The sequence below is a fragment of the Nycticebus coucang genome, chromosome 7 (assembly GCF_027406575.1).
Source record: "Nycticebus coucang isolate mNycCou1 chromosome 7, mNycCou1.pri, whole genome shotgun sequence".
NCBI classification, from domain to species: Eukaryota; Metazoa; Chordata; class Mammalia; order Primates; family Lorisidae; genus Nycticebus; species Nycticebus coucang.
The window spans coordinates 136411127-136534041 of record NC_069786.1 but is presented as its reverse complement, the minus strand read 5'-3'; the positions used below and the strand labels follow the sequence as shown (position 1 = coordinate 136534041).

Genomic DNA, 122915 nt, shown 5'->3' with positions numbered 1-122915 from the left:
AAAGCCTAACTCAGCCAATTGTCAGCTAACAAATCTTTAAACCCACCTATAACCTGTAAGCCCCTCCCTTTGAGATGTTCTAGTTTTTTTTTTTTTTTTTTTTTTTTGGTGAAATCAGTATATGTTTTCCATGTATTGACATATAACCTTACCTGTAATTCCTGTCTCCCTAAAACATATAAAACCAAACTGTAACCCCCACCACTGCTAGTCCACTTCCTCAAGGCTTCTTGGGTCATGATCCTCAAATTTGGCTCAGAATAAATCTTTAAATTGTTTTACAGAGTATGGCTTCTTTTCCATCAACAAGCTTTATGTTTATCCCTGAGAGGTCAAAGATTGAAAATAAAAGATTATTAAAAGATGTGAATGAAAGGAAATGGAGTCCAGGTTCTGTGTGAGCAACATCAGAGCCTTTATTTCTGGCGTGAGTGAGCTGATCTTGAGAAGGAAGTCAGCTTGTGGGTTAAGTGGATGGGGGTTTTAAAGATCAGAAGGGTGGGGATGGGCACATTCCCTTCCCTGGGTGAGACATCTGTCAGAAGGGTGGGAGTTGGCCCATTCACCTTTCCTAGGTGGGCTTCCCAATTGAGTGGGTTGATTCTATTTGGGCGGGTCCCTCCATTTGACACTATCAATTCCTTATCTGTTTCCTAGTAAATTTTCTTCTGTAATTTCTGGATTTTATTGTCTTATTTATTGTAAAGCATGATTCAAATAAAACTACCATCATCTTTTCTTCATAGATGAAGTATTCTTTTTGTACTTTTTAAAAATTATTAACTTTCGGGGTCAGAGCAGTAACTTAAAAAAAAATTTTTTTAATATCATCTAATGCCAATGATGTTGCCTCTTCAACTGATTTTTCTGGTATCTGTTGTATTTCAGGAAAGTTCAGTGAAAAGCAACTATCTTATAGTCCTACAAATGTTATTGCTGTCAGTTTTATTCTGATAGTAGTAAAAAACACTTTCCTGATTCATTTCCGTAGCTTACTTAAGTTTGCAACCATTCTATGAGTAATTGTTTTCCATTATCCCCCTCCCAATGTAGTGTTAGATAAATCTGACAAAACGCACCTGTGCTATCTCTCTACACAATCCCAATTATCTCCATTCTAGTGGCCACCTAGCACTGGTCACTCACTTCTTCATTGTGACCTGGGCTCATTCTTGCTCTAAAGACTCAAATATATCATCATCTCTGTGGTGGTGGCCTTCCCAGCATCCATGTCCCTTTTCCTCTATTTCCCTAAGGAAGTACTCCAACTTTCCTGGGATGGAAAGAGAATGGAATTCCCTTTTTCCCCAGAGTTCATGGGAGCCTTTTAACTATTATTGCAACTACAATGAGATTTCAAGCTAGGTGCAATTGTTGGTCACACAAAGATCTAATTACTGAGACCATGAGGATTGCCATGGAAGAAGGAATTTTTAAATACAAAAGATATTTTGTGAGGAGAACAGGAGAAGCTGCCTTAAATCCATCTCCTTACTGTGGGAGATCATAAGCTTTTAAAGGGGTGGGGAGCACATGCCTTGGGGCAGGTAATGGTGTAACTAACAAGGGGCTAAGTGCTTTGGGGACAGGTGGGGGATAGCAGGCTTGGCCACAGGAAGTCTGTCCAGGGGCCTTCAGAATCTCAGCTCCTTTGTCTAGTAGAAAATTCACCATTTCTGGGAAACAACTCAAGAGGTCAAATAATGAGGGTTTTAAAAAAAAAAGTAGGCGTGATTGGAATTTTTTCGAGGAGCCAGTTACCCAGTTAGTTGGGGATTCCATGTCCTGGGTTGTAGGAGTGGATCCTAATTGGAAGCCAGTGTCCTCATGGTGTCAGGACTCTGTTCCTTCAGAGGCCTAAGGGGAAGCCAGGCTGGGTGAAAGCAGAGGGGATAGGAGAGACTAAGTCCTGATGCCCCTGCCGGGCCGTGGAGTCACACTAACCCTGGTGTCCCTCTTGCCACCACTGCTGGGCCATGGAGTCACACTAAGCCTGGCGTCCCTCCTGCCACCACTGCTGGGCCGTGGAATCACACTAAGCCTGGCGTCCCTCCTGCCACCACTGCTGGGCCGTGGAGTCACACTAAGCCTGGCATTCCTCCTGCCACTGCTGGGCTGTGGAGTCACACTAAGCCTGGCATCCCTCCTGCCACTGCTGGGCTGTGGAGTCACACTAAGCCTGGCGTCCCTCCTGCCACCACTGCTGGGCCGTGGAGTCACTAAGCCTGGAGTCCCTCCTGCCACCGCTGGGCTGTGGAGTCACACTAAGCCTGGCGTCCCTCCTGCCACCACTGCTGGGCCGTGGAGTCACACTAAGCCTGGCGTCCCTCCTGCCACTGCTGGGCCGTGGAGTCACACTAAGCCTGGCGTCCCTCCTGTCACTACTGCTGGGCCGTGGAATCACACTAAGCCTGGCGTCCCTCTTGCCACCGCTGGGCTGTGGAGTCACACTAAGCCTGGCGTCCCTCCTGCCACTGCTGGGCCGTGGAGTCACACTAAGCCTGGCGTCCCTCCTGCCACCACTGCTGGGCCGTGGAGTCACTAAGCCTGGAGTCCCTCCTGCCACTGCTGGGCCGTGGAGTCACACTAAGCCTGGTGTCCCTCCTGCCACCACTGCTGGGCCGTGGAGTCACACTAAGCCTGGCGTCCCTCCTGTCACTACTGCTGGGCCGTGGAATCACACTAAGCCTGGCGTCCCTCTTGCCACCGCTGGGCTGTGGAGTCACACTAAGCCTGGCGTCCCTCCTGCCACTGCTGGGCCGTGGAGTCACACTAAGCCTGGCGTCCCTCCTGCCACCACTGCTGGGCCGTGGAGTCACTAAGCCTGGAGTCCCTCCTGCCACTGCTGGGCCGTGGAGTCACACTAAGCCTGGCATTCCTCCTGCCACTGCTGGGCCGTGGAGTCACACTAAGCCTGGCGTCCCTCCTGCCACTACTGCTGGGCCGTGGAGTCACACTAAGCCTGGCATCCCTCCTGCCACCACTGCTGGGCCGTGGAGTCACACTAAGCCTGGCGTCCCTCCTGCCACTGCTGGGCCGTGGAGTCACACTAAGCCTGGCGTCCCTCCTGCCACCACTGCTGGGCCGTGGAGTCACACTAAGCCTGGCGTCCCTCCTGCCACCACTGCTGGGCCGTGGAGTCACACTAAGCCTGGCGTCCCTCCTGCCACCACTGCTGGGCCGTGGAGTCACACTAAGCCTGGCGTCCCTCCTGCCACTACTGCTGGGCCGTGGAGTCACACTAAGCCTGGCGTCCCTCCTGCCACCACTGCTGGGCCGTGGAGTCACACTAAGCCTGGCATTCCTCCTGCCACTGCTGGGCTGTGGAGTCACACTAAGCCTGGCATCCCTCCTGCCACCGCTGCTGGGCCGTGGAGTCACACTAAGCCTGGCGTCCCTCCTGCCACCGCTGGGCCGTGGAGTCACACTAAGCCTGGCGTCCCTCCTGCCACTACTGCTGGGCCGTGGAGTCACACTAAGCCTGGCGTCCCTCCTGCCACTGCTGGGCCGTGGAGTCACACTAAGCCTGGCGTCCCTCCTGCCACCACTGCTGGGCCATGGAGTCACACTAAGCCTGGCATTCCTCTTACTTTTGGACTGTTTTATGAGCCAACAAGTCACCTTTTATGACTGGGAAATATTTGAGGTGCATTTCTCTTCCAAAGCCTCCAACCTGACACCTCAGCCTCCCACCTGAAGTCATTGCCAGCATCTCTCCACCTCATTGCCCGATTAGTTTGGGCCACTCTGTCTCTGCAAGGGGAGCCTCCCAGCTTCCCTCAGTGTGGCCAGAATATACTTTCTAAAGGGCACTTTTCACAACTTCTGTGGCTTGTGAAATCAAGTCTGTGGGTCATGAACTACATTTTATTTTTTAGTGAAATGGTATAAAAAAGTAAACTACATGAAAATATTGGGGTGCATGCATGTAGTGGGTGAGCTTTTCATGAAACATTTTTAATTATGTTTGTGCTGGTCATGGCATAAAACAGGATCTTACTGCAGATCCTGGGCAAAAGGCATTGAAAACCTCTGATCGATAGCATACAGCTGATGGCACTGTCATGCTGAGAAATGTCTGACTGGTTCTCAGAGTGTGGCCCACACTCCAGTGGCATCAACATCTGGGAACTTGTTAGGAATGAGAGTCTTAGGTCTACCAGTCCTGGCTTATTCAGCAAGCTCTGGGGATAGCACCTAGGTAGCTGTGTGTCCCCAGGTTCCCCATGTTATTCTGAAGCATGCTGAAGTTAGCACCCATCAGTTAGTCAATCTACAAAGCTGTTTAAAGCAAGAGAGAAAAAAAATTACTCACTTACCTTAAACACTGGATGTGGCTCAGTACATAGCATGTCTGCTTGCTGCTTAGCTCTGCAGCTAGTTCAGGAGTCCACGGATCTTCACTCTCACCTGGTGCCCTGTGCAATCTCGGCCTACCAGTGTCCATTTTTTCCTTTGTGTGAACTTGCAAGGGCTTGAGAAGCAATCTCTGGAAAGAATCCTTTTAGAATTTTAAAAATTACCTCTTTTTTGGCTTGGCTTTTGTGGCTTAAGCGGCTAAGGCACCAGCCACATACACCAGAGCTGGCGGGTCAAATCCAGCCCAGGCCCACCAAACAACAGGGGCAACTACAACCAAAAAATAGGTGGGCGTTGTGGCTGGCGCCTACCCAGCTACTTGGGAGGCTGAGGCAAGAGAATCGCTTAAACCCAGGAGTTGGAGGTTGCTGTGAGCTGTGATGCCACAGCACTCTACCCAGGGGTGACAGATTGAGGCTCTGTCTCAAAAAAAATTAATTCTTTTTTTTTTTAACAGGTTGAGAGAATTTTACTACACTAAACAGTGAGAAGAATTAAGAAACTGGCACACATCATTTCATATAAGACATGGTGATGAAATTATAAATGTGAAAATAATTTGAAGTGTCAAATGACTTTAAATACCTTACGTCAGTCACAGATGTAGATAAGAACCAAAATAAATTTATTTACAAAATTTCTTACTTGACCAGTGGTGAGAGCCAACAAACAACACACCAAGAAATAATCAACTAAAACCCCAACTAGCAGTCTTTAGCCAGTAAGGAAATTACCAGAGCAACTCCTGGTTCTCAGACTAGAAAGACATCCTTTTGGGAGTCCTTTAATTGCATAAGAATGTATATTCAACCAAAGCAGTTTGTGCAAAAAAGCGCCATGGTACTTGTGCTCAGCTGAGTCCTAGCTTCTAGAGCGCTGTTGGCTGTCTACCTCACCACTTTGGTTAGTATCATTGTATCTTTCTCTTTTTCTCCACTGTCAGCTCCTTTCTCTCCTCCATTGTTGGCTTTATTCTCTCCTTCTTTGTCCTGAACACTGATGTAAACTGCTTTGTTACAGCCTTCCCCGTTCCAAGCAATTTCAATGGCAAAAAATTGTATCTTGGGGGCAAAGATAGTGTTTTCTGCAGTGTAGCCCTGAGAACAGTCTAGTTGCAGCAAAGTACCCTAACTGAAATCTTCTATGATTCCCATCGAACTTCAAGCAGAATGGCCTCCATTTCTCTGTAGCTGATTCTGATTGGAGTTATTCTGGGTCCAATATATCTATCCTGAGTTTCTCAAAAATTTCTTGGAATTCAGAGTAGATCTGGTCATCAATTTTGGTGAGTTTCAGGAATTGTGGGTCAACTGACGCAATCAGCTTGTAATAGACTTCAGCATGAGAACTGAGAGCAAAAGAGCATGTTCCACAGACACCAGCTCCCTGGAAACCGGCTCGTCAGTTCCACTGGCAGCCTCCATTGTTGCAGCCCCCAAATTACTTTTTCCATAAGTTTTACAGGTGTCTCACATCTAACTTGACTGCAATTTTAAGTGAATTTTCTTTGTTGACTTTCCAAAGCTTTCAACTGAATTTTAATAAAAATGCCATTCTCCTTCTCTTGGGACACATCACTAATATTTCTCTAGATTTTATAATAGTAACAGTGGGTCCAGCCAGCATTTTAGGCTTGGAAACACCATGACTCTGGACACAAGCAGCTAATTTGCTGAAAGCTAGTCATCCTAAAGATCAGTTTCCTAAATTGTTAATTTGCTGAACTTAATAAGTTTACTAGTTTACCAAAAACTTTTGTAGTTTACCAAAAACCTTTAAAACAAATTTTCTTTCTTTCTTTCTCTTTCTTTCTTTCTTTCTTTCTTTCTTTCTTTCTTTCTTTCTTTCTTTCTTTCTTTCTTTCTTTCTTTCTTTCTTTCTCTCTCTCTCTCTCTCTCTCTCTCTCTCTCTCTCTCTCTCTCTCCCTCTCTCTCTCTTTTTTTTCTTTCTGACAGAGTGTCACTTTGTTGCCCTCGGTAGAGTGCTGTAGCGTCACAGCTCACAGCAACCTCCAGCTTTTGGGCTTAGGCGATTCTCTTGCCTCAGCCTCCGGAGTAGCTGAGACTACAGGTGCCTGCCACAACACCCAGCTATTTTTTTGTTGCAGTTTGGCCAGGGCTGGGTTTGAACCCACTAATCTTGGTATATGGGGCCAGTACCCTACTCACTGAGCCACAGGTGCCACCCTACAACAAATATTCTTAAATATTCTCAATGGATACAACATTACTATGAAAACATTCCTTTTGAACATATATTTTAGTAACTTTTGGGGGGGGCGCTCTGTTGCTCAGGTTAGAGTACAGTGGCATCATCATAGCTCATTGCAACCTCAAATTCCTGGGCTCAAAGACTCCTCTTGCCTCAGCTTCCCAAGTAGCTGAGACTACAGGTGTGCACCACTGCATCTTTCTACGTTTAGTAGAGATGGGGTCTTGCTCTTGCTTAGGCTGGTCTTAAACTCCTAACTTCAAGCAATCCTCCAGCTTCAGCCTCCCAGAGTGCTAGGATTATATGCATGAGCCATTGCACCTGGCCTGTATTTGTATTAATTTGTGGAAATGGGCTTTGGAAACTTTGCCTAAATTTTAAGATGTGTCAGCACAAATATTTCAAATTTCTGCATTTCCTATTGAATTTTTTTCAGTTTATAGATGTTTCCAGAAACATTTTTTCTGTTTTGGTCACATTTTAGTATTTAGAATTCTCTTACTAAGTTGTCAAACTTACCAAATTTGCCACAAATTAATTTTTTTTTTTTGAAACAGAGCCTCAAGCTGTGGCCCTGGGTAGAGTGGTGTGGCGTCACAGCTCACAGCAACCTCCAACTCTTGGGCTTCAATGATTCTCTTGCCTCAGCCTCCCAAATAGCTGGGACTACAGGCGCCGGCCACAAGGCCTGGCTATGTTTTTTTTTGTTGTTGTTATTGTTGCAGTTGTCATTGTTTAGCTGGCCCGGGCCTGGTTTGAACCCGATAGCCTGGGTGTATGTGGCCGGCGCCCACTGAGCTACAGGCACTGCCCAGAAATAATTTTTTTCTAAATTCATATTTGGTATTTGCTTCCTAAAGTTGCTGTAATAAAGCAGCACAAAATGGGTACTTAGAACAAAAGAAACATATTCTTTTCTCTGTTTATGTCTCAAGCCTCCCTCTCCTTATAAGGACACTGGTCACTGGGTTTAGGGACCACCCTAATCCAGAGTGACCTCTTCTTGATCACATCTGCAAAGACTTCATTTCCAAAATAAGGTCATATTCACAGGTGTGTGTGTGTGGGGGGGGGAGTTTAGGATTCACCTTATGGAAAGGGAGACACCTTTCCACCACAACAGGTGGCATGAACTCACAGGTCTGTAACAGGTTTTGAAACTTTAGTGGACTTTTTCTTTCTCTAACAATGAGTTTTGAATATTTCTGCTTGCCTCTGCTCAGCTTCCCAGATACGTTTGCTTGGAGGAAACAGCAGAGAGAGGGGACCTGAGGGGAAGGTCTGAGAGGTCATGAGCTAGGGGATCTAGGAACCAAGGTGGCTATCCTGGAGAACTGGGAGACAGGCGAGGAGGTAGGTGTGTGGAGGAGGTGGCCCTAGTACCTAGAATCCATGCCCGGCTGTCTTAGGCTTTAGTCAGGCGAAGGTAGCCCGTGGACAGGGCCTGGGCCTGGCTCTTCAGACCGCCACTGCGCGTCCTCAGGGCAGAAACCCACGCAGGCCACCGAGAGCCTCCCCTGCCTATCCGGAGGCTTCGCCGCACTAACCGCAGAAGCTCTTCCCACCCTCGTGCGTCCTCTCGGCCCGGTGCGGTTGCCGGGTGTGTCGGGGCCTTCTGCTAGTCCTTGGGACCCTTCCCCTCCCTGTCCGCCCCGTGACTCTCGGCCCTGCGGGCCGCTCATCCCACCCCAGCAGCCCGGGAGCTCCCCCTGCGCCGTCCAGATTGGCTGCGCGGACGGGCAGAGGTTGACGTCAGGCGGAGTTTGATCCAGCCGCGTCCCAGGTGGCAGAACAAGTCCGTTAACCCTGCGGCCTCAGTTTCCTTGGGCGTCACAGGGGCTCCCCGTGCCCTCTGCACAGCAGTGTTGGTCGCATTTAGCTCTGCCCAGGTCGTTTCTGGAAGGCAGAGTTGGACCGAGGACTGCCGGCTGGCTGCGGGGCCGCCGGTGGCGCGCGCTCCCGGAACAGGGCCTGGGAGGGGATTGGCGGAACTCGGAGAGGCGCCGGGCAGGGGCGGGGCCGGGGCGGGGTTTGGAGGAGCCGGGCGGGGCCGGGGAGGGGATTGGCGGAATGTAGGGGGGCGGGGCCGGGCGGGGCAGGATCGGGGCGGGGATTGGCGGAGCCTGGGGCGGGGCCTAGGGCAAGACCAGGTCAGGGACTGGCGGGGGCCGGGCGGGGCCGGGCGGGGCCCGGGGCGGGGCGGGTTTCCAGGGAAACCGGACACTGTCTGGTGGTGCGCAGGGTCCGGGTGGGCCCCCGAGCGGGTCACCGCAGCGTGGGCAGCGGTCCTGTGCGATCTTGGTGCTGTACAGTGCGAGCTCTCCGAGCCTCGGTGTGGCCTTGCGGCAGGGGTGCGGGGAGCTGGGGTCTGGGGAATGCTGGAGCTCTGCAGGGACGGCCAGGTAGGGGGCCTGGCCTGCTGACCTCCGGAGGAGAGAGCGGAGGACTGGGATGCGGGTTGTGGGGGGCTCCGTCTCCCGCGCCCGGTGGGGGCACTCCGCTAGCCGTGGCGCCCCTGGGACGTTTGGCAGACGCAAGCCTGACCCAGCTGCGGGGCTCACGGAAGGGACTGGAAACATTGGGGAGCTGGCGGGGTTACCCCGCCTCTTTGAGGACGACCAGCCGCGCGGACGTTTTGCGTGTGTGCCCTGGCGGGGGCATGGCGGCCCAGCTCAGGTGCAACTTAGAGGACAGGACTTGGTTTCCCTGGTCCATGGGCGAGTCCCCAGGCTCCCAGCGTGTTCCTGGTAGGTTCAAAGATAGGGAAGGTGGTCATCCGACCTTCACTTAGAGTCTAAAGTCTCAGAGGCTGACGGCCTTGAACACCCGCTGCAGGGGAAGGCCAGTGAGATCCCTGATGCTTTGGACTTGGGTCCCTGGGGAACTACGGGGTCTTCTCCAAGAGCTGCTGGGCCCAGCGCTAGCTGAGACGCATCTCTGTGGTAAGCATTAAAGATCGCTAAGCCTTGTTTTACCTCCAAAATACTAGTCTGTGGAAACATAGAAAAGCCTCAACATTGTATCAACAACCACCAAGAAAAATGACAAGGATGGCTAAATGGAACATGTTCCTGCCAGCCTGCACACTCTAGTGTGCAGGATTTCACCTCCTAGTATACTACAATTTTTGTTTGTTTTTGAAGCAGTCTTTTTCTGTTGCCAGGGCTGGAGCACAGTGGCATCATCATAGTTTACTGCAGCCTCAAACTCCTGGGTCTACTGGGATCGTCTTGCTTCACTCTCCTGGTTAGCTAGGTCTACAGGTGTGCACTACCATGCCCAGCTAAGTTTTAAATTTTTTGTAGAGACTGGTCTTGAACTCCTGGCCTTAAACAGTCCTCCTGCCTTGGCCTCCCAAAGTGCTAGGGTTATGGTTGTGAGCTGCCGTGGTTCTGACCTTTCACTTCCTGGTCCATGTAAGGAAACATTTACCTTGCAAGATGGGGGTTTTCCAAGTTGACACAGTTTCTTTACATAGGGCTATAGTGATAATAGGGCTACTCTGGGCCAGGGGCTGCCCAGGGGATGCTTTACTATTGCATCTCATGAAATCCGCCCTGTAACCTAGCACATCCATCCCTGTTATGGATTTGATGTTCATGTACCTGCGAAATTCATATGTTGAACCCCTGGTCTTCAGTGTGATAGCATTTGGAGGTGGGGCATTTGGGAGGTGGTTATGATTAGATGAGGTCCGAGGATGAGCCCCTTATAAGAAGAGGAAGAGTGAGAGCTCCCTCTTCTGCCGCTGCCTTGTGAGGACACAGTAAAAAGGCAGCTGTCCAGAAGCCAGGAGAAGCGTCCTCACCGGGAAGTAAATCTGCTTGTGCCTTGACCTTGGACCTCCATCCTTCATAGCTGAGGACTGAATGTCTGCTAAGACACCCAGTGTATGGTGCCTTGCTATAGTGGCCCAAACACACTAACACAGTCTCCATTTTACAGATAAGGAAACTGAGTCATGAAGGTGTAAGGAGACTGTCTAGGCCAAACAGTGAGAGCAGGGGGGGCTGAGGGCCAGGCTCTTGTGCACTGTGCCAGTTGACCACTGCCAGTGACCCCATAAGGGGCCTTACAGCTGACTGGTTATAGTAACTATTTTCTTACTTAACCTCAAAATCATTCCCACTTATTATTTTCAGAAAACAATTACTATAAAATTTCTGTTTCTTTTATTCCCACTGTAGGTTATCCCCCTCCCACTTATGGACATATATATATATAATATGTACATATTAAACAAGTAATACCTGTCCTGTGTAACAAGGTGACTTTGCCAAGGCTGCCGCAACAAAATACCACATAGACGGGGGCAGGAGGGGGTAGGGAAAGATGGAGACGGGGGGGGGGGGGGTGGAGGATGGGAAAGGGGGGCTGGGCAGCTTAAACAGCAAAGTTATCCTGTCACTCTGGAGGTTGGAAGTCCAAGATCCAGGCTCTGGAGGGGCTGGGCTCTTCTGAGACTGTGAGAGGGCATGTTCCAAGCCTCACTCCTTGCCTTATAGGTGGCTGCCTCCTCTCTGTGTCTGTTCATGGAGACAGTCACAGTGTGAGGTCCTTGGATTTAGGACTCCAACACCAGAATGTGGGGGGGGAGGGCACAATTCAAGCCATAGCAACAGGTGACAATACCTGTGCCCGCAGCCCTGATGTCACTGTGTTTGGGCAGCTCTCTTCTCCTTCCTGGTTTATTTCCTTGTAGGTGTAACTAGGTGGTGAACACACATGGAGTTTGTGTTCTCAGCAGCTGGATCCCTTCTTTGCTGGCCAGATGCTTTGTTTAGCATTTGGGGCTCATGATTGGCATTTCAGGGCTAGTGGTCAGAATCAAAGGTTCCCAGACCATGTGCTGTGCAGCCAGGCCACCAGCCTGATAGCAGGACAGCCTGTGGACAGAGCCCCGTGCCAACGAGAGGGAGGTGAGGGTGTGTGTAGTGGGGGCAGGGTGGGACCACTTACCAGTTACGGCAAATCTGTCCTCACCCATGTTCTCTTTACACCCCCACCCTGCATCTGTCCAGCGTCCTCTCAGCCACTGTCTCTCGAGCTGGGTCCATATATGTCTGTTGAGTGTCTGCTTCCTGCCCAGCTGGCAGTGCTGGCTCTGGTGAGAGGACCCTGCCATGGGAACCTGTGCTCAGCAGATAGCTGGAGTGGGGCAAAGGACCACTGGGAGCCAGCAGGCCCGGGGCAGGAGAGGGCTCACTGGTCCCACCTCTAGGGCCAGCAGTCATTTACCCTTGTTGGTTACTGAGCTCTTCACTTCTTATGTGACTTCCTATGTGGAGAAATAGAAAAGCCTCAACATTGTATCAACAACTGCACCCTCTGGGCCTCAGTTTCCTTTTCTGTGGGATGGGGATGGCATCGCACCTGCCTCAGGGCTGTAAGGATGAAGAGACAGTACTGGTCACTCTGAAGATGCTTCAGCTGTCTTGCTCTTTTCTCCCTCTGCTCTGACCATCTAGGATCCCCTCAATGGCCCCTGAGGAGGAAGAGGAGGAGTCTGAGGGCCCCCTGAGGGAGCAGGACCTGAAGGGGGCCTATGTACAGCTTGTCCAGGGAGTGCAGGAGTGGCAGGATGGCTGTGTCTACCGAGGGGAGTTTGGGATGGACATGAAGCTCGGATATGGCGAATTCTCTTGGCCCACGGGCGAGGTAACTGGCTTCCGCCATGTCCTCCTCCTCCTTCCCCAGGGCTCAGGCTGGGCACAGCCAGTGGTGCCTGGCCTCTGTCCTCCTCAGAGAGGGATGTCACTCTGGGGACATCCTTCAGCAGGTTCATTGAGCAGGAGGGATACTAGGCTAACGTCCTTCCACTTTGGAATGTCCAGGGAAAAACATCCTTCCAGATGTCACACCCGTGGCTTTCCCTGAAGTCTGTAAGGATGAGGTTTGGAAAACTGTGACTTAAGAAGATAAATTCTTATCTGGGGCAAATGTTTTAAAATTGTGGATTATGGTAGCAACTTGCATATTTACATTGGTGAAATTGCCTTGTGTTTAAGATTCAGAAGTAGGGTAAAGGACATTCTTAAAGGTAAAATGAGAACATGCCCTTGCATCCCATGCTGGGACTTGTCCAGAAGATCAGTGGACACTCGCTGGGGCTGCAGCCAAAGCCCTCTCTGCTCTGGCTGTCCCTGGCTGGGTGGGGCAGCCTAGTGCTTAGCAAACTGGGGTGTGTGCTTGTGGGAGGGCTGTGATCCTTTCCCCCATGGGGTGCTCACTTTAAAGATTTCCCAGCGATGTGCCCCATCCCTTCACCCTGTGCCCTGAACATTGTGTGCTGTTTGGGGCTATTATGGAGTACAGGTCCAGAGGGACCCTTTCAGGGCTCCTCTCTCCATTCCTCCGCACACTGTGCTCTGCTTCTGGAAACCTGGCTTCTGTGCCTCTGGTGCCCAAGGCTAGAGACCCCTGGCCTGTCCTCCCTCATCACCTACTCCCCGTGGTCAAGACACAGTAGATGGAACTGGAATTTCTCAGCCCTGATTCTGAAGTCCCTCAAGTATGTGTTGGCCCTGCTTTGGTCACGCCCCCATTTGGGCAGCTCTGGCCTGGGGCAGGGACGTGGCAGACACACATGGTCATCTGCTCTTTTTGGTGAGGGCATTTTCAGGATGTAGGTGTTGTTGTGAGTCAGGCAGACACCCCATTAGAATGTTTTCTTCAGCAGGTACAGGGCAGTGGATGAGTGACGCCAGCTCAGGAGCTTCTGGGACGGGGAGGCATGCTGGGTGTCATCAGTGTACGGGGGGTGGTGGGGTCATGAGGGTGTGCTTGCCTGGAGGGGGGCCGGGCCTCAGGATGGAGCCTGGGGAGTGGGGGAGTGTATGGGCAGGATGAGGGACAGGAGTTCTCCAGCACCAGGCACTGGGCAGCTGCAGTGAGGAGGGGCTTCCAGGTACCCCAGCCCTGCACCCAACTGTCAACATGTTCCCAGCACAGCAGGAATGCTGTCCTAAGTCAGGGGAGACCCCAGGTCTTGTGGGACCAGAACTAAGCCCAGGAGAGCAGGAACCTGGAAAGTGCTGAGCTCTGTCCTAAACACAGATTGCCAGGACAGCCGTGGGTCCTGTGAGCGTTTGTCCTTCCTATGAGTGTCTCTTCAGTTCTCAGCTGCTTTCTCCCCGTCCACGTCAAGGCTGGAGAGCCTCCTTCATGGCGTGGGGTCTAGAGTCCTCCCACCCCCATTGTCTCCTCAGGGCAGGGACTTCTGGGTCCACGGGCAGATGCTTGCCCAGCTGTGGAGGCTTGTGGCTTGTGAATCAGAGAAAGCTAGAAGGACAAGAGGGTGCCCCTTACAGACCATGGCCCGGGGCTCGCTCATCTGTTGGAAGCATAGGGCGAGGCCATGTTAGTCCCACCTGGTCAGAGGAGCCTCACGGTCTGGACGGAGGGCAGAGAGGGATGGCTCCATGCCCTGTGAGTGGCGCACAGATCTCTCACACATGGGCGCTAACTGCTCCTCTGTTATGCCCTATCGCAATTTGCAACTTAAGGCTGTTCCTACTTGGGGAGACTCTGATAAGCTGCAGCAGCATACATTTAAATGAATGCTGACTGTGAGAGGCTGAGGCAGGAGGATTGTTTGAGACCAGGAGTTTGAGATCAGCCTAAGCAAGAGCCAGACCCTGTCTCTACTAAAATTAGAAAAACTATCTGGGCGTTGTGATGGGCACCTGTAGTCCCAGCTGCTCAGGAGGCTGAGGCAGGAGGATCACTTGAGCCTAGGAGTTTGAGGTTGTTGTGAACTGTGATGATGCCACTGCACTGAAGCCTGAGTGACAGAGGTTGGAGACCCTGACTCAGAAAAGAGAAAAAAGCAAGGTTGGCACAAGGTGTTCCCCCAGCCTGATCACCTTTCCCCTCGCCTCGTCCTTGCTGGCCGAGCCTCTGAGAAGTGGTGCTGAACAGAGTCCGAATTCAGTGCAGCTGAGACAGAGAAGGGCTTTGCTGGCTCTCCAGACTGAAAGTCTGAGGTGATATTGGCCCCAGGCTTGGCTGGATTGAGGTGTTCCAATAACCCAGCAGGCCCTTCCTCTTTTCAGCTCCTCATGGTGGGTGGGGAGGCTAAGACTGACCTTCCATCATCAGGCCAGTTCCTGGGGGCCCTGTCACACACTCCTGGAAGGGAGAAAGGCCCCAGGAGGATGCTGTTCTGGCTGGGGGATGGGCAACATGGCCAAACCTGAATCAAGGCTGGGGCTGTGGGTAGGGTCCCCCCCCCTTGGCCAGGCCTGGTTGTGTGCTAGGGGCTGGGGTCACATGGGGATGCCTTTCTGCAGGGACGTGAAGACATCTCCATCACCTCCACATGGGGGATTCTGTCTGAGACAGCTACCCAGGTGCTCCTGACTGGCCTGCTTCTAGGGGTGGGGGAGAGGTGATGTATAGTGGCCAGAAAGCCTGGTCAGGAATCCCATTTTTCCCATCTGTGGCCTCAGTAGAGGGCAGGCTCTGACATACTCATCCCTAAGTTTATGGGGCTGGAAAAAGGCCAGCATCCCACATGTCTCAGTACTGGAGGGTTCCATTCAACGTCCTGCTCATTCTCAGCCAGGGCCACAGCTTACCCTCCCCCCAGAGTCACCCTGCCTGGGGCCCTGACAAGGAGTGGGGACAGGCCCTTCCCAAACTCCAGGTGGGCACTGACGGGGTAAGTCCCCCAGGCAGAAGGCAGGGAGAGAGTGTGGCTATGGGGCCAACTGCCTGGGACCCCGTCTGGGTGGTGTAAGTGGCTGCACACCCTGTGAGGTCCAACACTGCCCTAACAGCCTCCAGTCACTGCCTGCTGCCCAATGTGGGGCTCAGAGGGCTCCACTGGGCTCTGGGATGAATGAGAGCTGTTTCTCAGACCCCAGGGGACACTGACCTCTCTGTCTCACAGTCATACTGCGGGCAGTTTTACCGGGACCACCGCCACGGCTTTGGCACCTACACATGGCCAGATGGCTCCAGTTTCACAGGCATGTTTTACCTCAGCCTCCGAGAAGGCTACGGCACCATGTACACAAAGACGAGCCTCTTCCAGGTGAGGGCTGCGTGTTCAGGCCACTGGACAAAGGTATTTAGGTTCTGGGGTAGTTTACTTGTTTAATTGAAAAGTAGCTTTCTTATTTTTAATGATCATAATAGTACCAGTAACATTAGGTGCTCTGTGTGGGATAAGAAAAAAATTTCTCCAGACCGAGATTAGGGTATAAAAGTATAGACTTAGTTCATCTTAGAGAGGGAGGGGAGAAGAAAGGGAGTGGGGAAGAGAGAGACAGGCATCCTAAAGAAAGAAAGAAGGAAGCCGCCCTCAGGTCCTGCGGCCATCTGAATTGAACGGGGACAGAAGGAAAAAGGTAATTGCAGCCAGGTCTACAGGGTATTGTGGGTGTGAGTGTCACCTGTAACCCCCCCCAGGTTGAAGACAGACATTTCCCAGGTGTTTCTGATCCTCAGGCCTGAAGTTCACACCCCCATTTTTCCCTTGAGGGAGCTTTTCAGGAACCACTTGAAGTTATAGGAACAAATCTTGAAAGAGAGAGGAACTTGCATTTCCTTCTGGTCTGTTGGCTCCTCAGTGGTTTGTGAAAAGGCAGCACAAAGTGGGGATGCCAGTGGGTCCGCAGAGAGAGCTGGGTTCCAGTGTGTCCGCAGAGGGAGCTGGAGTCCAGTGGGTCCGCAGAGAGAGCTGGGTTCCAGTGAGTCCGCAGAGAGAGCTGGAGTCCAGTGGGTCCGCAGAGGGAGCTGGGTTCCAGTGTGTCCGCAGAGGGAGCTGGAGTCCAGTGGGTCCGCAGAGGGAGCTGGGTTCCAGTGGGTCCGCAGAGAGAGCTGGGTTCCAGTGTGTCCGCAGAGGGAGCTGGAGTCCAGTGGGTCCGCAGAGAGAGCTGGGTTCCAGTGAGTCCGCAGAGAGAGCTGGAGTCCAGTGGGTCCGCAGAGAGAGCTGGAGTCCAGTGGGTCCGCAGAGAGAGCTGAGTTCCAGTGGGTCCACAGAGAGAGCTGGGTTCCAGTGGTCCGCAGAGAGAGCTGGGTTCCAGTGGGTCCGCAGAGAGAGCTGGGTTCCAGTGGGTCCGCAGAGAGAGCTGGGTTCCAGTGGGTCCGCAGAGAGAGCTGGGTTCCAGTGGGTCCGCAGAGAGAGCTGGGTTCCAGTGGGTCCGCAGAGAGAGCTGGAGTCCAGTGGATCCGCAGAGAGAGCTGGAGTCCAGTGTGTCCGCAGAGAGAGCTGGGTTCCAGTGGGTCCGCAGAGAGTGCTGGGTTCCAGTGGGTCCGCAGAGAGAGCTGCGTTCTAGTGGGTCCGCAGAGAGAGCTAGAGTCCAGTGGGTCCGCAGAGAGAGCTGGGTTCCAGTGGGTCCGCAGAGAGAGCTGGGTTCCAGTGGGTCCGCAGAGAGAGCTGGGTTCCAGTGGGTCCGCAGAGAGAGCTGGGTTCCAGTGGGTCCGCAGAGAGAGCTGGAGTCCAGTGGGTCCGCAGAGAGAGCTGGAGTCCAGTGGGTCCGCAGAGTGAGCTGGATTCCAGTGAGTCTGCAGAGGGAGCTGGAGTCCAGTGAGTCTGCAGAGGGAGCTGGAGTCCAGTGAGTCTCAGAGAGAGCTGGAGTCCAGTGGATCCGCAGAGAGAGCTGGAGTCCAGTGGGTCCACAATAGCCACAATGCCTGGCTATTGTTTTTTTTTGGTTGCAGTTGTAATTGTTGTTTTAGTTGCCCTGGGCTGGGTATGTACCTCTAAGAAAGGAGGGGCCCATGGCATGCTGGCCTCTCTTCACAGGGCCAGTAGTTCAGCTTTGGGGGCTCCACAAACACAGACCTCCCCTCCCCTTTTATTTTGTTACAGTATAATTTACAGTAAGAGTCACCCATTTTGATACACAGTCCTGAAAGTTTTGACAAGGCTAGAATTGTGTAACTGCTACTGCAGTCAAGATATGGAATAGTCTTTTACCCCCAAATATTGCCCTTGCTGTTACCAAAGTGGGTCTGGCCACCTGTCACTGTCCAGCCAATAGACAGAGACGGGGTTTTAGATCCAACAGAGAACAGCGAGAGTAGCCTCTCAATTCTCTCCTGCCTCAGTCACAATTCTAATACCTTTTATAATGAAATACAAGGGAACCAACCTAGAAAATTTTAACTTTATCTAATAGGAAGTAACATCAAAGTTGTCTCCATTTTAACAATGAAAAGTGTTTAAACTCGGAGAGGTGATTTTCAAACATCTTAGGTGTTTTAACAAAACGTCTAAGAAAATCAGCAGAGAAAACATCATATCATCAAAGTAACCTTTACCAGTATCACAAGGTCCATTGTCTATGTGTGACTCTTCTTTGAGTCTCTTGAGACAATGTCTTTACAGTCAAGGAGAAAGCCTAACTAGATAATCAGGGAAGGCTTATGGGGAGGGCTTAGCAGATGAGGTCAGAGACTGCTGCGCTCAGCTTCCCAGACTCCGTGCTGCAGGCTGCTTCTCTGGCCTCAGTGCCTCTGGTCACACGCCTCTCCTTCCACCCCCAGCCTGTGGCTAACCTGTTCGTCCTGTGGTTTTGCCCCTAAGAGAGGCTGCTTCGCTTTTTGTTCCCCTCCACCTTGAGGCCTCTTTGATGGGGGCCCTTGTATTGCTGAGTGATTTCCAATTTTATGGGGCTGCCACCGTTTGTCCACTCCCTAGCTGAAAGGTGTTGGGGCCGTGTCCAGGTTTTGGTGATTATGAATAAAGCTGCTGCAAACACAGGCGCTAAGTCTGCTTCTAAGCATTCCCGTGAATGCTGAGGGTGCTCACCAACGGCTCTCCTTCCCCCGAGAGTGCGCGGGGCAGGACTGTGGGGTCCCTGTGGGGTCACCCCACAGGGTGAATGAATCCACTTCCTCAAGTGGCTGGTGTCAACCTAAATGAAGAGACTGAGGCCAAATCAATATAAGTAGAGGGTTTTTCTGGGGTCAAAGTTGAGGACTGCAGCCAGGGACACAGATTCAAGCTGCCCTGACGGGGGGCTCCAATTAGCAGCCATTATAAGGCGTTAGTTATTAAGAGAGTAAAGGAATTTCGTTGAAAAATAATAATTCAGTCTCACTGCTGTTCTGTGCCTTGTTCTTGGTGTCACGAATTCCAGGAGCACAGGGATGATGGTGAGGGGCACTCTCACGCTGTGCACCGGTGGTAGCATTTTAGTGTAATTTATAATTTAACCAAAAGCTGCTTTTAGTTAAAAAACTTTATCAAAAATATTTATCATCAGTTTTATGATCTGGAAACAATAGGGGAGAAAAGAAAAAAACAAGTACTTATGAGGCTGCCAAGCAGCCGTGACCCTCACACACCACAGTGCTCAGAGCACCGCGAGGGACCAGGTGACCGAAATTCATCAGGCCAGAGATACCTGTGCAGGAGGCGTCAGCCAGGTCCCTGCAGCCATGCCCAGGGGTGACGGAGCTGCCTTCATTTCAGCTGTCCTGATAGTCTAGTGGTGTTTCCCTGCGGTCCACAGGGACATCCCCCAGCTGAAGGTGATCTAGGGCACCTTTTCATGTCCCTAAGGGTCTTATCTTTTTTTTTCCTTTTTTTTTTAAATTGAGATAGAGTCTCGCTGTATGGCCCAGGTTAGAGTACCATGGCCTCGGCCTACTTCACAGCAACCTCAGACTCCTCCTGCCTCTGCTTCCAAGGTGCTAGGATTACACATGTGCGCCACCACACCTGGTATGATAGTCTGCTTTTCTTTTTATCTTACGTACATATTTAAAGCATGGTTCTGTATTCCATAATTTTGGTTACATCATATCATTGAAGCCAAAAAAGCAGTCTGCAGGATGAGAGTACGAAGCTGAGCTGAAGGAGGACAGCCGACCTCGTCTGCTTGGCTCACATTCTTTCCACATCCCTGTGATTATCTAGTTAAGGTTTCACCAAGATTATGAGGATGTTAGTCTCAGGAGACTCTGAGGAGGTGTGAGTGGAAATGTGGAAGAACAAGGCCGAGGGAGTTGAGGAGAAGAGGGTACCCTTTTGAAGTACTTCCATAAATTGGATTTTTATGAATCAGGAGATGTGGATTATGAGAAATAGGATAAAGGAGAGCTAGGAGATGTGCATACTGAAGAGGGTATTCAGGGACACCACAGTGTGTATCGGGAGCCCCCAAAGTCTGCTGAACAGCAACAGCACAGGCCTTGGGATGAAAGGACAAGAAATGTCTTGCTTAGACCTGACCACTCTCCCCCCCACTCTGCAGAGAGCCTGTACAGAGGTCTCTGGGGACAATGAGCCCTTGCGAGATGTGCTGGGACCAGCATGCGCTTCAGGCTCTAGATGAAAGAGAAACAATCTCTTGGGGTTGAGAAAAGAGGAACAGCTTCTTTCAGCCTGTCTGCCCACAGGGACCCAGAGACTTAATTGCCTCCTGTGGAAACTGTGTGCGTGGGCAAACCTGCTGTCTGCTCTCCCATCCTGCTTCTAAGTTCTGGTCTTTTTTCCATTAACTGCATCCCAGTTCCTTAGTTTATAAACAGCTGAGGGTGGAGTAAAGTAGTTACTAAAGTGAGTTCAACAGTAGCTTAGCTGAAATTGTTGAGTCCAGGAGAAAGATGAGGCACAGTGCTGTCCTCATCTTCTTCACGACTGTTCATTTGCTAATTTGAGGATAATGTAGGTAAAAAATACCGAGTCGACCCAGAACATACCGCCTTCACTTCTCCTTGCATTAAGTGGTGATGGCCCCCTGGGCCTACCCTTTTTACATCTGTCTTGTCTTTATTTCTTTCCTTGTCTCATCACCACCAAGCCTTGGGGACACCCGTGGGTTGTGGGGGCAGTCACACACAGACAGGAGGTGTTGTGACATCGGTAGAGTAAAAGTTACTTTGACGATACAATGTTTTCTCTGATGATTCCCTTAGATATTTTGTTAAAATGAAGATCACCTTTCTGTTGTTTAAACATTTTGCATTGTGAGAGTGGAGACTACTTTGATGTTTCTTCCTATCAGGTAAAGTTAAATTTTCTAGGTTGGTTTCTATTTCATTATAAAAGTTATTAGAATTGTGACTGAGGCAGGAGAGAATTGAGAGGCTGCTCTTGCTGTTCTCCAGAATCGCTGGTTTTCTGACAAATGAAGCTTGTTGGATCTAAAACCCCGTCTCTGCCTAATGGCTGGACAGTGACCATTTCCATTTTCATTCAGTTCAAAATATATTCGCATTTCTATTGCGATTTCTTCTTGACTTGTACTTTATCTAATAAGCATATCGCTGAGTGTTCAGAGTTCAGGCTCTGGATAACGTTTTTATTATGGATTTCCTGCATACCATGTGCTTTGTATAACTTCAGTTCTCTGAGACTTGCTTTATGTTCCAGACTGTGGACAATTTTTAAATGTTTATGTACTTGTGAGAAGAGTGCGTCTCCACAGCTGGTGAGTGCCGTGATTTATACGTGCCTCTGAGGCTTTGCTGTTTGTGTTGTTCTAAGTTCTATATAAACTTTGTATGTTTCTTTTTGTCTGCTCATTCTGTCAATGACTGAGAGAGGTGTGTTAAAATCTCCCACTATGATTGTGGATTTATTATTCTTTATAATTCTGTAAAGTTTTGCTTTGTATGTTATTAGACCCTGTTAATAGATAACTGAAGTTTTAGATTGTTACATTTTCCTGGTAGGTTGAACCTTTTACTATTATGAATTGATCCCCGCTTTTAAAAAATTATCTTATAATGCTTCATGATCCAAAGTCTAATTTTTAAAGAATAATAAGACTCTGTTACCTTTTGGGGAGTTACAGTAGTCTCCTCGTATTTGCCAGGAACATTTTAAGACCACAGTTGATGCCTGAAACCATGGATGGTGCCAAGATCTATATAAACCGCGTTCTTTCAACCTCCTTATTGAATGGCTCTGAAGTGACTAATGGGTGGTTAGTGTGCTGTGTGGATGTGCTGGACCAAGGGATAGTTCACATCCTGGGTGGGACACAGTGGGATGGCTCGAGACTTCATTATGCTGCTCAGAATGGTGTGCTATTTAGCACTTAAGAATTGTTTATTTTTTGAATTTTCCATTTTACGTTCTCAGACTGTGGTTGACTGCAGATAACTGAAACCAGGGACAGCAAAGCCACAGATAAGAGGTGTCCACTACACTTTTCTTTTTATTTTTTTGGCCACGGCTGTGTTTGAACCCGCCACCTCTGGCATATGGGGCTGGTGCCCTACTCCTTTGAGCCACAGGCTCCACCCACATTACACTTTTCTTATGGTGTATCTTTCTCTAAAATTTTGCTTTTAACTTCTGTTACATTATATTTCAGATATTTCTTCACTGTCTTTTTGAAAAGGTGTATATTTGTGTGTTTATTTAAATCTAGTTCAACAGCTGTCACTGGACATTTAGAAATGCATGTCCAGGATGGTGGGCCCTAGCCGTGTGCAGCCACTGACCACTGAGATGGGGCTGTGTGAAACACCAGAACCTGAAGTGTTATTAAGAAAAAAGAATATGAAATATCTCCATGATTTTTAATATTAAACATATGCTGCTGTCATATTTTGGCAAGATTGAATTAAATAAAATTATTATTTAAAAATTCTTACCTGCTTCCTTTTACTCTCTGTAATGTGGCTGATGGAAAATTTTAAATTCTCTACTATCTGTTTGGATCATGATTTTCCTTTGGAAACCTCTGATTTAGAGCATTTAATGTTAATAATCATATGTTTGGGTTTAGATCTACTGTCTTATTATGCACTTTTTATTTATTCCACTGATTCAATATTTCCTATTTTCTCATCTTCATCTGAATTGACAATCTGTTTTTAAATTACCAGTTTCAAACTTGTACAATTTTTTTCTGCTCTCTTAGCACTACCCTAAAAATCACAGCATGAATTCTTGACTTACTTATTCTGTTATTTATCGATGCCTTTAATTTCCTCCAGGAAGATACAAGAATCTTATACTATTTTAACCCCACTTACTCCCTTTTGAATTTTATTCCATTGTAGAGACCTATTAAAAACATACAGATGATTAAACAAAATGTAGGGAGGTGACAGATATTTCTGTGGCTTTGATGGTGGTGATGGCTGCAAACTTATTCCTGAACTTACCAAGTGTATGCTATAAATATGTACAACTTTTTACTTGTCAATTGCAAGTAAAATCTTAAACTATTTTAACCCCACTTACTCCCTTTTGAATTTCATTCCATTATCGAGACCTATTAAAAACATACAGAGGATTGGACAAAACTTTGGGAGGTGATAGATATTTCCGTGGCTTTGATGGCTGCGAACTTATTCCTGAACTTACCAAGTGTATGCTATAAATATGTACAACTTTTTACTTGTCAATTGCACCTCAATCCAGTGGCTTCCTCTCTGTCTGTTCATCCATCTATCCACCTGCCATGGGTATCTATACTACAGTGGCTTTCCCTCTGTCTGTTCATCCATCTATCCACCTGCCATGGGTATCTATACATCAATGTCTGCATTGATGTCTATCCACATCTAGGTAAGAAGTTATACTGTTTTATACAGTGAATGTTTCAGATTCACTCAGGTATTATCACCTTCTCTTCTCTTATTCTTTTTGTATTTGTGCTCCTTCATCAACTTTCAACTTTATTTTTTTTTTTTGCAGTTTTTGGCCAGAGCTAGGGTTGAACCCACCACCTCTCGCATATGGGGCCTGTGCCCTACTCCTTTGAGCCACAGGCGTTGCCCAACTTTGAACTTTCTTTCTCCCTGAAGAATTTTAATGCATATCTGAAGATAATATACTGTCAGATTTTGCTTGTTTGAGAATTAGTTTCTTCCACCTTAATTGTTAAAGAATTAAGAATTCTAGATTGACAGTTGTTTTCCCTGAGCCCCGTGAAGATACCACTGGCTTATTTTCAGCTTCCATTTTTTGCTGCTGAGAAGTCCACTGTTGGTCTAACTACTGGCTCTTCTGAACATCTTCTGTCTCTTCTTTGTCTTATTTATTTATATTTTTGTCTTTCTCTTTGGTTTTCTGTAGTTTCACTATGACATGTCTAGTTGTAGATATGGAAAATTCTCAACTCTTATTTCATCACAGACTGCCTCTGCCTCACTGTCTCTCTTCTCTTTTCCGGGGACCCCGCTGCAGGTGTGTTAGGCCCACTCATTCCTGGGGACCCCGCTGCAGGTGTGTTAGACCCACTCATTTCCGGGGACCCCGCTGCAGGTGTGTTAGACCCACTCATTCCCAGGGACCCCGCTGCAGGTGTGTTAGACCCACTCATTTCCGGGGACCCCGCTGCAGGTATGTTAGGCCCACTCATTCCTGGGGACCCCGCTGCAGGTGTGTTAGACCCACTCATTTCCGGGGACCCTGCTGCAGGTGTGTTAGACCCACTCATTCCTGGGGACCCCGCTGCAGGTGTGTTAGACCCACTCATTCCCGGGGACCCCGCTGCAGGTGTGTTAGACCCACCCATTTCCGGGGACCCCGCTGCAGGTGTGTTAGACCCACTCCTTCCCGGGGACCCCGCTGCAGGTGTGTTAGACCCACTCATTTCCGGGGACCCTGCTGCAGGTGTGTTAGACCCACTCATTCCCGGGGACCCCGCTGCAGGTGTGTTAGACCCACTCATTCCTGGGGACCCCGCTGCAGGTGTGTTAGACCCACTCATTTCCAGGGACCCCGCTGCAGGTGTGTTAGACCCACTCATTTCCGGGGACCCTGCTGCAGGTGTGTTAGACCCACTCAATCCTGGGGACCCCGCTGCAGGTGTGTTAGACCCACTCAATCCTGGGGACCCCGCTGCAGGTGTGTTAGACCCACTCATTCCTGGGGACCCCGCTGCAGGTGTGTTAGACCCACTCATTTCCAGGGACCCCGCTGCAGGTGTGTTAGACCCACTCATTTCCAGGGACCCCGCTGCAGGTGTGTTAGACCCACTCATTCCTGGGGACCCCACTGCAGGTGTGTTAGACCCACTCATTTCCGGGGACCCCACTGTAGGTTGTTAGACGCACTCATTCCCGGGGACCCCACTGCAGGTGTGTTAGTCCCACTCATAGCACCCTCCCTGTCTTATCCTTTTCATTTCTTTTTCTTCCTTTCTTTATCCTGAGTATTTTATTCTCCCTAGTGAGTTAGTTTTATCAAGATATAGTTTGAGGGCAGCACCTGTGGCTCAAGGAGTAGGGCACTGGTCCCACATGCTGGAGCTGGCGGGTTCAAACCCAGCCCCGGCCAAAAACACACACACACACAAATAGTTTGAATGCACTACAATTCACTGATTTTAAGGGAACACTGCCGCAAGTTTTGGACAAAGGTATATAGCCGTGTCACCCCCACCTTGATCATGATTTAGAGTGTATTTGTCCCCCCCCCAGCATCCCTTCCTGCCTGGTGTAGTCCACCCTCTGCCCTTCTGCCCTAATAACCACTAATATGCTTTTTGTCATTGTAGTTTCTTCTTTGCTGTAATTTTTTTTTTTTTTTTTTTGTAGAGACAGAGTCTCACTTTGTTACCCTCGGTAGAGTGCCGTGGGGTCTCAGCTCACAGCAACCTCCAACTCCTGGGCTTAGGCGATTCTCTTGCCTCAGCCTCCTGAGCAGCTGGGGCTACAGGCGCCCGCCACAATGCCCGGCTATTTTTTCATTGCAGTTTGGCCGGGGCTGGGTTCGAACCCGCCACCCTTGGTATATGGGGCCAGCGCCCTACCCACTGAGCCTGGTGCCGCCCTCTTTGCTGTAATTTTATATAAACAGACTGATGCTGTATGCCGTGCTTTGTGTTTGATTTCTTTTGCTTAGGGCATGTTTCTTTTGAGATTTGTACATATTGCAGTAGTTTTTTTTTTTTATTATGGAATAATAATCTACTGTGTAGATATAACACAAAATTTTTTACTGATTCATCAGTAGACACACACTTAAGTTCTTTCAAGTTTTGGAAGTCAAGCTGCCCAGAACAGCTGATTATAAGTCTTCATTTAGACACATGTGTTTATTTTGGGTTCATAACTTGGATAAATACCTAAGAGTGGGATTTTTGGCCATAATGGTAAGTGTATGGTACGTTTTATAAGAAACTAGCAAACTGTTCTCCAAAGTGGCTGTGCCAATTTGCATTTTAATCCTCACTATATGATAGTTTTATTTCAGCCGTTCTAATGGGCCGAGTGTGATGTGTCATTATGGTTTGAATTTCCAGTACGGTAATGACTAATGGTATTGAGCATGTTTTTCATGTGCGTATTTGCCATCTGTATGTTTTCTGTGGTGAAGTGTTTGTTGATCTGTTTTGCTTGTTTTTGACTGGGTTATTTGTGTTCTTATTGGGTTACAGGGTTCTTTATATATGTTCTGGACACAAACATTTTATTTTCTCCCAGTAGTGGCTTGCCTTTTCATTTCCTTAAGAACGTTCTTTGGAGGGGCGGCGCCTGTGGCTCAAGGAGTAGGGCGCCAGTCCCATATGCCAGAGGTGGTGGGTTCAAACCTAGCCCCAGCCAAAAACCAAAAAAAAAAAAAAAGAACATTGTTTGGAAAGCAGGTTTTTAAACGTTGTGAGGAAGTCCAACTTTCCATTCACAGTTCTTGCTTTTTTGTGTCCTGTTTGAGACATCTCTGCCCCTTAGTGTCTTAGGTTGCTGAGATTTTCATCTGTGTTCTCTTCTAAGTGGTACAGTCTTAGCCCTTCCCTTTAGGTCTGCGATCTCTTCTAAGTGTATAGTCTTAGCCCCTACTTTCAGGTCTGTGATCAGTTTGAGTTAATTTTTGTGCTTGTGTAAAGCGAGGGTCAGCGCTCCTCCTCTCCCTGCCTTTGCTGGTGGGTGTCCACCTGCTCCAGCTCCATTCCTGGAAGAGACTGTCATTTCTCCACTTTCACCTTCGTCTCTGCAGGAAGTCACATGGCACGCGTGACTGGTCATCTTTCCCTCTGTGATGTGGGCATGACGAGTGGGCAGTGGGCACAGCCACATCCCACCCAGTGCAGCAACCATCAGCTGTGTGGTTCTGGGCAATGTTGATGGTTGTTGTCTTGGGCAGTGATTTTTCAACTGATGTGCCACAGGTGGTCACTCATGTGTCATAAGAGGACCTTAGATGTGTTTCAAAAAAAATTTTTTTTGAGACAGAGTCTCATTTTGTCACCCTCATTAGAGTGCTGTGGCATCACAGCTCACAGCAACCTCAAACTGTTGGGCTCCAGTTATTCTCTTGCCTCAGCTTACTAAGTAGCTGGGACTATAAGCACCACAATGCCCGGCTCATTTTAGAGATGAGGTTTTGCTCTTGGTCAGGCTGGTCTTGAACTCCTGAGCTCAGGTGATCCACCCACCTCAGCCTTCCAGAGTGCTAGGATTACGGGCGTGAGCCAACAGACTCAGCCCCCTCAAAATACTTTTTAAAAATGAGAAAATCCATGTTCATTTCAAGCTGAGGTTTTCAGTTCCAATTCAGGGGCACAGGATTCTTACTGAGCAGCTGCGGTATTGTATTTGTATTTCTTCTTTCTGAGGCTTTAAACATTCGGTTTCTAGCCATTAGCAAATTTCTTGTTTGCTTTATCTCATAAAATATGTCCTGTTGCTTCAGAATGATGACACAGTGTTATCCCTACCATTATGATTCCTGAGAACAGTCGAGGGTTTCTCTGCTGTTCTTTGTTCCAAGGCTGGTCCCCAGGCATGTGGACTCAGGTCACGTCTTAGGAGCCACATGATGACTCCTCTCTGGTCAATCTACCACCTGGATACAGAGCTGTGTTCCCTTGCTTTCTGAGGATTCTATTTGTTAAATCTCTGTTTCATTTTGTTTTGTAATCATGCAGTTAATTAACATTATTCCAAAGTCGAATCTAGAAAACGAGTTCTGTCCAGAGGAGGAGTTCCAGCTTTGGTTCCTTTCTCCTCCGTCCTGGTCTCTCCTTTGCCGCAGGTGACCGAGTTCACAGTTCGGGGCTTATCTCTGTCTTTACAGAGCATGAACAGGTGTGAGGACATCCCTTTTCCTCTGTGCTGCCGTCACCTGCAGTTCTGGTGGTCCTGGAGGCTGACCCTGGGGACATGCCCTCCCATAGTCCCACGGTCTTTGCTGAACAAATGGTGCTTTGGGGGATGATCTTGCCCCCAAATCTCTGCTGTTCCACTGGTGAACTTTGGGATGCCTTCCTAGGAGTGGGATTGTTGGCAAAAAAATCAGTGCAAACCAGGAACAGAATTCTTATGGCCTGTGTGATGTTCAGCCTGTGGACATGCCTTCTGTTATTTAATCCTTGGGATATTACTGTTGGCTGTTATCAATAGATTGTGGTTTGTGACTATATCTGTGAGGACATTCAGATTCTTTCCTCGGGACATGTCCTCACACTGGACCTTGGGATGGTGGGGGCCTCTTTAGACATGATGCCGTCTGCAGCCCCCGCCTTGGCCTTGCCTGCCCTCTGCCCACAGCCCTCTTTTCTTGCTTTGCTGTTTTCCACTGCCTTGGTAACTCTGAAGCTTCCAGGGTGTCCCCACAGCCCCCTTCTGGCCTGCCTGCTCCTCCACCCTCAGCTCCTCTACACAGTGAAGCCACCTGTTCTCTTTCTTCTCTGCCACCTCTTTCAGGCTGCCAGCCCCTGTGGCGAGGGCAACATCAGGAAGCCTCATACCCCAGTGCCCAGCCCCTGCCCTGTGGCCAGCGCCAGAGATGCTCAGCTGGGTGGGGGTGGAGGGAGAGCCTGAGTGGGAGCCTTCCCTTTCACGACAGGCACAGGGCACAGGGCATGACCTGGGAGCCCAGCGTCCCTGCTGTTCCTGTTGCTGGCCCCGTGGTTTCCTCTGCCCACCCAGGGACTTCCTGGCACCCTCCACGCCATCTCAAGGGGACGCACCTCCCCTGGAAGGGGCACCTCTGTGCTGTCTGCTGACTCTGGGCAGCTGCTGCGCCTGCCTGAGTCCGAGTCCCTCCTGGCACATCGTGCAGGAGACCACCCAGCCCAAATGACAAGGCCAGCAAACGGCTGGCTCTGCTGGTTCTTGGGAAGAGAGGACTATCTTTTCATCCTTTTCGTGCTCCCCTCTTCTCTGTCCGACCTGCTGTCCCAGCCTGTCGGGCTGCCCCAGCTGGGCTCCATGGAACCAACTGCTTTCACCTTGAGACCCTCGGGCTTGTCCCCCCTTCTCAGAGGCGGCTCTGGCTGCACCATCCCCCACCCCTCCCCACTCTCTCCATTGTGCTTTCACTGACACATCCAATATTTACAGGATTGCTTTCCCGTCCCAGGAGGGAAGGAGCATCTGCTCTGTCTCTGTCCCAAGTTTGGCACGTACTGAGCTTAGCAAATGTTTGCTGGATGGACAGATTCATCTCTTAGGAATATGTTTTCTTTTTAAATTTTTTTTTTTTTTTTTTTTGCAGTTTTGGCTGAGGCTGGGAATATGTTTTCTTTTGATTAAAAAAAAAATTTCCCAAAGTGAGCTGCTCTGCTGAATGGTCTCTTTTTGCCCTGCTGAATTTTTCCTGAAGGGGCTGTACAAAGCAGACCACCGGTTTGGCCCGGGTGTGGAGACCTACCCCGACGGCAGCCAGGACGTGGGGCTGTGGTTCCGGCAGGACCTGATCAAGCTGTGCACCGAGGTCCCCGGCGGCTTCTCCCTGCACAGCTTCCCGGAGCTTAGCTGCTTCCTCACACACACTCCCGCCAGAATCCACCTCTCAGACCAGGAGAGGATGGGGTGGGGCCTGCATGAGGACCAGGACCCCTTTTTCTATGAGTACAAGCGGTTTCTTCTGAACGATGACCTGACACTACCCCCGGAAATGCATGTCTACTCAACTGACAGCTGCCACTTGCCCATGACGTGCTCTTTCCGCCAAGAGTTGGATGCCCGGATCTTCGCCAATGACATCCCTCCATTCATTGAAGATGAAGAGCCCTGGTTTATAACGAACGAGACCCCTTTGTTGGTCAGAATCCAGAAGCAGACGTACAAGTTCAGGTGATCAGTTTGATCTTTCTCCTCCGTTCAATGTCCCTTTGCTGGGCAAACCTGCACTGGGGGTGGGTCCCTGAAGTCCTCCCCACCAGGCCCTGAGCAACTCTCAGGGTTAATGTCAAAGCACTTTCCTTAGTAAGTGACTGAGGCAGTCCAGTAGTGATGGGGAAGCGGAGAAGAGGGTGGCAGGGAGCCAGGTGGGGCTGTCTCTGTCCATGTGGGGAAGGAATGGTCAAGAGGCTGCTTGGTGAGTATCTCACGGCTGGTGTGTGCCCCCGAATGGCTCGTGGCCTGGGATAGAGTTTAGGTGGGGTCGAGAGCATGTCCTGGCTCTGGGAGCTGAGTCTGTTTCCTCTTGTGCAGGTCGTAGCTGGTGGCCCTGACCCCAGGATGGTATCTGTGAGGAGATGCTTTGTGGGGCAAGCCCTGCTCAGGGTTTATTATCACCACTGTTTGTTAAGGCAGGATCTGCCTTTAGAGCCAAGGGTGGGAATAGAGTTAAGGTCAGGAGTGGAGGACTGCCAGGATGGCGTGAAAAGATGGCCCTTCTCTCATCTCCAAAGAACACCCTCACTCCACCTGGTGAAAGTCAGTGGCCACCTCTCGTTAGGTGGCCACTGACTTTTTGTATTTTTAAGTTAAAATACTCAAGACCATTTTAATCCCTTCCCTAAACTCTGTCCTCAGATATCAATAAACTGTTTTAGAATGTGTATTTGCTGGGTACAAGTGGCTGCTTTTCCACCCATGTGACCATCTATCTGGCCATTCACTCATCCATCCGTCCACACATCTACCATGCAAACATCAACTAATCCTCTAATCATTGATGACTGTTGAGTATAGAAGTTGCTATAAATCCGCATGTTCTTGGTCACGAAGGGAGTTTACGTACACAGAGGAGGCTGCAGCGTTGCGTGGTGAACAAACCATGGGGCATGCATGTTCTCAACCCAGAGAGGCGAAGGAGCAGAGGGCGGGACGTGGGTGCTTGGTGCTGAGATGTGGGCCCTTATGCCTCCTTCCCACCCAGGCCTGGGCTGTGAGAGCTTGTTTCCCAGCAGACACGAAGCCTGCATGCTCCTGCTGAAGCAGTCAGCCTGGGCATCTTTGCCTCCTGGCAGCCCATCCCCGTTACCATGACCAGCCTGGTGCAGCTGGAGCTCTGAGTGCCGAGGAGCAGACAGTGTGGGCAGCAAGGAGGGCTCTAGGTCTGAGGAACGAGGAAAGGCAGAGCAGGAAGGGGAAGTGGCCCACCCTGGACCCTTTCTTTTTTCTTTTTCTTTTTTTGTTTATTTATTTATTTTTGTTGCAGTTTTTGGCCGGGGCTGGGTTTGAACCCACCACCTCTGGTATATGGGGCCGGCGCCCTACTCTTTGAGCCACAGGTGCTGCCCAACCCTGGGCCCTTTCTTATAGTCGGGTTGGGTGTCCAGCACCCGATATGACACCACTGACGCCTCTCGTGTTATCAGGAACAAGAAGGCCCACAACAGCTGGAACATGGACGCTGTCCTGCAGGGAAACCGTAGTGGTTTTGCACGTCACGGGCCCAAGGAGCAGCTTTCCAAGGAGATGATCCTGAAGGCTGAGAAAGGGGACCACGACTGGATTTATAGGATCCTGAGGGACAACTTCGCCAGTGCTAATGTGGCCGACTCGAAGGGCTACACTGTGCTTGCTGCGGCCGCCGTAAGCCCCCAGCCCCACCTGGCAGGTGCCTGCAGGAGTGGTCACTCATAAGGGTCACACTTATGGGGGTGGGGGAGCCAAGGTATGAGAAGCGCTGATGTGTCCTCATCTGCTTCTTGCCATTCCATAGAAAACCCCTCACCTGAGTGTGACCCGTGACCACAAATGGCAGAGAGGGCTTGGGCACGTCAGCCTTTCCATTCCTCTCTCCATTGCTTGACCTTGTCCCCTCACCAAGCTCGAGTGCCTGTGCTGTGGGAGGCCTGGCCAGGGGCAGCAGGACGCCAGGTGACCCTCCTCACACCTTACAAGGACCAGGTGCGTCCTGGCAAGTCTGGCCTCATCTCCCCTAGGTTCACTGTCACAGTGACGTCGTCAACCTTCTGCTAGACTTTGGGGCTGATGTGAACAAGTGCACAGACGAGGGCCTCACGCCACTCAGCATGTGTTTCCTCCTGTACTACCCGCCTGGGGTCTTCAAGCCCAGCATCGCAGAAGAGGCCGAGTCTGAGCCTGAGCCCCAGGTTAGCCCCTTGGCTGCTGCACCACCCACCATCCTCTGGGTGTCCCTTGGTCTCCTCGCCCACATGTCCACCAGCCACTGCCTTCCCCTGTGTGGGCCAGGCTCGTGCAAGGTGAAGTGCAAGACAAGGTCAGCTGGGAGGCAGCAGGAAGGACAGAGCCTGTGTGCCTCCCACTAGGCTGAGGGACACGTGTTCCCCGGGAGCCACATGCAGAGCCACCAGGGCTAAGCTGTGCTGTGCGGGAAAGGGGCACTGTGCAGGTGAGGGGCAGGACATCTGCCATGGTGGCCCACAGTGGCCTGAGAATCCACATTTCCAACAGTTTCCTGGTGGTGGTGATGCTGCTGGCCCATGGACCACACTTTTGGGACTGTGGCTCCAAACAGAAACACACTGAGAGAAATGCCATCTGGTGGAAATAAAATGTACAATTAAAAATTCCCAGAAGCCACTTTAAGACAAAGTAAGGGAGGTGAAATTAATTTTAATGATACATGTATATTTTATTTATCCAAGTGTATCCAAAATGCAGTCATTTCCACGTGTAATCAGCATAAAGATTGTTAGTGAGACATTCCGCGGACTTTTCCCAGTGTCCCCTTCACGTGCACAGCACGCCTTGGTCTGGGATGGGCCACATTTGCGGGCTGGGCAGCCCTGTGCAGTGACCTCGCAGATGTGAGCGCTTGAGGAAAGGCCGTCTCACAGTGGTTCTGGTCTTTAGTCTGGGTGCTCTGGAGACTGTTCTCAGCCACCGGCACTGACCTTGCTGAAGGAGACTGTTGGAGGGGGCTGTCACTCTGACTGCTTCTTTCTTCTAATGCCAGTTTTTTGCACTTTCTGAAGGAGCCCTTGAAACCCCTAGCCATTCCAGACTTTAAGTACTCCCTTGCTGAGACAAGCCTGGAGCATCTGTACCGTGAGGTGGGTGGCTATGAGCCGAAGCCGTCCCTGCAGGTCCTGGGCAATGAGGACGGCAGCCCGTACCAGGTGACCTGGCATTCCAGGGAGCCCACGGACCTGAAGAGCAGCTCTCAGACCTTGGACGCCCCGTTAGCTAAGGGCAGCACCTACGATGTGGAGAAAGGGCCAGAGGACACGCTGGGGAACGTGGACAAGTGCACCCTGCACAGTAACGAGACGCGCTTTGAGTCCAACGTCTGCGTGTTCAACTTCTCCATCGACCTGTCACCGAGCCTGCTGGAGAAGGGCGCCCAGGCCCACAGCATGCTGCAGGCCCCTGCCCCGCAGGGCTCCACAGGCTCCGACAAGGGGACCATGAGGAGAATGGCACTGTCCATGGTCGAGTTAGTCACTGCCCCATGGGCTGGCAGGGTGGAGGGTCACCCGTAGGAGTGGATCATGTGCTCGGTGGACCCTTGTCACTTCCCTTACTACTGGGGCCATGTTTCTAGAGATGTGTGTCTGGGTGTTTTTGTGTCCACTGGGTCAGTGGCCTCACGCTCTGACCAGGCCCGTCAGAAGTGCGGGAATGCCATGGCGGGTCCTCGCTCAGCGTCGTCTTGACCTGGCATGGCTACGGCTCTGGCTGTGCAGTGTCTCTACGGAGCCTTAGGGTGGCCCGTGCTGGGGAGTCCCAGCCATGGTGTGTGTGAGTGACACCTGCTCATGAGCCCCACGTCCCCCATCCACACTGTCTAGACCAGTGTGTCTCAGCAGATGGCTCATGCACCCTGAGGGGTCCAAGACCTTTTCAGGGATCTGCCAGGCTGAAACAATTCTCAGAGCAATTTTGAACATGAGTGGCCTCTTCCCGATGCTGACGTTGCTGATGGTATAGAGAATGGGCACACAGAGCTTCAGCCCTCCCAGGGGGTGCTGCCTCCTCTCCAGGAGGGGCCTCTTCCCCTGGAGTGCTCTTGGCCAAGCAGTGACCTGTGTACACACTTGTCTAATACTCTGTGATGAGAGATGGGAAGGACGTCTGCTGTAGGCCAGAGCCCCACAACTCTCTCAGGAAGCCCTGCCCCAGGCAGGAGCAGCCGGCGGAACTCACCCCCCAAACACACCATTTTTGACAAAAGACCGACACAATATCACACTAGGGTTGTTCATTCTTCTGAACCTAGCCTGTTCCTTTAAGGAAAACATCTGGCAATATTTGTGGCCTTTAACATTTGTGTTTTGAAGTGAAAATTAGCATTTTGGGCACTTCATCCATTGCAAGACCTTCATTACTTCTTTAATCTTGAGTCTTGGACATCTAGAGACTTTATGGGGGAGGCGACACTACTGAGTGTGACTTCCTGATATTGTCTGCGTGTATCTGAGAGCAAAATATTTCCCATATAAACGAGTTCTGATGTGGAAAAATGTTTCTAGGGGTGAAGATCCCTTAGAGGTGACCAGAGGTTTTAATGTAGCCAAGTTCCACGTGGCAGTGAACTAAACCACCCTGGTCTAGTTCTCATCTGCCATCAAGCGAGAGCACCACAATTATCTGAAAAGCTCATTCAAATGCTGCTCCTCCTTCCGGGCACACATCTGTGGAGGCTGATTGCCTCCATCCACTTGGCCCAGCACAGCAAACTGCAGCGGATGGGGCCCGCAGCCAGCTCCCAGCCAGCTGGCTCACATTGGTATAGAACCTCGTAGACAAAGCTCTTTGGGTCCTTACAGCAGAAAGGGGTCCTGAGAACAGGGGCTTTGAGACCTGCTTCGCTAGGCTGACCTGCTGTCCCCACTGCCTCCTGTCTGCCCTCGCCCGGCCCTGTGTGGCTGTGAGGTCAATGGGGGCCACCAGATCCTATGCCTGCCCTGCCTGCCGGACCAGTCTCAATTCCACCTGGTCCTCACCAGCAGCCCCCACCCCCACCTCTGCCTTCCTACAGGAGCTGCCCAGTGGGGCTGCCTGGCCCTGTCCACCTTCCCAGTCTCTGCTGAGGCCCACATCCCACCAGTCTGTCCCCTGATGTGTGTGGTGTGTGGTCCGTAGCAGACATACCACACAGCACCCTCCCACACATCCCCACCCCCAGCACTGCCCTGCCTGTCCCTGGGGATCCTGTCCCTGAGGCTATGACCTGGCAGTGACAATGTCCCACTTCTCCCCCAGGCACAGAAACAGGTGGCGGACCATCAAGTTGCTGCTGCAGCGAGGTGCCGACCCCAACCTGTGCCAGGTGCCCATGCAGGTCCTGTTTCTCGCCGTCAAGGCTGGGGACGTGGATGCCGTGCGGCTGCTGCTGGAGCACAGGGCAAGGACTGACATCCGGTTCCCCCACAGGGTAGGAGCTGGCAGAGGTGGGGGCTGGATGGGCTCCTGGGCCACCACTATAGGGGAGTCACCAGCTAGGCCCTGAAAGCTGGCTTAGTTGTCATAGTGCCCTATGCCCTGTAGAGTTTGTAGAGTGTCTCCCGGTGTCCAGAAGGTGACCTGCATTTGGGAGGCAGCCTCTGCAGGGGGTGGCAGAGGGCTCTGGCCTCAACCTTCTATCTTTAGCCTGGCAGGCTCAGTCAGCAAGTTGTGTAGCTGAGAAGGAAGCAGGTTTTCTTTAAAGGGGAGAGACACATGGATGTGATTTTATATTTTTTTCTAAAGAAAGCGTGAACTCCTGTACCTGCCCACAGAGGGAGGCTGTGGCCTTCCTGCAGGGACGCTTCTCCCCACTCTAAGGTGACATTCCGCGTTTAGCAAGCACATGCTAGGACTTGCTCTTAAGTTAACTCGCACTGGGTGCCAGTTCTTTGAAGGGAGAAGAAAGGTTAGTGCTTCTGCAGACTTGCTGTGGACTCACTGCTTTGGCATCTCGAAGGGCCACAGTCACTTCCCTAATTCGAGATCCAGCCTGAATCACCCTGATCATGTGTCGGTTGTCCAGGCCACACTCCAGATGCGAACCGCGACATCCAGATGGGTGGCATAATCTGGCACCAGGGCCACCTACAGGTGCTCCAGAAGAGGCGCATCATGTACATTGGCAGTGCACCCAGGCCACTTTGCTGTGAAATTCACTTTTTCTTGTCTGGTGTGTAAATATGTCCAGTCACCCATTTAAGCCCCGTTGAAGGCCTAGTTGCTGGAAGCTCTCTGGGCACCAGGCTTGTGCTCTTGTGCCTGAGGGCAGGCAGGTCTCATCCCCTAGGCTGCTTTGCTAGAGTGTAGCTCCAGCCTTCCGAGTGTAAGGTTATGCTGAAAATAGAATTTCTGATTAAGACCCATGATAATTTCATATGTTTCACATTTACTGATTAAGCTCTGTCCTTGATTCTGGCTGAGGTCACAACAGCTAAACTTGGCACAAACATCCTTGATTCCTTCCTTTGTCCATCCATCCGTTACTCCCACCAGGATACATCACTTACATGCTCATCTTTCAGAGGGAAGGTTTTTCTACATTAAGCTATTTGAGTAGGTTGGGCTGCATGGAAATGCCCTCTCCTCCCTAGGCGCAGGCCGAGAAGCTTCTGGGGCCAGCATAGCAACACTCGGGCACCGGAGGGCAGCGCCCTGTACCCCAGGCACTGGGAGGCCTCTGCCAGCATTTGGGACATTCAGGACTTGGGATGTTCTGGTTTCCGAAGGTCTGAGTCCATCTGTGCTGCCTCAGCTAAATATCTAGGCCTGGGTGATTTATGAACAGGAATGTATTTGAAGTTCGAGATCCAGGCATCTGGTGGAGGCTGCTCTCTGCTTCTCGGACAGTGCCCCAATGCTGTGTCCTCTGCAGGGTAGAACACCAGGTGCTCACAGAGCAGGAGGCTACACCAGCCTCTCCCAAGATGGCCTGGCCCTGTCAGGAGGGAGCAGGCCTTGTGCCCCCCACCTCCCAAGGCCTCACCTCATAACCACCATAGTGGCCTTCAGGTTTCAGTGTCTGGACCTGGGGGAGGACTCATTCAGCCCGAGGCAGGTCCTGCAGGGCTTGTGCTGTGACCACCCTAGCAGAGGCAGGGTGGGCCCTGCAGAGCAGACATTAACACACCTTCCTGGAAATACACGCACAGTTGTAAAGTGTAGGATAAGTAAAAGCTAAAAACAGCATTCTGGCCATTCACATGATGAGCACTGTGGATTAGCTGGCGCCAAACAAACGTAACAGCCCCACATCTACTCTTCAGGACTCCAGGCATGTGGAGAAGGGCTCTCAGCCTGCGCACCAAGGCTCCTTACATGCCCTGTGTGCTGTGCTGTGCTTTGGTTTTTGGTTTTAGCATAAACCGTGTATCTTGGGGAGCCCTTTAGGCCGGTATAGTGTCCTATTCCCCCCCCCTTTTTTTGGTATGCATTTTATTGGATTTAGATAGCAGTTCATTCACCCGGCCCCAGTGGATGGACAGCTGATGTTGTCTGCATCTTTCCTTAGACCAAGGTGCCGTGAATAAAGTGACTGAGACCCTGCCCATCATGCTCGGGGTCCTGGGGCCCTTGTAGCTCTGCTGCACTGTCCAAATGCACTGGGCATGGCGACCTCGGCTGCAGCAGAGCGGGAGTTCTGTGGCTGCTTCTCATTTTTCTAGACTGGCTGGGAAATCCAAAGAGTGGTTAAGTGTGTAAATGTTTCCAACTGGTCATTGACATTCGTGCCAGGGGCACAATCTGTCCTCACCAGCTTTGCTTCTTTATACGTGGCCCACGTATCAGAGCCCCCATGTTAGGGTCTTGGCCCTTAGGGACAGAATGCCTGCATTTCAGGTTGGGTACAACCACGTTCTTCCTAGACTCTGACTATACACCTGTTCTCAGGGGGATCTCACCAATACATGAGGAGAAATCCTCTAAGAGTGAGAGAACTGGGAGCCTTCTCTGCAGCCTCTCCCCTCCCTGCAGCCCAGCACTCAGCTGCCAGCATCGGCTGCCTGGCAGGCCTTGGGTTGCCTGTGTGTGGGTGGGTTTGCATCTCACGATCCCTCTTAGATACCTTGTGCTCTCTGCAGAGCAGCCTCTGATCATCCTCGCTGAGAGGGTCTGTGCTTGGCAACTGTCCCACATAACTGTCATTATTGCTTGAATACTGCCTCAGCTGGGTTCAGATCGTTTTCCCTTGGGACGCTGTAGATGAGGCTTCACTGTCTTCCAGCCTCGGCGGACTTAATGAGAAGTGAGCACTCACCTGACCCACGTCTTTGCAGGAAAGTCTTACTTGGCCCTGGGCAAGAGCTTCAGATTTCTTACATTATTTCTTGAGTATTTCTTTCTGTAATCTTCTCTCTACTGTCCTTCTGAAGATCTCACTTAATGGACAGTAGAACTCTGAATCTCTCCACGATGTCTCCTAAGCTTTGTTTCCAGAGGATGTTTTCTCATTTTTTGTCCTGCTCTATTTTGGGAAACTTCTTTAGCTTACTTGTCTCTTGTCTCTGGATCCACCCTCGGCTGAATCATCTTGCTATTTAGCTTAATTGTTGTTGCCATGATTTCAATGCTTAGGCTTGAAAACTCTGTCTTACGCCTCTCCAATGCCTGGTGACAGCTCCTGCAGGGCAGAACGTGCTCCCTGGCCCAGCTGGGTCTGAGCCCCTCGGGTGTCAGTGCCCATGTCAGGTCCTGCAGAGTCCTGGCCGTGTGGCGGGGCTCCTCCCACTGTGCCCCTCTGCCTGAGTGCTGGGTTTGGAGCCAGGGTCTTGCTCGCAGCTGCGGGTGTTGGGCCGTATGGAGTGACTCAGGGCCTGCTCCCAAGCTGCGGGGACTCACACTCCACCTGCAGGACCTTCCCTGGCCTCTGGGTCCCCCAGGTCACTAGCAGGGAACGTGGGCAGCCCCGGGGGGTCACTGGCTACTCTATCAAGTCCGTCTGACCGCTCCTCCCGCTGGTTTCTCTTCCCGCCTTTCAGGCCTGTCTGCCGCCTCCAGAGAGGCCTCCTGGGTGCTCTCTGAGGGACCTTCTTGCCTCAGCAAGGTCATAGTTTAGGGGGCAGGGCTGAGGGTGCAGGCTGGGAAGAGTCTACCTGGACCATGGTCTTCTGCCTGCTCTGGCTGGGCTCTCGGGTTGACTGGGCTGCCTCCTAGGGCCAGGTGCCCCTGACCAACTCTGTGCTGGGTGCGCGGAGCTGTCCTCCATGGGCACCCTCACCTGACTGCCAGAGGTGAACAGTGGCTAGAAAACGGATAGGTCAGGGGCTGGAGTCAGGAGGCCAGTCAGCAACTGTGCTCTGTCAGGCTGGGGCGTCAGAACCAGGACAGCTGAACAGGAGGGGGTTTTTCTTAGAGGAGCGTGTGGACAGTTGGTTTAAAGTCACACTAGCTCAGGCTCCACATTCCTACTTGTGGCTCAGGTAGGCCGAGTGTCTCAGGGAAAAGGACACGTGGATTTCGAGGCATGTTGGGAGCTTTCAGGCCATGTACTCACTAGTGGGACCCTTGTCCTGCAGTTCCTGGGGCTGGCGAGGGTGAGAGAGTGCCATCTACTCTCAGGTACAGGAACAAGTTGGCAGCCCGTCCCTGGCGTCCGGGCCTCCCAGGGAGCTCACCTGCCTCCCCATCACTGCCTTCTCTCTGCAGCTGGGGGCCCTGACACCTCTGCACATCGCTGCCGCCCTTCCTGGGGAGGAGGGCGTCAAGATCACGGAGCTACTTCTGCATGCCATCACTGACGTGGATGCCAAAGCGGCTGACCAGGATCACATCTACAAGCCCGGCAAGGTGCACGCGTGTCTTACAGCAGGTGGGAGGGAATGGGGGCGTGGCTAGGCTGAGGAGTCCCCTTCAGATGGGTGCCACTGAGCACATCTGGCCCCTCCTATGTGGGGACAGAGCCAGGGCAAGTCCAGAATGACCCACCTGGATGATAGGTTTGTTTGAGATCAAGAGACCAAAAATAACTAATTAAAATAAGTGAGTTAAGGACCTGCTCATTCAGGCAGCTCAGCAGAGCATGGGGCCCTGCATGCCTTTCAGAAGCTTCATCTTCATGGACAGAGGGGTTTCCAGCATGTCCTTGGGGCCTCCTCCAGTAGAGCCCAGTCTGCTCTGCCCACTGTCTCACCCTTCTGCCCTGGCCGTCCCTTACGGCCTCTCACCTGCTGTTCCCTGAGGAGGCAGGGCCCTGAGCGGGACCCAGTGCCTGGCTCCCTGATTGGGCTATGAGCTCAGTAAGTGCCAGGTACAGGTGGGCTGTTGTCAGGGCACTGGTCACCCTCGGCCTGTGTTGAAGGCAGTGGTTGGCCATGGGGCAGGATGTGGTCTCCTGTCCTCAGGGAGAGGACTTGGCTCCTTTCTGTTGACAAGCACTGTATTCACGTGGACAAGGTGACAGGAACAGCCCAAGACTGGGGACCTGGGCCGTGGTGCTGCAGAGCCCCTGGAGCCCTCAGGCTGTGGCTGAGCGGGGTGACACCCGCCTTACAGTGCCTGGCTGGAGGGAACAGGGCAGGCTGGCTGTCCTGGGGGGCCTCCACGATGCTGCAGTGGCCCCAGGAGCAGAGGTGGGGCTGAGGACAGTAATCCTGGAGGCCTGTGAGGGTGGGCAGTGAGTGGGATCAGGGTGCGGGTGTACCCTGAGGCAGGAGTTAGGGTGACTGGCAGGGCTGTGTCCAGACTGCCACAGTTTCTCCACCCCACTGACAAGGTCAGCTCTAAAGTCCTCTCAGTCTTTCTCAGCTCTAAAGTCCTTCCTAGCCTTTCCACACTCCAAAAGCCCCCTGGGCCTGGGCTGTGAGCCCCGTCTTCCTTCCCCACCAGGAACAGAACCCCACACAGCCTGGGCCAGCCCTGGCAGAAACTGCAGCAGAAACTGTTGGGTATGGGCACATATGTGGGGATGTGGCCTGCACAGCTTACTGTGTGGGAGACGCGTAGGGGGAGGCTACAGAATGTCCCTGACCAATCTGGGTGACAGGCACACAGAGGTCAGGCGTCAGCACTCGGGAGGGTTTCACGGATCTGGGGACAGGCCCACGGAGGTCGGGTGTCAGCACTCGGGAGGGTTTCACAGGTCTGGGTGACAGGCCCACGGAGGTCGGGCGTCAGCACTCGGGAGGGTTTCACGGGTCTGGGTGACAGGCACACAGAGGTCAGGTGTCAGCACTCGGGAGGGTTTCACGGATCTGTGTGACAGGCCCACGGAGGTCGGGTGTCAGCACTCAGGAGAGTTTCCCGTAATGTGCTACAGGCCTGCGGTCCAGGGAGGAAGCTCACATGCTCCCGGTGCTGCTTTCTGGGGTCTGGGGCCTGCTCTGCCCACAGGCAGCAGGTCTCTGGCACTTGATAGGGGTCCAGCTGACAGTATTGACCTGCTTTTGCAAACAGCTGGACCTGCTGTCCTCAACCATGAAGCTTGGCAATGAGCCAGGCCCGCCCAGTGCCTACTACAGCGTGCCGCAGTCTTCCGTACCAGAGGAAGGGGGCAGGACGGCCCTGCACGTGGCCTGCGGGCGCCAAGGCAACAGCAAGGTGAGCACAGGGCTGTTGGGGTGTGTGTGTGTGTGTGTGTCACCACCTGAAACCTAGGCAAAGCCGGGCAGGGCAGGAGGGCGGGGCCTTGGGGGACTGCGTGTCTGCACATGGGCATCAGTGGCCTGGCTGTGCTTGCTGTGGGTATGCACGCATGTGTCTTTGTGTGCTCATGTCTGTAGGCACCTACATGTGAGTATGTGAGCGTGTGCGTGTAGGTCAGTGAGTGTGTGCACATGGCGTGTGTGTTGCATTGGGGACCTGGGGGGGCATTCGTGCACAATGTCTCTCTGTGTGCTGGCTCCAGGCAGCACAGGGGTCCTGGCTGCTGTGGTGAGGACAGCCACTCTCAGTCGTCCTCCCTCAGCAGGGAGGGAGAGTTTCCAACAGAGGAACGGCACGCAGTAGGCTAAAGTCAAAGAAGAAGAATCCGGGCATGTGCACAACTTGTGTGTTGAAGTTCCAGACCATGTTTATGGCCCTGTGTGCTAGGTACACACAGGCGTGGAGCCTGGCTGCCATTTGGATCTGGGTTCTCACTGGGGGATATAGTCAGACACGTTTGGGAGCCTCTGGCCGGGCTGTAGCTGTCCTGTGCTTTTTACCCGCATCTGCCATTATCGCAGGGCCTCTGACTCAGGTCCAGGTGGCCCCATCTTCCAGAGCCCTGGGTGGCATCCCACCAGCATTACGGCTGCTGTCTCCTGCCTACCCTGGGGTTTGCCCAGGAAGTGGCCAGAGGGAGCCATTCTGAGGAGGCTGAATGGCTGGGTGGGTGTGGAGAAACTGGGCAGCCGGGTCTTAGCTCTGCCCCATGGTGGCCAGTACAGCCTGGCCAGTCAGCTGTGGGGAACATAGCCAGCTGAGCCTCAGGTTACCCTCCCACAAGATGGAGATGATGACCCTGGGCCTGTGGCACTTGTGTGGTCTGGACAGGTGGTGTGTGAGGGCACAAATGAGGGAGTGCCAAGGGTGTGAGAGTGGGCCTGTGGATGGTGCTGTGAGCAACTAGCGCTTAGAACATTCCTGGTCAAAGTCTTCTTGGGGGATAGGGGAGAGAGAGCAGGGTCTCGTTAGGGACAGGGTCACCACCCTGACCAGAACCACCTGAAGGGTGCCACAAACCCACATTCGGAATGGGGGCAGCACAAGTACAAGAAGGCAGGCTGGCCAGAGCCCCGGCCACTATGCACAAGCCCTGGGCTCATCACAGCGCTTTCCCACTTAGGCACTGCATCCTTTCTACTGGCTGCACATTTGGGAGAGTTACAGGGAATTAGGGTTAGCAAACACTAATTGTGACTCTATCATAAGGCAGAGGAAGGATCACCAGTCCAGCCATTGCATCTGCATTCCAGTAGGAAGAGGAGGGAGGGGGTGCTTTCCCACAAGGCCCTCACCAGACTCATGCTGGTACCTCACTGGCCCGGCCAGGGTGCTGCCGGGAAGGGAGGGGCACAGAGGTTGGACCAGCAGCCACAGGTCTGCCACACACAGGGGAAGCAGTCTCAGTGCACAGTGTGGAAGCTAGACCCAAGAAGAGTCCTTGGGGGGTGGGGGGAAATCGGAGCTACAAAGGGCAACTCCCCAAGAACACTTCCAAAACAAGAAGAAGAGAAGAGAGAAGCTGAGGGTTGCAAAATGGGTATTTCCCAAAGGGGAGCAAGAATGTTGCTGGCTTCTGAGCAAATAGGAAAAAATAGGAAAGCAGAGGGATCCCTGGGGGAGAAGGGCAGAAAAGTAAAGAGGATAAGCATGGGCCCTCCTTCCAGTGCAGAAATTCCCTGCCTCAGCTGAAGCTGTTACCCAGGCCAGTGTGCAGTGTCCAATCATAGCTCACTGTAGAGTGAGCTTCAACTTCTGGGCTCAAAGAATCCTCCCACCTTGGCCTCCCAATGTGAGGGGTGCAAGTATAAGCCACCTCACCCAGCAGAGGCTCTGGGGTGATTGACACTCAGGTGTTTCTGTGAGATCTCTGAGCCTCCTCCAGTCATCCCTGGTGTGTGCCGCGCCGTCCTGCGAGATGGTCATGTGGTCTTGACTGTCCCCTGTCCATTGAAAGCAAACTATACCTCAGTTTATGCCTCAATGTCTTACAGAAATGATGAATGTTTCAAAAAACATTTCAGTTCGAAGATCCATCCACCCATTCACTCATCCATTTATCCGATTGTCCAAATTTTATTACAGAATACTTTTCTGTGTGCCAGGCAAGGTGCTGGGCTGGAGAAAGTAGCAGTTGAGTAACTAAACTGATCTGTGGCATTTCAGTTTGCGATGACTGTTGGGTACTCGTGGGCAGTGGGGCGCTCCCTAACCGTCAGGCTTCTGCCTTTCTCCCTCCCTAGTGTGCCAAGGACGTCGTCCAGCTCCTTCTCTCTCACAGAGCAAATCCTAACCTGCTGTGGAGTGGCCACTCCCCTCTCTCCCTGTCTATTGCCAGTGGGAATGACCTGGTGAGAATGTTCTCCTCCCCCAATGGACCTGTGCACCTGTGGTGTTTCCATGTCCAGTGCCCCACTCCCAGTTAGTCACTGGGATTTGATGTTGTTAGCCATGCACCCACCCACTGTTCACCATCCACCCATCTGTCCACTTGACAGTTCACACTAATCCGACCACTCATTTATTCATCCGTCCATCCTTCCATTCAACTATCAATTTGTCTACCTAGATACCTATCTGTTCATCCATCCATCCATCCATCCATTTATCAGTTCATCCATCCATCCATGCGTTCCCTTATTCATCTCTCTCTCCATCTACTCAGGCTGCCATCTCTCCATCTATCCATCCATTTACTCATCCATCCATCTAGGTATCCATTCCTCCTTCCTTTCACCCACCTTCTGTCTATTCAATAGTCCATCTATCTGCCCATCCACTCACTGATCTATCCGCCCATCTATCCATCCAGTCATCATCCATATAACCACCCAGACATCTACCCTCACAGACACCCATCCATCCATCTACTCATCCTTCATCCCCCTAACCTTCCTTCCATCCAACCATTCATCTATCTATCCAGCTACCTGTCCACTCGTCCATCCACTTGTCCACCCACTGGTCTAGTCATCCTTTCATTCCCCCCGTCCATCCATCTAACTACCCAGATCCTCATTTATCCATCCACACATCTACCCACTCATTGATCTATCTGTCCATCCATTCTTCCAGTCATTAATCCACTCATCCATCCATCCATTCTTTCATTTAACTCTTGATTATTGAGCATCTACTATGCATCCGGTGGGTGCCATTTTAGTCACTAGGTATTAAATAAAGCAATGTCGCTGCTCTCAATCTTCCTACACTTAATTGAGGAGTCAAATGATAAGCTAGTGTGTAACATACTCTTAGGTGATGACAGTGTTATGAAGAAAACAAAGCTGGGCCAGGCGCAGTGGCTCACGCCTATAATCCTAGCAGTCTGGGAGGCCGAGGAGGGTGCATTGTCTGAGCTTAGGAGTTCCAGACAAGCCTGAGCCAGAGAGAGACCCCATCTCTAAAAGTAGCCGGGCGTTGTGGCAGGTGCCTGTAATCCCAGCTACTTGGGAGGCTGAGGCAAGAGAATTGCTTGAGCCCCAGAGTTTGAGGTTGCTGTGAGCTATGCAGCCCTGACCCTCTTCCAAGGGTGACAAAGTGAGACTGTCTCAAAAAAAGAAAGAAAGAAAGTAAAGCTTGCTGAGGAGATAGTCAGTGATGGATGGGCAGGCTTCAGCAGGGTGGCACGGAGGGCTGCTCTGGTGAGGTGACATTTCAGCAGAGATCTACATAAGCTGAAAATGCTGGTGATGTGGGCCAGGCTTCTGCAGCTTCTGCAGGGGCCAGTTGGCCCTTCTCTCCTCTCATGCTTTGAACCATCCATCCAACAAGGTGTAGGGGGCCCCTGCTCAGTGCTTGGCCCCATTAGAGGCAGGGGTGTGGGGGGAAGACAGCTCCATTCTGAGGACCAGATGCCCCTCAGAGCTAAGCACTAGTGACTCACGTCTGGCTGCATCTGCTCTTGCTCTTGGGTTCCTGGGTGGCACAGTCATGAGCAAGATGTGCCTCTTTCTGTACCTGGTTAAGTGATCACAGTGATACCAGGGATAGGACAGACATCCAGGAACCCCGCAGATATGCTCTGACCATACAGGGGGACCTGCCCTGTGGGAAAGCAAGCTGGGAGCCAGGGCCACGTTAGAGCATCCCCATCTGGGCCGTGCAGAGAGAAAGTGCAGGAATCGGGCACTCCCTAAGGAACCAGCTGTGTGACCCTCCTGGCCAGGTGTCCTGCTCTATGAGACAGGGCAGCCATGGACCTTTGTGTATGACCCAGGAGAATTACCCAGGTGTGCCTGCAGTGGGACTTTTGTGTCCAGGGCTTGGTCCTGGAGTGGCCGGACTCTGGGTCTCTCCCTCAGTAAGGGGTGGTGATGTGGTGGCCGCTAATGGGCCTGCCTGTGTGCCCAGGTTGTGAAGGAGCTCCTGTCCCAGGGGGTTGACCCCAACTTGCCCCTGACCAAAGGCTTGGGCAGTGCCCTGTGTGTGGCCTGTGACCTGAACTACGAGCACCAGAGGAGTGTGGACAGCAAACTGGCCCTGGTGAGGAGGAGGGGGAGGACTGAGGACTGGGGAAGGGGGAGGGGGAGAACTGGGGAGGGGGAGACTGGGGTCTGGGGAAGGGGAAGGGGAAGGGAATGGGTTGGGGGAGGGGAAGGGCTGAGGCTGGGGAAGGGGGTGGGTTGGATGCTGTGGGACACAAGGGTTCTGGGGCTGTGCATCCCTTAGTGGACCTTTTGTCTTATCCTTGTTCCTGGTGGGTGGTGGATCATTTGTGCTCTCCAAGCCTTGGTGGTCTAAATGGTTGAGAAAGGACAAAATACAGCCTTGCCTTTAATATTTTATATTCTTTAAAAATTGGGAAGTGGCAAAATCACTCAACAGGCCAAACCAGTTCCCCAGAGCTTGTCTCAGTGAAAACAGTCTTCAAGATAGACACAGGCCCTCACTGGTGCTGCTGCACAACTCCAGCTCCATCTGTGTCCCAAGCTGGGAAGCCTGGCACACGCACCTGCTGTCTCATCGTGGGGGGAGGGTGGCTTTCTTGAGGTGCAAACCTGACAGCCCAGAAGCCGTTGAGCCCCTCTGGCTCCTGCCTGCTGGGGCACGTCTCTCGGGTGTCCCTCCCACCCCCTGGCTCTGGAAGCCTCTGTGGGCTGTGCCACTAGGGTTTCTGGCTCAGTACCAACCCCTCCCCTACCCCCGACCCCATGTCCTCAAGCCATCTTGGTCCACGCTCTGGTCCCCAGCTAGCTGGTGGGGGTGAGCCAGGCACCTGGAAGGCTGTTGGACTTCACAAGCATGACTTTTCTTCCAAGAGCTATGGCTCTGTCCCAAGAGCCTATTTCCTGATCCTGCTTTTAGGACCTGTCCTGTCCTGAGATCCTGCCCTCCTCAAGGCAGAGCAGGTGGGGGGCACCACCTGCTGCTCCTGGGTGGTGTAGGAGGAGACACGGTTATGCTTGTAGGTGCCAGCACAACTCTGGACTTCCCCCTGTGCCCTCTGGGCTTCAGGGGACCAGGACTGATGGCCAGTCTCTCGTGTATCAGTCTGTCTGCATGAGTAGAGAAGGACCCAGACATGGGGGAGGCTCTGGGAACGCCAGCTTCATCTCTGCTGAATCTGGAATGGAGGAAGTGGAGTGGTGTTGTGGGGCAGAGGAACCACTGGAGCAGTGGTTCTTGATCTTCCTAATGCCACGCCCCCTTAACACAGGTTGAGAACCGCTACACTGGAGCCTTGTCCTGGGTCAGGGTCCCAGGCGGCCACCCCCCAAGCCAGATGGCCTCTGACCCCCACCTTGCTTTCTCAGGCACCTTGTATATTCTTGCCTCAGACCTGAAATCCGCTGACCAGTCTTTTTTCCCATTTATTTAATTACTATTTATTACTATTTTTCAGAATGATAGAAAAATGGAAAGAATGTTATAATGACACTATATCCCTCACATAGATTCTCGAACTAACATCTTACTGTACTAGCCCACCACTGTCTCTGTGTCTGTCTCTCTCTCTCTGTGTCTGACTGTCTCTCTCCATGTCTGTCTGACTGTCTCTCTGTATCTCTCTCATGTCTGATTGTCTCTCTTATGTCTGACTGTCTCTCTCCTTGTCTGACTCTCTCTCTGTGTCTATATCTCTCTGTGTCTGACTATCTCTCTCTGCATCTGTCTCTCTCTGACTGTCTCTCCATGTCTGACTGTCTCTCCCTGTGTCTGTGTCTCTCATGTCTGACTGTCTCTCTCCTTGTCTGACTTTCTCTCTGTGTCTATATCTCTCTGTGTCTGACTGTCTCTCTCTGCATCTGTCTCTCTCTGTCTGACTGTCTCTCCCTGTGTCTGTGTCTCTCATGTCTGACTGTCTCTCTCATGTCTGACTGTCTCTCTCCATGTCTGACTGTCTCCGTGTCTGACTCTCTCTCTGTGTCTGACTGTCTCTCTCCGTGTCTGACTGTCTCTCTCTGTGTCTGACTGTCTCTCTGTGTCTTGACTGTCTCTCTCTGTGTCTTGACTGTCTCTCTCCTTGTCTGACTGTCTCTCATGTCTGACTGTCTCTCTCCATGTCTGACTGTCTCCGTGTCTGACTCTCTCTCTGTGTCTGACTGTCTCTCTCCGTGTCTGACTGTCTCTCTCTGTGTCTGACTGTCTCTCTGTGTCTTGACTGTCTCTCTCTGTGTCTTGACTGTCTCTCTCCTTGTCTGACTGTCTCTCATGTCTGACTGTCTCTCTCGTGTCTGACTGTCTCTCTCGTGTCTGACTGTCTCTCTCATGTCTGACTGTCTCTCTCTGTGTCTGACTATCTCTCTGGGTGTCTGTCTGTCTGTCTCTGTGTCTGTAGATCCACCCTGTAGAGACATGTGACTCTGTCCCTCAGGTTCGGCCACATCTCCCCAGGGCAGGGCTGCTTTTGCGGCACACCGGAGAAGTCAGGATGTAGCTATTTGGTGGTGCCCCTGACAGGTTCCTGCACTGGGCCCCACTGGGGCTGCTATCTTACAATGTCCACGTTTCCTAGGGGACTCCCTCTCCTTTGAGCCTGGCCTTGGCCCTCCTGCCTGATGGAGGCTGTCCCACTGCCTCTCCCACTGCCTCTCCTTCCAGATTTCCCAAGTGCAGTTGAGCACCGTGTCCAGGCCTTTTGGATTTACTGCCATTTCTCCACTGCGTTTAACAACCTGGATGATGGCAGTGGCTGTGTGATGAGGGCCCCACGGTTGGGGATGGGGGCCCTCTGGGGACCTGGATGAGACTCAGTGAGTGTTCAGCACTCCTGGCTCTGGCTATGGACACAGTCCATGGATTTGGGGCATGGGCTTAGGCTGCCTGCCCTGGCTACACCTGCACAGTGTGGGCCCACGGGCGGTGGTCTGGCACCTGGCTCACTCCCTGAGGGAGGGATCGATGACACACGTCTGCGTTCAAACTCTATTACCCATTTAGCAAATATCATGAGAAAAAACATCTCATTTTCAAAAATACTTCCAACATTGTAAACAGACAAATCACATCAACTTATCACAATGATTACAACGTTTTTATTTTGTGTATACTGTAGTCAGTTATAAAAATGCTAGCATGCAGAATTAAAATTTTTTTTTGAGGCAGAGTCTTGCTTGTTGCCCCTGCTGGAGTGCCGTGGCATCATCACCGCCCACTGTAGCCTCCAACTTCTGGGCTCAAGCCATTCTCCTGTCTCAGTCTCCAAGTAGATGGGACTACAGACACCACTGGTGCCAGGCTAATTTTTCTATTTTTTGTAGAGACAGGGTTTCACTTTGCTCAGGCTGGATTTGAACTCCTGCCCTCAAGGGATCCTCCCTTCTTGACCTCCCAGACTGCTGGGATTACAGGCATGAGCCATGGTGCGCGGCCTGTTTTTGTTATCTCTATAGTATCTCTATATTTATTTTTCTCACATCTCTCAGGGTTCAATAGTCTGTTTAATAGACTCGTATCTGAACACCAAACTGAATTCCTATTAGTTTGAGTTGTACAATGGATTCTTTAGGGTTTTTTAGTGAAGAAATATCTGTCAGGAAAAAAATGATGATGTCCCTTCCTTCTCAGTACATTGCATCTATTTTTTTATTTTCCTTCCTCATTGCCTCAGCCAGGTTCAGTCTGAGCAGTAGCGTCCCCGCCTTGCTCCTGACATCAGGGAGGTCCCAGTGTCTTCTGTCTGTCTCTCACAGTTGTGCTTTACCCAAGTAAGGAACATGCCTTCATTTGCAGCTTGTCATGACTATTTGCTGGGATGGTTATGGATGTTTTTGTTTTTTATTTTTTTTTTTTGCCCAAATATGGTCATGCTGTATATGCCTTAAAAAAAATTATGGTAACATACACATGGTATAAACGTTACCATCCTCACCAGCACAGGTGCACAGCTTACGACGACTACGTCTATTCACGTTGTGTGGCCATCGCTGCCATCGCTGTAACTGTGCCTTCTGGCATGCTGGACCTCTGTCCCCATTGAATGATAAAGTCCCCGTGCCCCCACCAGCCCTGGCACCTACCGCTCTACGTTCCGTCTCTGTGAATCCGACTCCTCCTGGGACCTCACCCCTGTGGGATCATATGGTGTTTGCTCGTTTGTTCTTTATTTCACCAGGCATGTTGTCCGCATGCCTCATCTGTGTTGTAGTATGTGTCAGAATGTCCTTCTCTTTAAGGCTGACTAATACCCCACGGTATGGACAGGCTCATTCTGCCTGTCCATTCGTCTGTGGGTGGATGCGTGGGCTGTGCCCCCACTATTGCTACAGTGAATAACACTGCCCTGAATGTGAGGGCGCCACTGTCTCTCCCACACCCTGCCTCTGGCCCTTTTGCTTATATACCAGAGTGGGACTGCTTGGATCAAATAGTAATTCTATGCTTAATTTTTTTTTCTTTTTGTAGAGACAGAGTCTCACTTTATTGCCCTTGGTAGAGTGCCGTGGCGTCACACAGCTCATAGCAACCTCCAACTCCTGGACTTAGGTGACTCTCTTGCCTCAGCCTCCTGAGTAGCTGGGACTACAGGCGCCCACCACAATGTCTGGCTATTTTTTTGTTGCAGTTTGGCTGGGGCTGGGTTTGAACCCACCACCCTTAGTATATGGGGCCGGCGCCCTACCCACTGAGCCACAGGTGCCGCCTCTATGTTTAATTTTTTAAGGAACCAACGTACCGTTTTCCACAGCAGCTGCACCATTTTGCATCTCCCAGCAAAGGTGGATTTTGTATCTTACAACCCAGCACAAGGGTTCCACTGACATCCTTGTCAGCACCTGACATTTTCTGTTTTCTTGATGGGGCCATCCTGCTGGGTGTGAAGTGGTGTCCCCCTGTGGTTTTCATTTGCATTTCTCTGGCAGTGAGTGACGCTGAGGACCTTCTCAGGTGCTCCTTGGCCCTTTGCATAATTTCTCTGGCCAAATCTCTATTCAAGTCCTTGCCTGCTTTTTTAGTCAGATTGTTTTTTGTTATTGTTGAGTTTTAGGAGTTTTCTATATATTCTGAATGTTAATCCCTAATCATGTATGTGACCTGCACTTTTCTCCCCCCGTCTGTGAGTTTTACTATGTTAAGTATTTTTTGACTCACAAAATGTTTTAGTTTTCATGAAATCCAATTTGTCTATTTTTTCTTTCGTTGCCTGTGTGTTTGGTGTCATATCCAAGAATTCGCTGCAAAAGCCAATGTCTCGAAGCTTTCCTCCTATGTTTTCTTCTAAGAATTTCATAGTGCTAGCCAGGAATTTTAACAACTAATTTTCAGTATTTGTTTTGGTGCCCCTGGCTTGATCACACGTGCGGGGATGCCAGTGCTCTGGTAGAGGGGAGCTTCCAAATAGTTTCATGTAATGTCTCAAGTCTAAGTTCCTGACAGTGGTGGGGCTGTCATTTTCATTCTCGTCTCTCCTCTGCTGTCTGGTTTTGGTTTGGTTTGGCTGCCCTCAGAGTCCACTGGACACAGACCATGGGCACGCAGGACCTTCTGCCTGTGGCCTGGGCTGCCTGGTCCTTGGAGCCTCAGCCTCCACCATGATCTGCTGTTCAGGCTATGGCAGAGCATAGTTGTTTTGGCGTGTTAATTGAAAGAAAAACAAAAATGAGGTTTATAATTTGGAAATGAGAGCTTCATTCCTCATAAAGTTTACAACCTATGATGGCCCTTCTGCCAGCCTTGGAAACAGGGCTCCCAGCCGGGGAACCAGTGCTTCAAGGGAGGGACAAAGGGAACAGGACTTTATTCTGAATGGGTGACTAAATACAGCGGGTACCAAAAAAAAGGTACACACCTTTTAAGAAAGGAAAACACTATCTTAAAATTGTAATACTCGGTATATGCCAATAATGTTTATTACCTTGTATATTGTCACTTGTATCTCTTATAATTGCAGAAGGCAAACGAGATTAGAGTATTACGATTTTAATACAGTTTTTTTTCTTTCTTAAAATGTGTACACATTTTTTTTGGCATGCTCTGTGTACATATTTAACAAGCCATGAGAGTCGTGGAGAATACCTATGAAAAGAGAACTCTGCACCTGCGCAGGGGGGGTCCATGTTTAAAAGTGGCTGCCTGGCCCCCGTGTCAGAAAGGTGACATAGGGCAGGAAGCCCTCCCTGCACGAGTCCACAGGGCGTTAAAGTCACTTTGAGGTTGGTGGCCTTTTATCAGGAAAGAATGCCTGTCTGGGCCTTAGGAAATAAAGACTGATGGCCACAGTGGGGGAGGAATGGGGGTTTAACATGATGCATCATGGCTGGGAACTCAGTTTCAATGTTTCTTTGGGGTTCTCTTGGCTGAGATGGGGTCTGTTCAGTCAGTGAGAGGCTTGGGGTTTTGTCTTTAGTTCACAGGCTCCACTTTTGGCCAAGATATGCCACAGGCAACGTCAGTGACCAAACTTGATTCTGTCCCATTGTGTCCAGGATGGTGTGGTTAGTAGTCCCCAGGTCCCTCTAGAGGAGAAGTTTAGAGCATAAAGGCTGACAGTCAATTAAACGTCTGGGGCAGACAAGAATGAGTATAGACAGGCACTCATTAGCCTCAACCCATAAAAATCTCTTAAGGGGTTTTAGAATGGAAAAAAGGAAGGAATCTATTCTAGTAGGGAGCCAAATAAAAACATCATGAAGAAAATTACAACTTTTTTTATGCAGTCAAGGAACAACCCAAAATTTAATTGAAACTTTGGACAAGTAATAAGAAACTTATTACGGCTAAAATTTAAATAATGGGTCTTTAGAGATAATTTTCTCTCTCTAATTTCTCATTATTACTAAAGAAAAATCATAGTAGAACCAATTTATTTGCAAAATAAATATCAATCTCATATGCTTGGCTTGATTATTTGCATAGAGTAGAGTAAGAATAATTGTTGGCCATATAGGCTTTCTTTCTAAAATTTATTTTGCTGGAATTTTTTTTTTTGAGAGAGTCTCAAGCTGTTGCACTGGGTAGAGTGTTGTGGTGTCACAGCTCACAGCAACCTCAAACTCTTGGGCTTAAGTGATTCTCTTGCCTCAGCCTCCCAAGTAGCTGGGACTACAGGCGCCCTCCACAACACCTGGCTATTTTTTGGTTGTAGTCGTCATTGTTGTTTGGCGGGCGCAGGCTGGATTTGAACCCACCAGCTCTGGTGTATGTGTCTGGCACTCTAGCTGCTTGAGCTACAGGTGCTAAGCCTAGAATTTGTTTTTTTAATAAGAAATCTCAGGTTAGGCTCAAAGCCTATAGATACCTGTATAGGTTGGGTAAATTTTGAGATAGGAAAGTACCTTGGGGTTCCTGGACCTCTCAGTGATATTCTGCTGAGATGAGGCATCGGAACAGGTTTTCAGAGTGTTCTTATTGGCCTAATTCCTCACAGCAATCTGGTAATATCTGAAAATATACCAGTCTAGCCAAAGCCTTGGTAAAATAACCAGTATCTTTAATTTTATCCTTTCATAAAAGAAAACAATTCTTATTGAACTGTGCAAATACCTATATTGCCATAAAATAAGAATACTTAAAAATAAGTTTCAGAAGAAATCAAATAGAGAAAAAAATGTTTCAAATTGTTTACAAAAATGTGTTTTGCCAATTTATGGCTAGCTATAAATAGCTCAAAAGAAGGAAAAAGAGGGCTTGGCTCCTGTAGCACAGTGGTTATGGTGCCAACCACATACACAAGGGCTGGTGGGTTCAAACCCGGCCAGGGCCAGCTGAGCAACACTGACAACTGCAACAAAAAAATAACCAGGTGTTGTGGTGGGCATGAGTAGTCCCAGCTACTTAGGAGGCTGAGGCAAGAGAATTGTTTAAGCCCAAGAGTTTGAGGTTGCTGTGAGCTGTGACGCCATGGCACTCTGCTGAGGGTGACATAGTGAGACTCTGTCTCAAAAAAAAAAAAAAAAAAAAAAAAGGAAAAAGAGTTTTGGCTTCTGGAAAATAAAACATAAAGAGGATCAATAATGTTTAGACAAAAGTCATGAAAAATTCATTTAATTCCATGTGATTAATTTTGGTTTTGCTTGAGTTTGGGTTAGCAGTCTTCACAAATGCACCTGGTTTAAAGTCTTGGAAATTTTTTTTTTCTTTTAAGACAGGGTCACGGTCTGTCCCTCCTGGGTAGAGTGTTGTGGCATCATAGCTCACAGAAACCTGAAACTCTTGAGTTCAAGCAATAATCTTGCCTTAGCTCCCTGAACAGCTGGGACTACAGGCACTGGCCACTATGTCTGGCATTTTTTTTTTTGTTGTTGTTCTATTTGGGGTCTCACTCTGGTTCAGGCTGGTCTTGAACTCCTTAGCTCAAGTGATCCCCCACCTTGGCCTCCCAGAGTGCTATGATCACAGGTGTGAGCCACTACACCCAGTTTCCCTGCTTTTTTCTTTAGTTTGAATGGTATGATCTCTAAAGTTATTGACTGCACATGTAATTAAAAGTACATGTTCTTTCTATAAATTTCCTTGAAGAGACAAATTTTGAATCACAGTCAGTTAAAAAACACTTTTTGAGAAGAATCAAAGTGAAATAATAATTGTCTGTGGATGACAAAAGTCTTAGAATATTGTGGTTAAAGAGTCAGTTGACAAAGAAATTTGGTTCAGGTATTGGGCACATCAAAATTTAACATAATAACCATCATTACTATTGATAAATACATCAAAACATATCAGAATTATAGGATCTCATACAACTTTGGAACACATACATATTTATATAAATGTAATCCAAGAAAGTTAAACACCATTTCGTATTTGACGATGCTTCTTGTGTAGTTTTAACATACTAAACAAGCCAAATAGTTCTCTCTCGGACTTTCAGTGGTTCAAAAAATATATTTTTTTCAAAACTAGTTTTAGGTCAACTAGACTGAATGTAGAATTTTGATTTTGGGAAGTTTGTCAAATATCAAAGGTCTGAAACATTTTTTATCATAAAACAGGATTACTATTATTACTATTAAATAATATTTATTTAGCCAAAGTGATAATTTTAAGATTTTAAGGGCAAAGATTTTGCTCTTTAATAGAGAGGTGACCGGGGTCAATGGCTCACAGTGTAATCGAGGCAGGAGGATTCCTGAAGCTCAGGAGTTTGAGACCAGCCTGGGAAAAAGCAATGGTATATCTGAATGGTATATCTGGTATACCCCATTTCTACCAATAGATAGATAGACAGAGAAGTGAAATTTTAAAAAAGAAAAAGAAAAGGTAGCTAGGTGAGGTGGTATGCACCTGTACTAGTAGCTATTTGGGTGGCTAGACTAGAGAATAATTCAAGCCCAGGAGTTTGAGGCTGCAGTGAGCTACAGGGATGCCACTGTCCTGTAGCTGGAGCGACAGAATGAGACTCTGTCTCAAAAATAAATAATAAAAAAAATAATAGAGAGGGGACTTAGTTTCCCAGACAGCAAGAGCCAATAAAAAATAGCTGGAAAGCTGGCTAACAAAGAGGCAAATTGAATCTGTCTCCCTTTTCCCTCTCTTTTTTTTAGTTTATTCAAAAGGGCGAATAAAAGTATTTACTATGTCTATTAATATTACTTGAAAATCTTGTTTGAAAGAGAAAACCAATTTTTATTTTTGCATTAGTGTATTGTGTTAAAGTTAATTTTAATACAACAGTATGCCCACATCAAAAAGGTAGCAAGAGACACGTTAACCACCTAAGGACTCATCTCAAGGACCGAAAAAGGAAAGGCAAACCAAACCCACAGCCAGCAAAAGAAAGGAAATAATTCAGCAGAATGATACCAAATGGCAACCAAACCAACAACAACAAAATGCAAGGGATCAACGAAAGAAAAAGTATATTCCTTGGAAAAGATAAACAAAACTGATAACCTCTTGGTCCATTAGCCAGGAAGAGAAGAGGAAGGACCCAAATGAGCTGAAGCAGAAATGAAAAAGAAGATATTACGGCTGATCCCACAGGGATCCAGGTCTCATCTGAAAACACCATGAAAATGTGGACTAAAATCAAAAATGTAGAAGACGTAGACAAAATCCTGGACACGCATAGCTTATCAAAATTCAGTCTGGAAGAAGGAGACCTTCTAAACAGACCCCAAATGAGCAATAGGACCAGAATAGTAATAAAAAAATCTTCCAGTCAAAAAGCCCTGGAAAAAAAAATACAACCTTATGGACGGATCTATTTAATCATGATCAACTATAAGGTAAGATTTCTATAACTCTTTAAATTTCATCATTTCCCCCCAACTTTTATATCCACTCAATTATATTTATTATTTATTTATTTAATTTAAAACAACTTTTAAAACCTTTAAATTAGGCAAAATTATTTTCTGCTTAATAAAAATCCTATTTTTATAACTCATAATTCTTTTTATTGATCAGAAAACACATGCAATATTTTTACTTTTTTTTTTTAAGAGACAGAGTCTCACTTGGTCTCCCTCGATAGAGTGCCCTGGCCTCTTAGCTCACGGCAACCTCAAACTCTTGGGTTCAAGCGATTCTCTTGCCTCCGCCTCCCGAGTAGCTGAGACTACAGGTACCACAACAGCATCCAGCTATTTTTTAGAGACAGGGTCTCGGTCTCAAGCCTGTGAGCTCAGACAGTCCACCCTCCTTGGCCTCCCAAGTGCTGGGATTACAGGTGTGAGCCACTGCGCCCGGCATTTTTGTATTTTTTTATATAACATTGTTTCTCTTATATCAAGTAGCTTTCATTACATATACAGAGTATACATATATATATATATATATATATACACTCATTTTAAGAAAGGAAAAAACCTATATTAAAATTGTAATATTCTGCAATTATAGGAAATACAAGATGCAGCATACAAGATAACAGATGTTACTGATATATATCGAACATTACAATTGTGACACTTTTTCCCTTCTTAAAATGTGTAAACATTTTTTGGTGCCCCTGTATTATAGCACTAGCTCTTGATAACCCTTATTTTTGATGAAAAACCTAGGAAGTTTAAGTAACTCTGAACTATTTTTATTAGCACATCTAAGTATATTTAGTCCAGCCAAGTTGTCCTGGTGTCAGGACTGCTTGAGGCACAGGTGCCCTATCTTGTCAAGGCAGGCCTGGGAGGAGGTGGGCTACTGTGCTCCCACTTTCTGCATTGGGCAGCGAAGGGTCCAGCCAGTCCATCTCCCTGCTGTCTGCCTGCTTTCTTCTGAAAAGAGTTTCCCAAGGGGTAGGGTTCTAAGGGTGTGGCAGGGCACTGACCCCTCAGTGGTGTTTGGCAGGTAATCTTGGCTTCAGCACCAAGGAAGGGAGAGGAGAGGGGTCAGGTGGCTCAGAGCAGCTACTCCCCAGGGGACGGCAGAAAGCTGTCTCTTCCTCTGTCGTAGACGGACACCTGGCTTAGCCTCACCATTGAATTGGTGCCGACTCTCCACCCACACCCCTGCATGCCAGTGAGTTGCCTGCTCAGGTTAGACTGGCCGCTGGCGTTGGTGGTATTTGGCGCCACACCCATGGCATTGCACTCTTGATGTTGGTGAGAGGCCAGGGCTTCGCGTTGTTGTAGAATGAAAGCTAAACACAGGTGCAGAGAGCAGGAGGCCTCCATGGGGGTTGAGGGGATGTGTGCAACCCTCATCATGTCCCTGCTAGTGTGTAGCATGCACACACAGGCACACACAGTCACACATGCATAAACGACACATGTACCCATGTACACACGTACACTCGTACACCTATATATGCATGCACGCACACACAGTCACACATGCACACACAGTCATACATGCACACACGTATACACCCATACATCCATGTAGGCATGTGCGCACACAGGCACACACATGTATGCACATCCATACATGTACACACCCATACACACACATCCAGACAGGCACACACACACCCCCATCCACGCATACAGGCACACATTCGTACAGACACACCTCCACATGCACACCGTGCATTTGCTGTCTGGCCTATCATTTTGGGATAGGATGAAGAATAAGACTTTACCTCTTTCATGTTTACATGGATGGAGCTGGAACATATTCTTCTTAGTAAAGTATCTCAAGAGTGGAAGAAAAAGTACCCAATGTACTCAGCCCTACTATGAAACTAATTTGGGGCTCTTACATGAAAGCTATAACCCAGTTACAACCTAACAATAGGGGGAAATGGAAAAGGGAGGGGAGGGAGGGGGGTGGTGGGTAGAGGGAGGGGGATCGGTGGGATCATACCTGTGGTGCATCTTACAGGGGTATTTGCGAAACTTGGTAAATGTAGAATGTAAATGTTTTGGCACAGTAACTGAGATAATGCCAGGAAGGCTATGTTAGCCATTGTGTTGAAAATGTGTCAAATGGTCTATGAAGCGAGTGTATGATGCCCCATTATCATATCAATGTATACAGTTATGATTTAATAAAAAAAAAAAAAAAAAAAAAAAAAAAAGACCCGCAGTCTTGTTGCCAAATCTGGGGGATCAGGGTGTACTCAGGCCTCAGCAGACTCTGGCGTAGTCCATTGGGCTGCGGGTTGTGGGTCAGGGAGGATTCTGACAGGGGTGGCTCAGCCTGGGCTCTGTGGACCCAGCCCTGTCCCACAAATCTCGCTGACTCTCCTGCACCTGCAAAGCTGGTCCTTGTGGGGTTGCAGATGACCACAGCCCCTTGCACTGCCCTCTGGCATCTAGTAAGTATGTGGACAGGGCCTAGAAGCCGTTGGCCTTATGACCCAGGTTGCTGCATCTGGGCATGGACACGGCCCAGTGATGCAGGGTTCTCTTCTCCACAGATTGACCGACTCATTAGTCATGGAGCCGACATCTTGAAGCCTGTGACCCTCACCCAGGGGGACAAGGTGGCAGTGGGCACGGCTGTCGACTATGGCTACTTCCGATTCTTCCAGGTACGGCTCTGGGTCTCACTGGTGAGGGAGGTGGGGCTTGGCCTCTCTGGGCAAAGCTGGGGCCCAAGGCCAGCCCCGGACAGTGGGGAGAACCAGCCCTCAGGGCTGAGTGTGAGCCGGCTGGCCTCTGCTGGGAGGGAGGGGCCCTTGCTCACCTAGGGTCACTCTCGCAGTCCCCCATGGTGACCTCGTGCTGTACTGCAGGACCGGAAGATTGCCCACTGCCCCTTCCACGCGCTGATGCCGGGAGAGCGTGAGACATTTTTGGCCCGGAAGAGGCTCCTAGAGCACGTGGGCTTCCATCTGCGAAGTGCCGTGTTCGCCAAGGAGAGCCAGTGGGATGAGACCCTCCTGTACCTGAGCAAGAGAGGTGGGTGGCAGCTTGGGCAGTGCTCCCCTTGGTGGGACTTCTGCGTGCTGGGGGTCTTTCCCATGGCTGGGCTGCCCGCCTGGCCCCTTGGTGTCCTGTCCTCCGAGGAGGTCATGCAAGAGTGATTAGGGAGGGATCTAGCAGAGGAGAAGTGCTTGGGAAGGGGGACTGGTAGCCCCCAGGAGAGATCCCAAGCCATCCTGCTGCTGCAGGAGCACTACCCAGGAGTGTCTTGGTCACCCAGCACCAGAGCTGTGGCTGAGTCCCAGGGCATTGTGCATGTCTCACAAGGTCACCTGCCCCTGCACACCTCTACAGTTCAACCACTGGTCCACACACATGTGACATGCACACGCACACACAGCAGGTCCTCACACATGCACCAGCCCCCACACAGCCACCATGAGGACCCCCATGCTGCCCGCCACACACCTGCTGTCGAGTCATCTGTTTGGGCTGAGTAATTCCTAAGGAGCAGGACTTGATTACCCACAGTTCCGGGGCTGGACATCCCAGGGCAGGGCACCCGCACTGCAGCCTGGTGAGGGCTGCTCTGCTTCCCAGAGGTGCCTTGGTGCTGCGTCTGCATGTGGCAGGAGGCAGAGAGGGAGGGCCTGGCCAGCTCCCTCTGCCCTTGTGCAAGGCGCTAACCAGCACCCCTTTATCTAGGTCCTGCTCTTCATGCAGTCACACAGGGACTCAGTTTCAGCATGAGTTTTTTTTGGGACACCACATTCAAACCACAGCACTCATCAGCCCACCCCACCCCCATATGCTCACCTCACCCTCACATCCCCTCCTCACAATAGCCTCCCAGCCGCCCACCCACTCCCCCTCCACGTGGCAACCCCAGCTCCCCACACTCCCTCCTGCTCACCTCAGCCCACATATGCACCATGCACCCACATACTTTCCCACCCCCCAGCTCTGGCATGCACCCCCCCCCAGCAATGCACATAGGCCCCCATGTACCAACCATCCACCCCTCACACAGGTCCATAGTCACCCAACACCCCTAAATGCACCATGCCAGTATTCCCCACATGTACACATACCTCCCATATTAACCTGCCTCATCCCCATGTTTCCTCCACCCCCACCTGCCCTCTGCCCCCATAGCTCCTGCACCACCATTCCCCCCACCTCATAGTTCACAGAGCCAGTAGCCACTCCCACAATGTGGTCCCCACTCTAACCCCTCAACACAGCATGACCTACCCACTCACAGTCAGATGCCCCTGCTGTGTGCAGAGGCTGTGTGTTCCTGGCCAGAGTGGCTGCAAGCTGCATCCTCCACCATGCATGGCTCTGCTCTGGGACACGGGCTCTGCCTGGGGTGCGGTGGTGTTGGGAGCACTGGGGCTCTAAGCACTCTTGTGCCAGCTCACAGGCAGAGGAGAAGCAGGCCGAGGAGATCTGAGTCCACTTCCTCCTCCCTTCCATCAGAGGTTAGATCCCCAAATAGCATGACCTCACAGAGAGGCATTGCCACCCTCAGCTCCAGAGCCTTGGCTCAGAGCTTTTGCCCATGGGATAGTCACCCTGTGGAACAGTGAGCTTCAGATCAATTTCAAACCTAATGGCAAGGAGTAATCGGGATGAGATTGGCAGATTCATTGGTAACGTAGGCTGAACCATAGGATAGCTCATTGCCAGAGAAAACCAGGGAAAGAAAGAAAGCTCAGGGAAGCCCTGCTGAGTTCACAGCAGATCTCAGACATGAACCTCAGGGACTGGTCTAAAGCACAGCAGCATAGGAAGAAGCATTTGTTCAAGATAAATATACTCTCAACACTCAGAAAGAACAGAGAAAGAGGGTCTTGGTGGCATTAAACCAAGAACCCCTTTCCCCTGCACTCTCACAGCTCAGGGATGCAGGAGCTTCACCCCAGCCTGGTGCAGCCACGAGCACCCCCAGTCAAAGGGGGTGTGGATGTCAACAGTCCTCATCCTGTCCACGGCCACCCATTGCTTAGGCTAAGTTCCAGACTTGGTGCGACTCCAATATGGCTGGGAGTGGGGGCTCCCTTCCCACGCCCACCCTCCATTTGTGGGACAGAGGTTCTTCAGTACGGTGAGAATACTGTGGCTCTGATAACCCTTCTCCCAGCTGGTGAGGAAGTCTTCTGTCCTGGGACAGGCAACCTGTGGCTACTTCCCCATGAGTGCTCAGCTCCCAGAGTGAGGGTGTCTCCCCCACCAGCTCCAGAACCATGGCTCAGAGAGTTACCCAGAGGGGAGACAGACAGTGAAACAGAGAGCTCTAAATATCATCCCAAAGGAAAGACCTTGTTGACAACAGAGCATGGGGAGGTCCAAGCCTCCTGGTGGACGCAGAACCACCGGGGATCGTGAAGGAAGATGCCCTGGAGGTACAGGCTCAACTGTGATCTATCAGAGCTTATATTAACTATAAACCAGGGGGGAGGAGCCCTCTTGTGGGCAGAGCAAGTCTTGAACACTGAAACTGGACATTGTCTCTTCCACAAGTCCTGATTTGACTATATCTGGCTGTGGAGAAATTTATGCTCAGGGGCATTAGTGAAACTGGTGAGCAATTAGCCAGCAATCAACGGAACCAAACAGGTGGGTGTGGTCAGGGAAGGGGAGAGGCAAAGAGCTCCCTGGCGACCATCCTCTTGGGTCACTGTGGGTGTCCCCAAGACTCCTTTCCGTGAGCAGAGACATCAGGAGCTTTCTAATGCAGGGGGAAGCGCAGACATCAAATCAACCCAGCTGGTCACTAAACAAGTTAATAACAATAGCCACCCCAGAGGGGGAGGGATGAAGAAAATCGAACAGATCCTCAGAAAAAAAGTGGGAGAACAGCATCAAGAAAGAACAAAGAGTAATGAAAAGTGAATAAATCACCAAGGAGAAGAGGCACCTTCAAGCACGTCTCTACACGCACAGTTGGAATACCAGAAGTAGAAGTGAGGAGAAAGGACCAGGAAGAAATGATAGACGGGAACTCCCCAAATGCATTCAAAACAACCTATAAATCCAGGAAGCGTCATGGACCCCATAACTGTAAAAACACAGATCTAAAAACAGACATACCCCGATTAAAATGCAGAAAGCCAAAGACAGGGAGAAAACCCGGAAAGAAGCAAGAGAAAAACAACGCGTAACTTAGAAGGGAATGGCCTTTCTCATCAGCAGCAATGGAGAACAGAGACAGTGGGATGTCACGTTCAAAGTGCTCAAGGACATGGACTGTCAGCTGAACATCCGCTATCCAGAAAAGCTCACTTAAAAAAAAAATAAAATGAAATGTATTCCTAGATAAACAAGACCTGTGAAAATTTGTTGTTGTAGGCTTGCCTTGTAAGAAATACTAAAGTGAGACCAATACTTTCAGATTTCATATGGAAATAAAATACACAGGAAGAGCATTGGCAAAAGTAATTATAAATGGCACTATAAATACATATTTCTCCTTAATAATTTAAAAATCAACTTGCTAAGATTTACACATAAGCAATTTGTATATGTATGTATGCATTATATTTACATATGATTTGTGTGTGTGTGTGTGTGTGTGTTTGTGCCCATGAGCTTATAGAAGTGCAATGCATTACACTACAATAACAGTCCAAAGGAAGCGTGAAGGACGAAAGCTCTATTGTATTGAGAAATTACTCCAAATGGTAAATCAGATTGAGTAGATGAAATAGAGATCACAAAATGATAATTTATAACAAAAGTTATAAATACATATAGTCTTTATTCTGTCAGCTTTTTTAGAATACATGAAATTACATAAATAATCATGATCTTATGATGTTTGTGTTTTTAACTTTATAGGTGTAATATGTACAACAATAATATCACAAAAAGGGGGAGGAGAATAGAGCTATGTAGGAGCAACATTCTGTATCTCACTGGCATTTACTAAATGTAGGTCTGAAGCTGATTATGAGCAGTCAAGATTCATATGGCAGGAGAGACATTTGATAAGACAAAGGCATCAATCAATCAAGAAGATACAACAATTATAAACTTATTTGCACCTAATGAAAGACATCCAAATACACAAAACACAAACTCACACAAACTCACAGAAATAGAGAAATAGACAATTCAATAATAATAGTTGGAGATGTCAATTCCCCACTTCTAATAATTGATAGAAGTCAGAAGATCACCAAGGGAACGGGATTTGAACAATACAAGCATATTAGACTGAGCAGATCTATCAAACACTTGACCCCTCAACGACAGAATGTATGTTCTTCTCAAGTGCACTCAGGACATTCTCCAGGATAGAACACATGTAGGTTGTTAAAAAAAAAATCCATAATAGAAGGATAGAAGTAATACATTTTATATACTCTGACTTCAACAGAATGAAATTAGAAACGAATAACAAAGGAATTTGGAAAACACATAAAATAACACATGTCTAAATAACCAATGAGTTAAGAATTCAAAAGGGAGACACAATTTACCAAAACTTTGGGTGCGGCTAATGCAATGCTCACAGGGAAATTTATAGCTGTGAATGCCCCTGTTAGAAAGAAGGAATACCTCAGTAACCTAAATTTCTACCTTAAAACCCTGGAAAGAGTAAACTAAACCCAGAGACGCTGAGTTCCTTAAGGTTAGAGTAAACATTAATGAAAGAGAATAATAGAGAGTAGAAAAACAATAGAGAAAAGTCAGTGAAATCAAGAGCCGGTTCACTGGAAAAAGTCAGTACACCTGACAGACCTTTGGCTGGACTGACCAAGAAAAAGTGAAGACCCAAATTACTAACGTCAGAAGTGAAAGAGAGGACATTACTAATGACATTATTTATGGAAATAAAAAGGATCATGAGAGAATGCCACGAACAATTGTATGGCAGCAAATGGATCACCTCAGTGAGATGAAATCTGCTGGAAACACACGACCAAAACTGTCACAAGAGGAAGCAGAAAATCTGAACCCATCTGCAGCAAGATGGAATGAGCAGTTAAAGACCTCCCGGCAGGCTCGGGCCCAGGCGGCGCCACTGGTAAATTCTACCAAAAACTTAAAGAAAAACTAACACCATTCTTCTCAACCTCTTCTGAAAAATTAAAGAGGAGGGACCACAGCCTAACTTATCCTATGAAGCTAATATTACTGATTCCAAAGCCAAAGACATTGCAAAGAAACTATAGACATATCCTTTATGAATATAGATGTAAAAATCTTCAACAAAGTACTTGCAAACCAAATTCAGCAGCATAAAGATTACACACTATGAGCAGGTGGGATTTATTACAGAAATATGAGAGTGGTTTAACATACAAAAATCAGTATAATATAGAATTAAAGGGAAAAAAAACACCCGAGCATTTTAATTGATGTGGGAAAAGCATTTGGCAAAGTCCAATATCCTTTCATGTAAAAGTACAGAACAGACACCTCGATAAAGGGCACCTGTACAAAACCCACAGGTAACCTCAGGTGTAACGGTGAGAGACAAGATAAAGATGTCTACGATCGTTACTAACATTTATCCTTTTACTAGAGGTGTTAAGTGTTATTAGACCAAAAAATGAAATAAAATAAAATAAATGCAATACAATAAAATAAAGAAAAGAAAAGGCATTCAGACTGAAAAAATTAAAGCATCCATATTTGCAGATGACATGATCTCTAATATTTAAAATTCTAAGGAATCTACTATTAAACCATTACAACTAATAAATGCAGTCATCAAGGTTGTGGAATAAAAGGTCAATATGTGAAAATCAATTGTATTTCTATACATTTGCAAGGAAAAGAATAAAAATGAAATTAATGAAGCAATTCCATTTATAATAGTATCAATAAGAATAAAATATGAAGGAATACATTTAACAAAACAGTGTAAAACATATACTCTTAAAATTGCAAACCATCATTGAAATAAAGAAGGCCTAAATGGAAATGCATCCCCTGTTCATGGATTGGAAGATAATATTGTTAAGAGGGTGATACTCCCCAAATTAATGTACAGATTAATGCAATTCCTGTCAGAATCTCAGCTAAGACTTTTTGTAAAAATCGACTAACTGATTTTAAAATTCATGTAGAATTGAAAGTGACCCAGAATAGTAAAAATAATCTTTCTGTTTTTCTTTTTTTTTTGAGACAGAGTCTCCCTCTGTCACCTGGGTAGATGTCATCATAGCTCACAGCAACCTCAAACTCTTGGGCTCAAGCGATCCTCCTGCCTCAGCCTTCCATGTAACTTGTACTGTATTCAGGGGCCAACTGCAACACCCAGCTAATTTTTCTATTTTTAGTAGAGATGGGGTCTAGCTCTTGCTCAGGCTAGGCTCGAACTCCTCAAAAGCCACTCATGTCAGACTCTCAGAGTCTTGGGATTACAGACGTGAGCCACCAAGTCTGGGCAGTAAAAAATAATCTTGAAAGGAAAGAAAAAACATTGGAGTTACCCTTCTCAATTTCAAACTTACTGCAACAGGATGGTAATTGAGACTGTGGTGCTATCATGAAGACCTGGAGATCATAGCTCAATGGATTAGAACAGAGAGCCCAGAAGTGAACCCATGTGCATGTCATTGATAGTTTTTCAATGAGGGTGGGTGACAGGACCTTTCAGTGGGAGAAAGAACGGTCTTTGATAAATGGTGCTGGGGCAGCTGATTATCCACATGCAAGAGAACGAAGTCAAGCTCTCACCTCACATCACACACAAAAATTAACTCAATTTGGGGCGGCGCCTGTGGCTCAGTGAGTAGGGCGCCAGCTCCATATACCAAGGATGGCAAGTTCAAACCTAGCCCTGGCCAAACTGTAACAACAACAATGACAACAACAAAATAGCCGGGCGTTGTGGCGGGCGCCTGTAATCCCAGCTACTCGGGAGGCTGAGACAAGAGATTCGCCTCGGCCCAAGAGCTGGAGGTTGCTATGAGCTGTGATGCCACAGTACTCTACCCAGGGTGACAAAATGAGACTCTGTTTCTAAAAAAATAAAAAAAAAAAAAAATAAATAAATAACTCAATTTGGACCAAGGACCAGAGTGTAAGAGCTTATACTATCTAACTCCCTGAAGAAACAGGTGTCAATATTCATGGCCTTGGGAAGCAATGGATCCCTAGGTATGACACCAGAAGCATGAATAATGAAAGAAAAATAGATTTTTTTTGAAAATAGATTAATTACACATTACTATAATTAAAACCTTTAGTACTTCAAAGGACACCATCAGGAAAGTGAAAAGACAGCCCACAAAATGTGAGAAAATTGTTGCAAATCATGCATCTCATAAGGGGTTTGCATGAAGAATACATAAAGAACTCTTACAACTCAGTGACAACCAAATGTTAAAATGGGCAGAAATATGAATAGAAATGTCTCCAAATAAGACATGTAAATGCCCACAGGCACATGCCAAGACGCTCAGCATCATCAGTCACCGGGGGTCTCCAGCCAGAGCCATGCTGAGCTGTCATGGCAAACCTGCCATCAAAAGTCAGACACACCAAGCGTTGGCGAGGACGTGGGGAATCCGGGCCCTGCGCGTTGCTGCTGGGAATGTAAAATCGTGCAGCATTTTGGAAAACTGTTGATTTTTCAAAATGATAAAGTGTTATAACTATCCAAAGGGGAAAAAAGGACCTTCACACAAAAACTTGTACAAAAAGGTTCATAGCAGCATTTTTCATAATAGCCGGAAGTTGGAGATGATACAAATACCCATCAACTGATGGCTGGATGAGCACGCTGTAATGTGATCAGATAAGGGAATATGACCCAGCAGCAGCAGGGATGAGCGGGGGGACCCTGCTGATAAAGTCACAAAAGACAGGTCCTGCCATCCCCTTTCCTGGGAGTGCTGACAGCCCCAGGAGATGGCCGGTGGGGGCATGGAGGAATTAGGAGAGATGGTGGCAGGCTCCGTGCTTCATTTGAGGGTGATAAGAATGTTCTAAAATGGGTGAGGGGGAGTCACACAGCTCCGTGAGTGTCCTAAAAGCCACTGAATGTGTGCTTTAAATGGTGACTTGCACCTCGGTGAAGTTGTTTGAAAGAGAGCCCACCACGTAGTGGGCAGACGTGCTCTGCTTTCCTTCCCACCTGTCTCCTTTCTAAAGCAGGGCTTTGTGATGGCTGAGCGCTGTCACAGTTCTTCCCCTAAGGCCTGCTTTAGTGTCACCCCTCCCAGAACCACTTCCCTGCTGGCCTGGAGCCTTCCTGGCAGTTGTGTTGGCGACTGCCCAGTCACAGAGCTGGCTCCCCCAACCCCCGTCCCATCCCCCCAGCAGTGTGGGTGTAGACCTGGGTGTGGGTGAGTGGGCAGGGGAGCAAGGTTAGGTGGCCTTTTTGGTGGGGACTGAAGTGATGATTAAGGTGAGGTACATGGAGGGATGAGATGGTGCTTTGGGCAGTGATTGTGGGGGTCTCTGTGCATCTTGCCACCAGCTGCAGGTGAGCAGAGCCAGGCGTGTCCCCCCTCAGAGAGGACTTGTGAGCTGAGCGAGGCCCAGAGAGACCTGGTGGCACCTGGTGGGAAGGGGGACACTAGGCTGGGGTGGACAATGTAGACTGCCGACAGGTGGGCATGGGTGGAGGGGCAGAGGGAGGCTGTGGAGTGAGGGTCCTCCGTGGGACTGTGGGCTGCCTGGCCTGCAGGTCCAAGCTCGGCTCTACCTCCTCACACCTGCTACGGAGCCAGTCAAGTTGCACCCCCCCTTCCCCTCCAGCGCTGGTGGGCGTGACGGGGAGGGCCCAAGGAGGCCGTGCCCCTGACGACTTTCCTGAGCACTCATGCGTATGTCTCTCTCTGCCATAGCGGAGCTGATCCCCAGCTACAGAATGAGGACGAAGGGCCCCAGCCTGGTCAAGGACCTCGGCGAGCAGGAGCAGTAAGTGTCTGTGGCTGGGCTTTCCAGGACGGCAGGGCCTCGCCCTACTGCCCATCCCAGGACAGACCGCTGCATTTGACCCCTGGCATGGCCTTGTCCTGGCAGCCTCCTCCTGGGTGGTCACAGACAGGGGTCCCACATCACTGTGGCCAGGCGGCCACCTCCTATCCAGTGATGGTGGCTGGTGGTGTTTAGAGTGTTTAGAGTCCAGACTCTGCTTCTCCAAGATGTCCCTGCATGTTGCGTGGGTGCCCGACAGACCTCCTGGCTGGCGGGGCTGAGCTTGCGCCCTGCCTCTTCCTCACTCCTCCCCGCCGGCCCCAGCTTTTATCCACTCTTACCTGCCTATGTGCCCCTCTGTGGTGGGAAGGTGGGGATCACACCTCACCCTGTGGGCATCGCCACCCCGTGAGCCCTGCGCAGCCAGTGAGGTGATGGGGAGGGTGTCTGGGATGGCGGAGGGGAGGTCTGCTTTCCCCTTGGAGCGGGAGTCTGATGTGTAGAGGCTCACCCCAGAGCAAGCAAGCTGGATGCCTCCCTTGTAATGCTGAAGCACAGGCATTTTCCACCCCACTGGAAATTCTTCCTCATCCTCACGTTCTGGCCATACCATGGTCTCCTGAATGCAGATGTGTGGGTCACCTAACCAGCCCTTCCTGACGGGACTGAGGTGGTTTTCAGGGATCTGTATGTTTGTTTCCCGTTTAAGTAATGTCCTGAACATCCGCAGTATGAGGACGTTAGTCTTTTGTCCATGTGTGACAAATGCCTTACAGGTCCCTCTGAGTGGGTCCCTCTGACAGGTCCCTCTGAGTTGTCCCTCTGACAGGTCCCTCTGAGTGGGTCCGTCTGAGTGGGTCCCTCTGACAGGTCCCTCTGAGTTGTCCCTCTGACAGGTCCCTCTGAGTGGGTCCCTCTGACAGGTCCCTCTGAGCGGGTCCCTCTGACAGGTCCCTCTGACAGGTCCCTCTGAGTGGGTCCCTCTGACAGGTCCCTCTGACAGGTCCCTCTGAGCGGGTCCCTCTGACAGGTCCCTCTGAGTTGTCCCTCTGACAGGTCCCTCTGAGCGGGTCCCTCTGACAGGTCCCTCTGACAGGTCCCTCTGAGTGGGTCCCTCTGACAGGTCCCTCTGAGCGGGTCCCTCTGACAGGTCCCTCTGAGTTGTCCCTCTGACAGGTCCCTCTGAGCGGGTCCCTCTGACAGGTCCCTCTGACAGGTCCCTCTGAGTGGGTCCCTCTGACAGGTCCCTCTGAGCGGGTCCCTCTGACAGGTCCCTCTGACAGGTCCCTCTGAGTGGGTCCCTCTGACAGGTCCCTCTGACAGGTCCCTCTGAGCGGGTCCCTCTGACAGGTCCCTCTGAGTTGTCCCTCTGACAGGTCCCTCTGAGCGGGTCCCTCTGACAGGTCCCTCTGACAGGTCCCTCTGACAGGTCCCTCTGAGCGGGTCCCTCTGACAGGTCCTCTGAGCGGGTCCCTCTGACAGGTCCCTCTGACAGGTCCCTCTGACAGGTCCCTCTGAGCGGGTCCCTCTGACAGGTCCCTCTGACAGGTCCCTCTGACAGGTCCCTCTGAGCGGGTCCCTCTGACTGGGTCCCTCTGAGTGGGTCCCTCTGACAGGTCCCTCTGACAGGTCCCTCTGAGCGGGTCCCTCTGACAGGTCCCTCTGAGCGGGTCCCTCTGAGCGGGTCCCTCTGACAGGTCCCTCTGACAGGTCCCTCTGAGCGGGTCCCTCTGACAGGTCCCTCTGAGCGGGTCCCTCTGACAGGTCCCTCTGAGCGGGTCCCTCTGACAGGTCCCTCTGAGCGGGTCCATCTGACAGGTCCCTCTGAGTGGGTCCCTCTGAGCGGGTCCCTCTGACAGGTCCCTCTGACAGGTCCCTCTGAGCGGGTCCCTCTGAGTGGGTCCCTCTGACAGGTCCCTCTGAGCGGGTCCCTCTGAGCGGGTCCCTCTGACAGGTCCCTCTGACAGGTCCCTCTGACAGGTCCCTCTGAGCGGGTCCCTCTGACAGGTCCCTCTGAGCGGGTCCCTCTGACAGGTCCCTCTGACAGGTCCCTCTGACAGGTCCCTCTGAGCGGGTCCCTCTGAGCGGGTCCCTCTGACAGGTCCCTCTGAGCGGGTCCCTCTGACAGGTCCCTCTGAGCGGGTCCCTCTGACAGGTCCCTCTGAGCGGGTCCCTCTGAGTGGGTCCCTCTGACAGGTCCCTCTGACAGGTCCCTCTGACAGGTCCCTCTGAGCGGGTCCCTCTGACAGGTCCCTCTGACAGGTCCCTCTGAGCGGGTCCCTCTGACAGGTCCCTCTGACAGGTCCCTCTGACAGGTCCCTCTGAGTTGTCCCTCTGACAGGTCCCTCTGAGTTGTCCCTCTGACAGGTCCCTCTGAGCGGGTCCCTCTGACAGGTCCCTCTGAGTTGTCCCTCTGAGCGGGTCCCTCTGACAGGTCCCTCTGACAGGTCCCTCTGAGTTGTCCCTCTGACAGGTCTCTCTGAGTTGTCCCTCTGACAGGGCCCTCTGAGCGGGTCCCTCTGACAGGTCCCTCTGACAGGTCCCTCTGAGCGGGTCCCTCTGACAGGTCCCTCTGACAGGTCCCTCTGAGCGGGTCCCTCTGACAGGTCCCTCTGACAGGTCCCTCTGAGTTGTCCCTCTGACAGGTCCCTCTGACAGGTCCCTCTGAGCGGGTCCCTCTGACAGGTCCCTCTGACAGGTCCCTCTGAGTTGTCCCTCTGAGCGGGTCCCTCTGACAGGTCCCTCTGACAGGTCCCTCTGAGTTGTCCCTCTGACAGGTCTCTCTGAGTTGTCCCTCTGACAGGTCTCTCTGAGTTGTCCCTCTGACAGGTCCCTCTGAGTTGTCCCTCTGAGCGGGTCCCTCTGACAGGTCCCTCTGACAGGTCCCTCTGAGCGGGTCCCTCTGACAGGTCCCTCTGACAGGTCCCTCTGAGCGGGTCCCTCTGACAGGTCCCTCTGACAGGTCCCTCTGAGTTGTCCCTCTGACAGGTCCCTCTGACAGGTCCCTCTGAGCGGGTCCCTCTGACAGGTCCCTCTGACAGGTCCCTCTGAGCGGGTCCCTCTGACAGGTCCCTCTGACAGGTCCCTCTGAGTTGTCCCTCTGACAGGTCCCTCTGACAGGTCCCTCTGAGCGGGTCCCTCTGACAGGTCCCTCTGAGCAGGTCCCTCTGAGTTGTCCCTCTGACAGGTCCCTCTGAGCAGGTCCCTCTGAGTTGTCCCTCTGAGCGGGTCTCTCCTTTGCAGCATCCCCTTCTTCAAGTTCTGCTACCAGTGTGGCCGCTCTGTTGGTGTCCGCCTCACGCCCTGCACCCGCTGCTACGGGATCCTGACGTGCAGCAAGTACTGCAAGAACAAAGCCTGGGTTGAGTTCCACAGGAAGGACTGCGGCGAGATGGTGGCCATCGGTGGGTCAGGGTCAAGGGTCAGGGCCAGGTGGGCAGCGCTGCTGCTTCAGGGACAAAGGTATAAGCCCGTGGAGTGGCTGTGAGAGCTGCCATCCTTCTAAGTCTCTGCAGACTCAAGAGACTTCTCTAAAATGTCCACATGGGCTTCTTGGTGGGGCGGTGGCAGGGAGGCCACTGAGCCAGTCTGGGTCTCATGGGCAGTGGTAGCACCACGCTGGACTGTTTCCTGGAAGGGGAAGTGACCCCAGAGCTGGGACTTGGACCCTCAGGGGCTCTGCTGACATCGGGGCCTCTGGTAGACACCTGGGGTCTCTCTGCTGGACATCAGTGCCCTTAGATTGCAGAGTGGTTGCCCTTGGGGCTGCTTCCGGAAGGTTCCTCCCAGACTGTCCTCTGTGCCTCTTGGAGTATCGATGTCAACAGGTGTCTGCTCCTAGAAAAAGCCCCTCTCCACCCCCTCCTGTCCTCTGCATGACTGAGGAGGAGCGGAGGGTGTGAGGCAGCAACAGTACACCAGGCCTGGAGCGGCAGGGTCGGGTGACAGTGGGCTGTGTGTGCAGAGCTGTCTAGCTGTGGCCACTCTCCTTGGGACCTGGCTTGGTGCCCAGCCTGGTGGGATAAGGAGAGGGGCTGCGATAACCCCTGCCCTCTGGCTCATGTCCCTGTTTGCCGCTTCCCTCCAAGCCCATTCTAAGGCTTCTCCTTGTGGGGCTGACCCAGGTGAGGCCTCCAGGGGCGGTCAGCCATGCCCCTCACCCCTATGTCTGTTCCTTGTCCAGGGCCCCTCCTGGAAGAAGCGTCCTCGCAGAGAGCAGAGTCTCAGTGAAGGAGCAGCTGGATGCCCAAGGCCTAGGGAGGGGCCCCGGGGTGTGCAGAGTCTCAGCTGCCCGAGTGTGGCCACCTCTGGGTGCCGCCTCTGTGGGAGGAGTCTCTGTACCTTCAGGGCTGTGCATAGCAGCAGCACCTCCTGACTGCAAAATAAATCAGCCCCCCCCCCAGGGTGTGTTTTTACAGTCTGTGCCCACTCTGCCTCCAGCTGGGCAAAGTCCAGAGCTCCGAGGACCATCCGCAAGAGCTGTGCCTGCCTCTGCCCTCAGCCTGGGCCACCCTGGGTGGGTGTGCTGTGGGCACAAAGGTGTGGGGGCAGCTCCCAGGCTGCCAGGCTGGCCCCGACATTCATTGGTTAGACCTCAGTGTGTGTACAGAGCGTATGGAGTGCCTGCATGCTACTCTGCGGATGGTGGGGTACATGGAAATTGCCAGGATGAGAGAAGTGGGCCAGGGTCGGTCCACCATGACATTTCTAGAGAGAGTGGGAGGAGGGTGGGCTGGGAATGGGCTGTGTTGTCAGAGTGAGGAGGTGGCCACATCCGGGGAGGAGGAGGAAGGGGGCTTTCTGCTCACAGCAGAGTGGTAGGGGTGGCAGGTGGGAGGGGAGGTTGGGAAGGGCCTGATGAGCATCGGGGGGCTTGAGCCATGTGGGAAAGGCTCATCTGGGGAGCTTTTTGCTGGTCTGTGCAGCCACACCTGCAGCTGCTATTTTGCCTTAATTCTTTGGGCTTCCCATGTGGGGGATCACGGGGGTGCCCCTGGCAAACAAGTGTGAGGGGTAGGGAAGCTCCCAGGCAGGGGAGAACTTGACCCCCGGGGTGACTCTGCAGAAGCTCCCAGTAGGAGTAGGGCAGGATCTTGGTACCCCAGTGTCAGCCGGTCACTGGCATAGGTTGCCCTGGGAGGGCTGTGGTGAGCTGGCTCCCTGCCTCTGTGGCCGTTCCTGGATGGGGGCTCAGTAACAGGGCGCAGCTGTCCATGGCAGCAGCTGGGTGGGCGTGGGTACCCCCAGCTGCCCCCACCTTTGCCAGAAAGGAAAAAGCTACTAAGGGGCACTTCTTATTTGACGTTATTCTTAATTTTTTTTTCTTTTTTTGTGGTTTTTGGCCGGGGCTAGGTTTGAACCCGCCACCTCCGGCATATGGGACTGGCGCCCTACTCCTTGAGCCATAGGCGCCGCCCTGAAGTTATTCTTAATTTTACAAAAGTTAGAAAATATAAAGCAAAAAAAAAAAAAAGGGAGAATGTAAATGACAATTATCCCGAAACCCAGAAATTATCATTGCCAGGACAGGTGTGTCCTTCCACCCTGCCTGTGTATCTCCACAGGCACATAGGTACACATGCACATGGGCAGAGGGCTCATGAGGGCACATGAGGGCACACACGGGCACATGGGCAGAGGGCACGTGAGGGCACACATGGGCACATGGGCAGAGGGCTCATGAGGGCACATGAGGGCACACACGGGCACATGGGCAGAGGGCGCACGAGGGCACACATGGGCACATGGGCAGAGGGCTCATGAGGGCACACGAGGGCACACACGGGCACACGGGCAGAGGGCACACAGGCACAGATGAACGTACGGGCTCACATGGGCACATGGACACACAGGCACAGATGGGCACGTGAGTTTCTAAAGTGGGAGCACCATCCATAGGCTCTGAGCAGGCCACAGACATCTTCTATGCTATTAAGTACTTCTCTGCAGCTTAATTTCCCCCAAGTGAATATTATTTTTCATGCTGAATATGTACGTAGCATCTGATTATTTAAAAAGAAGATAGTAAAGATAAGATCAGAAGGACAGTGACAATCGCCTTCCCCTCACCATCCGGGGAAGCATTCTGAGCACTGTGGGGAACGTTACTCTTTTGTGCAAACCTGTGTGTGGTGCACACACCCCTTCCTGTGCCTGCTGTTCATTTGTAATTAAGATGGTATAGTTATGTTTGCGGCCCTGGCTGCCATCCTGACACCTATGTTGGTCTCATCATCCCCTGTGGGTCATCTGTGAATTCACCTGCACGTGCCATGATGGCCACGTAGTTTTTTCATTGCTCACCATTGGAAGAATGCTGCACACACGTGCACACCCTTTGGCCTATTTTTCCCTTCAGTAGAATTTCAACTAGTTGCAGTTTGATGTTTTGTGTTCCCGTTTCCAATGCCGTGTCTTAGCATCTCTCGGGGAAGGTTCAGTCAGTCTCAGCTATGCTAAGAGGACTCTGCCCGCTGCCCCGTGCCCTCTCAGAGATGAACCTTCCTGTGAGGCCACCTTCCCCAGGCTCCTCCGTTCACTGACGAGTCTGAACATCTCCACGTGTCCACGTGGTGCTTACATTTTCTTCAGCCCCCTGTTCCTTGGAGATGTTCATTCTTCCTAACATGGAAAGCTGTCTCTAAAGCATGCCGACCCCTCTCCTGCTTCATGTGGAAAGAATTTTATTTATTAATTTATTTTATTTTTATTAAATCATAGCTGTGTACATTAATGCAATTATTGGGTACAATGTGCTGGTTTTATATACAATTTGAAATACTTTCATCAAACTGATTAACATAGCCTTCACTGCATTTTCTTAGTTATTGTGTTAAGATATTTATATTCTTTTTTTTTTTCTCTAGACCACAAGGAAATAGCATTTAATGAACCTCCCCTCCACGTGGCTTCAAGCCACCAGGACACAAGCCCCTCCAACACACCCTTAATCTTCCCTTCAGCTCTTCTGCTGAAGAATTTGGCCTTCACAATGACTGGCTGCTTTGGAAGTTTTCCCTTCCCCAGAACTCTGTAGTAGCCCGACTGTACTACATCAATGATGGGAGCAACTCCTGTCTTGTTTTTGGCAGCATTTACCCGTGTCTGCTCACTGACCAATGTCCACGATTTATCAAGGTTGACAGTTGGGCAGTAGCTCTGGTTCCTCTTTAAGTGGTAATGCCTCATACCAACTTTCCCAAAGTAACCTGGGTGATATTTGTCAAAGTTGACCCTGTGATGATGCATGCCACCAGCATTACCTCGGCCTGCTGGGGGCTTCCTGCGCTTGCCGACACGGCCGTGGCCATGGCTCACATGGCCCTGAAGCTTCTCGGTCTTCCTCAGTCTGGATGGTACATCGGTGGCTGAGACAAAAAAAGAGATAATTATATTCTACTTTAGTAGATTTAACATGTACCCTTGTAAAATGCACCGTAGGCGTGGTCCCACCAATTATCCTCCCTCCACTCATCCTCCCCTCCGCCCCCCTCCTCCTCTTTCCCTGTCATCTTGGGCTATGTTGGGTTATAGCTTTTATATGGAAGTGTGGGTGCTTATAAATTAGTTTCATAGTAGGGCTGAGTACATTGGATACTTTTTCTTCCATTCTTGAGATACTTTACTAAGAAGAATATGTTCCAGCTCCATCCATGTAAACATGAAAGAGGTAAAGTCTCCATCTTTTTTAAAGGCTGCATAATATTCCATGGTGTACATACACTACAATTTATTAATCCATTCGTGGGTCTATGGGCACTTGGGCTTCTTCCATGACTTAGCAATTATGAATTGGGCTGCAATAAACATTCTAGTGCAAATATCTTTGTTATAAAGTGATTTTTTGCCTTCTGGTTATAAACCTAGTAGAGGAATTGAAGGATCGAATGGCAGGTCTATTTTTAGATCCCTAAGTGATCTCCAAACATCTTTCCAAAGGGAACATATTATTTTGCATTCCCACCAGCAGTGTAGAAGTGTGCCCTTTTCTCCACATCCACGCCAACATCTCTGGTTTTCAGATTTTGTGATGTGGGCTATCTTACTGGAGTTAGGTGATATCTCAAAGTGGTTTTGATTTGCATTTGTCTGATGATTAAGGATGACGAGCATTTTTTCATATGTCTGTAGGCCGTGCGTCTGTCTTCTTCAGAGAAGTTTCTCTTCAAGTCCCTTGCCCAGCCTGCGATGGGATTACTTGTTCTTTTCTTGCTAATCAGTTTGAGTTCTCAGTGGATTCTGGTTATTAAACCTTTGCTAGAGACTTAACCTGCAAATATCTTCTCCCATTCTGAGGGCTGTCTGCTTGCTTTACTTACTGTGTTCTTGGCTGTGCAGAAGCTTTTTAGTTTGATCAGGTCCCAAAAATGTAGTTTTGGTGTTGCTTCACTTGCCCGGGGGTCCTCCTCATAAAATATTCACCCAGGGCGGCGCCTGTGGCTCAGTAGGTAAGGCGCCAGCCCCATATACCGAGGGTGGCGGGTTCAGGCCCGGCCCCGGCCAAACTGCAACCAAAAAATAGCCGGGCGTTGTGGTGGGCGCCTGTAGTCCCAGCTACTCGGGAGGCTGAGGCAAGAGAATCGCTTAACCTCCCAGGAGTTGGAGGTTGCTGTGAGCTGTGTGAGGCCACGGCACTCTACCGAGGGCCATAAAGTAAGACTCTGTCTTTAAAAAAAAAAAAAAAAAAATTTATATATATATATATATATATATTCACCCAGGCCAATTTCTTCAAGTGTTTTCCCTGCACTTTCTTCTAGTATTTTTATAGTTTCGTGTCTTAAGTTTAAATCTTTAATCCAGTGAGAGTCTATCTTAGTTAATGGTGAAAGGTGTGGGTCCAGTTTCAGTCTTCTACAGGTCGCCAGCCAGTTCACCCAGCACCATTTATTAAATAGGGAGTCTTTTCCCCACTGAATGTTTTTGATTGGATTGTAAAAGGTCAAATAACGGTAAGTAGCTGGGTTCATCTCTTGGTTCTCTATTCTGTTCCATACATCTACCTCTCTGTTTTTGTGCCAGTACCATGCTGTTTTGATCACTGTAGACTTATAGCATAGTCTGAGGTCCGGTAGCGTGATTCCTCCTGCTTTGTTTTTATTTGTGAGTAATGTCTTGGCTATTCGAGGTTTTTTATGATTCCATATAAAACTAAGTATTATTTTTTCGAGATCTTTAAAGTATGACAGTGGAGCTTTAATGGGATTGCATGAAAATTGTATATTGCTTTGGGTAGTATGGACATTTTAACAATGGTGATTCTTCCCAGCCATGAGCATGGTATGTTTTTCCATTTGTTAACATCTTCAGCTATTTCTTTTCTTAGAGTTTCATAGTTCTCTTTGTAGAGATCTTTCACGTCCTTTGTTAGGTAAACTCCCAAATATTTCATCTTTGGCACTACTGTAAAAGGAATAGAGTCCTTGACTTTTTTTCAGCTTGACAATTGTTGGTATATATAAAGGCTACAGATTTGTGAGTACTGATTTTGTAACCTGAGACGCTGCTGTATTCCTTGATCATTTCTGAGAGTTTTGTAGTTGAATCCCTGGGGTTTTCCGGATATACAATCATATTGTCTGTGAAGAGTGAAAGCTTGATCTCTTCTGACCCTATATGGATTCTCTTGATTGCTTTTTCTTGCCTGATTGTTATGGCTAAGACTTCCATTACAATGTTAAAAAGCAGTGGAGACAATGGTCAACCTTGTCTGGTTCCTGATCTGAGTGGAAATGATTTCAATTTAACTCCATTCAATACGATATTGGCTGTGGGTTTGCTGTAGATGGCCTCTATCAATTTAAGAAATGTCCCTTCTATACCTATTTTCTTAAGTGTTTTGATCATGAAAGGATGCTGGATATTATCAAAAGCTTTTTCTGCATCAATTGAGAGAATCATATGGTCTTTGTTTTTAATTTTGTTTATGTGATGAATTATATTTATAGATTTACGTATATTGAACCATCCTTGAGACCCTGGTATAAAGCCCACTTGGTCATGGGGTATAATTTGTTTGATGTGTTGCTGGATTCTGTTTGCTAGGATCTTACTGAATATTTTTGCATTAATATTCATTAGAGATATTGGTCTATAATTTTCTTTTTTAGTTGGGTCTTTTCCTGGTTTGGGGATCAAGGTGATGTTTGCTTCATAGAATGTGTTGGGTAGTATTCCTTCTTTTTCTATATTTTGGAAAAGGTTAAGTAATATAGGTACTAGTTTTTCTTTAAAGGTTTGGTAGAATTCTGATGTGAAGCCGTCTGGTCAAAGACTTTTCTTTTTGGGGAGATTTTGAATATTTCAAAATTTCCACTTAATTCTGGCTAAGTCTAGGAGGGTGGCGTGCTTCCAAGTATTGGTCTATTTCCTAGAGATTTTTGTATTTCTGAGAATAGAGTTTCTTGTAATATTCATTGAGGATTTTTTTAATTTCTGAGGAGTCTGTTGTTATTTTGTCTTTGTCATTTCTGATTGATGAAATTAGAGATTTTATTCTTTTATTCCTGGTTAGGTTAGACAAAGGTTTATCTATTTTATTGACCTTTTCAAAAAACAACTTTTGGATTTATTGATCTGCTGTATAATCCTTTTGTTTTCAATTTCATTTAATTCTGCTCTAATTTTGGTTATTTCTTTTCTTCTGCTGGGTTTGGAATTGAAATGTTCTTCCTTTTCCTGTTGCTTGAGATGTCCCAGTAAGTTGTTAATTTCCTCTCTTTCCATTCTCTTGAGGAAGGCTTGCAGTGCTATAAATTTCCCTCTTAGGACTGCCTTTGCAGTATCCCAGAGGTTCTGGTAATTCATGTCTTCATTATCATTTTGTTCCAAAGATTTGGTAATTTCCTTCTTAATCTCACCTAAGACCCAGCTATCGTTCTGCATAAGGTTATTTAGTTGCCATGTTTTTGTATGAATATGCAGATTCCTGTTGTTACTGAGTTCAACTTTTATTGATGGTCTGAGAAGATGCAAGGAATAATTTCTATTGTTTTAAATTTGCTGAGGTTAGACTTGTGACCTAAGATGTGATCAATTTTGGAGGATGTTCTATGGGATGATGAGAAGAATGTGTATTCAGTTTTGTTAGGATGGAATGTTCTATAGATGTCTGTTTAATCCAATTGTTGAATGGTTAAGTTTAAGTCTAAAATTTCTTTGCTTAGTTTCTTATTGGAGGATCTATCCAACACTGCCAAAGGGGTGTTAAAATCTCTGACTATTAAGGTGCTGGAGGAAATCAAGTTGTTCATGTCTGTTAGAATCTCTCTTATAAATTGAGGTGCATTCTGGTTGGGTGTATAAATGTTAATAATTGAGATCTCATCATGTTGAGTATTACCCTTAACTAATATGAAGTGACCATTCTTATCTTTCCTTACTTTTGTTGGTTTAAAGCCTATTGTATCTGTGAATAAAATTGCAACACCTGCTTTTTTCTGATTGCCATTTGCCTAAATTATAGATGATCATCTCTTCACCCTGAGTCTATATTTATCCTTTAAGGTAGGATGTGATTCTTAATTTTTTTTTTTCAGTTTTTGGCCGGGGCTGGGTTTGAACCCGCCACCTCTGGCATATGGGTCTGGCACCCTACTCTGTTGAGCCATAGGCACTGCCCAAGATGAGATTCTTATATGCAGCAAATATTTGGCCTGAGTTTTTGTATCCAATTAGTCAACCTGTGCCTCTTTACAGGAAAATTTAAGCCATTCACATTAATTGAAAATATTAACAAGCTTGGTAATATTTTCGGTGTCGAGTTTTTCGAAAGTCCAGTGGACATTTTTAATCCTTTTGCCACTGTAGAAGTTGGAATGTGTTCAAACCCAACCCCAGCCAAACTGCTGGGGTTGGGTTTGAACCCGCCACGCTCGGTATATGGGGCTGGTGCCCTACTCGCTGAGCCACAGGAGCTGCAGAAGTTGGAATTTGATTAAAAGTTCCTGAGTGAGTTTACTTTGGTGGTAGAGGATTATGCTGGTCATTATGAAGGATAGGTCTGAGAATATCCTGGACAGCTGGTTTAGTTATGGCAAATTTCTTCAACATGTGAATGTCATTAAAGTATTTAATCTCTTCATCATAAATGAAACTCAGTTTAGCTGGATACAGGAACCTGGGTTGAAAGTTATTTTGTTTTAGGAGGTTAAAGTTTGATGAACACCCTCTTATAGCCTGAAAAGTTTCAGCAGAGAGATCTGCAGTCATTCTAATATTCCTCCCCTTGTAGGTTATGGTTTTCTTATGTCTGGCTGCTTGCAGAATTTTCTCCTTCATATTAACTTTGGCCAAGTTAATTATAATGTATCTGGGAGATGCTTTATTTGGGTTGAGTCGTGCTGGGGTTCTGAAACTGTCTGCTATCTCAATTTCAGAATCTCTTGCCATGTTTGGGAAGTTCTCCACGATAATCTCTTGGCATAGAGCATCTGGGCCTTTTGAAGCAATCTTGTTGCCTTCAGGAATTCCTATAAGGCAAATATTATTTTTCTTCGAATTGTCCCAGAGCTCTCTGAGAGAATGATTTGTTTTTGCTTTCCACTTCTGTTCCTCATTGAGTGTTTGGGAGGGTTAAAAAACTTTGTCTTCAATGTCAGAGATCTTTTCTTCTGCCTGCTCCATTCTGTTACTGAGGGATTCTGCTGCATTTCTCAGATCTTTGAGGGCTGCAAGTTCTTGTCTCAATGTGTCAAAGTCTTTGATAAATTTTTCTTTGAATTCATTGAATTCTGAGACAACTTTTGAAATGCTCCTTGAATTTCTAATTCCACCTTTACCTCCCTTCTGTTAATCTTATTTGCAATCCAAATTCTGAATTCAATTTCTGACATCTCAACCATTTGTTTATGAATGGGATCTTCTGGTGTGTCCGCCTTGTTCCTTGGGGGAGTTGACCTACTCTGATTATTCATGTTTCCAGAGTTTTTCCACTGATTCTGCCCCATAATTATTTTTCACCATTTGACTAGATGAGCAGATAAGGTGAAATTGGGTTGGGGGCTCCTGGAGTAGTGATTCACCTGCCCTTTGCCCAAGAGCTGGGACTGGTGGCAGCACATTTTCCCCTACAGCTTTGCAGAGGACCCATACAGTACTACAGCCTGAGACACTGGAGACCTGGTTGGTGTGGTGGGGCTAAGTGACTCTGTCTTGTTTTCAGCTGGTCTCTGTCCACTCCTAGTGAATAAGTAACTCTGGGTTGAAGTCTCAGCTATAGAAAGATACAAGCAACTAAGACACCCCTCCACCCATGGGCAACAACTGGAAAAGGAAAATCAAACCTTCCCACAGCACCACCAGGGTACCACCTTGGATGGTCCTCAGGTAATTGGCCCAGGTCAAGAGTTCAAAATCAATCGTCCCAGTCAGCACCCAGTCTCAAGGGGGAGAGAGTTCAAAAAGTCTCTAGCAACTAGATAGCAGGGGTCTGCTGGCAGCTCAAGTATGACTTGTTCTGATGCTCTGTGGAGTCAGAAGGACTCTCCCAGCAAATGAATTAGTCTGGGAAGGTTGATGTCTCCTTCCTCTTCTTGCACCTCTGTCATGCCCAGTCACTGGTAACCCCGCAGGGCTGTAACTCAGTTTCCTCCAATGAGCAGATGCACAGTGATTTGTGCCTGCCTGAGTCACTGGGAGATCTGTCTCCTTGGCCAGGCTGCCCCACTCTGCCACCAGCTGGCAGGGGGAGCTGAAGCCTGACTACCTTGGGTGCTTAATGGAGGCTGGGGAGTTTCACTCAGTTCCAGCCCCACCCCTGAGTGATGTTGCTGCCACTTATATTCTCCCAGAATTTGCATTTCTGTCCTCTCTATATTCCCCTATGGGCCAGGTGCTGTTTGAGTTCACAGCAACTGTGACTCAGCCCCACCCTGTGCCGCTGCTGCTGTGCCAATTCTCATGGAGCTGGCATCTCTGTCTCTGCTGCACTCTGTGTTGGGGTGGGCGTGGTTAGAGCTCACAAATGGCTTTCAGTTCCTGCCCTTCCCTGGGCTGATGCTGCTGCCATGCCTGCTTTTGTCCCAGCTATGCTCCCCTGGGGGCCAGTTGCATCTTGGGCTCACAAAAGCAGCAATTCTGAGTCAGCTCTGCCCTGGGAGTATGCTGCCTCTGCACATGCAGATTCTATTCTCCATCCCTGCAGCGCCCCACCTGGAAAGGTACCACCTCAGGCATACCTTTTGCTCATGGAGCCTGTGTTTCCATCCCAGATCTGTTCCGCCCATGGCTACCACTGGAGCAGAGGCCTGGTTCCCTCTGCTTGCTCAAGAATTTTCTTGCCATGTGAACTCTGCTGTGTCTTGTTTTTACCACATTGTCACATTCTTGTATCCTGCCCTTCAAGTCTGGGTTGCTGATGTGCTCAGGGACAATCTCTGATGGGATTCTATCAGGATTATCTTTACAGATTTTCACAACCATTTTAGTGTGTTATTGCTTCATCCATAATTTTATAATCAGCCATGAATTAATTTTCAAGCAAGAGCCTCCTGGCTAGATCTTTCCCAATGATTAGTGCGATGCTGTAGTTGGTGGTTCCGGTTCCTGCTGGCTTAGCCTGCAGCATTAGAAGGCATTTTCATGTCCACCACAACAAACCCACCTTTATCCTCATCGTCCTTGTGAAGGCTAGGTCTTTCACATGCTTATTTGTTCAGATGAATTGTACATTTGGTTTGTCAACTTCAAAAATGTCTTGCTGGGACTTTGTACTTATTTTGTTCCATTTAATTGGGAAACAGTTGGCATCTTCAGAGCCTTGAATTTCCCAGTTATCAGTCAAGCACTATGGTGGGGCGGCCTGGATGACCTCCCCCAAATAGCCATGTTATCTCCTCCTCTGGGTGGGCAGCTGTGGTGAGTCCTGTCCTCTGACTCACCTGGTTGAGGCGAGGGTCCCACAGAAGAGGACATATCTGGTCCCTGTGTGTGAAAGCCTATGTTCTCATAGGGAGATGATGGAGCTTATGTGGAGACAGAGGGATTGATGTTGCAGGGGGCCAGGTTGGGTCCTGACTGTAGCAAGAAGGGGCCATGTCGTCCATGGTGCACCTGCTGGAAAGAGACAGTGGGAGTCCACTGGGAAGGCAGAATACGGGGGATGGCATGGACTGCCCTTTCCCAGGAGCAGCCTCCCTCCACATCCTCCCCTGATCTTGATGTCTGACTTGATATGCACCATCTGTGGCCCCTACACCCCACAGCAGACCCCAGCAGCAGGAATTCTGTTTTGTTCAGTTCAGAACCTGCAGCTACTAAAAAAGTGCCCTTTGGTGGTGTGACTTGGGGTGGCTCAACTAGCACCTGGCTCACACCATGCCGGAACTAGGAATTCCATGTTTTCTGTCTGTGTGGTAAAGAGGCACCCACTAGTGGCTGTGGGCAGGACAGCCGAGACTGTGTCTCTGTCCCAGCCCCTTCCCCTGTGGGGATGGGACAGTACCTGCAGCTGTGACACTGAGTCCAATCCCTTTAGGTCTTTGAGGCTCTCTACCCATTCCGAGCATGCTGGTGAGCACGGCTTTCAGAGGAACCAGGCATTCCTTTTCATGCGTTGTTACCCTTGAACTTTAATGTAGTCACTGCCAGCTAGTTTTTGCCACTTCCACCCACATCTTTCTCCAGACTCCACTCTGCACAGCTTCCCTGCTGCTCAGTACTTGCTTGCTCTCAGGCGTTTCCTGCATGTGGCCAGGCCCCTGCCCCCATCTCCCTTCACTCTGGTGCTATCCTTGTCCTTGTGTTCACTGCAGTGTCTGGGGAGGGGGCAGGGAGGACGCATGTCCCTTGAGCCCTTGGTCCCTGCCAGGGCTCTTCATGGGACACTCCACTGTGCAGAGGCTGACCAGCACCACAACTGGGAGTGCTCCGGCTGTCTCTCCTCTCCCCTGTGGCCCTTCCTCTCACCGAGACTCTGTCCAGAGCAGAGATGCCATGAACCCCTACAGTGTTGCAAGCAGCTGGTGCTCAGAGACTCCCAGAAACACCTCAGGGTCCTTTGCTGTCCTGGGTCAGCTTTCCCTTTATAGACCAAGTTGGAATTCAGCACGCCAGAGGAACCAGAGGGGCCTCCCCAGGGTGCCTGGTCCTGGGCTCCTGCAGAAGGCCACACCCTTTCTGCAAGCTGTAAAGTGGCTATGTCCCATTCCTGTCTCCTCCTGGGCCAGTGACTGTGGTGGGGGCATAGCAAGATCTGGACCTGGGGCCAGATGGAGAGTGGGGGTGGGGGTAGCAAGGTCACTTATGTGATGGAGAGGTGGAGCAGGAGGAGTGGGAGCTAGGGAGAAAGGAGGGATGGAATGTTCATGAGTCTGAGGCCCCTGGGACCCTATAGATTGACCAGGCACAGAGGAGGGGCCCTTCTGCCCTGGAGCTCACCTCCCCCAGCTCTGGGATAGCAAGGAACATGCTTCAATATGTGCTGGCCCAAGGCCCCAGGAAGGGCATCTCCGGGGCCTTCGGGGACATGCCCTACGACCCTGCTCTGGTGTCCTGAGACCAGAGGCATCTCAGGTTCCACAACAGGCCATGTGGGGCCCTGTGTCCCTGGCAACCACTCCAGGTATGGCCCAGCTGTGCCCTGTTGAAGGCCCTGCAGTAGAATGGGAGTCTCAGTGGCCCCAGGAAGCCCCATGCCCCAGGTCCACTTCTTGCTTCCCTGGCCTTCTCCTACTGGTCAGACCCTGGGCAGCCCCAGCCCTCACATGCCTGGTCGCAGAGTTCTAGGTTTAACTGGGCAGCGGCAGCTTGGCTGTGGCTACTGAGGGGTCAGTTTGCTGAGGGTGTCTGGCTGGCCCTTCTTCTGGCTCGGCATATGCTCAGAGGCCCTGGCCCCAAGGACCTCCTTCCAGCCCTCTTTCCCTTGCCCTGGGAGGCCATGGGGGGAGGCACAGCTGGGGTTGGTTGAAGCACAGAGGGCAAAGGGCAGTGGCCAGGTGTATGTGTCACTGGGTGACCAAGGGCACCTTCAGAGAGTGTATGGCAACCTCAGGCTGCAGAGTCCAGAATGGATCAGGAAAGGAAGTGAGGTAGAGGGCGTGAGGTTGGTGGAGGGGCTGAGGTGGGATGGGGCGGGACATGGGGCTAGATTGGGGTGTGTGTGCTCCAGAGTGGTAGGTCATGCCTGTGGACCCTTGGGTGGAGAGACCAGGGAGCTGAGGGGTGCCCTACCCCTCCCAGGCACCATACCTGGCTCTTGGGAGTGGGCAGCTGCCTGGGGATGGCCGGGTGCTACAGGGTAGAGGCCTAGCAGCTGGGCATGGAAGCGGGTGTCAGGTCTGAGGGGTACAGGAGGCAGGCATGGCCTTTGGAGTCAGGGCAGTGGCTCAGGAAAGTAGGAAGGCTGTGATGGAGATAAAGGGCTTGGAATTTATGGGGGCCAGGGTTCTGCCCAGAAGCCAGGGAGCTTTTGTGTTCTCTTGAGGTTCTGAGCTATGAGGGGGTGGCTGGGGTGTGTCCTGTGGTCCCAGTAAGGACACAGACAGCATCGATGATGGCCAGGAGCTGTGGGTTTTCTTCCCTGGACACCGCAGGGATGAAGCCTAGGTAGGGGCATCTGCCTCCCTCCCTCCTGTCCACCTGTCCTGTCTTCTTGGGCCCTTGTCCTCCTTTGATTCTGTGAAATTGGGAAACTCACAGCATAGGTCTTGCCTCCACACTGAGTTTGTTTGTGGTCCAGGTTCTTCTTATGAAACTACCTGCCACATGCTTCAAGGCCTACAAAGCCTGGATCCAACCTGGTGCAGTATTGTAATTAAAAAATAAAGCAAAGGGTGGCGCCTGTGGCTCAGAGGATTAGGGCGCTGGCCCCGTATGTTGGAGGTGGTGGGTTCAAACCCAGCCCCGGCCAGAAACTGCAATAAATAAATAAATACAAATAGAATAAAAAAATAAAGCAAAGCAAAAGGATAACAATAAAGGGGTCCCTGAGCCACCACCACTAAGGGGACAGGTGTATGCAATGTGCCATCCTGTTCCGATGCCTCGTGTTTAAAGAACTAGAATGAGGGGCAGCTAAACCCGCCACCTTTATCCTGTTTTGTGATTTTGCTTTTCATTTATACATGCCTCTCACACGATCTGTAAAATTGCTCCCTTTTAAGATTTTTACATTGCACAATTATCTATAAAGTTTCTTTTTGCATTTCCTTGATGACCAGTGAAGTTGAACGTTTTTTCGTACATTCATTTTTTGGCCATTTGGATTTGCGTGTCTGTGAATCATGAGTGTGAGTAATTGTTCCCCCTTTTCCTTGTTAAACTGACTTTTTTATTGCTGTCCTGTGGCCTCAGCTGACCATGCTGGTGCCTTTCTGTGCCAGTTTAACCTGGCTGGTGGTCATTAGCCACCTTTTCCTTTATGGCTCATAGCTTTCTCTCTTTGGGAAGCTGCACCCCCATTGTCTTATCTGGTCTTTGAGGTGATGCTTTTTGCGTTTCAGTCCCTATTTCATCTGAAATGTATTTTTGTGGACAGTATGTGTTGGAGGCCCTGTTCAGTCCTCTGTGTGTGGACAGCCAGGGCCCAGCACTGTCCAGTTCAGATCTTCTGTCCCATTCTGTCTCATCTGGTTGGAATCAGCAGATCTTTTGCAGCCTGAGGGCTGCGTTCAGGCCTCCAGCCTGGGAAGGGGCTGTCGCTTTGCTCTCTATGGGGCCCTGCCTCCCACCACCCAGCTCAGCAGGTCCAATCTCCTGGGGGGCCTTGCCTCCTCCAGGGGGGTCTGCACTTCAGCTCTACTTGGTGCTTACCTCCCTAGCTTTATCAAGGTGTAATTGACAAATAAAAATCATCTATATTCAAGGTATACAATATGATGATTTCATATACATACTAGAATGATCACTATGATCAAATTAATTAATACTCCCGTCACCTCACATAGTTACTGTGTGGGGAGTGAGGACACTTCAGATCTTCTCTCCTAGTAAAGTTCAAGTAAACAGTCATCACCATGCTGTATGTTAGCCACCCCCACCAACTTAGTCTAACTGAAACTTTGTGTCCTTTGATCCACCATCTCCATCCTCCAGTCACTGGCAACCACCCTAAACTGTGCTTCTGAGAGTTTGAGTGTTTTAGAGTCTCACCTAGTTCCACATGAGCCCATTCAGGGTCTATCTTTCTGGGTCTAGTTTATTTCACGAAGCATAATGTCCCCAGGTTTGACCATGTTGTTGAGAACAGCAGAATTTCATTCCTTTTTATGGCCGAATAATATTCAATTGTGTATATGTACCAGATTTTCTCCATCCATTTGTCTCTTGACAGGCCCTCAGGCTGTTTCCATATTTTGGTTATTATGAAGAATGTTGCAATGAACATGGGAATGCAGATATCCCTTCAATATAGTGACTTCATTTCCTCTGGATATACACCCAGTAGTGGGATTGCTGTATCACGTGGTGGTTCTGTTTTTAATTTTTTAGAAACCTCCATATTGTTTTCTATAATGGTATACCAATTTATATTCTCATCAACAGCATATAAGACATCCTCGCCAACACGTCTCTTTTATATACTTTTTCATTATAACATTTCATTTCATTTTAACATTTCCTTTAACATTTCATCTTAACATTGAACATTTAACAGGCGTCCGGTCACATCATCCTGTGGTTTTGCTTCTGGTGATTCGTGATGTTGAGCACCTTACATTCCCTTGGTCATCTTCTTTGGAAAAGAAGTGCCTATTCAGATTCTTTGCCTATTTTAAAAATCAGGTTCGTTTGTTGTTTTGCTATTGAGTTGTATGAATTTCTCATGTATTTTGAGTATTAACCCAGTTGTGATATATGTTTTGCAAGGAGGTTCCCGCAGGCTGTGGCCCGGCCTCACTTTGCCGATGGCTCCTGTCAGTTAACGTGTGAGTCTCTCACTTTGGAGCAGCTCCACTTGGTGTCATATCCAAAATAATTATTGCCAAGACCAATATCGAGAAACGTTTTCTCCTAAGAATTTTATGGTTTCATACCTTATATTTAAGTTTTTAATCCATTCAGAATTAATTTTGGTGTATGCTGTAAGGTAAGGGCCCAATTTCATTTCTTTGTGTGTGGACATCCGAGTTTCCTAACTCCATTTGTTATACTCCTTTCTCCACTGTGTTTCCTTGGCCCCCTTATCAAAGGTTGGTTGACCGTGTATGTGTAGCTTTATTCCTGGGCTCTCTATTTCATTCTACGGGTCCATGTATCTGTTTTTCTGACAGTACCATCCTGCTTTGATTACTGTACCTTTGTATTATAGTATGTTTTGAAACCATAACTGATACCTCCAGATTTGTTCTTCTTTCTCAAGATTACTTGGGCTACTTAGAGTATTTTGTGATTTCACACACAATATAGGACTATTTTTTCTATTTCTGCAAAAATATGCCATTGGAATTTTAATAGGGATGCATTGAATCTGTAGATTGCTTTGGGTACTGTGGGTATTTTAATAGTATTAATTCCTCCAATTCATGAACATGGGATATCTTTCCATTTATTTGTGTCTTTGTCTTCAATTTCTTTCACTGGCATTTTATAGTTTTCAGTGTACAAATCTTTCACCTCCTTAGTTAAATTTATTACTCAGTATTTTATTCTTATATTTTATGCTATTATGAGATTATATTCTTAACATCTTTTTCAGATAGTTCATTGTTAGTGTATAGAAGCACAAATGATTTTTGTATGTTGATTTTGTATCCTGCAACTTTCCTGTATCCATGTTTTTTTTTTTGTTGTTGTTGTTGTTGTTATTTAGGGATACAGATTTATATATATATGTATATATATGTATATTACATATATATCATGTCATCTTTAAACAGAGACAATTTTATTTTTTATTTTTGAGACAGAGTGTTGCTCTGTCACTTGGGATAGAGTGCCATGGTGTCAGTCTAGCTCACACCAACCTCAAACGCCTGGGCTCAAGTGATCCAATTGCCTCAGCCTCCATGGTAGCTGGGACTATAGACACATGTCACCAGGTCCAGCTAAATTTTTCTATTTTTAGTAGAGACAGTGTCTTGCTCTTGCTCAGGGCTCAGCTGGTCTGGAACTCCTGAGTTCAAGTGATCCTCCTGCCTCAGCCTCCCAGACTGCTAGAATTACAGGCATGGGCCACTGTGCCTGGCCTAAACAGAGACAATTTAATCTCTTCCTTTCAGATTTGGGGGCCTTCAATTTATTTTTCTTGCTTAATTGCTCTGGAAAGTACCCCCAAGTATCATGTTGAATGGAATTGGGGAGTGGGCACCCTTGTCATGTTCCTGATATTAGAGGAAAAGCTTTCTGCTTTCACAGTTTGGTGGTGGCAGCAGCTTTTGGGCTCACGAGGTTACACATGTTCTCCAGCAGCTCGGGAGCTTGCTGACTACCAGAGGTCTGAGGAAAGAAGAAGCCCCCACCTACCTTCCCACTGAGCTCCAGGTTTCTCTGGGGTTGATCTCTCCTGACATCTTGCTGCTTCTTGTTCTGCTCCACAACTTCTTGCAGAATCTCTAGAAGGTTTTGACACCTTTCCCTCAGAGTTACACCTGAGCTGTGTTGATTTTTTTTTTTATCTGAAACTTATACTTCTTTTTGGGACAATCTGGCAATTGATGTCTCTAGTTATCCATCTTCCCTGTCACTAATTGGCTAATTTAATCTAACTTTGAATTTGCTGATTCTTTCTTCAGTATGATCAAGACTGTTATTGAAACTATTGATTTTTTCAATTTGTCGTTGTATTCTTCAGCTCTAGGATTTCTGTTTGGTTCTTTTTTATAGTTTCTATTTCTTTATCGAACTTTAAACTTTTTTATGCATTGTTTCTCTGACTTCATTTGGTTGCCTTTGTCTTATTGCACCTCTTTAAGATGATTGTTTTGAATTCTTTGTCAGACAATCCGTAGATATCCATTTCTTTGGGGATCACTGACTGGAGTTTAATTAGTTTCTTCTGGTGGTGGCTTAATTCTTCATTATCTATGTAGCCTTGTGTTAGTGTCTTCATTTGAAAGACAAACACCTTTCCAGTCTTGGGCAGCGCCTGTGGCTCAAAGGAGTAGGGTGTCAGCCCCATATACTAGAGGTGGTGGGTTCAAACCTGGCCCTGGCCCCAAACTGCAAAACAAACAAACAAACAAACAAAACCCCCCCAAAAACACCTTTCCAGTCTTTACAGACAGGTTTTGGCAGATAAATATCTTCTATTGGGTTCCTAGGCTGAAGGGATTGCCTCTGGGATTGTAGTTGAGTGGATCACATTGCTGCTTTTGGGTGCATAGTGGGGCTCACTGTTACCAGACCTGCCATCAGGGGCTTGAGCAGAAATTGACCATTTCTTTTCCCTGGGTAGACTGGACTGCCTCTACATTTTGGAGACTAAAGCCGGCTATGGACCAAGGTATATTAGTCACTGAGTGAGTCCCTGAGCAGGCAGGACTTGTCCCAGATTAAAGCTGAGAAGGAATGGAACCAAGTCACAGGGATGCTTTAGGGTTCATAGCTGAGACTGAGTGCTGCAGGCTTGCTTGGGAGTGCAGATGGCCATCCCTACTGTCAAGTTTGTGGGTAGACAGGACTGTCTCCACCCCATGGCTAAGCAGGGCTGTGTCTGGGTCACAGGGATCCTCCAAGATCTGTAGCTGAACTGAGATTGGTAGGCCTGTGTCCTGTGGCACATATGAGTCTGTCTCCCAGTGGCCCCTGAGCAGGCAGAGCTGCTCCTGGATTCAGGACTACTTTAAGATCTGCAGTGGGACTGCAGTAGTTGGGCTTGTTTCTTGGCTCACAGACAAGTACGTCTTCCTAGCAGGTTCTCTGGAAGGCAGGACTGCTTCCAGACTGGAGGTGAGGGTCTGGAGCTGAGTTACAGGACTATTTCAGATTCTGCAGTGGGACCATGGTTGGCAGACCTGCTTCTGGGGGCATGGACTGGGTGTGTCTTCCAAGAAGTCACTGGGGAAGATGATTTTGGTGATAGGATCAAGGACAAATAGGACTCTAACTGAGCCCATTGGGGGATGAGAACAACTAAAGGTCTGTAGCTAGACTACAGGTGGTGATCTTGCTATTTAGGTGCAAACCTGCCCTCTCAAAACAGCCCTCCCCAGTCTGGGGTTCCATCAGAGTTTTGCAACCTTTGATCTGATCCTAAGGCCCCACAGAGGGACTTTTGTCTGTGGATGGCTGTCACATTGTTGCTATTGGTGGGGGGAGGGTAGAAGCAGATTATCTGCTGACTGCTGATAATCACATCCACTTGGTGCTTTTCTAATCTCCTTATTTTTCTTTTGTTTCTTTTAAAAAAACTTTTTACCTTATGGTTTCTATTTCTTTCCTTTTATTTCTTTGCCAACACAAAACACTACTTTTATAGGTCAATTCAGTCGGCCCTATTAAAGTTCTTAAGATGCAGGTTCTGGTGGTATTTTTTTGAAATGTAATTTTTTTTTTTTTTTTTAAGTGTGAGCTTGTATTACTAGGGCATCGTGATTTCCACTTTCTCTGAGGGAGTCTCATGCTGCCTTGGTGTGGGCGAGCCCTGCAGTTGCTTTGTCCTTTCTCATTATCCTTTGTCACCAGCCACTGATTCTTCATGGGGAACATCGTTTTTTCTGCCCAGAGCCCTGGGCAATATGAGCTTGTGCAGCCTCTCCCTGACAATAGGGAGAACTCTGTGCTTCTTTGAGGTTTCCAGCACACCTTGGCCTCTGCTGGGAGGGGGTGGTATTTCTGCACCTACCTAACATGCCACTTCCCCCTCTGTTCACTGAAGCCTTTAATTTTCTCTTTCTTTTTGGTACATGTTGTTTAGTTTCTCTGTGACCTCAGTTGACTGTGGGCAGCATTTCATTAGGGTTGGGAGGGAAAGGGGGTTATTTTAGCAGAGTCTACTGTATCACTATAACCTTTTCAAAGTAGGCATTTCCTAGTGTTTCCTTGTTTCTCGCAGTTCTTAGATCAAGACAGTTGGTCTGATCGCCCAGGTCAACACTGTGTACTTTGAGGTCTCCTGTAAAATTTTTTCCTCGTTCATTTTTTGTGCATCCCTAGATCAAGTATGAAAATAATTGGGTTAGAAACCATCAAGGTAAGGGAGGTGTGGAGGCTCGAGCCTGTAATCCCAGCACCTGGGTGGCTGAGGTGGGTGAATTGCTGAGCTCAGGAGTTCGAGACCAGCCTCAGCAAGAGTGGGATCTGTCTCTACTAAAAATAGAAAACTAGCCGGGCGTTGTGGTGGGCGCCCGTAGTCCCAGCTACTCAGGAGGCTGAGGCAAGAGAAATGCTTGAGCCCAAGAGTTTGAGATTGCTGTGAGCTATGACGCCACAGCACTCTACTTAGGGTGACAGTGAGACTCTCTCTCAACCCCCACCCCAACAAAAAACATCAAGGTTTCTGTTCATATTTTTAGACCAAATGAAAAAAGGAAAATGTTTAGATGCACTCAAGTTTCACTTTGGGGGGCAGCCCTGTCTTGGTGGGTCCCTGTGCACAGAGGAATAGCCTACTGGTGGTAGCAACCCCACATCATGTGGGCCTGGTGTCCTGGCGAGGCCTGCAGGATTCCTGCCCCTGGCCCACTGTCAAGCTGCAGCAGCCTTGTTTCCTGTGGTCTCAGTACCCCATCTGTGTTCCCCTTCCCTAGACTCTGCCCCCTTGTTTGACGGCCTCTGACACCTGCCATGCCACCTGTTTTAGTTCCCAGCGGGAGCAACAACCCAGTTAGGGTCCTTCCATGATTTCAGTAGTGACTGAGAAATGGGCAGGAGTCCTCCATCCTGAACAGTGAGGGAGCGTTTGCATTACAAGTGGTGCTTCTCAACAGAGGGCCTTACCCCCAGGTAAAGGACACTTAGTGTCACATGGACGGGAGCAGTGTTTGTGTGCACCCATGAGAATGTCTGAACATCTCTGTGTGCTGGACGGGCGCATGCACGTGCCGAATCCCTACGCAGAGTGGAGAGGGATGGAGAGCTCTCTGTGGGCAGCACGGGTGATGTGGAACTTGGCAAGTAGGGCTTGGAACCTCAGAGGTGGTCCCAGGCACGGCACCAGGTGTGGCCCAGGGCAGGCAGGGCTTTGCAGCCAGCACATGGGTAGGTGTCCCGTGCCAAGTGCCCACCTCACCTGTGTGTCCTCCTTTTCTGACAGCAAAGAGAAAGATGCACATTTCTCACATGAAGGTGGACTTTCAGAAGCCCTGGAAACAGCGGAGCCAAGTGGTGACCCCAAAGTCCGAGGTCCTGCTCGGTCGGACGAAACGTGTCTATTCTGCATGCCACCAGTGAGCATCTAGCCGCCCCCTGCTCCACAGAGCCCTGCAGAGCCCCTGGGGCTGCTCCCACTCCAGCCTGCCCAAGAAGAGGTGCTGGGGCTTCTCTGGGGCGTGTGGTGGGGCAGGCAGGCAAGGATAGCTGCCACCACAGGCCTGGCCACTGCAGATGTCTTGGGGAAGGCCTGTGTGGAGCCTCGGACCCGCCTGGAGCTATGACACCTGAAGACCTGTGTCTGGGCGTGCTGCCTACTCCTCTGCATGGGGAGGCCCTGCTTTTCACACTCATGTAGGGCCAGGAGATCACAGTTAGATGTCTGCCTGGCAGACCAGTGCAGACCGCACTCCTAATAAAACAGCCCCTGGGGCACACCCAGGAGAGTGGGTGCTTCTGCCAGCGCCGCTGTGTTGACCTCTCTGCCTCTAGGGAGCCTGGCACTGGCACCCCCACAGGCACAAGGGCAGGGCTGCAGATCCCTTGAGATGACCCTCTCCCCAGGGACACAGCCTGTCGAGGACAGATGGGACCATCAGGACAGCCCAGCCTTGGGACAACTGGCAACTGGGTCCCCTTACTCTGGCCTCCTGGGCATATGAGGCCACCTGCAGGGACTAGAATTTTCCTGGGGGTTAGAGGATCTACCTGTCCTGTGTGACCAGAGAAGAGATGGGAGTTGGGGTGGGGGAGGTGAGTGGCCCTTGCTGGAAGCTGCCTGGGTTCTCTGCACTGTGGCCTCTCCTCCTCCCCTGTACCAAGGTGGGTGCTCAGTCAAGAACAGATCCAAGTCTGTCCAGGCGGGACGTGGAGACACAGCTGGGCTGATTGGACCCAGCACAGCAAGTGTCCCTGCAGACCTCACTCACGGTGGGGCTTGTCCTAAGTCCCTACCTGTCCTCCAAGGTGCCCTATCACATCGAGTGCACATGCAGTCTCCCCTGGGCTGTGCGGAGGTGGGTTGAGTAGCTCCATGAGGCCCTGGCCCACTGTAGGTCTCCAGCCTTTTATTCATACAAGGACTCAAAGAGCACATGTCACCCACAGACTCGGAGCAGTGGGGGCACCTCATGGAGGAAGGTCATAGCAGGCTTGGCCATTGCCCTGACTGGTGACTACTCAGGGCTGCCCCTTCCAGAGATGAGTGCAGGGTGGGGCCCAGAGCACTGCCCCCTTGGCCGCTGGGGTGCAGTAGGGTGCTGCTGCCCTGTGCCCCACCTGAGAGCTCCTGACCCTGCCTACACTGGCACTGGCAGAGAAGGGGCCACCTGGGGAAGCATAGGCTGTGGGCCCAGACTGAGCAAGGCTAAGGTCTGACTCCAATGACCAGAGGCTTCCCCAACTGAGTGACGAGGAAGGAGCAAAGCAATGCTAAGCAGTCCTCCCAGGGCCCATGTGGGTCATGGCAGCTGGTGTTCCCAAGGGTTTCCTTCCATTGCAAGGCCCCTCTGTGGCAGGAAGCCATCTCCCATGCCAGGCCTGCAGCAGGCAGGCCCACCTAGGCGCAGAAGAGTCTGACAGCCTGTGTGAATGGGAAGCTCCCACATCCTAAGGCCACCTGGGTCCCTCCAGAGCTATTTGGGAGGGGCTGAGATAGCAGCTTTCGGTCTGTGAACTTGTGCACATTTAGGAAAGCCCTTAACTGTTGGCTGGCTGGGGTCAGGAAGGGACCCAGGTGTCTGGTGTCTGTCTGCAGTGCCAGGTCTTGCTGGTCATCCAGCATCACTGGGGCCAGATGACAGCCACAGGTCACTCTGAACCCTGGCCTGAGTCCCCCCCAAGCTGGGACCTGGCTCCTGGCCTGGGTGGGGAGTGGGTAAGGGACCCTCGCACAGGGCTGGACCCCAGCAAGGGCCCATTGTCTGAGCGCCGTGTACAAGGGGACATCTGCAAGGGATCCTGGGGGGACAGTACCCTCTCCCCAAAAAGCATGACAGAGCACAGCCCAGAAGTGGTCAGCTGCTGCCTCGTCTGGACTTCAAGGGATCCCCGACAGCAGGTCTTTTGTGAAGACAAAGTCTGTGCAGACCCAGCAGCAGCAGCAGTGCCTTCCTGGGGCCGCCCTCTCACCCCAGTCACCCCAGCGTCGGGGGCCTCTCAGTGGCACAGGGAGGGTGGGGCCTGGCCTTGGAGCCCATGCTGGGTTGACGGTGTCATGCATAGTCTCAAGGGTTCTAACCTGGGTGGTGGACACCCCAATGGCCCTTACAGGCTCCCCCTTGGCGGGGGTGGGTGAGGGGATCTCACTTTCGAGACCTGAGCTGGTGGGGTCTGGGGGTGGGTCCCCAGGGGAGGAGGCAGGGGAGGAAGGCACAGGCTTGCTCATGGTCTTCAGCGGGATGTTGCTAATGGTGCCTCCTCCACAGGCCTCGGGTAGGGGTTGCTTCTGCAGGGGTGCGGGGCACTGGGGGTGAAGGCGGGGAGCTGGAGGTGCCCCTGAGGTCCCTGAAATACATGGCTTTTGGGGGCACTGACTCCCAGCTGACCTGAAGGCCTCATACGAAGTTAAAAGCCAGGGAACAGCGAAGACCAGGCCTGGGCCAGTGAGCCCCTGTCCCCACCTGCCCTGTAGCCCACCCAGGCCTCTTAGCCAAGGGGAATTAAATATTGTCCATTCTGCATTTTGGCAAAGTCAGTCCTTGGCCTCAGTTCCTTGGGGCCATGGGGCTGTTATCACCACCGGGGTCTGGCTACTGCAAGGCCCAGGCTGAGGAGGAGCAGGAGGGGGAGGAAGGCGCAGGGGTGCGGACAGCAGGCGGCGGAGGTCTTTGCCCCCTCCCGCTCGGACAGGCCGGGGAGGGCGTGTGTCAGGGGTGTCCGGGAGCTGGAACTCTTTTTGCTGGACTTCCGGCCACAGAGGTCATCTGGGCAGCCATCACCGCTGCCAGAGCCACTGCTGTCATCACCTGGGAAGGAGAAGAGGGTCTCACAGGCTCGTCCCCACTCAGAATGTTGAGTGAGGCCTCCCCTCCCATGAGGACCCCATGTGCCTGGGGACCTGATGTCCTTCAGGTGTAGAAGCCAGTGGCACCCTGACCATAGCAGCCTAACCCTGTGGGTAGCCTGGAGACCCTGGACTCCAAGTCTGCCTCCTGTAGTCCCACCTGAGCAGGCCTCAACCCTGCCCCGGGACGTGCGCTGTGTCCATGCCTAGGTGGCAGCAGTGGCCTCACAGCCACTGCAGGGCACAGGGGCCAAGGGCTCAGGTGGGGGAACCTGGAGGGCGCCTGGCCCCCTTCCTCTCCTGGGCAGGCCTATGTCACCCCTGTGCTGACCCCCTTGCCCCACCACAGTGGAGCCCCTCTCGTGTCCCCCGCCCCCGCCCACTCCTCACTGGCATCCTGGAAGTCCACGTCATTGCCGTTGTAGGCGCTGCGCAGCCGGTTGGTCATGATCTTCAGCTGCATGATCTGTTGCCGGATGGTCATGTCTGGCTTGGTGATATCGACCTCTACCTCGGGGTTGTTGATCTGGTTGGCCAAGCCGTCACCCATTACCTCGGGGAGGTACCTGGGGGCAAGGTGGTAGAGCCCCAGTGACTGAATCAGCCTTGCAAAGGGGCACTGTCCTAGCAGGACGCCCCACCCCCTAATTCTGAGAGCTCTGGCCTGAGATGCCCATGTAGCCACCTCCCGTCAGGTGTGAGGTGTGGAGCCGGCATAGGCCAGGCGAGGCCCTCCACCCAGCTCCCAGCAGCTGCTGCATGCCATGTGCAGGGTGTACACACACACACACACACACACACACCACCAGGCACCATGTGTACCTACCGGCCCTTGGCCATCCCATTCCAGCAGCGGTCGTCACTGGCGGTGCTCAGGGCCATTTTCTCACTGCATAGCGTCCCTGGGAGGCTGATCCAGAAGTCCTGGACATCTCGGAGCTGGGCCTTGGCCTCAGAGACCTGCCAGGCATCAGTTAGGCCACTGGGCTGCCAGGGCCAGTCTGCCCCCTAACACCTGGGGCGTGGCCACAGCCAGTGGGCCAGCTGTGGGGTCACTCACCAGCTTCTCCAGCGTGCCCATGGGCGGCTTCTCCTGCAGCACCAGCTTGCCCCGGCGCTGCCGCTCTTCAGGGCCAGGGGCCTGGGGATTGACCTTAGGGTTTCCACAGCCCTGGATGACCTGGGGAAACACCACAAGGGTCCTGGAGGGGCAGCAGGGCACCTCAGGCCCAGATGGGGCCACACTTGGGAGCTTCATGCTTACCACACCCTCCTGTCTGCACCTTGGCCGTAAGTGTGTCCTTGTTGTCCTGAAGGATGTTGACAGCCTCTGCCAGCCACACATGCACACTGCCGATGACACTCTCCACCCCTGACGGGCCCCAGAACTTGTCGGTGATGAGCACCATGGAGTCTGGCATAGGCATGAACAGACAGGTGCACACGTCACCACGAATCATGTTCAAACCAGTCTCAGCAACAGGGTCAAAAGCACAGGTCAGCATGGGAGACTGTCAGCGCACTCTGGTTGGCCAGCGTATTGTCATAAGCATGGGTGGTACACACGTGTGCCCGTGGGCTGGTGTTGACATGGACATGCACAGGGACATTTTGTGTGCTTGTCTGGCTACTCTACTTCCATCTTGATGCAAAATGGCTCACGCAGGTGTTGACATGTGCGTGAGCTAGTGTGTGTGCAACCCCTGCACACTGGTCTGCCTTCTGCCACCATGTGCATTCATGTTCACGTGTGTCCATGTGTGTAGTCAGCACACATAGACGTAAAACTGACACGTCCCTCAGTTTTCTTGTTGGCCACGCATGTCATCACATGTACACTAGCACACGTGTTGGCACGTGCACACTGATGTGTAAGATGCTGACCCACCTGTCAGCACATGTGCCTGCCAATTGACACATGCTGACATCTATGACTGTTGGCTGGCCACATGCCAGCAGATGGACATGTTAGCATGTGTGTTAGCACACATACATGTAACCCACCTCAATGTCAGAGTTGGCACGCACTGGCCCAGTATCAGCACATGTACATGCCAGCTTACATGTGTACTGGCCCACCCTGGGTCTGTGCATATACATGTTGACTCATGCCTGTGTGCATATTGGGGCGTTCATGCTGTGGGAAAGGATAAGGAACTGTGACCCCATAAGGCTCTCTCTGGGTGGCTGCCCCAAGTCAAAGACCACTGGTAATATTCAAAAGGCATCCTTTCCCCTCGACCCATGGCTCCACCCAGATCTGGCTGTGAACTGATACCCCTAGACCCCTGAGTCCAAGCCCTGAGCTAGGGTCCCCCTGCCTCCAGGTGCCTGGCTGGGTGCCTGAGGACAGGCCTGGCTACTCACCCAGGAGATTCCTCCATTCGGCATCCAGGTCAGCCTGGTTGGCAAGGCAGCCCTTGAGCACGTTTCGGCAATAGTCAGGGCAGGGCCGGGCACCAGGGACCCCCAGGCAGTGAGCGCAGTAGACTAGCTTCATGACGGCCCGCGAGCACTCTGGGGCCAGGGGCACCTGGGGACCGAAGGCAGCTTGAGCCAGGCCTCAGCACCCCCCGGGGTGCCTGTTGGACCCTGACCAGCCCTGGGTGGGTGGGGGGGACCTGAGGGAGTCCTGGAGGCAGGACAGTCACAGGACCAGGACTCCCTGGCACCCTGTGGTCAAGAACACTCACAGGAAAGTATGAATACCTTACTGGGTGACTTGCTAGGGACCCTGGCCAGAGACCTGGGTGGTGAAGGTCTGAGCTGATGCCTTCCTCTTACCCAGCCTGGGTGTGGCTGGCATGTGCTGCCCATGCCCCTGCATGCTGTGGGAGCCCCAACCTGCTCGAGCCTCCCCCCTTCTGTCTCCTGTCCGTCCTGACCCCACAGCCAGGATCCACATCTAGCCCCAGGCCTGCTGACCCATCCCACCCCGTGCAAAATATAACGCTGTCAGCAGGCCATGGGGAGCAGCTGGAGCAGGGGCCCTGTGGGTCATGGAGGGGCTGGGACACTGGGCTGAGCCCAGGGACATGGGAGACAGAGCGTGGAGGCCCTGGGGACTTCTGTGAGCCTGGGCAGCTATGCACACCTGGGCCACCTTCCGGACCACGTCGCTGGCCACGCCCAGGCCCTGCACGAAGGAACGAGCAGCCACAAAGGCGCGGGTGGCTCGTAGGCGCAGCTCCCGCGGGGCCTCCCCGAAGGGCCGCAGCGCCTCAGCCTGCTTGCCCAGGCAGTCCAGGTAGTCGTCAGGCAGCAGCAGTTGTGGGTGCAGCTGCCGGAAGAGGCGCTCGAGCAGGCGGGCCCAGAACTCTGCCAGCGTGTCCTCTAGGTGCAGGTTGGCACCGCGGTAGTAAAGGCGCAGCTCCGTGTACAGGTCCCGGAAGGCCCTGGCGCTCTGCGTGTACAGCTCCCCGAAGGTGCTGGGGAAGGCGTCCTGCAGAGTCCGCTCCGAGTCGTTCAGCAGGCGCTGGAAGTGGTCTGTGCACAGGGGAGGGGTGAGGCTTGGGCTGCCCTTCGACCCCACTGGCTGCCTGGATGCTGTGGCAGTCGCATCAGAATGCCCGCCTAGGACACCTGCTACCCTGAGAATATACCTGTGTGGCCAGCAGAGCTGGTACTGAGCTGCAGTGGCCAGATGGGCCAGGGGGTGAGCGGAGACCTCACCCTCCCACCATGGTGCAGAGGCCCAGGCAGCAGGTTCTCTCCTGGGTCTCAGGCCTTTGACACCTGCCAAGTCGCCCATCCCTGGGGAAGACCCACCCCCTTGCCCCGTGCTGTGCTGGCATTCTGCAGTTCCCTGCAGCAGGCCTGCACTCACCGTCGAAGCTGCGCAGCTGGGCAGCCAGCATGGTCTGCAGGGTGCGGCTGCTGTCCCGCAGTGCAGTCTCCAGCTCAGCCTGGCTGCGGTTGGCCAGATTCTCCTCCATCTCACTGGTGCAGCAGGTATAGCCCTGGGGGCAGATCCGCAGATGCTCACCTGTGAGGAGGGGTGGGCATGAGGAGGAGCCAGGAGGGCAGCCTCAGGCTCTCCTGAGTACAGGGGCGAGGACAGCAGGCCCAGGATGTGCCTGCTGGGATCTGGCACAGCCCTTGTGTGAGGACAGAGACCAGGACCCAGGCAAGGCTGGCCTGGGTCCTGCCACCTACCAGGATGTGACACAGGCAGGGCCTCCTCCCAGTTCTTCAGAGGTAATTGTCACCCTGCACCCAGCCTGCTGCACCCACATACTTGAGAAAGACCTGATGCAGGGGCCCCAGCAAAGACCTTGCTTCAGGGTGCTTGAGGGGATGGGGAGGGCTGCCCGGTCTGACAGGTGCCCCTGGCCCAGGCCTGTGGCTGAGAATGGGAGGGAGGGAAGGAAGAAACCCTAGCCTCCTCTCTCCCAACACCAGCCTCAGGAGGCACCAACCTTCCATTGTGACACCTTTTCTGGGCTGGGCAGACACAGTGGCCCCACAAGTCCCTGGAGCCTGGCAAGATCCCAGGCACCCCACTGCAGGCGACAGGCTCTGCGTGGCCATCTGACCACGCCCTGAGCCCCCTGGACAGCAGAACACACCCTGTGTCCCTCAGGCATTCCTTTGTCCTCTCTCAGTCCTCTCTCTGTCCCTGACCCAGGCTGTCCTGCTTGGGTGTCCTGGTCAGCATGACAGTGGTGGCGCCAATGGAGACAACTTTGCCTCCTAGTGGACAGTGAGGATAGGCTTTGAGGGGGCACTTGGGTGTGCAGCAGCACACAGCAGGACCCCTGGGCACACACCACAGGTGACTGAGTGACGGGAAATACATGATGCTGGCAGAGGGACGGGGACACATTTACAAAGGTGCCAATCCTAGTCCTATCAGGCTGCAGCCATCCCCATTGTGCAGATTAGGGCTCTTATCCCAGTCACACTGCAGGGGAAGCAGAAACTCAGCCCCCCTGCCCACTGGGTCAGGCCCAGTGGACAGGGAGGCAGAGGCCTGAGTGAGTGGATGGGCTGGGTGAGCAGGAGTTCCAGAAGCCTTCCTCAGGTGTTAGGGCTGGGGCCTGCCAGCCAGAGAGAGGCCAGTCCATTCCACAACTTGATCACTACCCAGGGGGACTGTCATACTGCCTGTCCTGCACTCTTTACTTCCAGGGAAGGCAGGGATAGAGAGGGCATGGGAACCCTCAGGCAGGGAGGCAGGAGGTGGGACACACCAGGATGGACAGAGAGGGGCATGGGCAGCACCTTGGGACAAGTGTAGTCCTGCTGGCATTGCCGTTGGCTGCAGGAGGGATCCTATACCAAGGCCCAGGGACCAGGGAGCCCTTTCCCACAGAAGCCACCTGTGGGCAGACAGCTAGGTATTAACAATTACCAGGAGGCTGAGTTAACCCTCACGAGCCTGCTGGGAGACTGGGTCAGGCTGAACCTGGACATTTTTACCTTCTAAACCCTCCTGAGCAAGCCCCCAAGGTACGTTAGGGCAGGCAGAGAGGGTGGAAGACCCCAGTCTGGGCAGGGGCGAGCTTGTGTGCGGAAACGGCAGCAAGGGACACCTTAATATCCCTGAGCCCTAAATAGGCTGCAGGGGTGGGGTGGGTGGGCCACTAAGAGGGCTGAACCCAGGAGGCTGGGGCAGGGGAGGGTGGAGGCGGAGGCAGGGCAACCCAGAGCTCTCTAGCCTGGGGTCCTGAAATGCTGATGCGGGGGGGCTGAGACATGTGCAGATGGGGTGGTACTCACCTAGACCCCACAAGAGCAGCTCCCCACAGGGAACCAGCACACCATCATGACCCCAGAGCTGCACGATGCCCACTCATGTCAGGGCGGAGCAGTGAGTGGCCCGGTTGTGCCTACCCCCATGAGCCCGAGGCCTGCTAGGTGGGGGTCTAGGGAGACCTCCTGGGAGTTGGCAGGGTCGGGTCGGAGCCTGGCTGTGCGAGCCAGACTGTGTGGCCTCGTAGAGAAGGGGTGCCCTGTCCCAGCCCCTGCCTGTCCCTTTGCTTCTCGGTGGAGCAGAGGCAAAAAAAGGACAGCCACCAGCAAACACCCTGTACCCCGCAGCCTTTACTGATGGAAGTAACATGGGCAGAGGGCAAGTGGCCTGCGACTCGGCAGGAGGTCGCTGAGGCTGCTAAGATGGAGGCACCTCCAGCCTGGAAGGGGGGACCCCTCCCTTATTGGCTCCTCCTACTGTGCCTCTCCCTCTTGAGGTCTCCCAGGGGGTCCCTAGTGGACCCCTCACTCTGCAGATGGGGGTGGGGAGGAGAAGCCGAGGAAAAACAGGGAGAGGTGTGGACAGAGAACTGAAAGAGATACAGAGGCCCCAGGTGCAGGTTCTATGTGGGACTCCCTGGCACTGCCAGCCACCCTCCTACTCACAGTTGTGTGCCCCCTGCCCCGGCAGCCCCTTCCCACTCCCCCATCCTGCCTGGCCACCTCACCCAGCCGCCCGGTGACCTGGGATGTTCCGGCCACCCCAGCACAGCCCCCGTCCCTCCCTCCCTCCTTAGAAAAACACGGGAGTGAAGACACGGAGCCAGAGCCCGGGCGCCGGCTGAGGGCCCCGGGCAGCTGGGCCGAGGCGGCCCCCTGACACCTGCTGTAGGTCAGAGGCACTGGTCAGAGGAGGCTTCGTGCTTCCTTCTGCTGGCCCCAGCCTGGCTTAGGCCTGGGCCTGAAGGTGAGCCCTGGTCCTGCACATCACACGGGCACAGGCAGCTCTGCGAGGCAGCCCCTGCACTTGCAGAAAAGCAAGCCCCTCCTGGGAGAGCGCAAGGGGTGCTGCCCAGAGAGGGATGCGTGCAAGTCCACCCTATCCTGATGCCCTCCTTAGGCCAGAGTGAGTGCCTGCCCCCTGTCCTGTCCCTCTGCCCTCCTCTGGTAAACCCAAGGGAAGCATCAGCCCACCCTCCTCACAGACCACCCCCCTGCACTGAGGTTGCCTGCTCAAGGTCACCAGCCCTGCCCTAGCTGGGCTGGGGACAGGGAAAGTCCCCTTTCTCCTTCCTCAGAACCTTGGCTGACTGTGCTATAGCTGACCAGTCCTTCTAGAATTTTCCCTCTTTAGTCTCTGAGACTCTTACTGCTCCTGGTGCTCCCAGGATTGTTTTGGAGGGAGGTTGCTTGTTTCATGGCAGGTCTGTTCCTCATGCTAGCCCCTTTGGGGCCTCCCCTCCAGGCCTGGCCCAGAAAGACTCCTGTTCCTCAGGCTAAAAGACCCCCTGCTGTCCTGTTTTCTCCACCTGTCTGGGCGCTGACCACCTGGGGGCACCCCAGACTCTGCTTCTCCTCATTAAGCCCTCTGCCAGTCTATGCTTAAAAAGCCTTTGGGCATCACCGCATCACCCTCCTGCCACCTGCTGACACAGCTGTGTCCCCAGTCCCCACCCAGCAACCTCCCCCATGGTGTTAGCACCATCACCCCAAAGTTCCAGGCAAGACCCTGTCCTGACAACAGTCACCATCACTGATGCTGGACAGACTTCAGCCCAGCAGTTGCCTGTGACCACTGGCGCTGAAGCCCTCCCAAGGAGAAGTCAGGGAGATGATGGCGCCATGCCAAGCCCATACCTCCAGAAGCTTCTACAGCTCACACAGAGGCACAACCCACCTTTACAGCTGCGTCCTGGATGCTCTAAACCAATGGACCTGGCACCCTTAACACACTCGAATTCAGTGTGGACAGCTGCCGGCACCACTGACCCAAGGATGCTCAGCATGGTACTCTGGGCATCACGTCCTCCTGTGAGGCAGGGGGAGCCCAGTTCTTCCCTGCCCCTCCCCTCTGCACCACTTTTCCTCACCAACAGACCCTCTTCCCAAAGCCTGTTGTGCCCTTGCTGTTCCAACCCCATCCAGTCCCAGCGGGGATAGGATCCTCTTGGCCTGTCCAGCAGCATGCTTGGGGGGCACTGGACAAATGGCTCTGGGGATGTTTCCAGGGGACCACCCACCATCCAGGTTCCAGATGACATTCCTCTCTCATCTTCGCCACAAAAGCCTACACCCTGGCCAGTCCCTGTCCACCTGGGCACACAACGTCTGACCACAGGGCAGCCTCAGCCCTGCCTCCGGTGAGCATTTCAGCCGCCCCTCGCTCCTGGCTAAAGGCATCCCACACCTGTCACCCAGTCTCGGCTCTCAACATACTTCCCAGCCCTCCCCGCCTGCCCAAAGCCCTTGCCACCATTTCACCCAAATGACAGCGTCACCCAGGTGCCCTGCCGCTGGTGCAGAGCTTCCATCAGGCACTGGGGACCCTCCGCGCTCGCGCTCGGTGGGAAGGGTCCGCCCCCCAGGTCAGCCAAGGCTTCCCCGCCTGTAGAACAAAGGCTGGGCGGCCCCTGCGGCCCCTCCTCAGCCGCAGCAGTGGGGACCGGGGCTCCGCGATGCGGGTCTCCAGTTGCTGGTGGCCAGAGGCAGAGGAGCAAGCAGAGGTCTGGGATACTTGGCAGCGCTAGCGGCGCAGTGAGGAGGGCGCTGCCTGCGCAGTGGGCGCGGCCGGTGCACAGGGGAAGGGAGGGCGCGGGCGCTGGGGCTGCAGCAGGCGAGCGAGCGGGAGGAGGGCGACGCGATTGGCGGGGAAGGGGCTTGTCGCAGTGGGTGCGGCGGGCGTGGGGAGGGGTACGTGGAAGAGGGAGGGGGCTCTCAGGGCTGCGACAAGCAGGCAGGGGGATGGGCCTGGCGGAAGAGGAAGGGGGGCTTGCGCAGGAAGGGGGCTGCGGCAGGCGCTGCAGGAGCAGAGGGGGGACGGGGGTGGCGGGGCCGCTGCGGGACACGGCCGGCGGGGTGAGGGCGGGGTACCCGGTGAGCAGAGGAGGCGGGTGGATGAATGTCTCAGCCAGGGTGGGGAGGCAGGTGCGGGGAAGTGGGGACTGGCCTTGGGGCTCCTGATGAGGGACGACAGGGCTGCAGTGGTGGTCTGAGGGGTAGGAGGGAGCGGACGGATCAAGAAGGTGGCGACAGGGACAGCCAGGGCGGAGATGTGGATGGTGATGAGGAAGTGAGGATGGAAGGGGTCTGGGGAAGCGGACGGCGCCGGGGTCCTGCAGCCTCTCCTCCAGCTCGGCAGACACCCCCCGGGTCGTAGCGCGTGACACCCTTGGCGGCGGCGGCTCCAACGGCGGTGACCCCAGCTGAGGCGGCACTCCGAAGTGAAGGCGCCCAAGACTAAGGGGTCCGGCGGTGAAGGCCAAGGCGCAGGGCCGCACAGGAGGGTCTAGGACAGGAGCCGGAGCAGGAACCGGGCGCGCGGACGTGGGGCCTGGGCGAGCCCGGGACTCTGGCCGCAGTGCCCCACGCAGCGCCGCATCCGCACTGGCGCACAGGACTGAGGGGAGGCGGCTCCGGGGGCAGGGACGTGCCTCTTCCCGCAGCTCCAGCCTCGGCCCCCCGCCCCCACCCCCACTCCGTCTCCCTGGAAACCGCAGGAGGCTCCCAGTGCCCCTCCAGCTGCCCACTACCCACAGACCGGGCCCCTCCCTGACTGTCTGCTGCGCACGAAGTGCTCGGTCCCCGCAGGGCTGGTGCGCAGGGGAGCCAGGGCCTATTCCCAGACACTGATGGAGGTGTCAGTGTTCTCCCCACGAGGAAGAGTAGCAGCTGGCCACCTGGGAGTCTCTCTCCTACTGAACACCAGAACCCCACTGCTGTCTGGGCACTCACAGGCTGCCATTGTCACCCATATCCTGTACCCATACTCTCCAGCCTAAAGTCCCAGGCACCCAGGCCTCCCTCCCATGCCGCCTGCCCCCAATATCCAGATCAGCTTTCTCTCAGAAATAACAACCCCCTCCAGGTCACATCCTTCCATCCAGTACCTACTGCCAGGCCCCTCCTGGTGGTGGCCCAGGCCCTGTTCTAGCTCCCCTCCTCCACCAGGCCTGATAGCCTAGCAGAGACTCCCTCTCCACCCACTTCACACCAGCTATCCCTCAGGGCAATGCCTGGGGTATCCCTTAGCCCTCTTGGCCAGTCTGCAGGTGGACACACAAAGGTCTGCTACATGGACATCTGCTGAATAAAGCTCCCAGTCAAGGTGGCCAAACATCTAAGACTCCTGAGGGCGGGGTTTCACCAAGTAACTTTCATAGCTGCTGTCCAAGCTGCCTGATCCCTGCTCAGGAGACCCGGGGACAGGATACCCTGCCAGCAAACACTACATCTGGGGGTGCCTTGGCAAGGCAGATCATCATCGGATATGGGCCTGGTCACAGCTCTGCCAAGCAGCGTCCCCTGTGCACCTGCCCAGGACTGCCAGCCTGCCTTGCTATCAAAGATCTTCCTGTGGCCTGAGAGCACACTGGGGATGTGGGGGACCCAGAGTCTGTGGTTGCAAGGCAGAGAGCCTCCTCTTGGAGTGGGGCAGGAGGTGCTCCCCAGAAGTCTCACCCACCAGGATACAGAGAGCCTCACGGGGGCTTACTCATCCCTGATGGCCACCCAAGCAAGGGAGAACCAAGCAGCAGAGGGCGGGCCAGTGGGGGCAGCTGTCCCCTAGACCTTGCACAGCTCTCCGTATAACATGCCCACACACCCACAGATGGGGCCACCAGCAATGGAGGAGGCCTAGAAGAAGACTTGCCCTGCCCCCACATCTACACAAGACATCCTAGAACCAGAGAAGGGGACACTGGGGCCACATCTCCACAAAGATGCAGTGCAGGCCCATCTGTCCTGAATGCCAAGCAGGCAGAGGAGGCTGGGCTGGACCACAGAGCACACCCTTCAGTGGCACCCACAGGAGCCCCCCAGGGTCAGGCTACAAAGACCCTGGGATGGGGCAGGTAAAAGAGAAGGGGCAGGGGGGCCTGGCCACCTGCCCCTGGCTTAGCCAGCCCCAGGTCTGGCACCCTGCCTTCTAGTCACCCCCCAACCCCTCATGCCCTTCCCCTGCCCAGCCTTCTTTTTGAGGCTCTTCCTCCCTCCTCGCCAGGTCCCTCTGGGCCAAAACATTTGTTCAGTCTCCCACCTCATGGGGGCTTCCCAATTCCTTAAGCAAGAGGATGCTTTGTCAGGGGATCCCCTTCCTCTCTCTTGCCTCTACAAGCATCCAGATCTGGTGCTGAATAAATAAATACATATACATTGATTTGACAGGGGGCATCCTGTCTAGTGTGGACACTTGAGGGAGCAAGGCCCACTGCCAACAAGCCCATGAGCCCTGTCTCTACCCAGCTCCTCCCTCCCCAGAGGCAGCTCGCCAGCCGGCAGGGTGGCAAGCTCAGGGCTGATGTAGGAGGCTCCCAGACCACAAGGGCTCCCTTGTTCCTAGACGGCTGAGAGAGCATGCGCAGTGGGCCAGACAAGCAATCATTTGCCCTTCGTCCAGGTAAGAATCATCTCACCTTCCCAGCAGCTCATGTTCCTGCTGCCGGAGCCACACCTGGGGAGCTAAAGGGACCTGCCCAATGCCACCAGGCTAGGCATAGCAGCCCTGGCCTTCCCCATGTCTCCCACTGCCAGGGCGCCCTTGAGTCCAATACCAGGAAAATTCCTGACCCTGAAGGTGGAGGCTGAAGCAGGAGCCGACATGCTCTGTCAAGGTTGGAGAGGCCCAGGCGGTTTCCCTGGGGCCCTGCTGAGTCACCATGGCCGCCCAGGCAGCACCTCTGCCCACCTGCCCTGCACAGCAGGTGTGTGGGCTCTAAGCTGGGCCCGCCCTGGCCTGCAGGCAGTTAGGGAGGGCTGCAGCTACACTGCAGGATGACAGCTACATCTGCATTTCAGGTACACAATGAATTATTTTTTAGTACAGTATAAAAATATTTGTACCCAAGGAATTGAAAAGAAATTGAAAAAAACAGGGACATACTCATGTTCATAGCAGCACTACTCACAATAGCCAAGAGGTGGAAAGAGATAACTACCGACAGAAGGCTAGGTATGAGGTATCTGTGTATATACGCAGAGTGGTGTTAAGCCATAAAATGGAAGGAAATTCTGAGACAAGCTCCCAGATGTGTGACTCTTGAGGACAGTGTGCTGAGGGAACTAAGCAGTCACAAAAGGAGAGGTATAGGCGCTGCACAGGGTCACTGATGCCACCTCCCTAGTTGTCAGGGTCACAGAGGCAGGAAGTAGGATGGTTGGGCCAGGGCCTGGCGCTTGGGGAGGGGACAGAATTTCAGAGACTGATGGTGGTGACAGTTGCAGAACGACATGAATGTGCTTAATGCCACTGACCTGTACTCTTAAAATGGTTAAAATGGTAAATTTTATGTTATACCCATTTTACAACAAAAATGCAAACAACTTTTCCCCCAAAAATGTTTGGGACAAACTTGTATTAAATATGTGTGCATAATTACACTAAAACTTAAATTATTTATTTGAAATTAAAATATTTGGAATTTACCACATCACAAAATGATTCGCTATCTGAAATTCAATCCAACTGGGTGTATTTTTATTGGCTAAAGCTGGCAGCCCTGTGGGAGTGTTAGGAGGTGCCTGCCTGAGGTCATACAGGTAGGCAGGTCTCCCTACCTGCAGCCCCTCCCCCCAGCCACCTGTGGGCACCCACATCTCAGAGACTGAGACCCTGTCCAGGTTGGCAGCAGGGACAAGGGGGAGTCGGAGCTGCTTTTGTCTTCCTACAGCCCCCAGCCTCTCTGGAGAACTACGGCCAACTGCGATCAGCACTGCCTTATAACAGGCAGACATGACCATCCCCAGTCTGCAGACAGGAAGACTGAGGTTCTCGGGGTCATGTGGCCTGCCCCGTCTCCTGCTGGCCTTCCTCTGTGGGCCTGAGCACTTCCCCTCCTCACTCCCCTCACTGAAGGGGAGAAGGCAAAGGCCCAGTGGTCCCAGGTATGGAGATGAGGCTTCTCTTGTAAAACCAGGGCCAATGAGGCCTTATCCAGAGTCAGGCCTGACCACCCTTGCTGGCCTGCCTGTCCCATCACTGACCTGGAGCTGCTGAAAATTAGCATGTCCCCAGGCCACCAGGCAGGAGCCAGGAAGGACACAAGGGAGGAGGGACAAGTTACCAGCTACCATGCTAGTCATACAAGCCCACTGCCAGAAGGTCCTTCCCAGGTCCTCTGAGCACATGGAGAGTTCCCAGCCCACCGGGCCTGTGGGTTTTGGGAGCAGGTGGAACATGGGGACCCTCCTGCTCTCTGGCTCTTGCAGCCATTCTGAGGGGCATTCAAGCTGGAAGCTTCTGCCTAAGATGATGCTCTGTGGAGGCAGAGAGTCCTGTCCACACCCAGACTCGGGTCTGGCAGGCATCCGATGCTCTGGGAAGAGCTCAGTGGTATCACCAGGGTGGGCACATCAGATCTCTGAGGCAGACAGCTGGCAAGGGGACTAGAGGAACCAGCCCCATCCCCAGAGTGAGGCCCGGGGGCGGAGGGGACAGTGGCAGGGCTACATACCTGGGGCTTGCACAGGGTGACCCCATGCCACTGTCTCCCATTCCCTCCTACCTGCCGGGGGTTCCACCCTTGGCTCCCTTCCTGAACACCAGCTGCTACCCTCCAAGGCTGTCCTGAGGGCACCTCCTGGCCTGCCTCGTGTCCCTGTGTCCTGGAGACAGTCTTGTGGGTTCTACTCAGGAGGAGCCTGGCAGCCAATCCCTGGTACAACTCCCAACTTCCCACAACCAGAGCCAGCAAGCAAGAGTTTGGACACCAAAAATTGTGATGGCCGAGGGTGATGCTCAGGAAGCAGCTGTGACAATGACAATGGCAGGAGTCCTCCCTTACAGTCAGATCCCTGGATCGCTGGCTCCTCCCTCGCTATGGGGGTGCCCTTATCCACTGCTGGCCTTCTGCAAGACGGGACAAAGAGAAAGAACAGGCTTCTCTTTCTAACAGGTGCTCTCCTGGCATGACACAGGCCAGGCACAGAGAGGTACAGCAATCTGCCCAAGGTCACACAGCAAGCACTGGGACCCCAGCAGGCTGGCTGGCTCAGGCAGACCAGGCTTTGGCGCCCTCTGAGGACTTACCTCTTTGCTAAGACAATAGCCATTGGGAAAGGCCCTCAACCAAGGCAGTGGCCTTAGTCATCAGCTGGTCACTTCCCTCAAGCCAGTGGTCAACGTGCCAACATGAATAGAGCAGGCAACACTCAAATGTCCACACACGCCTCTTCCTTCATCCAGTCAGCCCAGACAGAAGCTCTCAGAGGGAGGATGGGGACTGTGCTGCATCCTGGCACCCAGAACAGCCTCTGCCTCGGGGATCTCTGCTCCAGGGAAGAGGACGTAGGGGTGGTCCCCTAAGGCACCTGATGTTTGGCTGGAACAGACCTCCGGCCACAGCTGCCCTGGCTTTGGGGTCTAGCCACCTCACCCTCAGCCCCGCATCTCCAGCTGGCCTTGCACTGCCTCTGTTGCTCAGTATGGGGCTGATACCACCCCTTTGGGTACTCCCAGGTGCCAGACCCTGTGCACAGAGTTCAGACACACCAGGCTGGGCTCCCAACACTGTGGGGAAGGGGTGCCCTTTCTCTTTGGCAAGATGCTCAGTCTTGGGGAGCAGGTGCCCTCGGATTCTCATGCCAGCCATCCAGCAGCACATCCCCTTGACCAGCCTCTCCTGCCTGAGAACCCTCCCTGCACTGAGCTCCTTTCCCTCTCCTCAGGCTCCCTGTCTGGATGGGAAAACCCAGCCCTCCCTGTCCGACACATCCCCTCCCTTGTCCTCTCAGCCAGTCCCTGATGCTCCAGGATTCTTGGCCTTGGGCTACAAACTCTAGATGTAGAACATGGAGGCTATTCCTTGGTCGGGGGAAGAGCCTGGGGGGTCTGTGAGTACAGCACAGGCGGTGGCCATGCAAGCTTCTCAAGCCACCACTGAAGACAGGGCAAGAGAAGGCCATAGCTGTACACTGGAGAGTGGCCGACCCATGTCTGGGGGCTTGGGCTTGTCCCCAGGCAGGACGGATTTGCATCACTCAAGAGGCTGTGTGTGGCTGTAACCCCACGAGCAGATGTTTAGATTCACATGTGACTTCCCTTCTTTTTAAGTTACACAAACACATGGTCACTTCAGCCAAGCTAGGCCACCACTCACAGGAAACCCCTAACTTGCCGTCTCTGTGCTGACAGCAGCCCAATTTCAGCAGCAGAAACAGCCCCCAGCACACAGTAGGAGAAGGAGGGCTGCTGACTGATGCAGAGCGCTGTGGTCTGTGTCCACATGGCTTCCACGCAGGCAGATGCCCGAGTGCCCCACTCAGCACAGGGTGCCAGGGAGCCGACCCCACGCCCAACCCCTCACCGCAGCAGGCTTTCCTGGGCACCAGCCTCCTCGTCTTGGCTGCAGGGCCCAACATGCTGCCTGGGGCTGCTTGATTTTCTCTGCATTGTGAGCCCCCTTGGTCATCTGCTGGAGCCTGTAGACCCCTTCTCAGGGTGATGTTTGTTGGTGAAGCATAAAATTATGCAGAGGGTCGCTGAGGAAACCACTTGTGCAGTAATTATCAGAATATTCTAAAACGGGCTGTGACGTGCTGATGTACCCACTTCCCCGTGAACATGCTGTCTGCATAGACTCAGCAGCAGAGCTACACGCAGCTAGAATCACAAAGTCCCGGTAAGCCAGTGGTTCTCAACCTTCCTAATGCCGCGACCCTTTAATACAGTTTCTCATGTTGTGGTGACCCCCAACCATAAAATTATTTTTGTTGCTACTTCATAACTGTAATTTTGCTACTGTTATGAATCATAATGTAAGTATCTGATATGCAGGAGACCCCCAAAAGGGTCACGACCCACAGGTTGAGAACTGCTGCTTAAGTGCACACACCATCTCAAGGTATCTGCTATGAATTTAAAGGAACATAAAAACACTAGCAGTTTCTATTGGTGACCAAGTCCCAGGTCCTAGAATTACTACTGTTCATAGTAAAAAGAGGGCTGAACTTTGGTCAGAGGTCAGCCATGTGGAGGCTCTCTTCCAGCCAGGCTCACGAGCTCCCCTAGCCTCATTCATGTACCCGGGACGGGACTCTAGGTCTGGGGTAAGCTGCCTCCACACTGGTGACTCCACCACAGCTTCCCTGCCCTTCTGGAACCAACTCCATCCCCCCAGGTGGCCCCCTGGAGCAAAGCAGGTTCCCTTCTCCAAGCTCCCTCTGCCCCAGTAGGGGCCTGTCTGGCTTCAGTTAAGTACTTCTTAGAGAGAGCTGCTGGGGTGGTGGGGGGAGGGGGCAGCCCAGCTTCTTGGGTATATTCTGCACGTGCAGGATTCCAGGGCTCCCTGACTATACTGCTAAGTGCCTAAATTGCTGTGATGGCAAAAGTGCCTCAAGGCAACTGCTTCTGGTCTGGGGGGCATCTCCTGGTCCTGGGCGGGCCCTTCCCAGCCTGTGTCTGACCTGCAGCTGTGCCTCACCCAAAGTCCCCAGAGCGGAGGCACACTGGGAGGCACCAGTTCTGGGTGGTCAGCAGTCGGGAAGGGAGGATGCCAAGATGCCCTAGAGCAGGGGTCCTCAAACTTTTTAAAACAGGGGGCTAGTTCACTGTCCCTCAGACCGTTGGAGGGCTGGACTATAGTTTTTAAAAAAAATATGAACAAACTCCTATGCACACTGCACATATCTTATTTTGAAGTAAAAAACAAAACAGGAACAAATACAATCACACGGCCTCATGTGGCCCGTGGGCCGCAGTTTGAGGACCCCTGCCCTAGAGTGTCCTGAGTATAGACCATGACTGGCATAGGTGGCGGGGGTTCCAGGGACAGCAGGGCTGGATCACCTAAGAGACTTGTCTCTTAAAATACCTCCTTTGGTCCAGTGTGTCCCAAGCTCCATGGTGACGGGAGACACCTGTGAATGTCTGAGCCAACCCTGGTGGCAGGTGGCATCAGCTTCCTCCCCCTGGGGCCTGGCAGATGGTCACAGGTGGGTGGGATGTACTCCCTGAGGCCCCTAGACCTGGGGATGGGCGCTCGTGGCTCAGATTCCTGAGAAGACACTTGGATGTCACACATGGCTCCAGGCACCAAGGATGTACTAAGATACAGGGACACAGGAGGACCACAGACTGTGAGGACACAGAAGACGGACTTAGGACCCCCCAGAGGCCCCAGGATGTGCTCAGACAGCTGGTCTTACATACGGGGACACTGTCTGAAGATGTGCACACTCCACACTGCCTGCAGGTCCAATGCTGGTGAGGGACCCAGGAAGACACAGGGCCATCACTGCTGTGTGACCTTATCCAAGGCCTCAGCTCATCTCTGGAGGAAGACATGCCATCCTGTCCTGCAAAGCATTAGGGATGCCACAGCCTGAATCTTTCACCACAGGGCAGCCAGCTGGGGCATCAACAAGGTTCAGGATAAAGACAGTACTTGCCAGGCTGAGGGCTGCTGGGCTTGGGAGGCCTGGAGGTCCTCACTAGACTCTGGGCTTCTTGGGGGAAGGAACAGAAAGTGAAGGTCCTGTGCCCATGAGCCTGGCCAGCTCACTCTTGTCTCTCACAAGGAGGCAGTACAGCAAGCTGAGCACTTAGCCCCACCGGCAGGACCAGCTCTGGCCTTAGGAGATCCCCCGCTGCCCCCTCCCTAGGCATGCTGACTGACCTTCTGTCCTCCTAGCCAGCTGGCTGGGCATGTGTCCCCCTAGCCCTGACTGAATGGAGCTGATCTGTGCTCAGAGCCCCACGCCCTTTTGGTTCTGGCCCCAGTGCCCCCCAGTCTTCTGGGTCCCTTCTTTGTGCCTGTGGGGCAGTTGTGGCCTTGGCTTAGCTCCCAGTACTCTGACCCAGCTTCATCCCTGTAAGCCTGGCCAGAGTGGTGGTGACCCACTCAGCAAGCAGGTGGTGGGGCCTGGCTTGGGGCAGCAAGGCCTCTGGCCCAGCTCTGCTCTGAGCCCCGAGGACCCACCTCTGGGACTCAGTCTCCCATCTGGGCACCAAGTGGTACTCAGCCTGCCTGGCACACAGCCAGCCCTGCCTACTCTGTAGTCTCCTGGGGCGTTTGGCAGAGGAAGGTGGAGACAGAGTGGCCGGGGACAGCCAGCTCACTGCAGTGGCCCATCACAGACCCCCCTGTACGAGCCTGGGGGGCCCACATCTCACCTGGCTCTAGCCCTGCGCTGGGCTCTGATCCCTGCTTCTCCTAGCAGGGAGGCCTTAGGGACAGTGTGTGCCCAGCTCTCCTCCTCAGAGATGCAGCTGAGGCTGGGGTCGGGGCCCAGGCTGTCCTGCCACCCTCCAGGCTGCCAGGGCCAGAAGTGTACTGCATGGATGAGCAGCGCACCACCTTGGGAGACAGCTGCCACATGCACCCATGCAGTCCCCTGCCACCTCCCCAGCATAACACTGGCGTCCTGAAGGCTACCTGCTCAGGCTCTATGAAATGCCCCAAGGAAGACATATCCATGGGTCAGCTCTGGCTACCGTGGGGATGACTGTCACCCCTGCCTTGCCACTATGACATGAAGGGAGGAGGCAAGGGGACCCAAAGCAATGCAGGGCCTAGAGCTGAGGCTCCCCGAGTCTGTAGGGACCAGGCTGTAGCCCAAGAATGCTGCCAGCAGGCCTGAACCGTCCTCACTGCTGCAGGGCCTCAGTGCACATCTGTGGAGTCTTAAGCCCAAGCCAGAAACACAGAGATGACAGCCCGCTCTGAAGAGTTACCAAATACCACAGTCATCAAATACCTAGAATCAGGGTCTCTCATATCAGGGGGGAGGTGGCTAGGACCATGAGGCAGGTGTGATGGACTTGCTACCCACTTTGAGCTGAACTGTGCCCCCCAAACTCATGTGATAAAGCCCTAACCCCAGAATGTGACCTTAGCTGGGAGTGGGATGGGTCTTTGCAGATGAAACTGATTAAGATGAGATCAGAGGGGCCCCTAACCTAACACGAATGGTGTCTTTACATGAAGGGGACATTTGAAGACAGATGTGCATGCAGGGGGGACACCATGTGAAGATGACAACAGATTTACAAGCCAAGGAACACCAGCAACCGCCAGAGGCCAAGAGCAGCCAGGAACTGACTCCTCGACAGCCCAAGGGCTCAGCCAACAACACTCTGACCTCAGACTCCCAGGCTGGAAGTCAGAGAGAAGGTCTTGCAATAAAGCTGCTCAGAGTGGGCAGCTCCATCACAGCAGCCCTGAGCGTCCCTGGGCACACGGAGGCCCTGGGATTATTTGCCACCCAGAATGGAGTAAGGTCTGCCCAGAATGGGGGTGCTGGGAAACAGGAAAGGCCTGAGTGTGTGGCTGCCTGGGGAAGATTATGGGGAGGGGTAGGTGCACCGGGAAGGCAAGCCAGCCAGGAGGGCTGGGAGAGGTTGAGGCGTGGGTGGGGAGATGGGGGAGGCTGTCTTAGCCCCTCCCCCTCAGGGGCTCCTGAACCCACCCCAGATGCAACTATTACTGAATTAGGGCAGTGAGTGTGTGCCCATCACATCCAGAGCTTCCCCAGCACCCACAGATGGCCAAGAGCAGCCATGGAGGCTGGAGGCCTAGGCCTATCCCCCCACACGGAACCCACACGAAAAGGACGAGGCAGCCCCCACTCACACCTGGCTGCCATGTGCTCCCACCTGTACAGTGGCCTGGATGTGGGCCCTGCAGGGGAGTAGGGAGAGAGAATCGCCCCATTCCTGGGGACCAAGCTTCAATACCCCACCCCCCAGGAGACTTCAAGCAGCTCAGGGCACCTGCCTGGGCCTGTTCTCAGACATATGTCGGCAAGAAAGGCGGCCAGCACACATAGCCATGAGGAGCTGAGGCTCCGGGAAGGTGGCCCCAGTCTGAAGCCCCTCTCAGAAGGCAGGAACCCACACCCTCCAGGTTGTGCTGAGTGAGCATGGGTGAGACTGGGGCAGATCAGAGCAGGCAAGGGGACCCGGCAGAGGCCCCATCCTTAGGAGTGCCACCACCACGGGGCGAGTTTTGATCTGAAACTGCTGTGCACCAGGCCTTGGGGAGGTCGGTTTGCTTTAAAGAGTCTCTAACCTCTCACTGCCTGGCATGTCCAGGCCTGGGCATGGTAGATGCAAGCCTGGGCCTGACCTGACTCTCATGTGGCCTAGGGCGAGCCCCCATCCTGGCCCATCTTGAATCTAATGCTAGCCCATGGCAGACACCTGTGCCATGCATGTGGGTTTTGGGGAGCAGACAAGAATACCCCCACACACCCATGGAGCTCTCCTCCAGGCTCAGAGACCAGCTGTGCGTGTGACCCCAGGTCCTTGCCAAGGAGGCTTCCTTGGCCCCCAGCAGACTCGCTAACCACAGGTTTACACTGTTTCTAATTAGCCCTGTCCTGGGGGCACGAGTTACCAACAGACCAACCTGTCCTGTCCCCCTGGCTTGGCACCTGTGAGCCCCAGTGGGTTAACAATAGCCCCATCTACCTATTATTCCTGGGGGACTTGACCCAGTGTGAAGAGGCCAGTCTCTCCCCACTCCCACACTGGGGCTTCTCCTTTGGCTGGCCAGGGCACATGGCCAAGCCACCCTCTGTGCATACTCTAAGGCCACCCAATTCCTGCCCCTGGGAATAGCCCTCCTTAGCAGGCTGGAGTGGCCAGTACTGAAGGCCTTTTTGACCATCAGGCCTCTGGAGCCAAGCAGGAGGGTGGGGCCAGGCTTTGTGGAAGGCTGACTCCCAGCAGCACTGTCAGGAGGGATAGAAAAAGACTGGGCAGGGAGGCCAGGAGGAGGCTGGAGGTGTCTCCAGAAAACATTGAGCCTAGGACAGAGCAGCCCGACCTGGTTTTACTGTGCGGTAGTTAATACCACAGGCTTTGGGGCCAACCAGATGGGTGCTCAGAAAAGGGCTTCTCCAGGCCTTGGTGCTCTCACCTGTAAAGGGGGTTTACAAAGACTCCTCCTGCTGGTGTGTTAACAGGACAGTAATGGGGATGCTTCACTAGGCTTTGGGCTGTACACTGGCCCCAGCAGACAGCCTCCAGGGAAAGGGGGGCGTTGGCCTGAGGCTGCCCACTCCTGCTACCTTCATGGTGCTTGGGAGGGCTCACTTTCTCACATGTGAAAATGTAGGCACCTGCTCCCAGGCCCAGTAGGGGGCTTCCTGACCCCCGGAGGAGTGCTGCAGCAAGCATGGTAGCCTTCCTGGCACTGGGGGAGGCTGGAGGTTCCAGCAAGGACTCAGGCTGTCACATCACGCAGGGCCCCTACTTCAGCCCAGTCCCAACTTGGTGGGATGATGAAACCTGAGATCTGCACACAGTGGAGGGACAGAGCAGCAGGGCACAGGTGGGGACCAGGTCAGGACCCATGCTGAGCCGCACTGGGGCAGGAGGTGGAGGCTTCTGCTTCTGGACAGGACAGGGTGTACAGAATCTTCTACTCTGGGGAGGGGCTGTGTGCCAGGTGGCTTCTAAGAGCCTACTGGCCACAAGTGAGAGACAAACACCAGTGGGTCCTCGTAGGCTAAGCCAGGACGATCCATTCTAGGATGTGGGAAGGAGGCCCAGGGCTTTTGAGGACCCTCCCCCCAGACTGCCTGGCGCCCAGGTGTCAGAGCAACATGAGAAGGAAAGTCTCCCAAGGATTCCTGCTGAGGGGCCAAAGGGTGTGGGGGCATGGGGATCCTCCGTGTAGGCTCCTGGGCACACAGGCACCTACTCTGGCTGGTGGGCAGCTGCAGGCTCAGGGCACAGAAGCAGCCAGGCCATTCCGGGCACTGACAGCCCCATTCCCCCTCTGACCTCCTACCTGCCACACTGTCTCAGGCTGGGAGACCTGGGGAAGACCCTTTTCTCCCACTCCCACCCAGGATGGTTGGGCACAAATGGGGATGAGCACGGGTCCACTGGCAAGTGTTTACTGAGTACCTGCTTTGGGCCAGGGGCCAGGCTGGGCTCTGTGGCTACAGCAGAGAGCCCGACAGTGGTCACAGAGAGCTCATGCTCCAAGGCAGGGACACTGGGACCCCAGCAAATAGCAAACAGGTGTCCAGGGGACACCTAAGGCCCAGAAACAACCTTGCCGGGATCTGCTGGCTCATGGGTGTGATTCAGCATGAGGGCTATGGCCATGTGGATGCACTGGGGTGCCCTGTGCCTCCACTCTACCTGCCGTGCAGTGCCCTGGCAGAGGGCCGGCCAGCCAGCCCCCACAGGGGCATGCTCTGGCTGCTGCCCCCGCCTACCTCCTTGACTAAACAGTAGTCTCTAATGGGGAATCTAGTACATTCTAAAATTTCCCTCTTTTAGGAGCAAAGTCCCCCATTGCCCATGACCATTTCTGGTCCCAAAGTCAGAGGCTGAAAAGGCCACCCACACACCCAGGGCCACCTCCCTCCCCTCCAATCATGAGGACTCTCTGGTCTCCACCTGGCCCTGCCTGAGTCAGCCAAGCCCAGTGCAGAATCTCTGTAGGTGTCCCACCTTTGGGGAGTTGTGCCCTTCTGAGGAGTTCCACTGGGCTGCAGGAGAGGGGCCACCAGAGGGCGCCCAGTGCCCAGAAGGATGCCAGGCCTGGCGCCACAGAGCAGGGACGCCAATGGGCTTGGCTGCCCCTAGGACTGCCACTGTCCCAGGAGGTCACACTCTTCCCTCAACTCATGCGGCACCCACATTCTCTTCAGTGCCCGGGGCCCTATAGGGTTCTCTACAGTTCTAGGGGTGATGGGGATGCAGCCACAGGGGTTTCAGAGGCCCTCTGGCAGAAAAGGCATTAGGAGTCTTGCCCAGAGAGCAGCCCGCACCCCAGGCCTGGGGGGGAACCCTGGCAGCAGGCATGGCCCATTATGGCACCATGTTTAGGCAGTGGCAGGACATTCATATTCCCCGGTCACACAGAGAAGCCAACACCATTTGCCCTGCACTCCCACCCCAAGGGTGACAGGACCAAGCTGTCCAGCTCGACCCCACCTCAACCACCCCATCAAGGCCTTCCTTCTCTCCTGGGTGACCACCCACACTCTGCCTCTACCTAACTGGGAACTGTGGCCTGTGGATACAAGCAAGTTTAGGATGGTCCCTAAACTAAGGTTGCAGCTATAGAGAGAGTAGGGATGTGGTAAAAAGGGCGATGGGGCTGATGGCTTGGGGAGCCAGAAAGGCCAGGGATGGCCAGGTACAAGTTCCTCTGCTTGTGCGTGAGGAGGGAGGGCAGAGGTGCCGCAGACCAGGAGCTGAGCTGAGCCATGCCCAGGGCTTTGTGCTGCCCCCCCATGCCCATGGCGGGTAGAGGGAGCCCAGTTAGGTGTGGGAGGCAGCGTGACCACAACAGGGCTGCATCTGCTGAGGGAGGCACAGGAAGCCCTGCTGCAGGGACTTGTGAGGGGTCCTGTAAGGAACCTCAGGCTCCGGGGCCTCAAGGGATTCCCCAGGAGAGAGCCTCATGGTGGGCAGGGGCCAGAGCCTGGCCGCTCCCCTCTCACCCACCAATGCCTTGCTAGGGGCCATCCTCCACGGATTTGCTGCTGATCTTTCTTGATCAGAAGCCTGGTGGGCCATGGGCGTTCCCAGTCCCAAGTCACCATTTGAGTGTGGCCCTTCGCCGGCTCCCCAGAGCAGGAACTTGGACTGTTTTGCTCCTGTCCACTGGGTCCCAGGAACTCTGCACTGATCCAGGGTGGCTCCCCACACATTTGCCGATGAAGCCCAGGGTCCTGGAGGTCCTTAGAATGCTGCACCCCCCCCACTGCCCCACCCTCACGTACACTTCTGTCTCCAAAGTCCGGCGCGGAGAGGAGGGCAGGTCTGCAGACAGCTGCAGGGCCCACGCGGCCGCCAGGAGGGCCGCTGTTCTTACAAAGAAATGACATGGCCCTGGGCGGGATCCAAGGCGCCGACCACCTGCAGCTGGGCTTGCAGCTCCAGGCCGCCCAAATGCCAGGCAGGGGCCTGGGTGCGCACAAGTTCCTCGGCAGAAATCCCTAAGAGGCGGCGGCGTCTGACTCGTGGAGAAGCGCCCAGCTCGCTCCCTCTCTGCTTCTCCACCCCGCCCCCTACACAGAGGGGGTACACTTAGAAAACTCAACTAAGTTGCCCTTACTGGAGACCCCGCGGGAAACCCCAGGCAGGACTCGAGATGCCTCTTGGAGAGATCACCGTCAGCTGCGCCCCGACAGCCCGGCCACACTGAGCCTGGGCAGGGCCCCGACAGCCGGCCCCGCGGCGAGGGCGGCCGACACTATGCTCTGAGGCTCGGACTCCCCAGCCCGCCGGCGCGCAGGGCCCAGCCGCTGACCAAAGAGGCCCAGCAGGAGCGCAACGAGCCGGAGACTGCCGGCCCGTAGACCGTAGCCCGGCGAGAACTGCTCCGCGGAGAAGGGGCGGTTTGCGGGTTGCGGGGGGCGACCGAGAGGAGCATAAGAGACCAGGGTGAGGAAGGGCGGCGCGGAGTTTGGAGGCGAGGGCAGCGGGGGCGCAAACGAGCGGAGGCTCAGGGGCACTAGGGGCTGGGGCCACTGGGCGCTGGCAGCGGGATCAGGCGCCTGGGGCGTATGGCCGCACCGGGCGGACCAGAGACAGAGCAGGGGGCGCAGGAGAGACCCCGCGCACGACTGGGTCGGTGCCCGAAGCCCGGCCGGGTAGGGGTCCCCGGACGCCGTGCCCTCAACTCACCCGAGATCTCCGCCTGGGGCACGTCGCTTAGGCTAAAGCCCTTGGCCCCGTAGATCTGGCGGACTTCGCTGCAGCTCCGACTCTTGCTGGCAGGGTCCCCGCGGGCGCAGGAGATGAGCGCAGCGGCCGCGCACAACAGCCACCAGCCTCGGGCCCGGAGCTCCATGGCGGGGCCGGTGGCGCCCCCGGCCGCCCGCCCGCGCCTCCCTAGTACCCCGGCCGGCCCCTGCGTAGCCTTCGCCCGCGAAGGGCAGAGCCAAGGTCCCCGCGCGCAGCTCTCAGTCCAGAGGCAGCGGCGGCAAAGGAGGCGGAGACAACAAAAGCCGGCTGCGGCGGCGGCGGCGCGGAGCGCGCGGGGCGCGAGGTCCGGCCGCTCGGTCTGGCCGCCCAGCGCGCGGCGGGAGGGCGCGCAGCCCGGGCTCAGCGCCTCCCCTGCCGCCGGCCCAGCCCCTCGGCGGCGGCGGGAGAGGGGCGGGGCGGGGGGGAGCGCAGGGAGCACCGGGCGGGGCGCGGCGTGGGGGCGCGATCCGGGGCGCCCGGGGCCCTCCTCCGGCTCGGGGGGACTCGAGGGCCTACCCGGCCCGTGCTAACCTAGCGATTGCCGGGCTGAGGCGTGAAGACCCGGGAGCGCGAGGGCGGCGTCCGGGGTTCCCGAGGGTGCGCCCCCCACGCCCAGCGCCACCGCCTGCAGCACCACCTGTGGGGGCGGGGACGGGGGCGGGGGTGCGCGAGGCAGGGTTTCCCCCGCCGGACGTGACATCACGCCTTCTGCGCCCCAATCAGGGGCTTCCCCGCCCCCAACCGAATTCAGCATCCTTCCCCTCTGCTCCCTCCCTTGCGCGCTGGCTTCCTGTACCCTGGTTTCGCACTCCGCGCAGCCGCTCCCGTAGCGCTTTCTCCCCGCCTTAGCGCCTCTTCGCTCCGCAGCCCCTCGGTCCGCTGTCTCCCCCGTCCCCTTATATTCCTTTCCAGGCGTCTCTCTGTAGGCTCCAGTTCACACCTGATGTTTTCGTGGAGAAGGGTGGGGGTCGGGCAAGAAACGAGAGCTCATCTCTCCCAGCCCCTGCAGAGAGGCGCCAGTCGACTTAGTTGCTGGAGATTGACAGCTGGTTTCTTGCTCCCCTTGCGCGGGATCTTTGGGGTAGTTGGCCTGGGCTGCTGGAGAAGGGACAGTGCTGGGACCGACAGCTGGTCAGATTGCCGAAGGGACGAGGGCGTGTGCGGAGTATCGGAGGGTGGGAGAGCCAGCAGCCTCAGCCGCATAGTGGAGCCAGCCCGATGGGTGTCTGGGAGGCGATGAGGGCTGAGCGCCTTGGTGCTGGTACCTGGAGGGCTTCTCCGGTCATCCGAGGGTGCCATGTGGCAATAAAGGCCTCTAAATATCAGGGTCTGTGGTTTCACCTCAAAGCTGAAACGGCCCACGGTGGGATGGTACCACCATTTCTTCACCCTCATGGCTGAAGGCCTGTCCCCTCTAATAGTCTAGAGCAGGAAGGTGGGCTCCAGGCTCCAGCCTTCACCTCTACCTGGGGGTCTGGAGGTGTTGGCTCAGAGACCTCAGAAGGGCCTGCCTTGCCCACCTGAGCAGGCTGCTCTCTGCACCAGAAACTGAGTCATGCTGGAGAGGTAGGCTTTGGGGGACCCAGTGCAAGTGTGCCGTTCTTTGCCCCCCCCCCCAACCTGTGCTACACCACATTCTGACTCTCAGACCCCCATGCAGCGCCCGTTCTGGGCCTGCTCTGTCTTGCCTGCCTGGTTCCGTGCCAGCACGCCCCGTTACATCGGAGATGCCTGGTCCAGTAGGGTTAGGGGAACCTGGCCCAGGCTCCTACCTTCTCCGTGCCATAGGCTGGGGTCAGGTGAGTTATGTAGGCTTCCTGGGAGCCTGGACTCAGTGTGAGCCCTGGGCAGAGGCTCTGTAGTCACCTATGGTGACTGGACTCACTGTCCAGGCTTTCTCAATCTGACCAGAGTGGGCAGTTCCTCTGGGCAGGGTCAATGTCCAGCCCATTTCTGGCAGGCCTCAGGACATGGTGACCACAGCCATGGCCCTGGCCTAAGTGCCTCCTGGTGCAGTCTTTACCACAACCACCAAGATTGAGGTTTCACTTCCATCCTACAGGTCTTGCGACTCGGCAGCTAGGACCCTCCCCCTAGAGAGGAAGCATTCTGTCCATCTTTGGGGGTCTGAGCTCTCTTCATGATGTCAAGGGGACCTGGGTGAGCGGGGCACAGAATGACTTGCTTGAGAGTGATAGTCGTTGATGTGTGAGGACAGTGTGTAGAGCCAGGGCAGGCACTCCCTTGCCTTTTATTCCTCTCCAGGGTCCCCTTGATGTTGGGTGGTTTTGTGGGTTCTTGGCTGCCCTGGGCCTGACGGGTACAAGGGAAGCCAGGGTCCAGGCTGGGGCAGGGGCTGGGGCAGGAAGGCAGCCTGCTAGGCTTCCTGGGGCCGGCCTCTGCTGTGGGTCAAGAACCCCCAGTCAGCTGCCTGGTGCTGGTTGGGGGACACCTA

The 122915-nt window shown here is 52.2% G+C and overlaps 2 protein-coding genes and 2 pseudogenes across 11 annotated transcripts; 1 reads left to right on the top strand and 3 right to left on the bottom strand.

Annotated features, from left to right (window-relative positions):
- Positions 1 to 5246: 5246 nt before the first annotated feature.
- LOC128589796 (protein PBDC1-like) lies at positions 5247 to 6187 on the bottom strand (annotated as a pseudogene).
- Positions 6188 to 8826: 2639 nt separating this feature from the next.
- ANKMY1 (ankyrin repeat and MYND domain containing 1) lies at positions 8827 to 93808 on the top strand. Of its 8 annotated transcripts, none has more exons than XM_053598334.1 (17): positions 9179 to 9512; positions 12039 to 12228; positions 15464 to 15607; positions 29042 to 29514; positions 30987 to 31203; positions 31557 to 31727; positions 32574 to 33034; positions 34804 to 34975; positions 39190 to 39330; positions 40936 to 41079; positions 43428 to 43535; positions 45538 to 45669; positions 58367 to 58480; positions 58685 to 58850; positions 67628 to 67700; positions 70944 to 71104; positions 92833 to 93808. In XM_053598334.1, the coding sequence occupies exons 2-17, from the start codon at positions 12049 to 12051 to the stop codon at positions 92967 to 92969; spliced, it is 2994 nt and encodes a 997-aa protein (XP_053454309.1). In that variant the 5' UTR covers positions 9179 to 9512; positions 12039 to 12048; the 3' UTR covers positions 92970 to 93808. The 8 variants fall into 8 exon arrangements, with proteins under 8 accessions (XP_053454312.1, XP_053454316.1, XP_053454309.1 ...); XM_053598335.1 differs by lacking the exon at positions 92833 to 93808 and adding an exon at positions 71884 to 72463; XM_053598337.1 differs by lacking the exons at positions 9179 to 9512; positions 12039 to 12228 and adding an exon at positions 8827 to 8972.
- Positions 74611 to 89149, bottom strand: LOC128590422 (60S ribosomal protein L27a-like; annotated as a pseudogene).
- Positions 93809 to 95548: 1740 nt separating the features above from the next.
- On the bottom strand, positions 95549 to 121385 carry GPC1 (glypican 1). 3 transcript variants are annotated; one of them, XM_053598358.1, is made up of 9 exons: positions 121257 to 121385; positions 99719 to 99877; positions 98987 to 99378; positions 98260 to 98425; positions 97176 to 97306; positions 96953 to 97072; positions 96719 to 96852; positions 96283 to 96458; positions 95549 to 95854 (listed from the first exon to the last, which is right to left on the bottom strand). In XM_053598358.1, the coding sequence occupies exons 2-9, from the start codon at positions 99825 to 99827 to the stop codon at positions 95622 to 95624; spliced, it is 1461 nt and encodes a 486-aa protein (XP_053454333.1). In that variant the 5' UTR covers positions 99828 to 99877; positions 121257 to 121385; the 3' UTR covers positions 95549 to 95621. The 3 variants fall into 3 exon arrangements, with proteins under 3 accessions (XP_053454333.1, XP_053454332.1, XP_053454331.1); XM_053598357.1 differs by lacking the exon at positions 121257 to 121385 and adding an exon at positions 120401 to 121113; XM_053598356.1 differs by lacking the exon at positions 121257 to 121385 and adding an exon at positions 103484 to 104463.
- Positions 121386 to 122915: the final 1530 nt, after the last annotated feature.

What these genes read in the sequence shown, in the direction of transcription:
- ANKMY1 (XM_053598334.1), top strand. Translation starts at nt 12,049, where the DNA reads ATGGCCCCTGAGGAGGAAGAGGAGGAGTCTGAGGGCCCCCTGAGGGAG. An exon ending in CAAAGACGAGCCTCTTCCAG is followed by an intron (nt 15,608 to 29,041) that starts GTGAGGGCTGCG and finishes TTTTTCCTGAAG; the next exon opens with GGGCTGTACAAAGCAGACCA. An exon ending in ACATCCGGTTCCCCCACAGG is followed by an intron (nt 34,976 to 39,189) that starts GTAGGAGCTGGC and finishes TTCTCTCTGCAG; the next exon opens with CTGGGGGCCCTGACACCTCT.
- GPC1 (XM_053598356.1), bottom strand. Translation starts at nt 103,847, where the DNA reads ATGTCATCTGGAACCTGGATGGTGGGTGGTCCCCTGGAAACATCCCCA. An exon ending in TGGTCCGGAAGGTGGCCCAG is followed by an intron (nt 98,426 to 98,986) that starts GTGTGCATAGCT and finishes TTCGGTCCCCAG; the next exon opens with GTGCCCCTGGCCCCAGAGTG. An exon ending in CGTGGACTTCCAGGATGCCA is followed by an intron (nt 95,855 to 96,282) that starts GTGAGGAGTGGG and finishes TCTCCTTCCCAG; the next exon opens with GTGATGACAGCAGTGGCTCT.